General features: G+C 50.3%; 1 protein-coding gene and 1 long non-coding RNA gene across 8 annotated transcripts; one reads left to right on the top strand and one right to left on the bottom strand.

Annotated features, from left to right (window-relative positions):
* Positions 1-60,187: 60,187 nt before the first annotated feature.
* LOC107126578 (uncharacterized) lies at positions 60,188-68,239 on the bottom strand. Of its 2 annotated transcripts, none has more exons than XR_001483130.4 (2): positions 67,806-68,239; positions 60,188-66,561 (listed from the first exon to the last, which is right to left on the bottom strand). It is a non-coding gene; the product is annotated as an uncharacterized lncRNA (long non-coding RNA). The 2 variants fall into 2 exon arrangements; XR_010578744.1 differs by having other exon boundaries at positions 60,188-65,863.
* Positions 66,947-129,775, top strand: PMEPA1 (prostate transmembrane protein, androgen induced 1). Of its 6 annotated transcripts, none has more exons than XM_065523342.1 (4): positions 66,947-67,089; positions 118,424-118,578; positions 125,066-125,119; positions 125,546-129,775. In XM_065523342.1, the coding sequence occupies exons 2-4, from the start codon at positions 118,465-118,467 to the stop codon at positions 126,089-126,091; spliced, it is 714 nt and encodes a 237-aa protein (XP_065379414.1). In that variant the 5' UTR covers positions 66,947-67,089; positions 118,424-118,464; the 3' UTR covers positions 126,092-129,775. The 6 variants fall into 6 exon arrangements, with proteins under 6 accessions (XP_065379414.1, XP_005569489.1, XP_005569488.1 ...); XM_005569432.4 differs by lacking the exon at positions 66,947-67,089 and adding an exon at positions 67,843-67,960; XM_005569431.4 differs by lacking the exon at positions 66,947-67,089 and adding an exon at positions 68,405-68,945.
* The last annotated feature ends 13,131 nt before the right edge of the window (positions 129,776-142,906 follow it).

The following is a 142,906-nucleotide window of genomic DNA, read 5'->3' as shown; positions in this document are numbered from 1 at the left end:
TGTATGGCACTTATGAGTAACGAATCTGCAGGTGAGCTCTGCAGGCACCCCCAGGGGAGAGGCCATATGTGGCTTCAAGAATGGACCAGAACTCAAGAACATGGTCATGAGTTTGCACTTTGCATGTTCCAAAGACCCTTTGTCACCGTAACATCAGCTGGTCCTCGCTGTGACCCACGGAGGGAGGAGAGAGACAGAGCTCTTCTTACAAATCACACATGGGGAGACTGGAGCTTAAATGGGCGAGCGATAAGCATTTACAAGGCACTCACTGTGTGCCAGGCACAGGGACTCTCCACTCATCCCTTTGTTCCCTCACCTATTCATTCACTCATCTATTTACCAAGCATTCATAAAGCACCAATCACCTGCCAGGGCTGCCTGGGAGGTGCTGAGGAATGCAGCGGGATGTGGTAGGCAGAACAGACAAGAGCCCTGCCCCCTGGAGCTTCCAGTCCCCAAAGGTAAATAAACAAGAAGTGATTCCTGCCCTGGAGCTGACAGTCTGGGGAAATGCTACCTGCACAGGTGAAAAATCTCAGCCTCAAACCCTCACCTGAGGTAGGGTGGGGAAAACAAACAGGAACCCCAAGTTTTGTACATGATGTTGGGAAAACCATCTCCCTATATAAAGAAGAATACAATGGTGTACCTGTTTAAACTGCACACAGGTGGACTCCAGGTGAACTGAGGACCTAAATGTTTAAGGAAATCTACATGTTAGCATGGGAGCACATGTAGGATGATCTCTTTGCGATTTGAGGGTAGGTGCCATTTATTAAGCAAGTTAAACTCAAGTGAGAGTTTATCCAAGTTGCCTCCAGCCCTTTCTAGCTGAGCAGACACCCCCACCTCCTCATTTCTCTAAACGACAATCAGATCTATGTGGTATTTTTTTGCACAAAGATACTCCAGTTTGAGTGCACTCAATAACAAATTCTGTTCTCCTTTATCTGGAGGTGTTCTTGCTGGTGTGGACATCTCCCCCAAACATACTCCAATCTATTGGGCTCAGAGTGGGGAGGCAATCTGAAAGGGGCCAGCATAGTGCCAGGCACAGAACAGCACCCCAATATCCAACTGATAACAGAAAGCAGCAGAAATGCCAGAAGCAAGATCGACTTATACCCAAAGCAGTGTTCTACACTTTCCAGTATTGAACTAGAAAATGAAATTTTAGGAAAGATATCTTTCTATGAAATCGGACCCTTATCTCACAACATAGACAAAAATCAACTCAAAATGGCTAAAATATCTAAATATAAGACCTGAAACCATAAAGCTACTAGAAGAAAACATAGAGGAAAGCTTCATAACATTGGTCTGGGCAACAATTTCTTGAACAGGACTTCAAAAGCACAGGCAACAACACCAGAAATAGACAAATGTGATTACAACAAACTAAAACATTTCTGCAACGCAAAGGACACAACAGAGTAAAGAGATAATGCACAGATTGAAAGAAAAATGTCCAAGTCATACATCTGATGAGGGTTTAAATATCTAAGGAACTCAAACAATTCAATAGCAAGAAAACAAATAATTTGTTTTTTTTTTAATGGAGTCTCACTGTATTGCCCAGCCTAGAGTACAATGGCATGGTCTTGGCTCACCACAGTCTTTGCTTCCTGGGTTCAAGCAATTCTCCTGCCTCATTCCCCCTGAGTAGCTGGGATTACAGGCATGCACCACCACACCCAGATCATTTTTGTATTTTTAGTAAAGACGGGGTTTCACCATGTTGGCCAGGCTGGTCTTGAACTACCGACCTCAAGTGATCCCGCTGCCTCAGCCTCCCAAAGTGCTGGGATTACAGGTGTGAGCCACTGTGCCTGGCCTCAAATAACTTCATTTAAAAATGAGCAGAGGACCTGAATAGGTAGTTCCCAAAGAAGAGACAGAATGGCCAACAGATACAGGAAAAAATGCTCAACATGTCATATCATCAGAGAAATGCAAATTAAAAACCACAATGAGATATCACCTCATACCTGTTAGAATGGCTAGTATCAAAAAGACAAATGGGAACAAGTGCTGGTGAGGATGCAGAGAAAAGAGAACACTTGTACACTGTTGGTGGGAATGTAAATTTGTACAGACATTTTGGAAAGTAGCATGGAGGTTCCTCAAAAAGCTAAAAATAGAATTACTACATGATCCAGCAATCCCACCTCTGTGTGTATATCCAGAAGAATTGAAATCAATACATACATTGAAGAGAAATCTACACTCTCATGTTCATTTCAGCATTATTAGCAATAGCTAAGATACAGAAGCAATCTAAGTGTCCATCAATGGATGAGTGGATAAAGAAAATGTGGTATATGTATGCAGTGGAATACTCATCAGCCTTTAAAAAGAAGGAAATTGGCCAGGCGCAGTGACTCACGCCTGTAATCCCAGCACTTTGGGAGGCCAACGCGGGTGGATCACCTGAGGTCAGGAGTTCGAGACCAGCCTGGCCAACATGATGAATCCCCGTCTCTACTAAAAATACAGAAATTAACCGGCCATGGTAGCACATGCCTGTAATCCCAGCTACTAGGGGAGCTAAGGCAGGAGGATCACTTGAACCTGGGAGGCGGAGGTAGCAGTGAGCCAAGATGGTGCCACTGCCCTCCAGCCTGCTGGGCAATGGAGCAAGACCCGGTCTCAAAAAAAAAAAAAAAAAAGCAATTTTGTCATTTGCAACAACATGGATGGAACTGGAGGAATATGCTAAGTGAAATAAGCCAGGCGCAAAAAGATGAATACTGTAATGATTTCACTTATATGTGAAAACTGAAAAAGTGGATCTCAAAGAAACAGAGTAGAAAGATTGGGATTCACCGGGAGAAATGGAAAGATGTTAATTAAAGAGCCCAAAGTTTCAGTTAGACTAGGGGAGTAAGTTTTAGCGATCTATTGCACTGGATGGTGGTCAGAGTTAACACCTATGTGTTGTATATTTCAAAATTAGTGAAAGGATAGATTTTTAAATGTTCTCGCTACAAAAAAGATAAGTTGGTGAGATGATGAATATATTAATTAGCTTATCTGAGTCTTTCTACAGTGTATACATAGACCAAAACATCACGTTGTACCCCATAAATAGACACAATTATTATTTAATTAAAAATACATTTTAGAAACATTTTTAAAAGAAAGATAACTTTTGCAAGAGTAATCAAAACTAGAACATATCTAAGAGTTTATTTCGTCAAGAGCACAAAAGAGCTCTATGTAGAAAAAGATTTAATTTGAATAAAAGATGACTTGAATAAATAGATGTATCTTGCTCTGATTCACATGTTGAACCTATAAATTCAAAGCAACTTTAATCAAACGTATCAAGTTTGATTTAGATGAAACTAGCATTCATTTAGATGGAAGAATAATAAACCATGAAGAAGAGCTAAACCTACTTTGCAAAAGGAGAGTAAAAAGGAGTCTTCCTCAGGGTCAGGACTAGGGTACCCCAAGTGCCTCTTGCCTCATAACACCCACTACAAAGACACAGTCATAAAAACCATGCAGTGCTAATACAAGGGCAGACACATAGACGAAAGTTGCATGGCAGAGAAAGGCCCATGTACTGATAGAGACTGAAGATGTGGTGATGCAGGGGCCAGAAACCTATGGGCGAAATAAGGGTCATTTTGTAGATGTTGGAATAACGGGCTTGAGAGCTAAAGAAAAATAGGCATGTACCTGCCTAGTATAACACATAAGGTGGACTCCATATAATTCAAAGACCTTACTTAAGAGGAAAAACTAAATGTTAGCATGCAAGAAAATGGGGATAATAGCTTTGTGACCTAGACATTGGGAATGGTTTATGAAACAAAATTTCAAGAGCGCAAACCATAAAGCCAAAACCTGATTCATTTAATTACATCAAAATTGAGAATTTCTGCTTCATCGGCTGACAAAAGATACCATGGACAAAATTAACAGAACAATGATAACCTGGGAAAAGATATTTATAATATCTAAAACCAGCAGGGGAGTAATATGTGGATTACATGAAGAACCCTGGCACATAAACAAAAAAAGAGAGGAACCCCAATGGGAAAATGGATGAAAGATATGAACAGGCAAATTTACAGACAAGGAAACCTAAAAAGCTGATAAACATATGAAGAGCTGTTAAATTCATTAGTAATCAGAGATATGCAAATGAAACAATAACTGACAAGAATTTAAAAGGCAGTTATTGCCAGGCATTGGAAGGGCGTGTACAGATGTAGGAGTTCTTGGGCTCTGCCCAGGGAGTTGTAGGATCTAGTAAATTTTCTGGCATTCTAGCAACTCTGACTTCTGGGTCTCTATGCCCAATAAACCATACTCACTTCCAGAGGTAGATGTATCTGAGAATGTGCATCACACACCTGCCTGTGGTGTGGGTCCTGGAGACCCCCTGGCCAGCCATCAATGGGAGATGAACCCTCTAGACTGCTGAGATGCAATGGACCCAATGTACACACAACAACATGGATGTGCTTTAAGATGTGATGTTGACTGAGAGAAGAGAAGAAACAATGAGATCTATGTCACATCTGTCAGTCCCATAAAATAAAATACATGCACACACAAAACAACAATATGTCTTTTGCAGGAACACCTAACAAGAAAAAGAGTCACATCAAGCATTGAATATTGCTGGAAGGTGCCAGTTAGGAGCATGAACTAAATGGAATAAATACACAGAAGAGAGTAAAATCTGGGATTAGCGATTATCATTCTTCCTGTTCAGGGCTGGTCTGGAAGCTACCACTTGTCTGGCTCAGGGGCAGGCTTTGCTGAGGAAGGTCTCGCCTTTGGTGAGTGGGGCCCGGGGCCTCATTCTTCCCAATCAGCTATGGGGGAGGAAGCAGGCATGCTGTCTTCTTCCTGCCCTGGCACAGCCCACCTACCTACTGGCAGCAAGTCTTAAAGCATCACCCCTCTGTCCCAACCCAGGCCCTGGATTGCCTAGGTCATGCATGAAATCACTTGGGCCAGCAGGGCTTGGAGTGCAGCAGCTCCTGAGCCCCTCCTCAGACCAGAGTCCTCATCTCCCAGCCTGACCATCCAGACACCCGTCTCAGGATGCATCACCAGCCCCAGGACTGAGATCCATTGCTTTTCCTTTGGCATGTCTTGTCTTTTCCTCTCCAGCAAGCAAGAACTGAGTCATGGTGCATCCCAGCTTGTTGCACCATCTTCTACTTCTTCCTCATCAGAGCTTCTTCTACAAAGCACCCACTCTGTACTCTAAAACTTCCACACCACAGGCTCAGAGGTTCTTGAGTGACGATATCATCCTTAATGATTGAAAAACTGAGGCTCAGTGGGTAGAGGAACTGTCCCAGGTCATGCAGCTATGAAGAAGAGAGGCTAGACCCTGGTAGGCCTGCCTTCTGGGCCTTCACGGTCAGCAACTACAAGGCCAATGGTCCCCAAGACATCTGGAGCAGCCAGGGCACTGGGAACAGGCTTCGCTGTCTCCTGCCAGAGGTTAAGGTGACCTCTAAGGTGACCAACTCTTCCAGTTTGCTGGGGATTGAGGAAGCTCCCAGGATGCAGGACATTCACTGTTGAAAGTGGGACAGTCAATCCCAACTGGGATGAAACTGGGATGAGTCCGTCACCCTGGTGGCCTCTCGAAAGCCAAGCTCAAGCCTCCTGCCCTCTCTCCATCTCCCAGCCAACAGGTCAAGGCTAAGGGACAAGGAACCTTCTAGGTCCCCCATCCCACACACCACAACTGCCCTTCAGGCCATCCCGTAACCCCTGACCCCCACCGCAATGAGCTGTGCTTCCTGCGGTGCCAGATGCAGGTCCCACACCGCCCTGGAGACTGTGGCCGCTGGAAAATGAGCCTCACACAGGGCCCCCTTTCCACACTTGATCTTAGCCAAAAGGCCGAGAAGCGATAGGGCCCCCTATCCACGGTGGACGGGGCACTGGGGACCTGAGCACTCAGAGGGTGCTCCCCCCAAGATGATGGGGAAGGAAAGCCTCCAGGGTCCCCAGAGGGCTACATCCCTGAGATGATGGGGAAGGAACGCATCCAGTGGCCTCAAATTCCCCTCCCATTGAGAGGACAAATTAATCCACTTATCCCGTGACCAACCGGCCCAGTTTGCCTTGGATTGAAGGGGTCCCACAGTTGTGGGACTTTCAATAGTAAAAACTAGGTCTGCCCCAGGCCCTTCTCATCCTTTTAAGCCCCAACTCCAGGAGCTCCAGGGACTCCAGCAGGACTCACTGATTTGATTCAGGTACAATGTGAGGAACAGTGGGGAGCTTCCAGTAAAGAATTCTAGAAAATGTAGCAGTATCTTTGCAGTTCAGGTTGCCTCACAGGGAATATTTTTGGTTCTGGAAACTTAGGAAAAGATAAAATTTTGAGTTTGGTTCTGTCTAGTTCAAGACTCTGACAACCTCACCGCTTCCCTCATAGAGTCAGAAAACTCACAGATCAGCAAGTCCTGGCCCCAGCCAGGCCAGACAGTAACCTCACTCTCGGCAGAGGGTGCAAACTGCAGCCTGAGGGCCACGTGCAGCCCACACCCTGTTTCTGTGCACTCCAGGAGCTAAAACTAGTGTTTACATATCTAAACGGCTGAGGGAAAAATCTAATGTCATGTGACATTTGAAAATTACATGAAAATTATTTGAAACTCAAACGGTAGGTTCAAGTTCAATAAATGAAGTTTTATGGGAACACAGCCCTCCTTCGTTATTTGCGTGTTGCCTGTGGCGGCTTCTGTCTGGCCCACAAAGCCTAGAGTATTTTCCATCTGGGCTTTTACAGGAATATGTTTGCTGACCTTCTGCTCTTGACTCTCACCTTGCCAGCTTCTCTGTCGACATGAGAGGGAGGGAAGAAGGCAAATAATATTAACTGAGCATCTACTATATCCCAAGACTTTTCATAAGCTCTATCTCATTTAATCCTGGAACAGCCCCAGGAATCAGGCACTATTCTTGTTCTCGTTTTACAGAACTGTCTCCCAGGCTGATGTGCAGCGGCACAAGCACAGCTCACTGCAGCCTGAAACTCCTGAGCTCAAGCGATCTTCCTGTCTCAGCTTCCTGAATAGCTGGGACTACAGGTGCATGCCACCTTGCTCAGCTAAGCTAATTTTGCTTATTTTTTTGTAGAGATGGGGTCTTGCTGTGCTGCCCAGGCTGATATTGCACTCTTAGGCTCATGTGATCCTCCCAGCTTGGCCTCCCAAAGTGCTGGGATTATAAGTGTGAGTCACCGCATCTGGCCCCTTTAAGTTTCTTGCACCGGAAGGAACTAATCTTGCAGACAGGAGGCTGACTGAACCCTGTAGCCTCAGGAAGAGCCACCCAACCCCCCAAACTCCCAGCCAAGGAAAATGTCCTCAGCCTGCTCTTGCCTGGGATGGATGACTCATTTTGAATCACAAAAACAAGCAGAGGGTAAGATGTCTGTCTGGACTGAGCAGTTCTCATTTCAGGGTGGGGAGGGGCTGTGAGCAGGATGATGGCTCTTAGTGACATCAAGGAGCCATCAAGTGACATGAAGCAAGGATCCCAGCCTGGCTGCTTCGTCAGTACCACATCCTCTGGCACCCAGTGAGTAATCGCCCTGTAACAAAGGACAGCTTCCCTTCCAGCAGCAGACACAGGCAGGATTCCACTCAGTGTATTTCTCTGCCCAGCCGCACCTGGAGCCTCCCCAAGCCTCCGACACCAGGGGCTTTCTTGGGCACAGCAGCAGCCTCCACCAGGCCTTCAATGCCCCTCATGCACTCCCATCCATTCTCCCCAGCACGAAGCTGACCTTAAAATGCTGCCTGGATACTGCCGCTCCCAGCGTAGCCCTGCAGCCCACTGTTGTTCCTGGTTTGAAAACAAGCTCCTTGCCCTGCTCTGCAAGACCCTGCTCATAGGGTTACCGAATAGAAAACAAGATGCCGTTAAATTTGAATTTCAGATAAACAATGAGTTATTATTACAGAAGTAGTAGTTTTTTGTTTTGTTTTGTTTTTTTGAGGCAGGGTCTCACTCTTATGACCCAGGCTGGAGTGCAGTGGTGCAATCTTGGCTCATTGCAGCCTCCACCTCCTGGGCTCAAGCAATTCTCGTGCCTCAGCTTCCTGAGTAGCTGGGACTACAGGTGCATGCCACCACACCTGACCTCAGGAGATCCACCAGCCTCAGCTTCCCAAAGTACTGGGCTTACAGGTGTGAGCCACCACGCCCAGCCCAGTAGTAGTAGTATTTTTGAGACAGGGTCTTGCTTTGTTGCCAAGGCTGGAGTGCAGTGGCGTGATCACGGGTTACTGCAGCCTGAACTCCTGGGCTCATGCGATCCTCACCTCAGCCTCCTGAGTAGCTAAGACTACAGGCACGTGCCACCCTGCCCAGACAATTCTTTAGATTTTTTTAGAGATGGGGGCTTTTGCTATATTGCTAGGCTGGTCTTGAACTCCTGGGCTCAAGTGATTCTCCAACCTTAGTCTCCCAAAGTAATGGGATTCAATGAGTGAGCCACCATGCTGTGCTCAACTCAACAATGAAAACTTTCCTAGTGTAAGTACGTATGAGTATGTCCCTTACAACACTTGGGACACACTTATACTAAAAAAGTATTTGACTTTTTTTGAAATTCAAGTTTAACTGGGCATCCTGTATTTACATTTACTAAGTCTAGCAACCCTACTGCCCACTCCCTAACTTCCCATCCTCCCCACACGCCCTCCTCCGAGCTCCAGCCCTCCAAAGCCTTCCTCCAGTTCTGGAACTTACCATGCCCCCTCCCCCGACAGGGCCTGTGCACAGGCTCTTGCCACTTCCTTTTGTCCTTTCCCTCCCACCTGGCCAGGCAAATTCTACTCAGCCATCAGACCTCAGCATGGCCCACTAGCCTCCAGGATCCAATCAATGCTAATCTCAGACACTCACAGGACACCCCTGCCCATTCCCCTGATCACAGTTGTGGTTTTACACCCAGGCATGTGCCCAGCGCTGTGAGCGGATGTCCACGCACCAAGGACGGAGCTGTGTCTGCCTTGTTTGCTGCTGTGTCCAGCACCCAGGGCAGAGACCAACACGCTGTAGACTCCCAGGAAGCAAATGTCCCATAAACAGATGAGCCAGCCCCCGGCCCAGGACTGCAGAGCCCAGTGGAACCCCTGTCCAGCTCCAGACCCGGATGTATTCCATAGGCTCGGAGACCTTGCCACACTCCCACAAAGCATTCCATTCCAAGTCTTTTTTTTTTTTTTTTTTTCCCGTGGCAGAGTCTCGTTCTGTCACCCAGGCTGGAATGTAGTGGCATGATTTCCGCTCACTGCAACCTCCACCTCCTGGGTTCAAGCAATTGTCCTGCCTCAGCCTCCCAAACACCTGGGCCTACAGATGCCCACCACCACTTCCGGCTAATTTTTTTTTTTTTGTATTTTTAGTAGAGACGAGTTTTGTTGTTGTTGTTGTTGTTTTGTATTTTTAGTAAAGATGGGATTTGTTGTTGTTGTTGTTGTTGTTGTTGTTGTTTTGTATTTTTAGTAGAGATGGGGTTTCACCATGTTGGCCACGCTTGTCTCAAACTCCTGCCTCAGCCTACCAAAGCAGTGGGATTACAAGTGTGAGCCACCATGCCCGGCCTCCAGATCCCTTCTTGTTTGCTGTGTGCAATAGCTTAGGAGCAGAGTCTATGTAGCAAAGCTCGTTTGGGGAAATAAAATTTGAAAATCCTGAATAACAACTCATGGCTCCATATCCTTGTTTAAAGTTTTATTTTTTCTGACAGGAAAGAAACTTAGAATTAACCATCTGGATGAACTGATGAGGCTTGAAAACCTGTCCAGCAGTTAGCTTTGTGGTTGTCCTTCCATGAGCAGCAGAGAGATGCTTGGAAAATAACCAAGAAACCAACCTTGGACCCAGCACCGTACAAATATGTGCATTTGCTCGTCGATGCAGACACTATCCTCTGATGTAGAGTCCTACAGATGGGGAAACTGAGGCTGACAAAGGCTCAGCTGCCCAAGGTCATGCAGCGAGTAAGTAACGAAACCAGGCTGGAACCCAGTGCTAGAAAAGTTGTCATCTTTTCCACTCTGTCTTTCTGAGAACCAATTCAGAAACAAGAGAACACTCCAAGTGCCCCCAGATCTGAACACCTGAAAGGCTGGAGAGTGGAGAGAGCCGGAGAGGAGGCCACTGCTCAAAGCAAGGGCTTTTCTTTGTGGCTTCTGGCCTGAGGCTAAGGGTAGCTGACAAAGTGCAGGCCCCAGGCCACAGGGACACCAGGAGGATTCCCGCCACACAATCGGAAACCTCAGCTCAGGTAAGATAAAGATGTGAACTGAGACAGGAAATGCCATCCTCGAAACAGGATTTGAAGTTCAAATTCCACCAAGGTAACTGCCTGCTAAAACACAAGAAATAGCACTCATCAGAGAAGAAGCCCAGAATGGTCACAGTTTAGCGTTCCTTCTATCCAGGTGTATTCATTTGCTATTGCTGATGTAACGAATTTCCACAAACCTCATGGCTTAAAAACACACGTTGACCATCTCACACTAAAGCAGGTCCGAAGGGCTGAGTTTCTTCTGGAGGATCTAGGGGAATCCATTTTCTTTCCTTTCCTAGCATCTAGAGGCTGCCTGCATTTCTTGGTTTGTGGTTCCTCCTCACATCACTCTTACCTCTCCTTCCATTGTCACGTCTCCTTCTCTGCCTCTGACCCTACTGTTTCCTTATTATAGTGGACCCTGTGACTATAATGGGCCCACAAGGATCATTCAGGGTAATCTCCAAATCCCAATCACATACAGAAAGTCCGTGTTGCTATGGAAGGTCACATATTCACAGGTGCTGTAGATTAGGATGTGGCTATCTGCATTAGTCCGCTCTCACACGGCTATAAAAAACTGCACTTGCCGGGCGCGGTGGCTCATGCCTGTAATCCCAGCATTTTGGGAAGCCAAGGTGGGCAGATCACCCGAGGTTGGGTGTTTGAGACCAGCCTGACCAACACGGAGAAACCCATCTCTAAAATATAAACCCCATACTAAAAATACAAAATTAGCCGGGCGTGGTGGCTGAGGAAAGATTAAATGAACTTAAAGCATATTAATAGAAATTATTCCATGCAAAACACAAGGACAACAGTGATTTAAGAAAAAAATGAACAGAGCCTCAGGAACGCATTTAAATAGGTAAGTGTCTGACACACATGTAAATGGAGTCTTAGAGGAGAGGAGAGAAAGAATGGGGCAGAATAATATTTGGAGAAATAATGGCCAAAATTTTTCCAAATTTGGTGAGAGAAATGTACTGATGCAAGATGCTCAGTTAACATCAAGCAAAATAAACACTAAGAATCCCAGACCAAGATACATCCTAGTCACACTGTTGAAGCCAAATTAAACAATGAAACTTGAAAGCCACAAGAGAAAAATAACACATTGCATATAGGAAAACAATGATTCCATTAATGGCTGACTTCATACCAGAAATTATGGAGGCCAGAAGGTGTGGAAAAACATCTTTAAAGTGATGAAAGAAAAAAACAAAACTGTCAACCAAGAATTATACATCCAGGGAAAATATCTTTCAAGAATAAAGGCAAAACAAATATATCTTAGATAAAAGAAAGCTGTGGGCTTTGTTGCCAGCAGATCTGCACTACAAGAAATTCTAAAGGAAGTTCTTCAGCCTGAAGGGAAATGACACCAGATGGAAACTCAGATCCTCAGAAAATAGGATCTGGGTGCCTGCAAAAGACAATTATCTTCTTTTCTCTTTATTCTGTGTACACACACACATATTATATACAACAACTATAACATAAAGGATGCAGAAATATGAACTGACACAATTGCAAGGTTTCCACATTTTACGTGAAGTTGTACAACATTAGCTGTAAGTAAAACATTAGAAGTTAAGGACATCTATTCTAATCCCTATAGCAATCATTTAAAAAATGCAGACAAGTGTAGCTAAAAAATCAATAGGAAAATTTAAATGAGACTTCTATTATTATTATTTAGAAGAGTCTCACACTGTTTTCCAGGCTGGGGTGCAGTGGCATGATCACGACTCACTGCAGCCTTGACCTCACGGGCTCAAGCAATCCTCCCACCTCAGCTTCCCAAGTAGCTGTGACCACAGGTGTGTGGTCACAAATCTGGCTAATGTTTTAAAAAATTTTTAGTAGAGATATAGTTTTATCCTGTTGCCCAGACTGGTCTCAAACTCCTAGGCTCAAGCGATCCTCTCACCTCAGCCTCCCAAATTTCCGGAATTACAAGTGTAAGCCACCATGCCTGGCCTTAAAATGGAATTCTAAAAACTATTCAGATATTCTGTTTGTGTTTTGGAACAAAACAGAAAAATAATTAAATGGTGGACCCAAATCCAATCATATCAGTAATTACACTAAACACTAATAAACACTCAAATTAAGAGTCCATACAAAATTATAGGAAAAAAGAATGACCAAACTATATGCTGTCCACAAGCGAAACAATAAACCACTGATAGACTGAAAGTAAATGAATGGAAAACACAACATGCAAACAGTAAACATAAGAACGTGGCTATATTAACATCAGATAAACTTCAAGAGAAAAAGTATTATCAGAGATAAAGATAGACACTTCTTTATGTCCATAAAGATGGACAGAAGAAATATACTTCTCTGCGTTTTTTTAAATGGTTGCTATAGAGATTAGAATAGATGTCCTTAACTTTTAATGCTTTACTGACAGTTAATACTGGACAACTTCATGTAAAATGATAAAAGGGTCCATCAATCAGAAAGACATAACAATCATAAATGTATGTGTACCTAATAACAGTGCCTCAAATTACATGAAGCAAAAAGTACCAAAATCAAAGGGAGAAATAAATAATACTACAATCATAGATGGAGATTATTAATACTCCTCTCTGGGCATTGATAGAACAACAAGGCCAAAAAAAATTATCAAGCACATAAAAAATGTGAGCATCACTAAAAATCATCTTCACTTAATTGATATTTGTAGAACACCATACCCAAAAATGGCAGAAGACATTCTTTTTAAATGTGTCTTTTTAAAGGCACATTTTTAATTTATTTTTTATTTTTATTTATTTTTATTTTTATTTTTTTGAGACGGAGTCTCGCACTGTCACCTAGGCTGGAGTGCAGTGGCGCGATCTTGGCTCACCGCAGGCTCTGCCTCCCAGGTTCATGCCATTCTCCTGCCTCAGCCTCCCAAATAGCTAGGACTACAGTCGCCTGCCACCACGCCTGGCCAATTTTGTGTATTTTTAGTAGAGACAGGATTTCGCCGTATTAAGCAGGATGGTCTGGATCTCCTGACCTCCTGATCCTCCCGCCTTGGCCTCCCAAAGTGCTGGGATTACAATTGTGAGCCACCATGCCTGGACTTTAAAGGCACATTTTTAATGGTATATTTACAATTACAAATCATATGCTGAGCTATAAGACAAGTCTCAATACATTTTAAAAGACTGAAATCATAGGACAAAAAACAAAAGGAATTATATTAGAAATCAATAACAAGATAATTTTAAAATCCCCCATACTTGTAAAATTAACAGCAGGCAATGAAGAAACTTCAGAGGAAATTAGAAATTATTTTCAACTGAATGAACATTAAATATAACATATCAAAATTTGTCCAATGTAGCTAAAGCAATGATTGAAGGGAAATTAATAGCTTTAAATAATAATTATTATTATTTTCTTTTTTCCTAGCCACTAGTCTGTGAAAACTTTAAATAATTATATAAGAAAAGAGGAAAAATCTCGAGCATTTCTATGAGCTAAGAAATTAGAAAAAGAAGAGCAGATTAAAGCCAAAGTAAGTATGAGGGGGGAAATTATGAAGATAAGGGCAGAAATCAATGGAATAGAAAAATGAAAAATAATAGAGAAGATCAATAAATCAAAAGCTAGTGCTGTAAAAAGATTAATAAAATTGATAAGTCTGATCTAGTAAAAAGGAAAGCAGGGACATCATTACATATCCCACAAACATTAAATGGATTATAAGCAAGTACTGTGAACAATTTCATGCCCTTTTATTCAACAATATAGATGGAATGGACAGATTCCTTTTAAAATATAACTTGCCAAAACTGACACCAGAGGAAACAGAAAATCTGAATAGCCTACACCTTTTAAATAAATGGAATGCATCCACAAAACTTTCCCACAAAGAAAATGCCAGGCCAGAGTGTAGCCTACCATAGGAATGTTAGTGAGGGATGGCAAGAGTTGGTTTTCTTGCAGGTTGACTCCAGGATCTGAAGGTTTCAGAAGTATGGCAGACAAAAATGAAACTGTCCTAAGTGCAGTTTTACACTCAACACAGAGCAGCACTCATAAGTACGGCCTTTGCAAACAAGGAGCCAATAACTGCTTTCATTTCTTGTGCCCTTATGGTGTGCCAGGCCCATTGCAGATCTTTCCCTCCCCATAACAAACCTGGAACCTACGTACTGTTATTTTTACTCCCATTTTGTAGTGGAGAAAACTTGTCTCAAAGTGGTTAATTGATGTGGCCAGGGTCACACAATTAAGCCCAAATTGTTTGACACCAGAGCCTTAATTCTTGGCCTCCTCACTATCTAGTAATGGACTGCCTGGGCATACTACTCAGTGAAAAGAGAATTGTTGACTCCCTGATGTGGTTTGGCTGTGCCCCCATCCAAATCTCATCTTGAATTGTAGCTCCCATAATTCCCATGTGTTGTGGGAGGGACCTGGTGGGAGATGATTGAATCATGAGGACGGTTTTCCCTATACTGTTCTTGTGGTAGTGAATACGGCCACATGAGATCTGATGTTTTTTTTTTTTTTTTTTTTTTTTTTTTGAGACAGAGTCTCGCTATGTCGCCCAGGCTGGAGTGCAGTGGCTGGATCCCAGCTCACTGCAAGCTCGGTCTCCCGGGTTTACGCCATTTTCCTGCCTCAGCCTCCCGAGTAGCTGGGACTACAGGCGCCCGCCACCTCGCCCGGCTAGTTTTTTGTATTTTTTAGTAGAGACAGGGTTTCACTGGGTTAGCCAGGATGGTCTCGATCTGCTGACCTTGTGATCCGCCCGTCTCGGCCTCCCAAAGTGCTGGGATTACAGGCTTGAGCCACCGCGCCTGGCCGAGATCTGATGTTTTTATAAGAGGTTTCCACTTTCGCTTGGCTCACATTTTTCTCTTTGCCAGCCACCATGTAAGATATCCCTTTGCTCTTCCTTCGTCTTCTGCCATGATTGTGAGGTATCCCCAGCCACGTGGAACTGTGAGTGATTTAAACCTCTTTCTTTTATAAATTACCTAGTCTTAGGTATGTCTTTATCAGCAGCGTGAAAACGGACTAATACACTCCCCTCCCCAGTGTAAATCTGCTTCCTCCCAACTCTCTCTCATCTCGGAAATGGCACCAACATCTACTCAGTGGCATGAGTCAAAAACCTCAGAACCCTCCTTAATCCTCACCTTTAACCCTCTCACATCACACATGGAGCTTTATGGTTCCAAATTATAGTCTAAACCTGATGTTTCTCACCTCCTCTATGCAACCACCATAGTCCAAGCCACCATCATCTCTATCCTGTTCTGGACAAGCTGTGCTCCCTGCAGCCCCAATCTTGCCCTTGCCTCCTGCCCATTCTAATAGTGCCAGTTGACGTTTCTAAAGCATGAATCAGAAGTTCTTTCCCTGCTAAAAGTCATCTAATGAATTCTTATCACACTTGAGATACAACCCCCCTTTCTGACCCCACCTGGTGCTCTTTTCCAGCCTCTCCTTCCACCTCAGCTTCTCCCATCCTCCTCTCACTTTCCATATCCTGCTGCAAGCTTGCTCCTGCTTCAGGATTTTTGCACAAACTATTCTCTCTGCTTGGATCACCCTTCCCTGGACCTTCCCACAGCCAGCTCCCTCTCATGATTGAAGCCTCAATTCCAGTGTCACCTCCTCAGAGAGTCTCCCCTTCTACTCTGGCTAAAGCAATTTCTCTGTCACTTCATCATATAAATCCTTTTAAATTTTTTATTGGCCTTCTCAGTACCTCTGTAGTTTTATTTATTTGTGTAAATATCACAGTGAACAGGCACAGCTCGAGATGTACTCATAAAGTCGTGTTATTTTTGTCTCCCACCCTCTGTTTAAATTTATTCAGTGGGACTATTTTTTTAGCCTGGAAGAAAACTTAAAACAGGCCCCATGACTCTGGTCATCTTAAATGACCAGATACAAAGTCCTCCCACCTATAATCCAAATGCCAGACCATGTGATGGTCAAAACCTTGACCTTCGCTTAATATGAAGCTTTGCCCCTTGCCAGCTCCAGGCTTGCTGCAGATGGGGAGTCTGTTCACTTGGAAGGATGCTCCCTCCTGGCTCTGCCCTGTCTGTTGGCTTACCTGCTGTCCCATATCTCTCTCACCTGGCTTTGATGATCTGGAGTCTGGATGCATTCGGAGAGGTAAGGGGCCCAAGAAGTCCTTACTTGTCTGGTGACACAGCCTCATGGACTCTTCCTGGTGAGCACTTTGGAGACACCCACCTCCAATTGCTAAGTCTCTTCTCTATAGTTCCCTTGTAGAGTGTAAAGTTATCTTCATTCTTGCCAGAGGCTTCTTCCCTAGGAAGCCTGTAGCAATGCATGGAAAGCCCAGTGCTTCTTCAGCTGCTTTCTTCTGTGGTCTGTTCACTGATGCCATCCTCAGGTGGCCTTTCAGTCAGGACATTGAATAGCCCTGCACTGGCTCTTGCATGCAGGTCATTGTCCAAGTCATGGCACACACAGGTTCTCTGCTCCCATACACCCTGGGCAGCAGGCTGATGCCCTCTGCGGTAACCTCTTCACTCTCTGCAGCGGAGCTGCTGCGCAGGCATTTCCCCTTTGCAAATCTCCAGAGGGAGGAAGGAGTCAGGCATTGCCCTCCACGACCTCCAAACAGCAGGGTCCATATATTGGGTGCTTTCAGTGGTCTCCTTACACATCCTCTTTCTTGACCTAAAATGCAGGGAATACGGCCCACACCCTGCTCATGGGAAGACACCCCCAAAGCCTCAGCAGCTCCTGCTAATATCCTTTCTTTACCAGCTTCTTCCTAGTCTCACATCCCAGATTCTTTCATGCCCTTGATGAAGGCGAGGACTTCAAGAGTCCCCACTTGGATTCTCGGCCACTTCCTTTGGGGAGGTGCTTCATGATCTCTCTGCTGACTCACTTTGCCATCTAGAATCCATTATCTCAGCCTCTTGGCCAAAACTTCCAATTTAACACTACTACATTTGCCAGCCTCTCTCAATAAGATATATAAATTCCAGCTGAGTGCAGTGGCGCATGCCTGTAATCCCAGAACTTTAGGATTCCTAGGCAGGCAGATGCTTGAGCCGAGGAGGTCACGACCAACCTTGGCAACATAGAAAGACCCCCATTGATATGGTTTTGCTCTGTGCCCCCACCCAAATCTCATGTCAAATTGTAATCCCCAATGTTGGAGGAGGGGCCTGGTGGGAGGTGATTGGATCATGGGGGCAGATTTCCCCCTTGCTGTTCTCGTGATGGTGAGTTCTCATGTGATCTGCTTGTTTAAAAGTGTGTGGGACCCCCCTGCTCTCTCTTACTCCTCCAGGAATGTAAGAAGTGCCTGCCTCCCCTTCACCTTCCACCATGATTCCTAAGGTGTCTCCGGTCATGCTTCCTGTACAGCCTGCAGAACTGTGAGTCAATTAAACCTCTTTTTTTTTTTAAATAAATTACCCAGTCTTTGGTAGTTCTTTATAGCAATGCAAGAACGGACTAACTAATACACCCATCTCTACAAAAAAAAAAAAATTTTAATTAGCCAGGCATGGTGGTGTGTGCCTATGATCCCAGCTACTCAGGAGCCTGAGGTGGGAGGTTCACTTGAGCCCAGGAATTCAAGGCTGCAGTGACTGGCGATCATGCCACTGTACTCCAGCCTGAGTGACAGAGAAAGAACCTGTCTCTATGGTTAAAAATATATATATATATAAAATCTTGAAGTTGAAGATAAGGATTCTCTCTCATTTGTGTATCTCAGTGATTGGCACATTGTAGGTGCTTCACAAGTATTTGTCGGCTGACTCACAATCACATGCTCACCTCTGCAGGCTGACCCTGTGCAGCTCAAACTCGCCTTGCTTAGCAGGTTTATACCAGTCCAGGGCCGGAGGCCGAAGCTTCAAGGAAAAGTAGATGAGAGGCCAAAAGTCTGAACATGCTGTTCAGTCTAGGGCTCCGGAACCTGGGGTCAAAGGACCAGAGGGAGGTTGGTGCAGAGAGGACTGGTGAGTTGCAGGGCTGGGCATCTACACTGTGAGGCCAGGGTGGCAGGAGCCAGACAGGGTGCATGAGGTGAGGCTGGAGAGGCAAGAAAAGGTCAGGTCCAGAGGGAATTGTGGGTCAAATGGGGGAACTAAGATTCCATTTACCAGCCAGTCAGGCACCATTGAAGGACACACCCAACATGGCAGCCATTAGCCTGATGACCAAATATTCAGCCTCTCCATCTTCTGGACTTGTGGAGAGGACTTAACTTCCTCACCCCCTTTGATGTTAGGCATGGTCATGTGACTTGCTTTGGCCAATCATTTGGTAGCAGAAGTACCGTGTGACTTCTAGACACAATCTTTAAGAGATGGTGTACGATTTTACCACTCTCCCTTCCCACTGTTGTGATGGTGGAAACATGAGTCCAGATGGAGACTCTGTCAGCCTTCATCTTTGAGTTACTGCAAGGAACAGAAGCTCCTGCTGACCAGCACTGACAGGCAGCATAGGTGAGAAACACCCCTTTGTTGTGTTAAGTCATTGCAGTGTAGGGATTGTTTGTTACTCAGCGTAATCCAGCCTATCCTGACAGATACACCCTGATATTCATTTGATATAGGTCCCTCTGGATGCTGTTTAAAGGAAAGATTGAAAGGTGGCAGGACCAGCTAGGAGGATGTTACAGACGTTCAGACAAGACCAGGGTAGAGGCAGTTAGGATCCAGAAAAGTACACTGATTTGAGGACCATCAATAGGTAGAATTAATAGGATTTGGGAGTATATTGGTTGTGGGGTGACTGGAATTGGTTTCTAGCTTCAACACCATGAAAGCAATGGAGGGGACCACTCATCAAGAAAGAGAACTTGAGAGTAGACACCATTCTGGGAGCTCACGGAATGTGGCAGGCAGAATAATGCCCCTCAAAGATGCCTACACCTCAATTCTCAGAAGCTGTGTGCCTTCCATGAGAGAAGAGACTTTGCAGATGTGATGAAGGGTGCAGGCCTTGAGATGAAGAATGGTCTGGCCCATCCAGGTGGCCCAACCTAGTCATATAAGGCCCTAAAAGTGGAGGAACATTTCTTAGCTGAGTCAGAAACAGATGAAACAAGGAAGAGGATCAGAGAGAGGCAACATGATAAGGACCCACTGGGCATTGCTGGCTCTGACAAAAACAAGGGCCATGAGCAGCCTCTAGAAGCTGGCAAAGGCAAGGAGACTGATTCTGCCCTGGAGATCCCAGAAGGGAACGTGGCCTTGCTGACAGCTTGATTTTAGCCCAGCAAGACCAGTGGCCTACAGAACTGTAAGATGAGAAATCTCTATTGCTTTAAAGCACTCGCTTTGTGGTGATTGGTTACACCAGCAATCAGAAATGAATACAGATGAGAGGCCGGGCATAGTGGCTCACGCCTGTAATCCCAACACTTCGGGAAACAGAGGCAGGTGGATCTTTTGAGGTAAGGAGTTCGAGACCAGCCTGGCCAACATGGTGAGACCCTGTCTCCACTAAAAATACAAAAATTAGCTGGACATGGTGGCGTGCACCTGTAATCCCAGCTACTCGGGAGGCTGAGGCAGAAGAATCACCTGAACCCAGGAGACAGAGGCTGCAATAAGCTGAGATCACGTCACTGCACTCCAGTCTGGGTGGCAGAGTGAGACAGAAGAAAAAAAAAATAATAAAGAATACAGATGAGGAGTCTACATTTGGACATGCCAAGTTTACAGGGCTGTGGACCCTCCAGTGTGAGGGGATACACGGGAGTGATGCAGAGGATATTGCCAGTGATCTGCTCAATCCCTGGGACCCCTTACCCCATTTCTGGCCACTCTCCCAACACCGTGCACCTGTAGAACTCCTACAGGACTTCCCATGGACAGCTGAAGCTGTTCCTACCAGACATGAAGGAAGTCAGGAGTGCCTGAAAGTTTATGTTCCCCTATCCTGGGGCAAGTCGTAGCCATTGATTGTCCAAGAGACCACGAACACCCAACTCCCCCAACTCCAAACAGAACTATTTCAGAGGCATAATTGACACTCCAGACTCCAGAGGATGAGGCCAGGGCTGGGCTTGCCCTGAAATTGCACCTTTGCACCTGCCTTGGTTTCTGTCTCTGTCTTGCTGCCTCCCTTCCTACCCTGTTTCTTCTGGAAGTGCTACCCTTATAAATGGCTTCCACATGTATCCTTGCCTCTGGGGAGCTCACTCTAAGGCAAGGTAATAAAGGAAATAAAGCCCTAGAATGACACTGTCAAATACAGTAGCCACCAGACATATGCAGCTGTTTAGATTTACTTTTAAATGAATTTATATTATATAAAATGACACATTCAGTCCCACAGTTGCATTAGCCGCATTTCAAGGACTCAGTCGCCATCTGTGGCCAGTGGCTGCAGTATTGGGTAGAGGAGAATGAACATTTTCATTATCACAAAGGTTCTATGGGGACAGTGCTGGTCTACAGCTCAGGGAAGAGGTCTGGGCTGGAGGGGTAGGGATGGGGTGGTCACCAGCATCGATGGAGAATGAAGACATGAAGATGACCTTGAAGCACCTTCGGGCCCTGCAGCCTCCCAAAATAGACAAATCACAGCACCGGGCATTGCTCGCTATGCTTCCTTTAGTTGTGCAGGAGAGTTTCTGATGCCCAGTCTAGCTATGGCATGCCTGCCTCTCTGCATGAGCCTGGAACCCCTGCTTTTTGCCGAGATGAAATATATCACCAGGAAATAAATGAAAAATCAGAAGGAAATATGTGTAATTTGCCCTTGCAGCCTGTCGGCCCCATCATGAATATAGATGTGATTTGGGAAGGCAGGCCTTTTCTGTGTGCCTGGGAGCTGATTGAGTATCTACAAGCTGACAAGCAAATGCCTCTCCCCATCATTTTCCCTCCATCCACATCCTGCTGATGCCACCAATCAGCACCAAGCCGAAGCTCCTGCTGAAGGATGCAGAAGCTGCCTCGGGACAGTGGACTGTGTGCTAGAGCCTCAGCATTCACTGGGCTGCTCATTAGGCAGTGGTCAGGAGCACTGGGGCTGGAGTCAAGGCAAACTGGATAGAAATCCCAGCACGGCTACTCAGTAGCAGCCAGGTCTCAGGCATATTATGTAATGTCTTTGAGACTTCTTTTCTTCATCTTTGGCAGGGGGATTGTAGAAATCCTTACCTTACAATATTACTGATGTGCAGAAGAGATAAGACAAGGCAGAAAAGACCATAGCATGGTGCCAAGTACAGCAAACATCCTTAGCAAATATTAATTACTGTCAACCTCTAAATATGGAAGAGTGGTTCCTGTGCAGCCTGTTCCTGTCCCATCTCTCCAAGGGGCCCCTGAAGTCTAAAACATGACCAAGCTGGTTTCAATCAACAAGAATCAAGATTCAAGATATTCCCTTAAACAGAAACCTCTCCCACATGGGATTGATGTGGGGCAAAAAGTTGGGTTTGGCATCACACACACCAGGTGACCTGGGGTGAGCCGTCTTGTCTGTTTCCCAGCTTCCTTCAGTGACAATAACAAAGGTCCTCCCTCTCTCAGGGGGCAGTGCAAGGATCAATGAGAGAAATACATGCAAATTACCTGGCACAAGGTAGGCACTTGAATAAATAATTTCTCCAGAGCTTCCCTGTAAGAGTTACCCACTAGGATCTGGCCTTTTGGCAAACTCATCTAGAAAGTCACCAGGAAAATCCCCATGGAGGGCACCATGGTGTCTGCTCTCTAATCCAGCAGAGACAACCTTTGGCAGAAAGCCCCTTGACCCAGAGAAAGTTCCAGGCTTGTATGAAGATGGGATGTAGGTGTCAGAGCCAAGAGTAGAGAATTTGCAGGAGGAGGCCCGCTCTCTACACTTTCACATGGAAAGAGCTGAGAGGTGATGGCTCCCATGGAAGTTTTGAAATACATCTACAAATTCTCCTCTCATTAAGAGATAGTGCTTCATTTCCTTCCCTTGAGTATGGGCTAGACTTTGTGACTTACTTCTAACAAACAGAATATAGCAGAAGTGACTAGGACAGAAAAGGCATTTCAGCTTCTTCCGAGCTCTTTCTCTTAGATCACTGGCACTTGAGTAAGATGCTGCCATCTTGTAAGGATGTTCAAGCAGCCCTGCAGAGGGGGCCATGTGGCAAGGAATTGAGGCCTCTTGCCAACAGCCATGTGAGTGGGCCATCTTGCAAGCAGATTCTGGCCTCAGATGATTACAATCCCAGCCCACGTCTAGACTGCAACCACGTGAAGTTTTAAGCTACTAAGCTTTGGGGAAGCTCATTACGTAGCACTAGATAACTAGTATAAGTTTTCAGTTGGTTAACTGAATAAATGGCTGTGGAGTTTATTCTTACCATGTTACCAAGAGACTTCATGTAAAGAGTAACACAGTGGACCCTCTTGGCTGCCTAATAGTAACTGTTGCCCTTTCTTCTTTCTCAACAGAACCTTAATTTTATTTTGGTGCCTAGGACCCCCACCACGGCTGTAATTGAGGAAAAGCTGAGCCCCTCCCTAGATATAGTAACTGAGACAGTCCCTCAGTAACCTGCCTAAGCCAGTTGTGGTAATCCTATTTCCCTTGCCAGAAGTTGGTTCAATTAGCCCATCAGCTCATAGCAATCACTAGGCTACTATTTCTGTTTCAGTGATGGGCATGTGACATAAATTAACACAGTCAGCCCTAAGAAAAGGGGGACTTGGGTCCCATGATTGGAGGACAGGTTTTCTCCTTCTCCCCTTGGAGAGGAACAAGAACTCCTGCTGCTGCTGGCAGCATCTTATGATGTGAGGGATGCCAGCTTGAGAACAAAGCCAACACATGAAGCAGGGCAGAGCCGAGAGACTTGCAGCTAAAATGGAACCAGAGCCTTGATCGCAGCAGGCCTGAAGCCCTCCCTCTCTCTGGACTTCTGGTTATTTCAGATAATAAGTTTCTTTTTCTCATTTAAATCTTCTTGTTCAGAGTTTCTATTTCCATGTAGGTTGCTAAACTGTTTATTTCCTTCACTTAACATAGGTTTCTTGAGTGACTCCTCTGTGCCAGGCCTGTGGTAGGCCCTGGGGCTGTGTCACTGAAGAAGACCAACTTAGGGCTTGACCTCAAGGACTTACAGCCTGTTCTAATGTAATAAAAAGTGAGAGACAAAAGACCTGTGAAGATGTCCCAAGACCAGAAACATTCACTAATTCATCCAATAAGCACACGCAGTGTTGGGTTTGAAGGCACAAATTTAGATCAGGCCCCGATAGCCCCGAAGGGGAAACCTACAGGTAAACAAGCGAGAGAGAGATGTACAGTGGGACTGCTGAGGCCCTGATCCTGATGTTGTTTAGCACCAGCTTTGGAGGCAGACAGCCTTAGCCATCGCCAGCCCCCACCACCTGCCAGTGTATAATCCCAAGCAGACAACCTCACCTCACTGAGCATTGCTGAGCTGAAGCTAAGATTAGGATCTACCCCACAGCAATGTCATGGGGAATAAGTAACCACAATTTAGTTGCAAAGGAGACTGGGAAAGTGAGTATCTGATCTATAGGGATTGAATGCGGAAACTCTACCTCCCACCAAGATTTATAATGTAGGGGATTCTCCAAACATAAGGGAAGAGCTCAGACTCTGGGCAGCCAAAAAACGACACCCCCAACACTGTGTGAGGACTCAGGTGTCTGGGACAAGAAGTTTGAACATTTGAAAAATACACAGAGCGCACCCACCCAATGGCTAAAATTAGAAAGACAGACGATACTAAGTGTTGACTAGAAAGTGGAGTAACTGGAACAGTCACATAAGGGTGGGAGTTAAGATGGCATGACCACTTTGGGGAACTGTTTGGCAGAATCTGCTGAAGTGAAACATACGCCTGCCAACAATTCCACTCCCAGGAGAGTACCCGTGAGAAATGCACACAGAGACGCTCAGAGCTACGTACCAGGGTGCTCGCAGCAGCACTATTTATAATTGCTAGAAACAACCCAAATGTCTATCAACAACAGGTGGGATAAATAAATTGTAGTTTATCCCTACAATGAGATACTGTAGAGCAGGGCTTCATAACCTCGGCACTGCAGACATTCAGGGATGGAGAATTCTTTTTTGGGGGGGGTGCTGGGCGGTATAAGATGTTTAGCAGCATCCCTGACCTCTACCCACTACATGCCAGGAGCACCCCCTTCCCAGCTATGACAACCAAACATGTCTCCAGGCATTGTCAGATGTCCCCAGAGGGTAGAATCCTCCCAGTGAGAACCGCTGCTGTAGAGCAATAAGAGAAGGAAAAGAAGGAAAAAAAAAGGAGGAAGGAAAGGAAGAAAAGAAGGAGAGAAGGAAGGAGGGAAGGAAGAAGTGAAGGAAGGCCTGGGTGCAGTGGTTCATGCCTATAATCCCAGCACTTTGGGAGGCCAAGGAGGGTGGATCAACTGAGGTCAGGACTTTGAGACCAGCCTGGCCAACATGATGAAATCCCATCTCTACTAAAAAATACTAAAAATTAGCCAGGTGTGGTGGCACGTGCCTGTAATCCCAGCTACTCAGGAGGCTGAGGCAGGAGAATTGCTTGAACCTGGGAGGTGGATGTTGCAGTGAGCCAAGATCACAGGGCTGCACTCCACCCTGGGTGACAGAGTGAAAGAAAGGAAGGGGAGGGAAAGAGGGAGGGAGGGAGGAAGGGAAATACTAGATAACTGGTATAGGTTACAGGCAAAGCTGCAATGACATGGATGAATCTCAAAAACATGACATTGAACAAAAGAAGCTAAAAACAAAAGAGTGCCCAGAGCATGGTTCCATTTGTATGAGATTCAAGAACAGGCTAAACTCACTGACAGCGATGGGTGATTGCCGTCAGAATGGTGGTTATCTTGGGAGGGGGTCGTTGCCCGGGAATGGTGGTGCAGGAGTCTTCCGGGGTTCTGGGAGATGGTTACACAGGTGTACACATATGGAAAAATTCATCAAGCTGTACAAATAAGATTAATTAATTTTACTCTAGACCTCAATTAAAATGTACTTTAAAAATAGATGCGGCAGCTCAAGCCATCTGGCTCCTGGGGCCTCCTCTTCATTCCTGAGCCCGCCCTCTGGCAAAGAGCCCTGGCATTTACCGCTGGAGAACTGCTCTCTCCCGCTCCTCCTCTCCTTCACCCCCACTCTCACCTCACAAGGCACAGCCCCCTGCAGCAGCTGAAGGCTCCCACACTGCCTGAGAGCAGCACAGGGGGAGCGGGCAAACCAATTCTCTCTCAGGCAGCCCCAAGCTCTGTTGAGCCCATGTGGGCCCCCAGCTCCAGTCCACCCTCCTGGGAGCAAGGAGGAAATTTTCCCTCTTGTTCTCAACAGTCCCTGGACTGAATCACAATTGACCCAGGTGGAGCTCAGCAGCGTTGGCAGAGCTCTGGGCTGTGGCCTGGGCATCAGCAAGCAAAGCAGGCTTCTAGCTCAATTGTAGAGTCGGGATAAAAGGGAACAGGGCAGTGCAGTAAGACTCACCCAGGCTGGAGTGTCAAAGGGGGTCTCACTGCCTCATGAGACAGGTGTGTCCACAAGAAGCCCAGCGTGGACCAGGGCAGGGTGAACGCAACTTGTTTCTTCTCCTGTTCTTTACTCAGCAGAGCCGTCTGGAGCACTGGGTCTGTAACAGGCCCTGCATGAGGCACCAGGAATACAAAATCAATACTCTCTCCAAACTCAACACACAGACAGCCAACAAGCACAGGAAGAGATGCTCGCATCATTAGTCATTAGGGAAATGCAAATCAAAACCACAATGAGATGCCACCTCACACCCCCTAGGATGGCTAGGATCATTTTTTTTAAGGACAGTACCAAGTATTGGTGAGGAAATGGAGAAATTGGAATTCTCTACATTGCTGGTAGAAATAGAAAATGGTTCGGCCACTGTGGAAAACAGTTTAGTGATTCCTCAAATAGTTAAATATAGAATCACCATATGATCTAGCAATTCCACTCCTGGGTATAGACTCAAAAGAATGAAGGCAAGTACTCAAACAAATATGTGCATATAAATGTTCATAGCAGCATTACTCACGGTAACCAAAAGGTGAAGACAACCCAAACATTCATCAGCAAATGAATCAACAAACTGTGGTATATCCATATAACGGATTATCATTCACAGCCACAAAAGGAAATGAAGTATTAGCTGGACACAGTAGTTCACACCTGTAAATTCCAGCACTTTGGAAGGTACTCTGAGGTGGGTGGATCATTTGAGCCCAGAAGTTTGCGGCCAGTCTGGGCAACATGGTAAAACCTCATCTCTACAAAAAATAAAAATTAGTAGGGCATGGTGGCAAGCACCTGTGGTCCCAGCTACTCCGGAGGCTGAGGTGGGAGGATCATTTGAGTCCAGGAGGTCAAGGCTATAGTGAGCCATGATCAGGCCACTGCACTTCAGCCTGGGTGACAGAGTGAGACCTTGTCTCAAAAAAAAAAAAAATTGAAGTACTGATAGATGTTACAACATGGATGAACCTCAAAAACATTGTGCCAAGTGAAAGAAGCCAGACACAGAACCACACGATGCATGATGCATGATCCCATTGATACAAAATGTTCCTAACAGGAAAAATCGTAGAGACAGAAAGTCAATTTGCAGTTGCCAGGGGCTGGGGGAGGGGACAATGGGGAGCAACTGCTTCATGACTACAGGGTTTCCTTTTAGGGGATGCAATGCTTTGGAACTAGATAGAGGTGGTGGTTGCACAACATTGTAAATGCACTAAATGCTACTGAGCAGCTCACTTTAAAGTGGTTAATTTTGTTATGTGAATTTCACCTCAATTTTTAAAAAATCAATAGATAATCCCTATTCTGAGGAATCACAGAGAAGGCAAACCAGTAAGTAAAGTGGGCAAGGACACGCTAAAGCCCGTTGATCTGATCATGCATTGCTGGGTAACAAAGTACCCAAAGCTGAGCTGCTTCAGACACTCATTTTATTTTGCTAGAAATTTTATGCATAAGAAACTCAGACAGAACACAAGCTTGTCTCTGTTTCACGGTGTTCGGGCTCTCAGCTGAGATGATTCAAACAGCCAGAGACTCTTCGGGAGGCCTCTTCACGCACACGTCTGGCGCCTGGGCTGGGGAACCTGGTAGGCTGGCCCCCGCCAGAACTGGGAAACAGAGCACCTCCACAGAAACCCTCTGTGTGGCTTGGGCTTCCTTACAGCATGGCGAGCTCAGAGTGGCCCAGCAGACAAGGCAGGAGCTCTCTGGCCACTTGCCACCTACCAAGGAACCAGATGGCCTCAGTTCCACCATGCTCTGTTAGCTGAAGCAGTCACAAGCCCACCCACACTCAAGCGAGAGAATATGGACCTTACCTTTCCAGGGGAGGAATGTCAAAGGATGTGGTGATGTGTTTGGAAATCCCACACCCAGCACTAGTTGTTGAATAACTTATGGCCCAACTGTACAAAGGAATACTAGGCAGCCATCAAAAAGGAGGCTTTGTATTGATGAGGAATGATCTCCCAAGATGCAGAGTTAAGTGAAAATAAGCTAGGAGCTGGGCAGCATAGATAGTATGTGCTGCTACTAATGTGCACAGAAAAAGCAGGGATGGAGACACAACATGTGCCCGTATGTGTACAGACCAGCTCCGGGAGGATGCATGAGAAATCGGCAGCAGGCTTGCTTCTGGGGAAGAGAAATGGCAGCATTGCCAAGACACTTCATTTTCACTTTTTATCCTTTTGCACAGTTTTTTTTACATATGTCTATACATAGGTTTGAGGAAAATCTTTATAAAAATTAAAAATAAAACAATAAGTTAGATAAGCACCATCATGAAGTGATATCAAGACATTATCTTAAAGCTCACTTGGTTTGCCTAATATGCATAGTACAATCACATTTATGCACAAAATAAAATGGTATATAAGGAGTAGTTACATATCAAACTGTCGAGATGGGTGTAGAATGAGGTTGGATAAGACCTCTTCATTTTATTCCTCAGGCTTCTGAAATTTTTAATGTTTTATAATGAGAAAGTGTTGGCACAATACATTTGTGAAAATGTCTTAGGTGAGAAAACACACAACTTTAAATAAGAGAGAGACACTGTCCTACAGCACAATGTATGGTAAGGGGAGAGGAGGGAGCCACTACACGGAGCTGGCTGTCAGGGAATGCTTCCTGGAGGAGAAGGCATCTGAGCTCTCAGACAATGTTGTGTCTCTTTCAGTCAATGGAGGATCAGCCCCAGAAAAGGGACCCTCTAGGTCTCACCTGCTTCTTCTCCAAGAAGATAGGAGAAGTCCTGATAGGGCTGCCTCCCCTTCCTACGTGCAATGCCACTGGGATTTGCTAGGCTAAGACGGAGAGGGGTAACCATTGTCTCTAAACACCATCGGGTCCTTGCCTCTCTTTTTCCTCTGTTCCCTGCTGCAGACATAAATTTGGGTGACTTCATAATCACTGCTTTGTGCCAGACGGTGCTGAGTCCTTTGTCTTAAGTTTAAGAGAGGCACCATTATGATCAACGTCCCCATTTCACAGAGAAGAAAGTGGACACACAGAGAGCTTAAGTACCGTGCCCAAGATCACACAACTGGAAAATTCAGAGCCAAGATTTTGAACCCATTCAGGCTGGTTCCTTCAACCACGCGCTCCCTCTCTCTTCGGGCACATTTCCTTCCAGCTGCTCACTCTCTTCTGCTGTTATAGGAAAGCGGTCCCCAACCAGATCCCAAGCGAGGGTTCTTGGATCTTGCACAAGAAAGACTTCAGGGTGAGTCCACAGTGCGAAGTCAAAGCAAGTTTACTGAGAAAGTCAAGTGGTGAAAGGACAGCTACTCCACAGACAGAGGAGGACGCTCCTTAAAGTGAGGGGAGGAACACGTCCACCCTAGGTACAGTGCTTGTATGTATGGGCAGATACGCTCTGCTACAAGGGTTTGTGAGAAAGGATTAATTTTCTTACTTACTATATTTTATAAGAATTAATATTATTATCTTTAAAGCAAAGTTAGGAATGCCTTTGTTCTCCAGCTATCAGGATATCTGGACACTCCCAAGTCTGGGTCTGTTTAGCAAACATTATCGATTTGTTCCTTAACCATAAACATCTAGAGGCTCAGAATGCCTGACTTTCTGGGAATGCAGCCCAGCAGGTCTCAGCCTCATTTTCCAGCCCTCACTCAAGATGGAGTCGCTCTGGTTCCAATGCCTCTGACACTGAGACACCCCAGTACCTCCCAGACCCTCCTCCTCCTCCCATCTCTCTCCCTTCACCCCTCCCTCCCTCCCTCCCTCCTCTCCTCTCTCCCTGCCTTCCTACCCTTGCACTGCCAGGCTGGCACTGAGGAAGGTCGGCTTCCTTCCGCAGACAGCAGATTTCAGCCAGCTCAGCTTCCTGAAGGCAACCCTCCTCCAAACCCTTTACAATTTATTTATCTAATTAAAAATCTCTCAGCAGCTCAACATGCTGGAAGAGTTCATATTTAACCAACACTCACGGCCACCCCAACACATCCGGGCAGGGCAGGCCCTCCCAGGAGCCTTGCCCTCCCAGGCCCTGGGAGCTGGGCTGGACAGAGCCTCCACTCAGCTCCCCGAGTCCACCTAGAGCAGCAGGGCCACGCGCCCCAGGCTCGCCCTGGCCCCCGCCAGCTGCATTTCCGGCCAATGAACCTGCCGCTCAAAGCCTCCTTTTTAATTAACTCCATATCTCAGGCGGCCGGAGCACGTGGGCAAACTTCTGTCTGACTTCCCTGCGAAGCCCAAGCACACCCCAGTTTGCTTTCTAAGAATAGAAGCGGGAGATGGCGGGGAGGGAGGAGGCCGGAATCTAAAAATGAATGCGCAGCCCAAAGCAAAACAACCCAGGCCAGCAGAGGGGAGAGAACGCAGCGCACGCGTGCACACACACGCACACACACATGCGCGCACACACACGCACACACACGTGCACACACACACGCGTGCACACACACGCACACACACACGCACACACGCACACACGCGCGCACACACGCGCGCACACACGCGCGCACACACACGCGCACACACACGCACACACATGCAGAGCCCAGCCCGGTGGGGCTGTCTGCTGCCATCCTGGGTGTGAGCCGCGGACCTGGCAGCCTGCCCAGCTGTCTGGCAGGGATGGGGGTGGCGGTGGCGCTGCTCATCCCGGCAGCAGGCAGCTGGGGACGCCCATGGGAGTCTGGATTTTTTTCTGGGCTGCTTGGTTTTCCCCAGGAGACAGAGGTGACTCACAGACTGGCAGGCTGGGTGGCTCAGGGGATCATGAAAACCCCAGCGCTGCGGTGCAAAGTTCCAGGAATTCAGAAACCAAAATGCCTGGGGTAGGAGAAAGGGCAAGACTTAGGCCCCACCAGGAAGACGAGGGAGAAAAGGTAACTCCAGCTCCACTGTTTAGGGGACACTTTGGAAGAAATCGGGATGCCTACTTAGCTGCTAGTAATAATAACAATAAGAACAACAACAACAGCTGCCATTCATTGAGATTTTGCTCTGTCAGACTCCGTTCTAAACTCTGTATTTGAAATATCTCATGTGAGCCTCACAACAGCCATGTGTGGTGTCACTACTCCTGCCCCCGTTTCACTGATGAGGAAACTGAGGCTGGGGAGTTTGCTGTGTGCCCAAGCTCACATACTCAGGAAGGGTTACACCAGGATCTGAACCGGGGGGCCTCCCGCACAGGCTGGGCTCCTCCTCTCCCAGCAGCAGCACTTCCCTGAAAGCCAGCCCTGCCCATGGGTGCCCATGCTTGCAGCTGTGGCACCCAGGAGTGGCCAGCACCCCGGGCAGATGTGCCGGTAGGAGTGAGGTCATGGTTCAATGTCAGGTAACAATGAACCAAACGGAGAGAAAGTTTTCCCCTTCCAATTGTCTTTCACCCTTCCTAATTATCTGCCACGGAGAAAGTGTCAGTTGGGTGCTAGCTTGTCCTCAACACTCTCTAAGCACTTGGATTCTCTTTTTGAACCAAGAGAGCAGGCTCACGCTCACGTAGACATGGATAACGCTATTTTACTTTCTCGGTGTTTATTTTTCCATCTAGTTTTGGAAAGTTACCCAGATTTCCTCTTAGGATAGTGATACAGAGTTCACTTTTAAGACAAATTAGGTTTTGTGAGTTAGTTGAACATTTCAGAGGCAGAGAGATACCGAAATATTTGTGGATGCAATGACATGATGTCTGGGGTATGCCTCAGACTAATCTGGAGTGCAGGAGCGAGTGAAGACATGGAAGAAACAAGATCAGCCACGAGTGGACACTTTTGGAAGCGAGGTAATGGGTATTTTACATATAATTTCAAATACTGTATCTTATATTGCAACATATTTAATATGACATATGTTATATATAATACATACATTATATATTATGAGCATATTGTATTAGATTAGGTTACATTATATTATTCAGGCCACTTTTGTATGTATTTAAAATTTTCCATAATGAAAACATTTTAATGCTATATAAAAACTTTTTGAAGTTATCTTAAAGGAAAAAGCAAAGAAATAGTGTGAGTGGCACCCAGCCACGGCAGAAAGTATGACGGTGAAGTGCAGACGACTGAGGTGTGCAGAAGGTTAACAGAGGACATACTTCCAACATTTCCAAGTTCATGATTTCCTTTTTGGGAAGCAAGGGGAGGGGCAGGCCCCCTCTCCCGCTTCCCTCAAAGCTCTGCCCCTCTGGTCCCCGCCAACCCATGGAAGCCCCCTGGTGAGGTTGGGGGTCTGATGTCATCCTGTCAGACCTTGAGGGGAAGGGCAGAAAGGGAAGCGTTGCCATTTTCTCTTTTCCTTTCAAGGATATAAAAGTGCACAATTGCCCACATGATTCCCATCTGGAAATCCAATGCATTAGGAGTAAACAGACCTGGCTGGGGTGGGGGTGGGGGAGAGGTCATTCACAGGCCACTCTGCTGGCCCCTCCGGGAGCACACAGGCCTCCTGGTCCACCCAGAGCCCAGTGCCAGGGAGGGTGAAACCCCCTGGTAGAACTAGAGCAGATCCCGAGGGGCTCTGGGCTTTGACAGTTGGCCTGAGTGGTCTCACCCAGCAGATCACGAGCCCACCAGGCAAAGGTAGGAAGCCCCCGAGTCCCCACCCAGCTTCAAATCTGTGCCCTTCCCAAACGACAAGACAGCAGCATGGCTCCCTTCACATAGGTATTCATTTATTCGTGCATTCATTCGTTCAGTTACTTAATGATTATTAAGTGCCTACTGCATACCAGGGACGGTTCTAGGAGCTGTAAATATGAAGGGATGATGATACTTCCCAGAGTCTTAGCACTGAGAGGCCAGGATGGATGGTCACTGCCTCCATGTTCAGGTGGGAGATTCAAGGCATCCCTAGAGGGGGCAGGCATTGCAGAGAGAAAGCAAAGCCTGTGAACACCAGTGGCTGACTTGTGCGTGCGCAACGTCCTGTCCCTTGCCCACACGACACCCTCACCACTGCCTGGATCTCCTTTGGTTCCCGCAGCAGCCTGTGAGGCGGTGGTTGGCAGATGCATTCCACGCCCTGAGCCGGGGAGGGGAAACGTGCCCAGGTTTACTCGGCTGGCATGCACAGGGCGGCAATTCCTATCTGGCGACAGTGATGGACTTGCCAGTTACTGTGCATCAAGCATGCTGTCTCAGGGAGTCCGGAATGGCCCTGCCAGGCCCACCTAACGATGCGCCCTTGGCAACTAAGGGAACTGAGGCACAGAAACAAATGAGTTCCGAACACAGTGGTGCACTCTATCCGGATCTGTGCTGTCTGACACGGCAATGACAAGACACAAGTAGCTATTGAGCACCCACAATCCAGCTATTCCAAAATGACCTGTGCTGTCATTGTAAAATATGTGCTGGGTTCCACACGTTTGGTATTTTCTTTTTAAAGTAAAATATTTCATTGATAATTTTCTATTTGATTACATGTTGGAATTATAATATTTTGGATATACTATGTTAAACATAATTTTAAATTTTAGATATATTATTAAGAAGAATTTCACCTGTCGCTTTTTACTGCTTTTTTTTTTTTTTTTTTTTTTTTTGAGACGGGCTGGAGGGCAGGGGCGCAATCTCAGCTCACTGCAGCCTCCACCTCCCAGGCTCAAGCCATCCTCCTACTTCAGCCTCCTGAGTAGCTGGGACTACAAGCACACACCACTACGCTTGGCTAATTTTTAAATTTTTTGTAGAGACGAGGTCTCACTATATTGCCCAGACTGGTCCTGAACCCTTGAGCTCAAGTGATGCTCCCACCTTGGCCTCCCAAAATGCTGAGATTATAGGCATAAGCCACCATGCCTGGCCTCTTTTTACTTTTTTAAATGTGACTACTAAAAATTTTTAAATTATATATATGTTTAACTCATTTTATAGAAGGGGAAATAGGACACAGAGAGGGATTGGCCTCGTGGCTGCAATCCACAGTCATGCAGGGCCCCAGGCTCAGAAGGGCTCCACAATTGGTTGAAGGCTCTGCTGTTGCCATCTTGAAATTTTTAGTAACTTTTCAACAAAGGGCTGCACAGTTGCATTTTGCATCGGTGCAGTGCACGGAGGGAGGCAAACTGACCACACTGACTAGGCGAGAGCAGGTAGAGTCAGGTCTACATGCAGCAGCCAAGACACTAAGCCTCCGTTCCATCACTGCAGTCTCGGTTTTGCCACTGACAGCAGTCACAGGTGGAGCTGTCGGGCTCCAGAGCCTGTGCCCCCACCCCCTTCACCACATTCTTGGTGCCTGGATGACCACGGTCCTCTTTCTGGAAAGCCTGAAATGGGCTGTCCTTCAGAACGCACGTGAACATTTCCTGGCCTTCCTATTTGACTTTCCCAAACTGGGCACAGTCCTCCTCTATTCCAGAAGGCTCCATCCAGCCTTCCAGTGGATTCCTGACTCATTCCTGGGGCAAAGAAAAGTAAAGAGGCCTAATTGGGAGCAGTTTATGGTAGGTGGAGATATTATTAAGGTACTTAAGAGGTTATTAACACCTTTTATGAACCTCATTGTTTAAAAGCCTGCCATGCTTAATCATTTTAGCACCATTAAATCAGTATTAGCAACAACTCCACGACTTGTGCTCCCAAATGTCACCATTTGATAGCACTCATAAAATGCAATGTCTTGGAAAATCTGGGCAGAATAGGTGAGCTCTCAGCTCCCATGCGAATGTGTGTCCTGGGCTTGGCAGGCCTCAAATTAAAAGAGCGTGCGGGTCCTACCCCAGGGCTCAGCATCTGCCCCCACCCAGCCTCTCACCTATTATCTAGAGCAGTTGTTGCCTTGTGACCTCTCTGGCAAATCACAATGAGCCCCACTTGGAGGAACGCCCCTAAGAAATAGGAGAGGGGTGTTAAGAGGGCTCTTGATCCAAATTATGCTAAACAAATCATGTTTGATCTTTTTCATGCTTATCAAACAATAAAGACAAAAACAAATATGTGTTTGCCTTTTCCCTCATAGTCTGGAATCAAAGAGGTCTGGGTTCAAATCCCAGCTTTGCTACTCAAAAGCTGTGCGACCTTGGGCAAGTGACTTCACCTCTCTGTGCCTTCATTTTCTCACTTGTGAAAAGGGCATCAGTCTTGTAAAATTGAGAGAATCTGTGCCTTCAGCATAGTGGCTGGAATCTAGTTCATGCTCAATAATGTACATTACCTATTAAATTCCAGAGGTAGCATGATTAGCAGATTGGGCTGTATCCTTTCAGACGTTTGTTCACCTACAAGATACATCTGTGTGCATGTTTCTGTGATGTTGTTTCCTTCCATTGTTCTTTACAAAATTGAAGCCACCCTATTAGCATTCCTGTCCCTCCCCCTTCCCCTTCTGGTCTTTTCCCACATAGCAGTCGGTCAGGGGGAACCTTCCACCTTGGTGTTTATTGATGCTGCCCGAGTCAGCAAAACTTTTCTGAAAAGGGTCAAAAGGAAGTATTTTCGGCTTTGTGGGCCATATGGTCTCTATCGCAACTATGCAGCTATTCATTGCTGGCATTGTAGCTTGAAAGCAGACCTAGACTATGTGTAAACAAATGGGTGTGACTGGGTGCCAATAAAACTTTATGTAGGAAAACAGTCTGTGGGCCAGACTTGGCCTGAGGGCTGACATTTGCCAGCCCTGCTCTAGCCCCGCCCTCATGGATAGCTCCTAGGTATTCACTGACTTGTGCAGTCAACTACTCAGTCCTCACTAAGTGGGCATTTAGTTTGTTTCCCAAGTTTGACTTTTCAAACAGTGGTTGTCAATCTCTGATATGGCTTGACTGTGTCCCCACCCAAATCTCATCTTGAATTGTAGCTCTTACAGTTCCCATGTGTTGTGGGAGGAACCTGGCGGGAGGTAATTGAATCATGGGGGCAGGTCTTTCCCATGCTGTTCTAGTGAGAGTGATTAAGTATCATGAGATCTGATGGTTTTATAAAGGGGAGTTTCCCTGCACAATCTCTCTTCTCTTGTCTACCACCATGTGAGACCTGCCTTTCACCTTCCACCATGATTGTGAGGCCTCCCCAGCCACAGGGAACTGTGAGTCCATTGAACCTCTTTCTTTTGTAAATGTCCCAGTCTCAGGTATATCTTTATCAGCAGTGTGAAAACGGACTAATATTATCTCTTACTCAGATCTCTGGGCATTTGCGCCAGGGAGACACATTTCTCCCACCAGGCTTGCTAGGTAATGGAGGAGGTGCCCCTGAGAGTTTTCTAGTCAGGTTTTAAATGCACAAATCATAAGCTTCTGCAAAGCAGCGGCTGGGAGGGACAGCAAGGGATCAGTTGCTGCTACTTTGTCGTTTTGGGGACAAAGGCAGAAGCCATTCTAGAAACATGACCTCACCTAGGCTATTGCCAGAGATGGTGGGGAGTGAGGAAATAGGAACCATGTTTCATGAGTGGAACCTCAGCCTTGGGCTACACAGGCCCCCTCCTGGAGCTCTCGCTTGCATAACTCTAACAGGCTCTGGCAATCCCATGAGGTAGGGACTGGCATCGTGTGCATTGTTAGATAAACGGACAGAGGTTAGATAAAGGGACAGAGAGGTGACATCAGAACACACTAGGTCATGGCCCTTGGGTGGATCTGGCTTAACAAACATAGTCATATCTCCATAGGATTTATTTTACTTTATGTTTTAAGTGGCTACCAAAATTTAAACATAAGGACATTTCACACAAAAATCAGCATTTCAGCTTCTCTTGAATATTCAGAAGGCCAGTGAACATGACTCACATGCCTCATGAAGGGCCCAGGCTCAGGCGTCCGACCACCTGCATCAAAAGCACTGCTCTGCGCTTACCAGCCCCATGGACTTGGCAAACCACTTATCGCTCTGTGCCTCAGTTTCCCCTGCAATCAAGTGGGTTGCCAAGAGCACAACTTTCCTCCTTCCTCCAGTGGCCCCAGAACGGGTGTCCTTCCAGTTTCTCAAACTCACCAAGGTCTCGCCCACCCCAGGGCCCTTGCACATGCCAGAATCCTCCCCACGCCCAGCTCCTCTCCAGAGGTAATTCCTCATTTTGTCTTCCTCGTCTTAGCTCAGGGGTCTTATTCTCAGGGAGGATCTTGCAGACATGCCAATCCCTCCTTTTACTCTCTTGTCCATGTCCTTCCCAGTAGCACCAGTTATCTGCAGTTATCACACATGTGTTTGCTGTTTACTGCCTATCTCCTCCCCCACTTCCCCTTTCCCTCACAGAACGCCCACTCACACTCAACATCTCATCCTTCTGTGAGGAGGCAGAGCCGGGATTTGAATCCCATCTCTCTGACCCCAGTGATTCTTTCCTCTCCATCATTGTCCCCCAGCATCACAGTGGGATGAAGGATCTAGAGCTTCACCGCCAGGCTTGGGTCCCAGCTCCACCTCCTCCAAGCCGTGACACTGACCTGTCTGTGTTTCATCTTCTTTGTCTGTAAATGGGATAACAGTGCCTAACTCATGGGCTTATATAAGGATGAGGTGAGTTAGCAAAGGGTTGCAAACAGTGCCTTGTGCAGGGAAAATACACAATTAGCCAGCATTATGTTATCCCAATTCTCCACTTTCAAGGAGGTACCAAGGTCCCCAAGGCACCTTCCCAACTGGCCCTCTGGCTTCACCCAGGAGCCGGCTGGCACCAGTCCTGAGCCCTAATCACTTTCCATCTCATTGGCTCCTCCTAGCAGCTCCAGGAAGGACATCCAGTTGTTATTCCCATTTTAGAGAGGAAGAGACCAAGGCACCGGGAGGTTAAGGAACGTGCCCCAGATAAAAACAGTTGTAAAAACAGAGGCACAGAGCCCAGACTCACCCCCAAGCCCTTGGCTCTAGAACCCACCCTTAGAATCGTTGTGAAGACAGCCACCTGTGCACAACCTTTGAAGCAGCGAATCCACACTCAGGAATTGATCTCAAGGCGAGGATCAAGCCAGTACCCAGTGGGTAAGGTACAGTGGAGCATTGTCCTCAGTAGCACTGTTTACATAGTCATGAAAATCCAGAAACAGCCTAAATGTCCATCCACAGGGGATTGCTCAAATAACGTGGGCTATATTCAAACTCAAATGCTCTGCTGCCATGAAAGATGATGATAAATCTATATTCATTAGCATGGAAAGCTGTGATAGTTAAGTGGAAAAAAAGCAATCCACTAAATAGCATTCGTAGTGTGATTCTATTTTTGCTTCAATATAAATTTAAATATATATATATACATATACATATTTTATATATATATATATATATATACACCCATGTGTGCAAATATGCATAGAAATGAGACTGGAAGAAAATGCATCAAAATGTTAAAAGTAGTGTTTCTGGGCAGTAAGATTCTGGATCCTTTCCACTTTCTTTCTCCTTATACTTTTCTGTTTTCTCTATTTTTTGCCATGAGCATGTATTGCTTTTATAATTGGGGGCGGGTGGAGATGTGAAAAACAATTTAGCTATTTTCATTTTGAAAAATGTGCAACTTGCTTTCTGTACTTCAAGATAAATCATGGGCACCTCTCTAGATCCACAGATAGAAACCAAATCCTTTTTTATTACTGCTGCACAGTATTCTGGAGCTTGGAGGTATTGCTATTTACTTGACCATCTCCCTAGTCATGGATCATCAAGTTAGGCAAGGTTAGATCAGAAAGGTTTCGGGGATGGTACCCCCATTTATTGAGACAAGGGGGTGCTTTAGAGGTGAGTGGGGAGTGAGCAGGGAGAGAGAAGATGGGTGGGCAGTAAACCTGGCCCAGTAGGAAGCTACTTATTCAGCGGCAGTCCTCGCCCCAGGAATCTGGTGAGTTTTATTGTTGTTCTTGTTTGAGATGGAGTCTTGCTCTGTCACCCAGGCTGGAGGGCAGTGGCATGATCTCAGCTTACTGCAACCTCCACCTCCGAGGTTCAAGTGATTCTCCTGCCTCAGCCTCCCTAGTATCTAGGACTACAGGTGCACGCCACCACCTCCAGCTAATTTTTTATATTTTTAGTAGAGACGAGGTTCCACCATAATGACCAAGCTGGTCTTGAACTCCTGACCTCGTGATCCGCCCGCCTTGGTCTCCCAAAGTGCTGGGATTACAGGTGTGAGCCACTGTGCCCAGTCGGAATCTGTGTTTTAACAAGCCCTCCAGCTGATTCCAAGGCACACTCAGGCTTAAGAACCACTGACTTCAATAACTGCTTGACTACCATCTGTCTCTTCCATTACAACAGTTCTCTTACCCAGCTGCACATTCAGATCATTTGGTGTATTAGTTATACCCAAGACTTAGAAGCTTAAACCAATGAGTGTTTGTTATCTCACAGTATCTGTGGGTCAGGAAATCAAGAGTGGTTCAGTTGGATGGAGCTGGCTCAGAGTCTCCCCTGACATTGCAGTCAAGATGGCAGCCAGGGCTGTGGCCATTGAAGACTTGACCGCATGGAGGATCTGCTTCCAAGAGGATCCACTGTGTGGCTGTTGGCTAAAGGCCTCAGCTCCTCACTAGACGTTGGCAGCAGACCTTAGGTCCCGCCATGGGCATGTTCCCAGCCTTCATTAATTGCCTCTCCGTAGGCTACTTGAGCGCTCTTACAGTATGTCATCTGGTTCCCCCAGGGCAAGTGATCCAAGAGAGAGAAAGAGAGAAGCCCCAGTGCCTTTTATGAGTTAAGTCTCAGAAGAGACACACTCTTACGTCCACCATATTCTACTCTTCAAAAGAGCATGAAGTCCAGCTCAAACTCCAAGAGGTGGCAGTGGGGGGAGTCAGTTTTACCTCTTAAAGGGAGGAGTATCAAAGAACCTATGGATTTAATTCAAGACCATCACTGTTGGGGTAGCCTAATAAATATCAACTCTTCCAATTCCACTGTAACTCCCATGGACTAGCAGCACCAGGGAGTTGCTCAGAAATGCAGAACTTCAGACCCCACCCTAGACCTGTTGAATACTCGTCTGATTTTGAGCAAGATGCCCCGGTGGTTCACCAACCTGCTGAAGTTGGAAAATGGCTACTCCAGACCAATGAAGGGCATCTATGAGGCAGGGCCTGGACCTTAGAACATCTCAGAGTTCCACAGGCCAATTCCACGGATCAGCCATGCCAGACTTAGCCCTTGACACCCAGTGTTTACTGCTGTGTCTTTGTGCTGAGGGAGGGCCTGGCACACAGAAAGCGCTTGGCATGTAGTTACTTTGACTGCCCACCTTCACAGACACCAAAAATAAAACCAAGTTCGAAATGTATTTATTTCTGTTAAGAAAAATCACCCAGCACACCATCCGCCAGTGTTTCCACTTTGCATTGGCTTTGCCTGCCGCTGGGGTCTAATGACAGCCGTGAAACTCACCAATGGCATGACCCTGGGCTGTTCCTGGGCACTGCCTGGGGCAGAGCTCGTGAGGCTCTTATGTCTACTGAGTGCTCCCTGTCCCTGAGCTGAGCATTCTTCCTGAATTGTCACAATCAACAAACCATCTTAGGAGACGGGAACTGTTCCTCTCCAGCTTCCAGATGGGACAACAGAGATGCAGAGAGGCAAAACCTGCCCAAGTGAGGCAGAGAAGTCCGGCTCAGAAGCCCAAGCTCTTAAGGGGGGCCTTGAAGGATAACATCTGGTGTCCACTCAGAAAAGGAAATTGTATCCCTGGCATGAGGAACTGCATGGGCAAAAATGAAGTGGTGGGAAACAAAACTGTGTAGGACAGACTTTGAGGTGTCCCTATGATCCATAGCTCCTGGTGGCCATACTCATATAATCCCCACGCCTGGATTGTGGGTGGGATTTCTGGCTTGCTGAAAACCTCCAGAACATGGCAAAGCTCCTGGGTGTCACTCCCATGATGACGTCATGTCATGAGACCCCCCCCCCCCCATCCACCAGCACTCACTCTGGAATCTTACTCTCTTTATCAGCTTTGAAAAAGCAAACTACCATGAGTCCTCCAGCCGTGAAGGAATAAATTCTGGCAACAGCCTGCAAGAGCTTAGAAGCTGATTGCTTTCCAATTCCACACCTTGATTTCAGATAAGACCACAGCCCCAGTCAATACCTTGATTTCAGCCTGGGGAGGGTCTGAAGCAGAGAGCTCAGCCACGCCGTGCCCAGACTCCTGACCCACAGAAGCTGCAGAATAATCCATGTGTGTTGTTTTAAGCTGCTGAGTTTATGGTAATTTGTTACAGGGCAGTAGATAACTAATACAAACTCATTAGTTTGTTCATCCAACTCAGCTCCACCAGATAGAAATGCACCAGATTTAGCAAATAAAAATACAGGATGCCCAGTTAAGTTTGTATGTTAGTTAAACAGTGAATCATCAATCAACAGTATAAGTATGTCCCATGCAATATTTGGCACATATTCATGCTAATAAATTATTCATTGTTTATTAGAAATTCAAATTTAACTTGGTGTCCTGTATTTTATCTGACCACCCTATGTTAGACCTTATGGAAAAAATGTTCTCCGAGGTCAGAAGGCTGAGCATATCCCAACTTTTTGCTGAACAGGTCTTGGGCAGCAAACGCGGGGACTCCCTGGAAACAACTTTCCAGGGTCAAGTTGGTAAAGATGAAGCCAATTTCCAAGTGCTTCTTTTGCAACCCCTAATGTTCAGCACCATATCACTGTCTCTAAATCGAAGCTTTCCTATATCTCAGGTCTCCTGGGCCAGAACATACCCCAAATCCTGCAGGACTCCCAGCAGAGAACAGTGGAAGGCTGGACCCACTTCTCCCTGATGTTCTCCCATCTAATGGGAATAAGCCCACTCCTTTGGAAGAGTTTAGTCGAGGGTCTATGACTCTGCAGTTCTTGGCACCCCAGTACAAAGGTAAGTAAGATATAGTCTTATCCCTCAAGGGGATTATGGTCCAGTAGGCGACAAGGAGGCAGAAGATAGGCAAAAAGGAAGGAAAAGAAGGAAGGAAGAAAGCACGGAGGGAGGAAAGGAAGGAAGAAGGGAGGGAAGAAGAAAAGGCATTAGATAGAAATGATGCCATCTGCTCAGCACCATGTTAAGGTGAAGTACAAGGGCTTGTGAGAGGAGTACACACACCTAGCCTGGAAGATGGGCAGAAGTTTCCTGGAAGAAGCCATGGGTAAACTGAGGCCTGCAGGATGAGAAGGACTTAGCTAGGTTAGTTATGAGGCAATATTCCATGCAGCAGGGCAACACTCATAAAAGCTTAGAGAAGAGAAAGGGAGAAACAAGAGACAAAGGGACATTCCAGATGTTGTTCAGACATCTGTGCCAGACACCCGTTAAGTGCTGCCCACGTGGGTCAGCGTGGCCAGAGGGCTGAGACCAGGGGCGTTTCAGCAGGATCCGAAATCACCCAGTTGCCAGGGCTCAGAGCACATAGCCTGTGTGAAATTTGCTGGACAAGGCTTTGTTCCAAGAGCAACAGGAAAACATTTTGTTGCATGCTTTGGTGCAGGTGGGACCTGACCTGTGATTCTGAACAGTTTAACAAATAGAACGAATGGGAATGGACAACTAAAAATATTCCCTGGGAGGCGGGGAAAGGGGATCAGTGCAGGTACTCAGGTTTCTGCTGAGAGCGAGGAACACCAGGGAGGGAGCTGCTGTGGGGAGGAAGGCACTGCGTTCGAGGTGCCCATAGGACTTTCAAACAAATGTGGCCAGGAGGGAGTTGGAACTGTGGGTCCGGGGCTCAAGGGTGGGTTTGGGCTGGGGAAGTGTGGAGGAGTCATCAACCCACAGACATGCCAAGACTACTGGACCTCTTGCCTACCAGCATCCCTGTCCCTTCCAATAAGAGCACCTGGATTTTCTTGGGACCTCACCCCACCCCCATGCTCTGTCCCTGTGGCCCAGGTGGGTCTGACGGTTTATCTTGCTTTGGGGGCGGAATGTGATGTAAGCTTGACTCCATCCCCACAGCCACAGTGATTGGTTCAGGGATGAGCATGTGACACAAGCCAGGCCAACGAGCACCAGCCGTGGTATTTCTGCTGTAATTATTACAAAGAAGGAGGCTTTGTGTGTGTGTCCCTAAGGAGAGGGTGTAGTGCGTGTGTGTGTGTGTCAATAAGATGGGCTTGTTTACTGCAGGAGGACAGAGCCTCACACGGCCTTGGCTAACACAGCTCTCCCACCTCCTCCCATGGTGTTCTCAGAACCTGACCTGTGGTTCCCAACAGTTTAAGAAGTCCAACGAATGAGAATGGACAACCAAAAATAGTCCCTGGGAGGAGGGGAGAGGGGATCAGTGCTGGTCCCCGGTTCACTGTGGAATATGCTACAAATCCAATGTCCTGAGGTTAGAAGGAGCTGTCCAGACCAGCCCGGGCTGTATATATCCTCATTCCTCCTAGAGCAGGGTGTCCCTCGATGCCGGAACTCAGCAATCCCAGTGTCACCCGGGATGTGAAACCTGAGGTAGGGTGCTTTCAGGGTCCCTCGGCTGTAGTGCAAGGTGGAGCATGCACAGATGAAACACCTTCCGCCTTGGGCAGCTTTCCTGAGCCGCGAGCAACTGGCTTGCTGGGTCCTAGGTTTCTGCCTGTTCTCGCTGCCTATCTGGGAGTGACGTCTGCTCTGCCTGACTTCCTGTGTGAGTGTTCTGTCTCACCAGGCTCAACCTTGCGGTAAAGAACCTTTGCATTTATTTTCTGCTGCTCAAGAATGCCAGCTCTTTGAAGAAAAGGACTTTGGTTGTTTCATTCCATGCTCTATCTGCAGCTTCCGAAACACTGCTCAGCACATTGTAGGAGCTCACCATTTGTTGGACAAACAAATAAATAAACAATGAGATCAGGCTGTGAAGTCAGGGGAATCTAGGCTGGGATTCTGCCGACCGCCCTCCTTCCAGCCACGTGACCTTGGATGACCAAGTGACATGGTTTGGGTGTGTCCCCACCCAAATCTCATCTAGAATTGTAGCTCCCATAATTCCCACGTGTTGTGGGAAGGACATGGCAGGAGATAATTGGATCATGTGGATGGTTTCCCCCATACTGTTCTCGTGGTAGTGAACAAGTCTTATGAGATCTGATGGTCTTATAAGGGGAAACCCCTTTCGTTGGCTCATTTTCTCTCTTGACACTGCCATGTAAGGAGTGCCTTTCACCTTCCACCATGATTATGAGGCCTCCCCAGCCACGTGGCCCTGTGAGCCCATTAAACCTTTTTCTTTATAAATTACCCTGGTTTTGCCACTTAAAAGCTGTGTGACCTCAAACAAGTACTTCACCTGTTAATGCTGTGGTTTCTTCACCTGCAAATTCATGCCTGTTACTAGCATTCACCGCAGAGGTTGCTGTTAGAGTTGACCCGGGAAGCATGAGTAAAGTGCTCGGCACTGCGGGAGGCCCTAGGCAGGCAACGAATGTGCACCTTCCATGAGTCACACAATGCCTAGGAGCCAGAGCCACAGCGGGGCACCAAACAGCCAAGGCCCCTGCTCAGGGCACCGACAGGGGTAGGGAGGGAGTAGGATGGGGATGCAGAAATGTTCGAACAGGTAAGTGAACAAGGTCATGCTGGCCAACGCAGTGGCAGACAAGTGGAAAATATGAACAGAGGGAGACCAGGTATGCAAAAGCCAGGGCCATCTGCCAAAGCTGAAGGAGAAGAAGGCTTGTTCCTTGAGATGGGGCAGCAGGGAGGCCAGTGTATCCAGAGAGGGATGAGAGGGCCGTGGGCAGAGAGGCAGTGGCTCCCCGATGTCCATGAACTAATCTGCAGAACCTGTGAATATGCAACTTTACAAGGCAAAGGGACCAGGCAGATGTAATGAAGTGAAGGACCTGGAGGTAGGAAATTATCCTGGACTAGCCGGGGCCCCAGTGCAAGCACAGGGGTCCTTATAAGAGAGCTGAAGGAGAGCCACAGTGAAAGAGGAGATTAGAGGATGGAGGCCACAGAGGAAGGGGCCTGCAGGCAGCCGAGGAATGCAGGTGACCTCTAGAGCCTGAAAAAGGGCAAGGACACAGATTATCCCCTAGAGCCCCTCAAAGGGATGGGTCCTGCTGCCTGTGGTAGACGTCTGAGCTCCTGAACTTAGGATAATGTGTGCTGCTTTAAACCATGGAGTCCATGGCAATCTGTCACAGCAGCCAGAAGAAACTCATCCAGGCAGTCAGGGGTGGGACGAGGCAGGGCCTCATGGGCTTCAGGCCCAAGAGAAGACAGGGCAATGACATAACCCAAATTGCCATTTTGAACGCTTACTCTGTCTTCCATGTGGAGAGTGGTTTGGGGAGGGGTAAACAGGGATCTGTTCAAAGGCTGTTGAAGTCACCCCGGTGCAAATGGCAGTGTCTGGGGCTAGGATGGTGGTGGACAGCTGGAGAGCAAATGGTCTTACAAGGAATTTAAGAGGAAGAATATCTAGTAGAGCTGACCCTATGCACATCCTAGGACCCGGCACCTCCACTCCTGGGCACAGCCCAACAGAAATGAAAACACAGGCACAAAAGCTATGGCTGCAATGTCCACAGGCGCATTATCTGAAATGGCCAACTACTGGAAACAGCCCAAATGTCCTGCAACAGGGGACCGGAGAAACAAACTGTGGTGTATTCACACAGTGGAATATTACTCAGCTGTAAAAAGGAACATGCTACCAGTATACGTAACACCGAGAATGAATCTCACAGTCATAACATAGAGTGGAGGAAGCCAGGCACAAAAGAATAACATATCGTGTTATCCATTCAGATCAAGAACCCTCAGTGTGATCTGTGTGTCAGAACACAGAGGGGAATTGAAGGCAGAGACAGGGAGGGGCTCAGAGGGGATTCTGGGGTCTGGCCATGTCTTGTTTCTTAATCTGGTGCTATATAGTTACATGAATGAGGGTGTGCACTTCACGAAAATTCACTCATCTGGTCACATATCATTTTTTTCAGTACATATAATTTAATACATTCATATCATTAGACAAGATTAAATCAGTCTGTTTACAATACCCATCACCTTAAATATTTGTCTTTTCTTTATGCTAGAAACATTCAAATTATTCTCTTCTAGCTGTTTTGAAATATACAATAGAGTATTATGAACTCCAGTTCCCTTCTGATCCATCGAACACTAGATCTTATTTTTCTATCAAACTATCATGAATGTTTTGTGCACTTTGCTGCATGCATGTTATACTTCAATACATAATTGCATTGTAAAAAAGAGGTAGATTTATCAACAAGTGAATGGATAAACAAACCGGGGTATATCCATGCCACAGACTACTACTCAGAAATAAAAAGCTATGAACTGCGGATACACACAACAACGTGCACACATCTCAAAATAATTATGTGAAGGAAAGAAGCCAGACCCAAAAAAGTACATACTGTATGATTCCATTTATATATAAAACTCGAGGAAATACAAAGTCATTTATAGTGACTGAGAAGATCAGTGGCTGCTTGGGAGAGAGGGGGCGGGAGAGAGAGCTCACCGGGAGTGACAGAGATATTCAGCATGTGGACAGTTGAGGGGTTCACGGTGTGTACATAGATCAAAAGTTACCAAATGGTACAGTTGATTGTATGCCAACGATGCCTCAATAGAGCTATTTTTAAAACAGAGGTAGAGCTCCAGGATTTGCCAATGGATGAGATGTGGGGGGTGCGGGGAAGGAGGGAGGCATCAGTGGGACCCAGGAACCAGGGAGCTCTGGAAGGCAGGGCCTGGATCTGTGTTTTAGCACCGCTGTTCCCAGTGCTTAGCACAGAACTAGGCACAAGGAGCTTTGTGCAGTAGATGCTGGTTCCCTGATATGGTTTGGCTTTGTGTCGCCACCCAAATCTCATGTTGAATTGTGATCCGAGCGTTGGAGGCGGGACCTGGTGGGAGGTGATTGGATCATGGGGATGGCGTTTCCTTTTGCTGTTCTCATGATAGTGAGTTCTCACAAGATCTGGTTGTTTGAAAGTGTGTAGCACTGTCCTTTCACACCCGTGCTCTCTCTCCTGCTGCCGTGTGAAAAGGTACCTGCTTCCCCTTCGCCCTTCCACCATGATTTTAAGTTTCCTGAAACCTCCCCAACTATGCATCCCATACAGCCTGCAGAGCTGTGAGCCAAGTAAACCTCTTTTCTTCATAAATTACCCAGTCTTAGGTAGTTCTTTATAGCAATGTGAGAACGGACTAATACGCGAGATGTACTTAGATTGCAGGGCCTGTCCTCTGCTGCCCATTCTTAGGGTGGTGTCTGTGTTTCCTTGGTCAAGTCACCCATGGGAGATCCAGGACAAAGAGCAGAAGAAAGTAGGGGGAAGAACAGGGCGGCTGAAAGAGGCCCAGAAGCATCACTGAGGCCCCCACAGCATGTCCTGGCCTTCACTGAGCATGTCACATGCCTCCCCTCCTGTCTCGGCTGTGTTAGAGCCTGGACATGCTGACAAGGTTGGAACTAATATCATACCCATTGTACAGGTGAGGAAACTGAGGCATTGTGGTGAAGAACCCAGGCTCTAGTGCAGTGGTTCCCAACTGGTAGCGATGGTGCCCCCTAGTTAGGATTGGCAGATTTAGCAAATAAAATACAGGACATCCAGTTAAACTTGAATTTCAATAAACAATGAATATTTTTAGCATAAGTATGTCCCAAATATTGCATAGGACATTCTTTTTTTTTTTTTTTTTTTTTTTTTTTTGAGACGGAGTCTGGCTCTGTCGCCCGGGCTGGAGTGCAGTAGCCGGATCTCAGCTCACTGCAAGCTCCGCCCCCCGGGTTTACGCCATTCTCCTGCCTCAGCCTCCCGAGTAGCTGGGACTACAGGCGCCCGCTGCCTCGCCCGGCTAGTTTTTTGTATTTTTTAGTAGAGACGGGGTTTCACTGTGTTCGCCAGGATGGTCTCGATCTCCTGACCTAGTGATCCGCCCGTCTCGGCCTCCCAAAGTGCTGGGATTACAGGCTTGAGCCACCGCGCCCGGCCGCATAGGACATTCTTATGCTATACTTATGTGTATGTTTGGGACATACTTATACTAAAAAATAATTCCCTGTTTATCTGAAATTCAGATTTAACTGGTTGTCCTGTATTTTATCAGGCAACTCAAACCCCAACAGACATGTGGTGATGTCTGGAGACATTTTTGATTGTCGCAACAGGGGGTGAGGGGTAAGGCATGGGGCATGGATGGGACTGCCACTAGGACCTAGGAGGTAGAGGCCAGAGACGCTCCTGCAGGTCTCATTTCCGACAGCCCCACAGGGCAGTGTTCCCCGGCTCCAGTTGCCAACAGTGCCAAAGTTGAGAAGCCATGACCCAGAGCTGGACCTCAGGGCCTGACATTTGGGATGTGCCACTGAAGAGTGAGAAAGAGGCAAGAGAGGGAGGCCTGGGCAGATCCTGCCTCACCCGCAAGCCCCGGGAGGCTCACCAATGAGAGGAACAGTGAGCGCGTGCACACAGGAACAGGCACATGGTCCAATGCCCTGCACGCGTGTGCCTGACGCTTGCATTTTGTCAAGAAAGTGTGTAAAATGATACACAGGCGTCTAAAAATAATTAAATAAATAACTAGAGAGGCCCAAATTAGCCGTCTGATGGTTTTAGCATGGAGATTTGGTACAGCTTGCTCCAAGCATCCTGGTTTCCTAGGATACGTTGGCCACGCATTAGCTGTCTCAGGCCAAAAATAAAAGATTTGTGAGAAAGAAGCCACAGGACGGTGCCGCCGCCACTGCTGCGGTGCTCATCACTTAAGAAACCAGACGCCCCAGCCTCCCAGGAGAGAGACGGGCTTAGCTCTCTCTTCTTCCCGTTGGCAGGAGCACACAGGGACTCAGAGAGTGGCCTCTGGAGCCCAACGGGTCTGACTTCAAACCCTAGGCTGGCAGTAATCAGGCAGCTGGGGGAATGTGATTTACCCTCCTCAAGCCTCAGAAAAGTTCTCCAGCAGAAGGAAAGACGCTCCCCGCTTCGTAGGGTGGCACAGAGTTGTTGGGCACAGAGGGAGCATTCGATACCTGGGAGCTGCTTCTAACACCACCAAAATAGATGGACATGATGGCCAGCGCTCAGCACATGGTACCAGGTGCCAGGAAACATGTAGAGATGCTGCTGGCCCACAAAGGAGACACAGCCCTGCATCTACACCCTCCTGAGCCCCTCTGCCGAGACCAGAGGGAGACAGAGGACCTGAGACAGGCCGTGCTCGGTTACCTGCCCACTCCGCCATGTTGGTTCCTGCCTGGCCCCACAAGCCTGACAGTCTGAAAGTTTGAGCTCAGGGATCTCTGGAAGGAGCCTGGCGCTGCTCTTCCCATGGTGCTCTGATGCCCTGTTCATGCTTGGGAGGTACTGACAACCAAAAAGAGGAGTCCTAATTAACAGCCAGCACTTCGGGAGTGTTCTCAGCCCAGGCTGCCCATTAGAATCCTTCGTCCCAGCTGCACTCTTGACCAGTTAAGTCAGAATCTCTGAGGCTGACGCCTGTGCATCGGGATTTTTAAAGCTCTCAGGTGATTCCAATGTGCTGCCAAAGTTGAGACCAATTGGTCTAGATCAGGGGTTGGCAAATCTTTTCTTTTTTGTTCGAGACAGGGACTTCCTCTGTTGCCCAGGCTGGAGTGCCGTGGTATAACCATAGCTCATTGCGGTCTCGAACTCTTGAACGTAAGCAGTCCTCCCACCTCAGCCTTCCAAGTAGTTAGGACTACAGGTGTGTACCACCACACCTGGCTAATTTATTTTATCTTATTTTATTTGTAAAGATGGGCTCTGGCTTTGTTGCCCAGGCTGGTCTGGAACTTCTGGCTTCAAGCAATCCTCCCATCTCGGCTTGCCAAAGCATTGAGATTACCGGTATAAGCCACTGTGCCCAGTCACAGATTTTTTCTTAAAGGGCCAGAGAGTAAATATCTTAGGCTGTGTGGGCTGAACGGTCTGTCACAACTAGTCAGCTTTACCCTTATAGCTCAAAAACCACTATCGACAATACGTGAACAAATGAGCCTGTTTGCATTCCCCAGAATAATTTACTTATGGGCACAGAACTTTGAATTGCATATAGTTTTCATGTACCACAGAATATTATTCTTTTGCCTTTTCCCAACCGTTTAAAAATGTAAAGGCCACTCGTAGCTGGCAGGTAGTACAAAGACAGGCACCAGGCTGGATGTGGCCCACAGGCTGTACTTTGCCATCCTTGAGAACCATACTCAATTTTTGACTCAAGTTGTTAATTAAGCATCTGCTATGCACCAGGCACAGTGCATAGTGCTGTGTATCCTGGGGATACAGCCGGAAGCATATCAAAATCTCTTGACTTACAAAGCACATGCGTGCACTGTTGGGACTGTATTATTTCACCGCTCAACACCAGCAATTCTGTTATTTGCCTTTCCCGGAAGTGCCTGGCAGCTGCCAACCCAAGACTGAACCCAGAGGAGAACTCGGATTCTAGAAATTGCTGTCTGAAGTTCCCCTCACCTTCCAGGACGGTCCCTTCTCTCCCCACTGTCTGCCCAACCCCGTGTGCAGGTGCTGGGGAGGGACCCACAGGGACTAGGGGTTTGTCTCCTTCCTACAAGGGACAGGAAGCAGAGCTGAGTGGCCGCTTGGTGCCTTGCAGTGCTCCGAGGGCTTTACCCCATGACAGCATTTGTATGTTTCCACCCATTTTACAGAGGAGCCAACTGAGCCCAGAGAGGTGAAGTGATTTGCCCAAGGACCTCCGCTAAGTCATCCCGGCTTTCAGGAAACCAGACCCACTGAGGCAGCTGAGATGATCAAGTTTCGAGAGTGAAGCTGTGGTCAGACCCAGGGATCCTCCAAGCAACCTCCCCCAACCCTTGACTTTGGCTGGACTTGCCTCTTCCACCTTTGCAAGCCACTGGATCACTTCCCCCAGCCTGGAGGTATTTTCCCCGGTGCCAATCCCAGTGTTCCCTTATATTCCTACTTACTTTCAGCATTGGGACATTCCACTGACAAACTGTGCATGTACATCACCATTTTCTTTAGTTTTTGTTGTTGTTACCAGAAGTCAAAGCCCTCTGCTTCTTCATTTATCACTGTAGTCTTCCACCCCACAGGCATTTTTTTTCCCACAAACATGCTTGCCTCTCCCTCTTAATTTTTCTGCTCTGGGTTGATTTCTGACATTTCTAAGCCTGCCCTCAGGCCTGGGGGACCCTGGGGTTACACTAGGGTGTCTACCATGTGCCAGGAAACGGCATTGGAATCCGCACTTCATCCTGGTTTCTCAGTAATGTACCAGAGCTGGTTCTTGTAATGCCTTGCTTTCCCGATAAGGCTAAGAAAGGCGAAACCACCCACCTTTAGTTTATGGAGCTGATTAGGTGGCAGAGTTGTGTGATCATTCAGACCCGGGCTCACGTTCCAGGTACCCGGATGCTGTGACCTTGAGAAGTGGCTCCCACATGTCCAGAATTCACCAACTGGCATGACTTTTCAGAAGGGGATGGCAAGAGACCACCACAGGTTAGTAATAATAACATTTTAAAGTTACTTTCTGCAATCAAAATCATTTCATAGGAGAATCTCTAACATCAATGCAACAGAAATAATAGTTCTTTTTGCAAAAAGTTCACAACATCTTCCGGTTGGCCTAATTTCCCAGCTGCCTGATGGAAATGCCATCCCAGTCCAGAAGTGGTCCTCGGCGCTGAGCAGGGCAGTCACCAGGCAAGTTGGCTCCTTTGAGTCTCAGTGCTCTCCTCTGCAAAATGCGATAAAATTAACGGCCGCCTAGAGTTGTTCAGTGATTGAGTCAACAAATATGCAAGTAACACCTCCCAAGCACCCGTGACGTGCTGGCTGTGGGAAGTTGCTGGGAACGTGGAATGAAGTACATGAAGCTCTTTATCCAGGGCCCGGCTCCGGGCCAGGTTCATAGCAGCTGCTCCCACGGCCAGGCTATTAGCATCCCTGGGGTTGTTACTGTGGGCATTGTCGGTGTTGCTCCAATCAATTCACCTCCCACCCCAGGTGGTTCTTCCAGGAAACTCCCAAATCTGGGTTCTTCCATTAATGGATAGGAGCTTCAGTTTCAAACTTCAATAGCCAGAATTAGAATCCTGACTTCACCAAGTGAGCAACTGATGGCTGGCTGTGGTGGCTCACGCCTGTAATCCCAGCACTTTGGGAGGCCGAGGCGGGTAGATCACTTGAGGTCAGGAGTTCGAGACCAGCCTGGCCAACATGGCAAAACCCTGTCTCTACTAAAAATACAAAAATTAGCCAGGCATGGTGGTGCACGCCTATAGTCCCAGCTACTCAGGAGGCTGAAGCACGAGAATTGCTTGAACCTGGGAGGTGGAGGCTGTAGTGAGCAGAGATCGTGCCACTGCACTCCAGTCTGGGCAACAGAGCCAGACTCTGTCTCAAAAAAAAAAAAAAGAAAAAAGTGAAAAAAAGGGAGCAAGTGACCCTCTCTGGGCATCCACTTCCGTGTTTGTACAAAGGGACAGTACTGAGACCTACCTCATAGGGTTCTCACGAGAACTGTGTACAGTAATTCAGGTGAATGCCTGAGCAGTGCTCAGCGTGTAGCAGGAATGCAAGATGAACTCAGTATTTAGTATTACTTTGAGACAGGGCCTCACTTTGTCACCCAGGCTGGAGTGTGGTAGTACAAACATGGCTCACTGCAGCCTCCACCTCCTGGGCTCAAGCAATCCTCCTGCCTCAGCTTCCCAAGCAGCTGGGACTACAGGCACATGCCAACGTGCCCAGCTAATTTTTGTATTTTGTGTAGAGACGGGGTTTCACCATGTTGCCCAGGCTGGTCTCAAACTCCTGGGCTCAAGCGATCTGCCCACCTCAGTCTCCCAAAGTGCTAGGACTACAGGCGTGAACCACCACGCCTGGCCTGAATTCCGTATTATTGTTGTTGCTGCTGCTGCTGAGATATACCAGCCCATTAGATTGCAGATCCCATTCTCTTTCCATTCTCTGTGACAGTCCCCATGGATGCTGTCTGCCCTTCTCTCTCTCCTTCCCAAGTCCACTTGACCAAATGACTTCAAGACCTGCAGAACAGAGTAACAGCCTGTCCTCGGTCATAAGCACAGGGGTGCTCGCTGGCCACATGGGCTGACTTAGTGCTGTTTCTCCACTGGCCAACTGAGACCTTCCCCGAAAGGAACCAGACCCTCCAGGAAGCAAAGGCAGCCCTGTCCACCTGCCCTTATGGTACCAAAAAAAGCCCCCATATATAAAACCAAGAAAGCAATTTGGCTGTTGGCTGCATCCTAAATGCTGAAACCTGGTTTCTGATGTCCGAGGCTGTTCCCTGCCAGAGAGGCACATACAGACCCCCTCACCTCGGACAACTGTGTCCGATCTCCCCACACTAGCTGCCTGGTCACTCTGAACCCTGGGATGCCACCAAAAGGGGCCGAAGCAAATGGCGCTATAAACCAACGGTGTAATGACCCACCCCAGCCAGAGACCACTGCACCGTGGGATACGCCTCCTTGGAGGCCAGCTTCCCTCCTCCTTGTGGGGAGGTCTGCAGTCATCTGACAGTCAGTGTCTCCATGGAGCCTTCTCTGTGCTAGGCTGGAAGCTGGGGTTACACGGCAGACAAACCAGACAGATCCCTATTGTCAAAGGGTTTACAGTTTAGTGAGGCAAAGACAAGAAAAGACAGCTGCACACACTCAATCCAGGTTCTTACTGGTGACCCAAGGGAAAGAAACAGGGTGATAGGGTAGGACATAATGAGACAAGGGGAAGGCTTCCAGGAGGAGGTGACATTCAGGCTGAGCCCTGAATGACAAGACCATGCCAGGCAGGGGAACAGCGAAGGCAAAGGCCCTGGCGTGGGAGGCAGTGGACCAGGTGCAAGACTGCTGCTAGGGGCACCAAGCAAGAGAACAGGAGGAAATGAGGCTGGCCAGGGGGCAGGGCTGGTCAAGCAGCCTGAGTGCCCTGGGCCAGGGGTATGGACTCAGTGGGGAGGTCTCCAAGGGTTGCAGCTGCCTCTGGAGGGCCGATACTTGGCCTGGTTTCCCTGGAGGCACGATGTTGAAAGGAGACCTTGTCTGTCTCCCAGACTCAGCCTGAGCCAACGCTGATCTGCTTCTCAGTGGGAGAAAGGTGATCTTGTCCAGTGGTCGCAGGTTTGGAATTTCAAATTGCTTTGTTGGGCTTTGGGTGAGGGGAAAGGGATAAGATTTACAATTCAGTCCAGAGTGGGCATGTTTTGTTTCTGTCTGTTTTCCTGACAACTTTTGCTGTCAGAGGGATAAGCAAAGAGTCAGGGGTACCTCAGCGTCAGTTCTTACACCAGAACACAAGCTCCTTGAGGTCGGTGATTGTGTCTGCTTTGGTCATAACCAAATCATAGGGACTGAACACTGAATGAATGAATGAATGAATGAATGAATGAATGAATGAATGAGTAAATGAGTGAGTGAATGAATGAATGGTAGAATTCTGGGGGGTGTTGTGGCCATACCGGCATTGTTTGAAGAAAACTTACATAGTATTTCCTAGATTGTTGAAGCAATCAACGTGCCATTGATTCAACAACTTTTCCGAGACAGGCAGCCCCGAGTGCTCATTTCCACCATAACGCGTGTCCCCATTTCAGAAACCAAAGAGGGTGACTCCCGCAAAAAGGGATAGTGCTGGGTTGCGTAGTGTCCCCCAAATTTCATATCCACCTGGGACCTCAGATGTGACCATATTTGGAAATAGGGTCTTTTCAAATGTCTTGAGTTGGGATGGGTCATACTGGATTTGAGCGCACCCTAAATCCAGTGACTGGTGTCCCTATGAGAAGCCAAAGTGAAGACACAGAGAGTCACACACGGAGAGGAAGACCATGCACAGAGGCAGAGATCTGCCTGCCGATCTCTGTGACGCGTCCACATGCCACACATTGCCAAAGGAGCCAGCAGCCACCAGGCCGAGAGAGAAACATTGGACAGATTCTCCCTGGAGCCCCTAGAGGGGCCGGCCCCGCTAGCATCGTGATTCTGGACTTCTGGCCTCCTGGACTGCGAGAGAATGAGCTTCTATTGTTTTACACAAAGACAGGGACCAGGTATTTTTGGCTCACCTTTGCATTTCCCTCACCATTGCCGAAGTCAACGTAGCCCAAATGTGCCACTGAGGGCAGAGAGTGTTGAAATGGGCACCATGCACCCTAGACATGGAAAGACCAATCTCCAAACCTTGCGCATCTGTTTCCTGGGCTGCTGTGACAAATTCCCAGAAACTGGTGGCTTCAAGCAGCGTTGATCCTCTCACAGTTCTAGAGGACGAAAGTTCACAATCAGTTATTGCAGGAGCAAAATTAAAGTGTCAGCAGGGCCAGGCTTCCTCCAGAGGCCCCACTGGGGTCCTACCTGCCTCTGCCAGCTCCTGATGGCTGCCTGTGTGCCCGTGTCCCTTGGCTCACGGCTGCATCACTTCAGTCTCTGCCTCCTCCAGGTCTCTGCCTCTAGTCTCTGCCTCCTCCCAGGTTTCTTTCTCCCCCTGCCTGGTCTCTGCTTCCAGTCCCTGCCTCCAGTCTCTGCCTCCCCCCTACCCTGGTCTCTACCTCTCCCTCTCCATCCCGGTCTCTGTCTCTGCCTCCCTCTGCCTGCTCTTTGCCTCTACCTGGTCTCTGCTTCTGTCTTCCCGTGGCCGCCTCCTCTGCACATGTTGAATCTCCCTCTGCCTCCCTCTCATTTTACAGATAAGGAAACTGAGGCTTGGAGGTCGTAGCCTATCTGTCAAATGGTGTGATAACACCAACCTCCAAGGGTTGCTGAGAAGTTGACATGGAGCCACTCCGGTTACAAAGCCCCCAGCACAGCGCCTCCCTGTATCGAGTACGCCATAAGGGCTGGGATTGTTATCGTTGTGTTTCTGAGATGCATTTTTTTCATATTTTAATCATTCAGGCAGGAGGCTGCAACCTACAATCACTGTGTAAATTTAACATGGTCAAACATCTGATCTGCTCCCTCCTCTACTCCCAAAAGTTGTTTTTAAATAGAGCATGTGATGCTGTGAAGAGCAGATACCTTTCTGTTCCACACTTTTGTTGGGAGAGGACATGAGTGAAAGATGCAACGATTGGGAGGGGCTTGTCTAAGAGGAAGCCCCGGCTTTCTCTGCAGTGGGGTCTGTCCTCCTCTGGGTGCTCATCATTCACTCAGATGAAGTGATAGAACCCATGCTTGTCAGATTTGCAAGTGTCTCCAAGGGGAAGGGGCACCCAGGGGCTGAGGGTGAAGGCCACAGGCTGAGAAGCTCTCACCAGTAGTCAGTGAGGAGCAGCAAATTCGGGTCTTGGCACTCAGCCTCCTTAGGTCAGCTGCAAAATCCAAGGGCGATGCTGATCAGAATGGCTGCATTAGTAAGAGTGGCAAACCAAGTGCTGGGGAGGATGTGGAATACCAGGAAGTCTCCGTCCACTGCAGGTGGCAATGAATGGGCGTCGGTACGACCACCTTGGAAGACTGATCAGGAATATCCACTAAAGCTGAACACAAGCCCACCCTCTGCCAGCATTCCCAGTCCTGGCAAAGGACCCCAGAGAAAGGAGAACAAGTGTGCAGGGAGCAACCCAGGAGACAATGGTACAAGTGTCCGCAGCAACCCCACCTGCAAGAGCCAACACCTGGGAACAACCCATGCCCATGACAAGAGAAGGGACAAGTCGTGGTGTCTGCACACAAAGGAAAGCTGCAGAGCCATGAAAAGGAACAAAGCAGCAAGGTGAACCTAGCACACCTAACCATGACTGAAGAAGTCAGACCCAGAAGAATCCATACCACGGGATTCTGTTTACAGAACGTCAAGCCTGGGTGCCTTGGTTCATGCCTATAATCCCAGCACTTTGGAAGGACATGGTCGGAGCTTGAACCCAGGAGTCCAAGACCAGCCTGGGCAACATAGCAAGACTCCGTCTCTACAAAAAATTAAAAAATTAGTTGGGCATAGTGGCATGCACCTGTAGTCCCAGCTACTTGAGAGGCTGGGGTGGGAGGATCGCTTGAGCCCAGGGGAGATGGAGGCTAAAGTAAGCCATGATCACACCACTACACTACAGCCTGGGTGACAAAGTGAGACCCTGTCTCTAAAAATACAAAAATAAAATTAAACAATAGAAAGTCAAGAATGGACTAAATAAATCTACTGTCAAGGAAGTCAGAATCATGGTTATCTCTTCAGCAGGGACACAGGTGGGCAGTAACTGGAAACGAGGTGGGCAGTAACGGGAAACTCTCTGGAGTGATGGGAAGGCTTTCGATCTTGATCCGGGAGGATCAAGGTGTATTCAACGTGAAAAGTCATCAAACTATCGACTTTGGATTTGTGTGCTTTGCTCTCAATATATGTGCCGTCAACAACAACAAAAAAACACTACTCTGCCCAAGCATTCAACTTACCTCAGTGCACTTACCCCTCACCAGAACCTGATGAAGAGGGAGCTATTTCCCCGTTTTGCAGAGGAGAAATCCCAAAATCTCCGCGGCTCCCAGGAGGGTGGCAGGCTGGGTCCTGTGAGCCAGATTCCCACTGTGAACTGCAGACATAGAGGCCACACCTGCAGGTGGCCTTCCCTGGGTCCAGCTAGAAACTGTCCTTGCCCTGCTCAGCTGTGGAAAGACCCTGTCTGTGGTACTGGAGGATGCTGCCAGACCACGGACCCCCAGTAAGAACAGGGCCAGCTTCAAGGGATGTAACGTGCAGCCACGTGGGGCTCTGCCCTCAGAAGAGGCTCAGAGCTCGCCTGTCACCATCCTGAAGTTCTTGCTGATTTTTTGAACATGGAGCCTGGCATTTTTAGTTTACATTGGGCTCCACAAATGATGTAGCAGATCTTGAATAGAACACCATGATGTTTAGCATGATCCTTAGTTACTGAGGGACCGTTCTATGGAAAGAGGAAACGAATTTATGCTGCTAGGAAAACGAATTATGGAAGTTATAAAGCAGGCAGCCTGATGTATGGAAGGACTTCCTGCCAGTGACGATGGCTCTAAATGAGCTGCCTCCAAAGAAAAAGTGTTACTCTGTGCCAAGTGTTCAGCCTGCATCAACGCACTTACCCTTCACCATAACCAGATGAAGAGGGAGCTATTATCCCCATTTGGCAGAGGAGAAAAACTGAGACCCCACAGATTTTATTAGCTTGCCCTGTGTCACTCAGCTGGTTAGCAGTGATGCTGGGACTTGAAACTAAGTCTGACTCACTCGGAGTTGGCATCCACCGCCAGAGTCCTCAGAGATTCAAGCTGCAGGCTGCACATCTGGGGCCAGTGGAGGGGTTTGCAGCCTCAGAGTCGCAGGGCTTCAGAGCTCAAGGTGGTGATTTCGGGATTTCAAACACAGACAGGAGGCAAAGCAAAGAACGCCAGGGCAATCGCTGTGTGCCAGTCACAGAGGGCCCCCCCCCCGTGGGCTGCTGGCATGGGGAGACAAGGGAACAAAGCTGCTCAGGGCATTCATGAGCTCGTGGGACACATGAGTAAAGCTGACGTGTGACACTAGGGAGGGGTGTGGACCGAGGCAATTCATGTTTTAAAAATGTTTAAATACCATGCAAGCAAAACCAAAACCCCTCCTGCAGGCTGTGTTCAGGTCAACGTTAATGGTAGCTGGTTTAGACTGACAGCCTCCTGAGGGCAGGGAGGGTATGTCATGCCCAGCACGGCGCCCCACCAGCCCAGCACAGGGCCTGGCAAGGAGGTAGCCTGTTTACTGGACATGTGGCCCCAATGCCTGTCTGTCTCACTGCCTCTCTTCCTGTCCAATGCCACCCCATAGGGCTGGGCCTTGCTGTAGGGGGCAGGACCCCAGCTCACCTGGCTCTGCCTCACCCACCTGATTCCTATCCCCCTCTTCTCTCCCACTTCCCACTAGCACAGGCCTAACTTAGAACATTCTTGGAAAAGAAACGCTGAGTACTCGACAAGTATTGGGATAGTACAGTGGTTAAGAACAAGGGCCCCGGGAGTAGACAGACCTGGATTTGAATCAAGCCCCACCACCTCCTAGCCACAAGACCTTAGAAAAGTTACCTTGCCTCTCTCTGCCCTGGTTTCCACATCTGCAAAATAAGAATAATAATGGTGCCTAATTTGGTTTTTGTGAATATTAAGTTATATAAGACTTGTAATTTTGTTAATATTAAATTGCATGTAATACATGTGAAATGCCCAGAACACCACTTTACACATAATAGGCATTTCATCAGTGCTATCTGTTCTTCTTTGCTGTTGTTGCTGTTGGAGGCAGGGTCTCGTTCTGTTGCCCAGGCTGGAGTGCAGTGGCACAATCATAGCTCACTGCAGCCTCAAACTCCTGGGCTCAAGCCATCCTCCTGCCTAAGCCTCCCAATTGACTGGGACGACTGGCATGCACCAAGACACCTGGCTGATATATACCTGTCTTTCTTTCATTTTTTTCCTTTTTTTAAGAGATGAGGCCCCACTACCGTTGCCCAGGGGTCTCAAACTCCTGGGCTCAAGCAATAATCCTGCCTCAGACTCCCAAAGTGCTAAGGTGCTAAGACTACAGGCGTGAGCTACTGCGCCTGGCCTGCTGTTGTTCTTTATTGCATGAACAATTGCCATTTATCAAACACCTCCTATGTGTTAAGCTCTCTGCTGAGAACTAGTCTTTGCAATAATTATTCAGAAAGTACATATTGACTACAAACTGGGGCAGACCTTCCTCAAGGCACATGGGTACCTCCCCGTGGAGCTCACACCCTTTTAGAGGAGATACAATAAAAGCCAGGATGGGGAAGAGCAGTGGGGAAGAAGGGGAGGTAATGCTGAGCCACCTGCCCATGGTTAGAGACGCAGCAGGCCTGGGACTCCCGACGCTTCCCTCCTGCCTTATACCTGATCTAAGAAGGCCCTGCCGGGCACACAGTAGATGCCCAGGAAACGTCTGCTGAAGGGCTGGAGCCTCACAAAACCCTACTGATACAAACAGGCTCAGCGAAGCTGAGTGACTTGCCCAAGATCCTAAGAGGTGGTGGAGGAATCGCCTTTCCCAGAAAAGGACAAGCGCTTCGGAGCCACAGCCGCAGGGCTGCAGCCCCTGGGGACCCTGAGCCTTTAAACCCCGAAGCCCAGCCCGAGCCCGAGCCCAGCCCCGCAGCCACCACGTGGATTTAAAACCCACGCAGCCGCCGGGCTCCGGCCCCTCTCCCACCATTGGTCGAGGCCGCCAGCACTTGTATCCAATAGATCTTGCTTCTCCCGGAATCCCAACTTGGGATTGGCCCGTTTGCTGTGTCATTTCGAGCTGCCCATGACGTCAGCCTGTCTGGCACCCCGCCCCCCTTCGGTGTCTTGACTGCTGTTAAAGGAGCCGCAGGAGGTAGGACTTGAGAGTTGCTTCAGAGGCGCTATTAAGTAAAAATTTTTAAAAATTTTTCTAAATGAATGCTTATCGTAGAAAATATAGCAAACAATATGAGAAATATATTGCATTTAATCCATTACACAAAGCTGACCACTGTTAATATTTTGGCAAATATCATTTCAGTCCTTTTTCTAATAATATTTTTGTACAAAGTTGAGATCAGTTCTGCAGCCTATTTTTAAATTTAGTTTACATGGGACTTTATGTCGTCAATTTTTGAAAACATGGTTTTGAACAGTTTTATGATCACTGACTTATTTATGCATCCCCTATTTGTTTTTAATTTCATTGCACTTTTGCTTTTACAAATGAAGACAGGATCAACGTTCTTCTCCTTAAAACTCTGTTCACTTCTCTGATTATTTCCTTAAGATATGTGGTAGAAACGGACCTACCGGTTGCAAATACTCATACTTTAAGGGACTAGTCCACATTGCAAAATTGTTTTGTGTTTATTCATTCAGCAAATATTTATTGGGCGTGACCACATGCCAGTCACTGCTAGGGGCTGTGGACACGGAGAATAAGACAGATGTAGCCCGTGCTGCCTTCAAAGACGCAATGCCAGTTTCACTGCCTTTAAAGCCAGCTCTTCTTGGACACCGATTCCCAAGCCCTAAACTGAGGACAGATTCACTTGGCCTGAGGGCTACCTGTGCAGATGGGACAAGACCGTGTCTCCAACCCTGGCACAGAGATGCAGGTGAAGGGCACAGAGTGTTTTCCTGGTGCCACCCCCTTGCGGGGACTGTTGGACACTGTCATGCCCTGTTCCTCTGGGCTCCCACAGTGCCTGCCTGGCATTCTGGATGCTTTGCAGACACCTCAGCATTTGTTCCTAGACCAGACACTGGGGACACACAGGACACAGTCTAGCTGGGGCGAGATACTGAAAGAAGCCACTCACAAATTCACACACACAAAATTATAATTTGGGATAAGTTCTCCAAAGGGAAGAAAAGGGTCTGTTTGTATTTTGTCCAGGACGGAGAGCCCCTGGAATGCACAGTGTGTAGTGTTAATCAGTCTCCCCTCCTATCCGTGGGGGGTACATTCTGAGACTCCCAGTGGATGCCTGAAACCTCAGATAGCACCGAACCCTATATACTCTGTTTTTTCATACACGTGGATACCTACATTAAGGTTTAATCTATAAATTAGGCATAGTAACAGATTGACAACAACAGCTAACAATAACACAGAACAATTATAACAATATAATGTAATAAAAATTATGTGAATATCATCTCTCCCTCTCTCTCTCACACTCTCAAAATATCTTACTGTACTGTACCCACTATTTTTGGACCTTGGCTGACCATGGGTAACTGAAACCTTGGAAAGGGAAGCCATGCATGGGGTGGTGGGGGCGGGGGGACTACTGTAATTAACTTTTTCAAGAGATTGCTCCAAGCCAGGCCCTGTGCTCAGTGCCCTGTGTGAATTCCCCATGTAATTCTTGCAGTTGCCCTATGTGTGGATACCTGTCAGATCTCCACTTTTAAGTTGAAGAAACTGAGGCCCAGAGTAGCTCATTCACTTTCTCCAGCAAGGGCACACAGAAGTGGTAACATATACTTGCCTGACCCCGCCGTTTTCCGCATGCAGAATTCAGTTTTTGGGGAAATGGGCAGATGAGTGAGTAAGCCCATCAGGGGGAAACTGTGGAGGCAGAGCTGGCCTGCGCTAGTCACTGTGCAGTCCCACGGCTTGTTGCAGCGCCTGGCACGAGGTATGGAATAGCCTCCGTGCCAGGTGAGATGCCCAGCATTAGCACTGCACACAGCCAGGCAGACACAGTCATGTCGGAGTCCTCTGTGATTAGTGTGGTCTTTGCTGTCACACCCAGCCCACTCTACCTGCTTCCCCTCAAACCCAGCAGCGGAACACAAAGGGCTAACCTCTCCTAAATCTCTCTCATGTCATTGAGAAGCATAGTTTTATATTATTAATTACTCCTAACAACAGTACAATGTGTCATTTGTGACAAGAGAGACGCAGAACACTTTGGGTTGGTTGTTTCTGGTCCATGAAGTCAGCTTGAATGACTAATAGTTCTTTCTGAAAGTGTTTCAGACATGAGTTAAACATCTGGAATCTTCCATTTCCCTCTCAAGCTCAACCTGTGCTAGAAAGGTCTGTGTATTAAGCTATTTAAGGTAACCAAAGACCCTGCGGGGCCTGGGCCGCTGTCAGGTGCTGGATGGATCCTAGCTCAGCTCTGCCTTTCTCTGGCACCTTGAATCTTCTCCAAGTCATGGCCCTCTCTGGGCCTCAGTTTACCCATCTGTCAGAAGACCAAATTGGCTCTAATGTTCCCTTCTGTCCTCTCCTTCTGCCCACCCCTTATCTCCCTGCCTGGCTTCCAAAGCCCTGTCTTTTTGGGAAGAATCCAGTTCCCTGCTGAAATTGAAAAACTGGACAGAAGAGAACGGGATGGCACCCTGGGGTGGAGGTGGGGGTGTCATCTGTGGCCAATTTAGCCGAGCTTCTTTGGATTGCTGTTGGAGAACTCAACCATCTGACATTTGTCCAGCAGCAAAGCTCATGTATCAGTGCCTAAACAAACAAAATGCAACCAAGAAAATGTGCACACACACGCACAGATGACGCACAACACACGCATACCCTCACGGCAGAAGTATTCACATGTGTACCCCACACATATGTACAACACCACATGCACTCTCAAACGCTCAACACAGACGACACACACCACACACATACAAACACCCCCACAGCATGAATATGCACATGTACGTCCCACATATACATGCAACACACACACACAAGCTCACAGTGTAGACCACACATGCACAACACGTCCTTCTGGCTGAGACTTCTGGTTCTGGTCGATACCATACAAACTCTCCTCGCTCTTTTCGGTAGGTGCTAGCCCAGATGACTGGCTTCTGGATACTCGGTTGGAAGGATACTTGGTTGGAAGGATACTTGGAGGTGGAGAGGGTGAGTGAGCGGGAAGACTTGTTAGCTGGTCATGAAGGCAGCCAAAAATGGGATTTGAGTGTGTTTGTGGCTAGGTGCCCCTCCCGCATTTACTCCAAGGAGGTTTGCCAAGCACCCACTGCAGGCCAGACTGGCCCGCCTGCTGGAGCTACCAATCAAGTGGAGGGGATGCTGAACTCACAGACACCGAGTCCAGGGGCCGCTGGGCCCTGTGCTGAGGCCTCCCGACGCTGCCTCTCCCTCACTGTGAAATCCTGCTCCTCCCTGTTCAGTGGCAGAGGGGATGCGGGTTCAGTGAGCTGAGCAGCCTGCCAAGGCCGCCCACGCCGGATCCAGAGCAGGTGCTGACGGGGCCTCTCTCACCACCCCAGCCCCTCCAGCCTCACTCCGCTGCAGAGTCAGCTGCCCTCGTTGTCGGAAATGAGTTTTTATGAACGAACACCACCAGTGGTGAGGCCAATGGTGGATCCCAGGGAGCCTCCATGGAGCCAAGGGGGACAGTGCCAACCGAGTCCAGTAGGATGGCTAGGAAGGACCCAGTCAGAGGCAGTGAGGAGGGAGAGGGGGTGCATAAGGCGTCATTTGCTGAGGCTAACCCATGGGCTTTGGGGCCCAAGTACTGGATTCCCATCCCAGCTCCACCTCATCCTTAGGTCCCTGAGCCTCAGTGTCCCCATCTGTCAAATGGGAATAATATTAGCTTGGACTTCAGAGGGTTGCTGTGGGGATCCAGTGAGCCAATTTCTGGCTCACCGTAGGATCCCAATGCATATTTGTTGAATGACTAAGTGGAAGAATGTGAAGTGGTTAGAACAGGGCCTGGCACGGTGCATGGGCAGTGCCCAATAAACATTGGCTCTTACTAGTGTTTAAAAGTAAAACAAGAGAAAAACAAAACAAAACAAAACACAAATGAAGTCCAAAGTTGCTAACCTGTGAAAGTTGACAGCTCCAATTAACCCCAACCTAAGGAACAAAATGAGCCTGCTGGATGCCATTTCCGAAGGTGCTAAATTGGGAGGGGAGGTCACTAAGTTGCTTAAGGTTTCCCAAGACTAATTCTGCAGAGGCAGCTCCGTCCAGGCAGGCCAGGGGGTGGCAGGCAGACCGGGGCACAGATGGCCCTAAGAAGGGCCTCTGCCTTGTGCCCACAACCGGCTCCCCAAGCAGGACCTTTGTTGGCTCAGCCAGGCACTTTCCACAGTGGCCAGCCACCCTCGGCCAGCGGGCACAGTCAGGACATTGCCAGCCACCCTCGGCTGTGGCCAAAACCCACACTGACTTCCACGGGGTCCCAACTGGCTGCCAGTGGGGGCCTGGCATCTGAGCAGGACTGGTTACAGATTTGCAGGCCCCCGTGTTTAGAAATTGTTAACTATTAGGAATTTCAAGAGGTCAACAGTAGAGAAGTAAACTAAACCAAAAAATAAAATAAAATAATACAATAAAACCCCGACCCTTCAGAGCATGTGACCCTGGCGAGTGCAGGGGGGCTGCCCTCCCACAAAGCTGGCTCTGCGCCCAAGTCTGGCACAGCACAGAGGCGCGGCGCCGCTGGGAGCAAAGCCCCTTTACCTGCTGAAACAGGACGTTTCCTCTGGAAATATCCCCCCTGCCACAGATTAAACCCATGGGCAGGGCGGATGGTGGCACACACTGTCTGGAGTCCCAGAAAGGCCTGTCTCTGCAGTCACCTGTTTCACAATCCATTTGCTTCACACACCCATTTCACAACCCCACGGCCACAGCCAGGCCGGGAAATGTGTCCCAAACTCTAAACCTACTGGGACCATGAGAGTCTCCTAGTTCCTGATGCCCCCACCGGCCTGGCACCCCCTCTCCACTGTCTCCTACATGCGCAGCCCACGTCTCCCCAGAGAGGAAACCCAACCCTTTGGGCTCAAGTCGCCTCCAAACCCTCTCCCTTTATATTCTTCCCAGGTTTCGTCTCTCTGAAATTACCACCTGGACTCATCTTTTTACACATGTGATGTCAGCCTCACCTGTGAGCCTCAGTATGGCTGGGGCTGCACCTGTGGGTGGTCGGTAACTACAGGTGGAATGAGATGCCACCTCCTCAGAGAGGGCTTCCTTGATCTCACCCCAACTCTGGCCTTTGGCCTGTCATCACCATGTCTGAAATGACCTCCTGACCACATTGGCCTATGAGTTTGCATGTGTGTCTTTAGTCCCTTTGTCCCTCACAATGTCACACGAGGTCAGGGAGTTTGTTTTCTTCCCAGCCCTGTGCCCAGTACCCAGCACAGAGCTTCACACTGACTAGGAGCAGAATGTTTGTTGAATGAGTGAACAAAACCTTTCTTTTACCTCTGACTTGTGGCCTTCTTCCCAGGGACTCAGGCCTGCCCAATCGTGGTGCCCCTTCCCCACTCCCACTCCCAGCGGTGAGCCCTCCCTCCTCAGCCCATTAACACCTTGGCTGTGCCCATTTCCCCTGGGTAGAATCAGGGAGTTGTGACCTCCTGTGCCTGTGCCTGACAGTGGGCTCTGCCCCTCATGCCCAAATTGCCGGCATCACAATCCCTGGCACATCTAGGGTTACCAGATTTCACAAAGAAAAACACAAGCTATCCAGTTAAATTGAGATATACTTATACTAAACATTATTCATAGTTTATCTGAAATTCAAACTGAACTGGGTGTCCTGTATTTAATTCTGGCAGTCCTGGGCACACACGAAGCCTCCTGTGAATGCTGGCAGTCCAGCCTATGCTCCTTCCAAAGCAATTCTCCTTTCCTACTGCCCCGTCAGGGGCCCTGTCTGTGCTGGAATCATCATTCTCCTCATCTGTAAAATGGAAAATAAAATGATAGTGGTTCCTCCCTCCCAGGGTTGCCAAGATGATTAACATAACAACTAAGATGTATCCGGCCCCTTCTTCTCTATTTGCAAGGCATCAATCCCTTCATTCCTCGCAATCACACCATGTGAAGGTGCCATGAAGCCACCCATTTTGCAGAAGAGGAAACTGAGGCTGGAGAGGTGAAAGCACTCAGCCAAGGTGACACAGCTGTGTCCCACTCATCTTTGGGTGACCCTCAGGTTTGGACCCTCAGTTCTGAACACTGCCTTAAGCTCTCCAGACAGAATCAACTTTGGAACTAGTGCCAGAGACCACTAAGTCAATCCCAGGTGATACCATCAGCACTCAATAAATGGTAGCCACTGCCATTGTCGCAGACAGATCAATGGGAGGTCAAGTGTTGTGGGTAGGTTTGGTTTCTTTAATCCACTGAATTAACTGGTTATTTTTGCCTGCTGGCAGTGCAGCCTCCATTGTGTAAATGCCATCTCACTTCCAAGACAATCAACGTGTGACTTCTCCCAGCCAGACTAGCCAGGTCTCCCGAGACTTCCCGGAGGGCAGGGGCTGGGTCTGGCATGGCTGAATTCCCTCGGCTCAGGGTTGCAGCTCAGCCAGTTAGTTGATTGAATGAATGAAGAAATGGCTGAAAGCAGGAGTGGTAAAGATGACCTCCTTTACCCTAGGAAGTGAATGGGACCCAGGTTATCTCAGGCCCAGCCAATATTTGCAGTGGTCCCCCAAGGGCCGCTCAGGACCCCTCAGCTTTTCTCTTAAGTTGCAGAGGCCAAACTGCAGCAATATTTCCCCTGATAAAAGACACGCTGATGATACTGCCCCTTCCTCAAGGCAGGGGCTGAGGGAGCCCAGCTCACAGCAGGGTGCCATCTGGGGTAGACCCTGGGTATTGCCCCACTCCTGGGCCAGGGCCTGGGTCCTGATCTAGTGCTGGCTGTGGCTCCAAGAGTGAGCATCTCCTCTCAAACAGAAGGTGGTCAGTGACTCTGAACCTCCCTCTGGGCTGGGCATTCTTGGACTCCTCCAAAGAGCCTGGACCAGCCTGAGCCACATCCCTGGGCTTGACTTCTCCGGAACAGGCCTCCCAGTCTTTCTGGGGGAGCTCTGGCGGCACCGCTGTGCCTGTGCAGGGAGAGCAGGAACCCACTTCCTGCACTGGCTTTCTCTGAAGGATGAATTTACTCTGGTCTGGGTAAGTTCTCCCCTGAGGCCACCTTCATTTCCCAAATTCCAGCTTTTCCTTCTCTATCCAAACTGTTTACCAACACAATAACACTTTTTAAAAGCTTTTTTTGTTTGTTTGCTTTGAACACACACTAAGTCCCCGCTAATTACTAAAACTCCAGGCATTACAGGAATATGTGGATATTTAAAGAATCAGGACTATGTGGGAGAGGGAGAGGCAGCACCCCAGGGTCCTGGGTTGGAACACAGGCTCCTCCACCGTGTGACTTTCAACAAGCAACTTCCCTGACCAGCTTCCCGCTCTGTAAAATGGAGAGAATGACATTCGGCCACACTGAGTCGGTGTCAGGTTGAGTTAATATTTGGAGAGTTTCTGGCACAGGTAGGTGCTCCTTAAGTGCTTGTTAAATAAGTGAAGCTTTGAGAAAGTGTCTAAGAGGCGACCCACTAAATTCTTAAGAGGCTGGAGGTGGGCCAGGGAGGGGAGGTCTCTTATGTAATATTTTAATATCTTTTTAAACCAGAAGAATGTGTTCTTGTAGCACTCCTGTAATTAAAACTTAATGAAATAAAAGTACACCCCTCCCGCTCATATCCCTTTTGAACTCCGGCGCCGCGCCCCCCAGCCGGTGGCCCCTCGGGCAGCAGACAATGGGTGTGGATTCGCCCCAGGTCCCGCCGGCTGGGGCGGCGACGGTACACCAGTCCCCGACAGCTATTTACATGACAAGGGCTTCCGGGCGTGTCTACGCGAGTTCCCGTCTTTCCTGGTCGTCCTCCTTGGGTTCGGGTGAAAGCGCTTAGGGGCTCAGTGGGCCATGATTCCCGAGCTGCTGCAGAACTGAAGGCGGACAGTCTCCTGCGAAATCAGGCAATGGGTGATCCATCTTGGGGGCTTCCTCCCCCTTTCTCCAATTTCTCTTCCCTGAGCCCCCAGGGACCTTGTGCTCCTCAGAAGACAGGCTAGCCCCAAAAGCCTGGGTCAAGGACCCCAGGGACGGGGCCGAGGGGAGGGCGCACCAGCCACCCGCCCGGGTGCGGCTGGCACCGAGTTCGGCTCCCTGGCCGCGGGCGTGCGCCGGGCTGGCGTTCCAAGCTGACCGCCGTTGGGGAGAGGGCACAGCGCCCCTCCTCCGTTGCGCGGGTGCCGGGTCTACGTGGGCCGCCTAGCTCTGGCCCTTTAAGAGCCCGCCCCGTTTCCCGTCACCCCGCCCCCCGGCTCGGGGAGGGGGTGCGGGGGAACCTCGGCGGGGATTGGCGCAGCGCGCGCCCCCTCCCCGGCCCCCGCGCGGTGGGAACCGGCAGCCCCGTCTAGCGCTGACGTCAGACCGTCTGCCTGCCTCCGACCGCGGTCTCGGAGCGAAACCCGATCTCCTTGGACTTGAATGAGGAGGAGGCGGCGGCGGCGGCGGCGGCGGAGGCGCTCGGCTGGGGAAAGCTAGCGGCAGAGGCTCAGCCCCGGCGGCAGCGCGCGCCCCGCTGCCAGCCCATTTTCCGGACGCCACCCGCGGGCACTGCCGACGCCCCCGGGGCTGCCGAGGGGCGGCCGGGGGGGGGCGCAGAGGAGCGCGGTCCCGCGCATTGAGCCCCGCGGCGCCCCGGGAACTTGGCGGCGACCCGAGCCCGGCGAGCCGGGGCGCACCTCCCCCGCCGCGCGCCTCCTGCATGCGGGGCCCCAGCTCCGGGCGCCGGCCGGAGCCCCCCCCGGCCGCCCCCGCGCCCCCCGCGCCCCGCGCCGCGCCGCCGCGCCGTCCATGCACCGCTTGATGGGGGTCAACAGCACCGCCGCCGCCGCCGCCGGGCAGCCCAATGTCTCCTGCACGTGCAACTGCAAACGCTCTTTGTTCCAGAGCATGGAGATCAGTGAGTGACCCCACGCCCCCCTCCCCGGAGACTCCGTCGGGGTCGGACCCTATGTCGGGGCACAGCTGCGGGCGGGGGTCCGGGCCGTGCGCGCCCCCTCGGACCGAACGCTCTGCGCCCCGGCAGCGTCCGCCGCGCCCCGGGCGCGCCCTCCCGGCTCGCGGCAGCTGGCGGCCGGCCCGGCTTTGTCCCGCGGCGCTGCGAGCCTGGCAGGGCCCCCGCTGTCCGCGCCCCGCCCGCCCTGACTCGGACCCGGGGCCCAGCGGCGGCGCACGGCGCGGGAGGGCTGGTGCGGGCGGATCCGTGAAGTTTCCATTTTATTTCCCTAAGGGGCAGTCGCGATGGAGCAATTAGGCCGGCTCTTTATCAACTTTGGGCGGGGGTGGAGGGGCGTGTGAGACACTGTCTGGTCTGCGAGGTGTCTGGGGCTCCGGGCGTGTGTCTGGAGTGTTCGCGGCGCTGTGTCTCGGGCTCTGAGTGGATGTCCGTGCGTCTGTGGAGTGTGCGTGGCTGCGTGGCTCTGTCTGGGTCTTCGGCGTCTCTCGGGGTGTCTGGGGGTCTGAGTCGCGGTCTTGCCCAAAAGTGCGTGCCTCCGAGTCTTCCTGCCTCTCTCTGTGTGTCTTTCCCGTGTCCGGGCCGGGGTGCCTTTCTTGAGCGTGTGCGTCTTTCTGGGGGTCTGGTCTGGCTGGGCCGGATCTGCGGACCGTGTGTGTCCAGGTGTCTGAATCCAGGGCTCAGCGCTGGCGCGTCTGGCCCAGCGTGGATCTTGAATGTGTGTGTGTCATTGTGCCAGTGTCTGTGTCCCCGACGCACCTATAAATAGCCTCTGTCTGGACAGCTTGGTTCAGTCTGGCTGAAGCCGTGGTTACAAAGGAGTCAAAGTTTGGGGCTGTTTGTGTTTGGGACTGCCTGGCCCTAAAAGGGGTTACTGGACCAACGGTGGGGAATGGGGTTTTGAACCTTGTAGCTAACGCAGCCGCCTGTGCACCCAAAAGTTCGGATAAGTAAGTCCGAACCTCCTGCACACACAGCCCACCTAGGTGGACATTTGGCTGAGCAGGGAATTGAACCACCACCTCCCGGGTTCTGGCTTCTAGCTTCTAGCCTACACCTTGTCCCCCAGCCCATCTTTTCGGGGACCTTTTGCTTCCCAGAGCTTTCGTTTCCCCATTCCCACTCTGAAGAAGCACCCCAGGTGAAGGGGCACACAGCCCTTCCCTGCCGGGGCCATGCTGCCCCTAGCTGGGGCCCGGAGCTGGGAAGCAGCCGCCGTGGAATGAAGGCAGTGTCTGGGCAGCTCATAAGCAAGTGTCCGCAGGCGGCTCCCAGTTTGTGGCCCCTGAGCCTATACAGTGAGCTTTGAGTGGTAAAAATAACCAGGCTCGCTGGGCTTTGGCGGTGGGTCCTTCCATCCATCCACCTGGACACTCCATCCCAGCCTGGAACGGATAGCTCTCCCCCTACCCCCTCCAGCCGGCCTGCGCCAGACCAGCGAGGTGCCAGGAGGACCTGCCCAGAGCCAGCGTTTGCGGAACCGACTTGCCTTCCCAGAGGCCTTTTGTGAACTCAGGAGGCTAATGAAATGCACGAGGATGTTATGAAAATCCGTTCGCACACGTTTGGAGAGTCTTGCCTTAGATGGATTGCTGCTTCAGGGCCCTGGTTGCCTCACTTTTTGCCCTTTGTTCTGTAAAGCTGCCTTGGGGACCTCCTGCTCAAGGGGCACACATCCTTGTGTCACCCTTATTCCAAGGGCTGGGCACAGTGCAGCATTTTACTCTTGTCTCTCTTTATGGTTCAGGACTTTAAAAAAAAAACAAGCATAGTTCTTATTTCTGTCCTCTCTTAGGCTCTTCAGTCCTTCATGATGTTTTTGAACTGACATAAAGGCCTCTTGCTAAATGCCTTGCTGCCACCCTCTGCACTTTGCCCGGCCGCCCCTGGCAGCCTTTAAGTGAGTAAGACCCTTGGGGTTAATACCTGGAACCCTGGCTGGTTCCAGCTGGCCCCTGGGTGCCCCAGTTAGTCCTGTGTTCTGTGTATACACAGCCCCCTACTTATTGAAAGAAAGCTGCAAGGCGCCAGGGAACCAACCAGTCTTTAAAATGCAGGTATACTGTAACTGTTTGTTTTCATCAGATTTCCCTGAAGGACTAGGGTGAGGAAGTAGTCAGGCCTGGTGTCTCCTGGAGTTTCTTTATACCAAAAGATAGGAAGGAAGCGAGGGGAGGAAAAAAGAAAGGAAAAAAGCTATTACTTGGTTTTTCTTTTAACTAGTAGTGGCTGCTGTTTTTCACCTAGTACATGCTGGGAGTTGTTTGCAACTAGAACTTGATGGATGGTTTGGAATTGGGCTTTGAGGCAGTGTCCACGTGGCTCCTATCCTGTAAGATACCTTGCTAGGTCCTTAAGCCCTGATGGGCCTCACTCTCCTCATCTGAAGAATGAGACGGTGATGGATGAAATCTAAAATTCTATAGTCTTTCAAGATAGGGCCTCTGCCCTGCTGAGCCTGGCTGGAGGTCAGTGTGCTGGACCCGGCTTCCCACCCACTGCCGATTCCCGGGTGTGGTCTTCAGCTACCCCAAATTTCAGACCTGAGAGGAGCCTGCGCAAGCTCGGGGTTCACATCCCTGGCTTATAGATGAGGAAAGCCCACTGTGGAAAGTTTTGCCCAAGGTCCAAAACCCACACCAGCCCCAGGCCAGGGTGGTTTCTCTTGGACTGCACACCCTCGCGCCTCTTGAATTTGGAACTTGGGCCCCAGGGCAGGTCCTCCTTGAAATTGGGGGCTGGAGGAAATGGTCAGAGCCCCTTCGTGTCTGCTCTCAGGATGTTGAATGGAGTGGGCTTGACTGTAACAGGATACTCCTGGGGCCCCATTTTTTCTGAGAGTCAAGGGATGAGGTTGCTGTCTGGTGGCAATTCAGTGTTCCCAAAACATACCCGTGGGAAAACCCTTTCTTTTAAAAAGCCAGGGGTCCTGGGATTAAAAGCAGGCAGCACGAGTGACAGCCTAACAGATGACAGCCTGGAGCTTGACGCGGCTACTTTTGAGGAAAGGACTCCTGGCACCCGGTTTTCCTGGCAACCTCATCTACCTCATTTCAGTTCAGCTGCGTCTCGGAGAGGACCCCCTGGTCTTTCTCCTCTGGCTGTTATCTCAAATTTGGGGCCCAGATGGATGCTAAGTTGTCTCTCTCGGGAAAAGACTGAACCTGGGGCCATCCAGTGTCTGCTCAGGCGGGAGGCATTTCCTGAGGGTCCTGGGAGGTGCCCCTGCCCTGGGCCCATCTCTGGTGGTATCTACGGTGACAGCTGTCTTTTTAACTCCACCCACTGGCCAGAGTCACCGAGCCTCTGATTCCTCTTCTCCAGCCTGTTCCAAACAAATGTGAGAAAATATCAGAAACTCACAGGGCACCCAGGTTTCCCTGGGTTTGCCTGGCACATGCTGTTTTGACACTTGCTTGAATCAAGTGAGGGTATAGAGACAGTGCCTTGGCACTGTGACATTCTGAGCCCAGTAATTCTTTGTTGGGAGGCAGGAAAGGCCGTCCTGTGCTCTGTAAGGTGTTAGCAGCACCCCTGGCCTCTGCCCACTAGATACCAGCACCCCTCTCCCAGGTTCGACAGCCAGAAATGTCTCCAGACATGGTCAAATGCCCCTTACTGAGACCACTGTTTAATCAATTAGTGGTTTCTCCTAAGGGGTTTGAGGGCCAGAGGGCAGCATCTGCGTTGCCAGGAGACCCTCAGTTCCCATCAGACGTCCATCCCTGTGAAGGCCTGTGGCCACTCCGCAGCCACTCATCCACTCAGCTTTCCTGAGTGCCTGTTGTGTGCCATGAAGCAAAGACAGGGGCTTGCTCTTGAGATGAAGTTTTCCCGTTTTCATCTTGGATTTGCGTTTCTAAGGAGAGACCCCGGCGTTAGTGAAAGCTGATGTTTTGGATCGGGGTTAAAATACAGACGTCTAACACCAGCTGTTCTCCCCTGTGGGCCCGCTAAACCCTGGGACTTTTCACCCGCAGGTTTTCTGACTGTCTGGGTTTTAGGTTGTGGTGTACTAAGGGAGTTATTAAGGGAGTTGAGTTCTGTGACCCGAGTCTTAGGTCAGACAGTTGGCCGCAGCTTCCCAGGAGGTCTGGGTTAAGCCAGCTACACTGCCCAGTGTGACCCAGGGTCGAGGTGAGTTTAGCGTTTGTCAAGGCACAGAATAACTAATTGTTCCTGTACAAACACACACACGCCTGTGAGTGGGTGCTTGCATGCGCACACGTGCAGACACACACACGTGCACACACACATTCATACACAGGCACGCACAGCTTCTACTCCTGTCGGTCTTTCCTGCCCTCTTCTCTTTGGGTTGGGAATGGTTAAAACTTCTGACCACGTAAGAAGGGGGAAGAGTGCACGTTCTCCCCTGTAAGTGGTGCAAACGTATGCACTCTGTCCGAAAAAGAAGGAAAGTGGAGCCGTGTGTGCTGCTGCCCAGGAGAAGTGAGGCTGTCGGGAGGTCCGTGGAGGCTGGAAGCGTCTACAGCAGAGCTGCCTCCCTCAGGAGCCCCAAGGCAGCCTCCGTGCTGCAAGATGCACCCGCCACCAGATTGCCCCAGAGCCACGGGGTCAGGTGTTCCCACATGCCTACCCCCACCATCTCCACTCCCAACTTGGCCCAGGGCCAGGGAGTTTAAATGTTTATAGTCCGGTCAATAGTTTAAAAGCCAGAAAATGTTCAGAGGAGGGTGCTGGTGGCAGGGTCCAAACCTGAGGATTGGTGTGGCCTTCTCGCTTCAGGTGTTCGCATCCAGAGACCAAGTTCACAGGCACCCCGGGGTCTGGGATCCTGCCCAAAGAGAGGGAACTCTTACACGGTGAATTTCGGAGGCTGTGCTGCTGCCAGCCTCGGGTTCTGTATGGTGCACATGCTGAGAGAAGGAGATTGAAGCCGAGGGCCCATTTTTTGCTTTTTACAAAGTGTTGCGTAACGCACGCATGGTTGGGGCACGTGCAGGAGCTGTGCAGGAGGCGGACCTGCTCCTCATGCACCCTCTGGAGTGACGAGGATGGTACCATGCCATGCCAGGGGCTCCCCGAGGCTGGGGGAGCATGGCTCAGGGAAGCAAACTCAGTTGTCTTTGGGGTGGGCTCCAGGGAACCGGGGGCAAGAGTCCAGTTTAAAGGCACTGTGACCAGTGCTCAGCCCACCATTGCCACGTGGGCCCTGAGTGGCCAGATCTTTCCATTCCAGGGCAGCTGAATGGTTAGATTTTGACATAAAACTCCTGGGTTTTAAGTGTGACAGTTCCTTTTGTCTCCCCTGTCACCAAGAAGCCCCACAGAACCTGCTGGCAGACCCCATCTGTCCCATCAAGTGACCTGCCCTGCTGTGGGTGGGTTAGGAGTGTGACTGAGGGCCAGAGGGATGGAGATGTCAAAACTTGCTGGTCCCATCCCCTTTGTGCTCCCCTTCACTGTCACCTGATAGGTCTGTAAAGTGGGGTGATAATGGCCCCTGTGCTGAGGGTGCCGAGAGATTCTGGCTGTGTGTGGCCTGGTGTCTGGCGCAGCTGTGTGTTCGTGGAGGTGGGCGGTGGTGGGGCGGATTGGACTCGATGGTCCTTTCTGCCTGGTTCCCTAGCGGTCACTCTCTAACAGAGTGCCTAGTGATGAGAAGGCCTTCACCAGAAAAAGGTTTCCCACCCTCGGACTGGCTGGGAAGGTTGGAATCAACAGGCCCATCTGGGGCCCATGGCCTTGAACATGGAGGTAATTGACTATCTGTGTAATACTCCTTGTCCTTACCAGGTCCACTGCAAACCTGGCTGGCAACGACCCCAGCTTGCCTGTTGCCGGCCCAGGAAGCCCCAGACAGTCTCTTCGGGCCTGCCAGCAGGGTTCCCTTAATCCACTGCCAGGCTTGGTGGACAGAGGCTGGAAGAGGGGGTACAAGGCAAGGCACAAAACAGTAGCTTCTGATGGTTTGGGGCTTCCCTTTTTGAGAATCAATTGAAATTTTTAACAGGTGAGCGTATGAGAGGCAAACCATTGAAAGAAAGGCCCTGATCTCCCCTGTCCCCATTGACAGGTGCAGCAGCGGGAGGGCCGGGGAGGGGCTGGTCTTCAGTTTCACTTCTGCTCCAAGCACTCCTTCCTGCCTGCTCCCCGGGGTGGGCTGCACCCCTTTGCGAAGCTGTGATAGTGCCGAGTACTGACAGTCAACCTCGTTTTCCCGTTGGATGACACTACAAAGCCAAACCTTGACACCTCAGGGGTCTCGTCAGGGTCTTGTCAGGCACTGGCAGAACTGCTGGTCACCAAACTGGGAAAAATCCCAGAATGACTTACCAGCCAGGGCAGGGGCTTCAGCACCCTGGGGTGGACCTGGAAGAGCTTGGGGCATCCCCAAGCTATCCGAGAGCCACAGAATGGCTTCTCTTTTCTGTTCCCCGGGTGACTGATGGATTTTTGTGCTTCTGCTTTTTTTCCTAGCTGAATGTGAAGAGATTATTATGTGCCAGGTATTAGTGAAGCATTTTTCTCAGTGTTCAAAACAACCCTGAGAGAGCTACTGCACCAATTTGTGAATACAAAAATGGGATCAGAGAGGGTAAGATACTTGCTCGAGGTCACACAGCCAGGAACTGATGCTCCATTGGGACTCAAACCCAAGCTCCCTGACCGTGCAGCCCACATTCCCAGGCTTTCTTTTCCACCACATCGACCTCCTGAGCTCCAGGGCCTTCTTTGCAAGATTGGCCATTGCAGTGGTATTTTAGGCTCCCAACAGTGCAAGCCCATGTTGGACCGTTTGTTAGGGAAGAACACATAAGAATTGGCCACCTCTCAGAGCAATTGGGTCCATTCTACTCTGGCAAGACACTGGCTGACATTCATTGGAAATGCCTCTCCAAAACACACGTGCCTTGCCAGACTGTGTGAGGAGCCGGTGTCTGTGTCTCCAGCTCCTCTGTGCATCTCTGACATACCAGCACCAGCAGATGTCATGGCAGGGGTTTAGGGAGTAGCTGGGGAATGTTCCCAGGGAATCAAATGTAGGCTTGATAGGGGACATCACTAGACACAGCCTCCGCAGGGGCTCGGCGTTCAGCACCATTTGCCACGCACCTCTGACCTCCTGTGCTGTTCCCAGGGCCGCAGAATGTCAGGGAACGACACAGATGAATTCCTGCCCTCTGCAAGCTGCCGCTCTTGTAGGGAGACAGGTGAAAGAACACGAGTCATTTCAGAAGGGTAGCTGAGAGGCCACACTCAGAGGCACCTTCAGGGCCTCGCCTAGGGAGACCCCCAGCCTGGTGTCCTATTTGGGGCCCACAAGCACCCTGGTCTTCCTCCTGTCACACCTGTCATGGCAGTAATCCAATTTTTGTGTCATTAGCTGTGCCATGTCTGCTTTCCCCCCAGGCACCAAGCACAGAGTGGTTGTTGGTTGTGTCCTGAACCTGGTAGGAGTCTAATATGCACTGGATGAAGGGAGGAAGTGGGCAGGCGAACTTGCAAGAGATTCCAGATTCTTGTGTTCAAGATACAGGCTTTGAAGACCTTCATTTCGGGGGTGAGCGTGGTATCCTCCTGAGCCTCCAGTTGACCCTCTGTGAAGTGGAAGGAAGAATGACATCTGTTTTATGGGGTTGTCAAGACTGTTACCTGAAAAGCACCTCTGGCACAAAATGTGATTTTTAATGCTCCAAAGTTTCCACTATTTGGGGCAGGAAGCTGTGCCTGAGTTTCATACCTGCCCTCTCTTGTAGAGCTAAGGGACAGGTACAGAAGTCAATGCGCACCCACCTCCCCTGCACCTGCTCCAGTTGTCCTGTGTGGCCAAGGTTTCACAAGTGATGGCTTTAGTTCTACAAAGGCCATCAAATGGCAAAAATGCATTGCCAGGGCTTGCTGCAAGCCCCCAGAAGGAGAATTCCTAGCGTGGTTCTTCTTGGCACACACTTGCTGCAGACTGGGAGTGTCCTGGGGTTAATATCCTCCTCATGGAGGAAGGTGGAGTTTGCTCAGAGGTGATGTTGAGATGCCGCACGTTGAACCAAGCTAAGCAGCTATTATGACTCAACTTCGGCGGTATCAGGTGGTGATCAGCTATTCCTAGTGCTCCAGCACATTCTAGTATGTATTTGTTGTTAATGGGGATGGGGGTAGGAAGAAAGGTGGCTTGGAATCAGTCCCTGCCATAAACTAATAAGGAGTCAGAAAGGTTAGAAGTATAGTCTGATTTTCTTCTTTTTTTTTAATTTTTTTATGTCTTTTATTTATTTGTTTATTTTTATTTTTATTTACTTATTTTTTTTTGAAATGGAGTTTCGCTCCGTTGCCCAGGCTGGAGTGCAGTGGTGTGATCTCAGCTTACTGCAACCTCTACCTCCCGGGTTCAAGTGATTCTCCTGCCTCAGCCTCCCAAGTAGCTGGGACTACAGGCGTGAGTCATCACACTTGGCTAATTTTTTGTATTTTTAGTAGAGACAGGGTTTTGCCATGCTGGCCAGGCTGGTCTCAAACTCCTGACCTCGGGTGATCTGCCCACCTCGGCCTCCCAAGGTGCTGAGATGACAGGTGTGAGCCACCATGCCAGGCCCCTTTTTTGATGTCTTTTAACTAAAATCTTTTGTGATTGTTTCAGTGGGCTTGGGAAATGGCTCTATGGCAGGAAAGAGAGTTTTAATTATTGGTAGCAAGTTGAAAATCCCCACTGGCTCGGGGATCTGGATGGTGGATAAAGGTTGATTGTGACCTCCACAAACCAACTCTTCACCATCAGCAAAAAACACCTCCCAATCCTCCTTGGCAGTGGTGCTAGGCTCCCCCCAGGCTGGACGGCCACAGCCAGAACCAGCTAGCGGTCGTGCAGTTTCGAGATGCCACTTTGCCTTTTAAGCCCTAAGAAACCGTCCTATATCCTTTGCCCCCCAATATAGGCTTTTGGAGTTTCAGGGGAGGTGGCTGTGCCGTGTGCTTATTTGTGTTGATAGAAGTTGCACGATCTTGACACCAAATAGATCAATAAACATTTTGACGGTGGAAGCAGAATTATTGTGTGCCTCAGTTTCCCTGTTCCCCAGAACATGTTCTGTAAAGCGTGGGCCTGTGGTGGGGTCTGTCAGTGGCAGCTGTCAGCCTCTATTGTCATTGGCAGGTTGTCATGGATTCCCAGTATGCAGGTCGCATCAGCATCAGGAGTGGAAGAGTCTCTGCTGGTCCTTAAGGTCTCCAGGAGGGGCCGGTTCCATCGCTGGCTTTGGGAGCATGAAAGTGACAAATCCAGCCCTGAATTTGTCTGAGTGTCAGTGGTTAAGAATATAAAAAGGTGTGTTTTCATATTTAGAGCCACATATCTTCAAGTATATACAGTATACATTTGCATTTTATGTATGATATATGTAAAACATGGACTGTCAAAACATGTGAGTTCCAACCGCCGAGGCTGGGAGGCTTCTCTGAGGTCCCTTGTTGGAGTCCACCATGGGCATCCCACCTCCCACAGGTGTGTCACAGGGCAAGCTCAGGTGAGTCTGACCTTCTCCCTGCTTTGCCCTGGGTTCCCCCAGGCAGGTGAAATCAGATTTTCCAGGCTGTGTCCTCAGCAGCAAGAGAAGTGGGAAGTTGAATCAGTTTTCAGAAATGTTGAGCAAATGCAAACTGCTCTTTCCCCCAGGAGGTTTTCAGCACCAGTGGTCGCAGGTGCCTGGTTGCCCCTCTGCTCATCTAGACCAGATCCCGAGAGACTACCCTGCACCCCACACGCCTTGCTCAGCCTGTGGGGCAGTCCTGGCACCTGGTAGTTGCGCAGGGAGAGAGACTGTGGCAGGGTCCAGGGGCTTTTTAACACAGCTGAACCTCTTTCTAGATGTGGAGTCTTTGGTCAGCTCCTTACGCTCCCTGATCTTGGCTGCCTCATTTATAAACCAGGATTTATAATTGCTGCACAGAGGTGATTAAATAAATTGTCTTTTAAGCACCTATCACAGGGCTGATTCTTAGTAGATACTCAATAAATGGCCACGAGGGTGTTGGTGCTGATGGTAAGTAGGGATTGGTGGTAAGCGGGCCAGCTGCCCGAGAGTGTGAGTTGAGTGGAGCTCAGGTTGGCTCCCTCTTGCATCAAGCTGCCCACTAGACTTGCACATCCCTGATATGGGTGACACCCACAGACTGCACAAGCTGTCCCGTAAGGTTCAGATGCCCAGACAACAAGATTCGGTTTGAGCCCGTGGGGTGATTCTTCCCAGAGGCCACACTTCCTTTAGGGAGGCTCAGAATTTGCATGGGGCCACAGCAAACGCCTTTCTTCATTCCCCTGAGTTATGCAGCAGGTAACAGAACTTCGATCTGAAACACTTCGTGGATGTCAGTTGAGAGATGGCGTGAGAGTTTGATTATGGTCAGTGATGTGCTTCAGACTCCCAGAGAAGGGAGAATCTTGATGTCCTCTTATGGCTGCTACATTTAAGGAATAAAAAATAAAAGTTAATACAGAGACTTTTGCCAAGTCTGTGTGTGTGTATATCTATATGTACGTGCTCACGTCTTAGGATTTCTGCAAGGTCCAGAACAGCTTTTTCCAGAAGAAGGTGGAAAGTGAAGCCAGGGAACTTCGCGCAGGTCTGGGAACCCTGCAGGAACTTGGTGCCTGCCCCGCCTGTTCCGCAGATTCCCCTCACCGGGCTGAGCTGATGTCTGTAGCTGGCCAGAGCTCTAATTGCTTTCCTAAAGACAATTTAGTCGGTAATAATTCTATAAACCTCTGAATCAACTTTGCGCAAACACCCTGAGTAATTTCTTTGTTCTTTTCTTTCTACTTTGTAATTGGTGTCTGTAAAAGCCAAAGGTTTGGTCTTGCGGAAGGCGTGATTCATTTATTGGTGTCTGTGCCTCCTCGTTATTGAGTCATTTCAGATGCCATCTCAGTGAGCCAGGGCTGATTCATATGGGGCTGAGCTTAGAAGCCAATAGGGTCACGGCCATAGGAGGAAACTGGTTTTCTAATCTATTTATGATAGGGGAGAAAGAGGCGGGTGTATTGAAATGATGGAGAGGGTGTCATTACATGGGTGAATATAACCGATGAAATAACACCAACCAGCTTTTAAACACCACTCCATTTGCTGCTGTTGATTGTTAGGATAGATCGCAGCTCAATGCACTCCTATCTCGGGTGTATCTCTCCCTGTGTTTATGGATCTTGATCTCTGAGCAGGCTGACACGGGAGGGATACCCCCGCCAAACGTGGAGGGACGTTTCAAGTCATAAGCCACAGATGCAGAGAATGTTGCCTCTTTAAAAAATGTATCAGCTGGACCTACCATGAAACACATGTTTAAATGTTTAGGCTCACGTGTAAGGGAGCCTCTGCCCCATTTCCCACTCATTTCTCCAACAATGACAATTACTAGATGTTTGCGGTTGTTAGTTCTTTGCATTATTCTCCAAACTGTGAACTTACACATGGTGCCACTTATTTTGCCTGATTTTATTAGTTGCTTTGGCCCTGAATTGTCACTGTCCTCCCATCTAGAGGGTAATCAGAGTTGCTTGCCACATGGCCCAGAGGTGTAATTATGAGTCCAAATTCCAACTGTCCATATAAATCTAGGCTCTGCCTGCAAGGGGAATATTTCTTCCTGCCGTGCTTTCCTCTGGTTTGTTCCCCATCTGCATAGCTGCACTGCATCCTCCACTCTGCATCGGGGAACAAAGGCCTGTCTCAGGTAGTTTTGAATATCCAGCTCCTAGCCCAGGACCAAGTGCAAAGCATTCCATTGGTGTCTGTCTAGCTGCTGGCTGGATGGCTATGAGAAAGTTCACTGGAGGAGAAATTTGCCAGTAACCCTGTAGAATCCAGCCAGTATTTATTGAGCTGTCTGGTGACTTTCAAAGTATAGATGAGGGATGTTGAGTGCACAGCATTTGATCGGCATCCCCCATTTGCTGCCCATAGCAGACATTGCTAATCAATTGCACCCTCCATCCTTGCTGGGCTCAGATCCTCACCGAGGTGGTACTGCCAGTGTCTGCTCCCAGTCGGGGTTCAGAGAGGGCTCAAGTGATGACACCTGTTGGCCATCGGGATGTGGATGATCCTTATGGAGGAAACTGGAAGTTGTCGGACAAACAGCTGACTAAAAGACTAGTGGGGGCTGCAGAAATCCTGGTGCATGCAGCCACCAGGACCAACTCCCATCTGCTCCTCCTTGTCACCCTGTGTGAGTCCCAAGGCAGTTCCTTCCATGAGTTCTACGGACATTCCCCACCTGTGGATGGCTTAGCCCCACACTTCAGCTGCCATGTAGCGGGGACCGTCCAGCACTTTAGTGAAGCAGCATCCAAGTGTGACTCCAAGAGCAAGGCTCCCCAAAGAGCATGACTGCCCGGAGTAAGCGTTATCCTTGGTTCCTTGACAGTATGTTATTTTTCTTTTTTAAAAATCAAGGGTGAAAACGGAAATATGCACAGAGGCCTCCATTTTCTCTTGCCAGCCTTTCTACACAAAAGTCTTGAGCTCTGCTCTTCGAGGCATTCCCTTTCACTCTAGTGAGAATGAGCTCTGGATCCTTTTCCCAGAATAGACTCGGGGGGGAATTGAGGGTGGGGTTCAGGAACAAAAACAAGAAAGGGGAGAATCTGGGAAGCAGTTAGTATTTAGGGAATGAACCTGACACCCAACAACTTTATCTCCTTGATTGTTTTTCTGGGTTCTTGCCTGTGACATCGTGGCGTTTTGAACCCTAGTGATTCCTACTGACAGTGGCTCAGGTGCTCACTGAGCACTTTGCACACTCTGTCTCATTCATCCTCATGGCAACCCCGTCGCGTGGAGGAGGAGGAGCTGAGTCATTTGCCAGGGATCGCCCAGCACACCACAGAGCAGGGTTTGAACTTGGGCTGCAGTGTCTTGGCACAGAATGGGAGGGAGAGTCACAGAGAAGCAGGACCACTGGCCAGCCCATGGTCAAAGGGGAAAGTTCTGGACACAAGGTTTTCCTGGCATTCCTGGAGCCCCAGGGGCGCCCGGGCTCATACCTCTTTCTTCCTGAAGCCTGTGCCTCACTCGGCTAGGCAGGGATGAGCCCACCTTCCCCTGAGCCTCAGAACCGCGTGTCACTTGGTTTAAGGGATGGGCTGATTGGGGGCCTCTGCTGCTTCCTCCTCTCCTCCCATCCTCCACACACTTCCCTCCTTAGAAGGGTACCTACAGTGATCCCTTGGGCTCAGAGCGGGAGGGAGCAGAAATTGTCGGTAACAGGTTGCACCTGAAGGGAGAAAGTGGTCCCTGTGACCAGTGGGGTGCTTGGGCAGGATCTGAGCTCCCCAGGAGGGGTGAGGAGAGAGTCCAGAGAACATCTGGACTGGAGGGACCCTCTCTAGCCTTCTTCAAAATGTGGTAGTTCTCAGTCCTGGCCGCATATTAACACCACCTGAGGGGCTGTGGCGGCACCCCAGACCCACTACCTCTGGGATGGGGCCTGGCCAGCTGGGTTTCCTAAAACCCCCCAGGTAATCGCAGGGTGTGGCAGAGTCAAGCCCGCTGAGCTGCCCCCAGCCCCAAGCTTGCAGATGGGTAAGTTGAGGTCTGGTGATGGGGAGGAGGAAACTCAGGCCACTTTTCAGCCACAAAATCCTTCTGGTGCTAATCAGAGGAGTACTGCTAGGCCAGGCACAGTGGCTCACGCCTGTAATTCTAGTACTTTGGGATACAGGTTTTCACCATGTTGGCCAGGTTGGTCTTGAACTTCTGACCTCAAGTGATCTTCCCGTTTCAGCCTCCCAAAGATTACAGGCCACGGCGCCCGGCCAGGCCTGCAGTTTTAAGCAGGGCAGACGGATTGTGAAAGGGCCAAGCTGGGCTGGAGGTCTGATTCTCTAGCGGTGAAATGCCAGGTGCCTCTGTGGGGAAAACATTTTGTAACCTGAATCTGGAACCATAACGGGTACCAGAGACCTGGGCGTCTGTCCTAGCCCCGGCCAGGGGGCCCAGGGTAGTGGCAGAGCCTTGGAGACTAGACAGACTCCAGCAGCTCTGGGGCTGGGTCAGCCCATCAGCCACTGATGCCAGCCCCACTGGGCTCCAGCCCAGAGCCACCGCCTGCCGGCCTCACCTGGCCTGCATTCCTTTGTAGGGAACGAGGATGTGGGTGACCCCAGACGGGTATGAATCATGTCTTGGGGAGGTGGTTACTCAGAGGCGGCGAACACCGAGGCTGCCTTCCTCCCAGACAGCGTGGACCTCAGCGTGGAGCTTCGTGTCCTGGGCTTGGGGCATGGCTGCTGAGGGGGTATTGGAAGAGCCTCGTTGGAGTGAGATGGGCTGACAGGCAGTGGTTCCTCCGCTCTCCACTCTAGCATGCTCTGAAGAAGAAAAAGAAAAGAGCAGTGTGGCTGCGGCACTGGGATGCCAGGTCAGTCACGGCAGCCTCACTTACCAGCTTTGTGGCTCTCAGGCCTGTTTTTCATCTAGAGACAGAAGTGCTGGGAAGCAGTCCTGACTTCCTCCTGTTGTGAGGGCAACATGGACTCCCGTACCCTTATTTCCCGAGTGCCTACCATGTGCCAGGCACAGCACCATATGCAACCCTGCGAGAGTTACTAGACCTGTCTTACATGGCGCTACATGCAACCCTCCAAGAGCTACTAGACCTGTTTTACAGATAAGGAGACTGAGGCTCAGAGGGCAGAAGTCAATTGCCCAAGGGTAATTGGCTCGGCTGGATGTGGAACCCGTTGCACCCACCTGTGCCACCCTCCCATGTCAGTTCTAAGAAATCTACAAACACAAAGCAAACGGTAGCCCATGAGAAAATTGGAGATGGCACGTGGATGGGCATTTAAAATTTAATAGTTCCATACTCACGTGAATGTATGTTAGGAAAAATATAACAAGCACATTGTCGATTTCATGAGTATTATTGCTTAAGATCGGGTTAAGTAATAAGTAAATCAATTGAATATTTTCTTTCAGTTGAAAAGAAAAATATTGAAGAATTTTAATTCCTTTAATGGGGTACTTGGGTATGGCAAAAATCAAGAAGGCTGAGAGTGTCATCTGGGAGCTGTGTCCCAAGCCCCTCGTGGGTCTTTAATCAGCAGTTACAGATCCGCTGCTCCTCCTGCAGGATGGAAGCACTTTGTTCTTTGGCCTTTGGAGGTCACCCAGCTATGTGAAGGTCAGGGGCAACTCGATTCTAATGAGATCAAGGTCACAGGGTCATGTTGCCCTCAGGAAAGTGGTAGATGGAGTTCTGTGGCCCTGCTGCAGGGCTGGGAGGTGGAGAGGTGTGGATGGAGAAGGACCTCTTGTCCTCACCTGCAGAGAAAGCTCAGAGATGCTCCCAGCTGGTGATGGGACTCCAGCCTGAATCTCAGCCTGCTGGTGATGATGGACAGGCCAGCACTTCCCTGGGTACTTCTTTGGTGGCCCGTCACCACCCAACACCTCACAAGGCTTGCAGAAGAGCCTGCTGAGACTCAAAGAGTGTCTGTATCCTGCCCCAGGTCACAGCTGTGTGGCATCCTGATCTCTGTGTATTTTTAACCAAGATCTCAGCGTTCTCTTTTTGTAATGGAAAAAAAACAAAAAACGAAAAACTCCATAATTTAATTGTTTCACAATGTCTGAAATGGGTGGATATTCTGCAGAATAGGTCTGTGACTTATTATCTAGCCTCCTCCTGTACCTTTTTAGCTCTGGAGAGAGGGAAAGACAATTGGAAGCAAGTGAAGAAAAGGGCTCAGGTGTGTCCCAGCCCCAGGCCTTGCAAATACACCTGCTGTGTGCTGGCCCCCACCTACACCCAGTTACTGCTAGGAAAAGTCCCGGGGCGGGGAGGTGTTGGGGAGGTTCTGCTGCCTGTCTGGCTTGCGGTTTGGCAGACCTTCCTGGACGCAGGTCTCAGATCCTGGGCTTGGGTCTCATCCTACAAGAACTAGGGGGAAAGGTCGAGGAGGCAGCTCCCGAGCCCACTGGCTCTGACTTGTGTGGGGCAGGGAGGGCACCTGGCACTCTGTGCCTGCTCTCTCTGCTCATCCTGTGGGCCTGCCTCCTACCTGACTACCTGTCTAGGAATTTTTATTGCAGCCCACAGAGGCACTGCAGGTCGGCTGGAATGTGAGATCCTGGCCCTGGGAGGCGTGGGGTAGGCGGGCTTCAGACACAGCTCCTGGCTGCTGGGCAGGGACGCGGAGCGAGGTGGCCACCCCCTGGCCTCCTCACAGCATAAGCGTGGACATCGTGGGTTTGCCGCCTCGGGACTTGTCTGGGTTTTGCCATGTTTCCTTATGCCCTGATTCTGCCAGGTTAATTCTGATGAGGTTTTGGTTTGACCACTTCCTGGGACACCTTGACCCAGAACAGGGATTGAGATAAACAGTTGATTATGATGAGTCGTGAAAGCCGGAAAATAGTCCTAATACCAGCAGCACTTAGGCAGCCCCCCTGTGCCCTGAGACATTGCTGAGTGCTGTCCTATAGTACAGAATCCTCCCACTTAGCCTGGCCAGGATCTCTGCCTTTTCTCTCCACAATGAAGAGTATCGAGGCAAGAGGAGGTGGACGGAGATTGCTCAGGCTCCAGGTGACCATGGCTTCCACAGGCCGCCCTGCCAGTGGCACCCGCTGGCATGGGGTGGGACAGCCACTTGGCCTCCTCTGCATCTGACAGCCTCAGCCCTCAAGGAATTAAATCCTCCTGGGGCCAAAAGTGGCCATGCTTGTGACCCCCCAGCCACAGGCCAGGTACAGACCTGGGCCCTTGGAAGGAGCAGTGGCCTGGCAGGGAGGGGCTTCAGGGGACCGGGCTCAGGAGTACTGGGTACCCTGGTCATGAGGTGGGAGCTTCAGTCCCCTGTCCCAGCCGCCCTGTGAGTTCCTGCCACCAGCCCTGACAGCCTATTGCTTACCTGCCCCCATGACTCTTCCCACACCTGGTGGGCTGTGCCTTGGTGCCTGCAGCTGCCCAAGTCCAGGTGAGGCCACACCCCCTCCATAGGGAGTAAGTGGTCACCACATAAGAGTGTCCTCCGGGTTGCATCTCCTCTATGAGCCTCTGTTTGTTCATCTGTGAAATGGGGATTGTAATAAGCTCCCAGTACACGGGGCATCGTAAGAATTAAATGAGACCGTTTGTGGCAAGGGCTCAGCTCAGTCCCGGGTGCTTTGTAAATGCTCGAGAAACGCAGCCTGTTCTGTTAGTAAGACGTAGCCAGTCCTGGGGGAGCGGTGGCTCTGTAAGCCCCGGGACCTACCCATGAAAAGGGAGAACAGGGTGGTGGGATGTGAAAAGTTGGGAGGCTCCTCAGGGAAGGAGATGTGAGAATGAGGCTTGCAGCGTGAGTAGGAGTTCTACCCAGGGGGAGGTTTCAGGAACCAGCCCCTCCCGGGCACACCCAGGGTTCTTTTCCCCCACTCTGCAGATGGAGGCGGTTGTTCAAGACCACACAGCGGGGGTGGCTCTGGAACAAGGGCTGCAGGCACCGGTGAGGTGGGTCTGAGCTCCTGTGAACATGAAATGGACACAGTCTGGACTGGGAGATGGTGCACCCGGCCCTAGCTCGCAGCGTCTTCCTCTGAGAGGGGTGAGAGTGAGGGTGAGGGTCCTGCCTCCCCTGTCTTATTCCCACCTCTACTGTGACCTGTGTAACCCCCAACAGCAGAGTAATGATTTTCTTCGGGGGAAAACGTTCTCCCTACCCCATCCTTGAGGAAGCACGAAAGGAGGTTTGGGGAGTCGGAGCTGGCATCAGCTCAGGGGAGAGGAGTGGTGCCAGTGGTGCCTGTCCCTGGGGCTGCTGCAGCCTGGGCACCTTCGCCCTCCTAGACCGGCCCAGAGACTGTTTGTGATTCGACTCTCAGTCAGTCTGGGGCCTTGGCTGGTCCTCGGTCTGTTCCTCCTCCTTCAGATCCCGCACAAGAACCCCTAGCGCAGCCCCTCTGCTGGAGGGAACTTCGGAAGAGTTGGGGAGAAGGAGACTCCCCTCACGCCATGTTAATGGGGGGGACACCAGAAGACTGGGTGGCATTTGCCTTTTTGCACAATTAGGAACCTCACTAATGGGTAATTTTACTCAATATTTCATGCCATTCGTGAACTCGTCTGACACATTTATTGAGCACCTACTATGTGGTGGCCCTAGTGTTTTGGACGCACACAACCGTGAAAAAGACAGGCCAGCTCTAGCGTGGCAGACAGGAAATTGGCCAGAAAACCAATGACCGTAGAACAGCTTTTCAGAACTCCTGTAGGAAAAGACTGAGGGGCTGGTAGGGACGAGGAGAAGGCACCAGGACCAACTTTCTCTAACCCCACTTCTCTGGTAGCCTTGTAAGCAGGATCCCCAGGCCTCAGGGTGTAGAGGCATCAGCATTTATCAGGCGCAGTTCTTCCCTCGGATGTGAGCTGAAATGGGGCGAGTGCAGGAACCTGCATGCTCACACATTTTCTCCCAGGAGGTGCAAGTTCCAGAATCCCCAGCCTCTGGATCCTCCCCGACTGGTGGGTGAGCAGTAGACGGCCAGGTTCCACCCCAGAGGTCCGGCAGGTGGGGGTCAGCCGGGCGTGTCACTTACAAAACTCAGAAGAAGCCACATCTTCATCCCCAGTGAGTATTTCCCAGGACAGAGCCCAAGCAGGAGAAGCGCAGGCTAGGGTGTGTGCCTGCTCTCCAGGCCCCTGCCACCTGTTTGCACATGACCCTGTACACCCCACATAGCAGTGGAGACCCCGCCTCCTGCTAGAGTTAATTAACCTTTTTTGCTTCACAATAAAAATAGCATGGCTCTTCTGATTGTAAAAAGTGATATACACTCCTTATTTAACCAAAAATTCAAAGAATTTGATAAGTGACAGGCGAAAAGTCAAAATGCCTGCAATTCCAGCACATGGAGGTGAGTTTCTTCTATGGGGGATATTCTCAGGAGCATTTGCATGTGTAGTGCTGACGCAGGGTGGGTGGCAGTGGTGGGGGTGGGTGCAGGCACTGGGCCCGGCCCCGCCGGGTGGTCTGTGCCCCCACCGCTGCCCAGTGTCTCTTCCCTAAGGGGTGAGGGCAGAGGCTCACTTGGGGACTTTTCTGGACTCCCTGGCAGCCCAGCTGGCAAAGGCAGGGAGGGTTTCACATGGAGGCCCCCGGGCTGAAAGCCAGGCAGGTGGGAGGGTTAAATCTGGCAAGCTGTGCCTTCACCTGAGAGCCTCGCCCTCCGTATCCATAAAATGGGATGACACTGACAGTTCCTGCCTCACGGAGCTGAGGTGAGGAGTGCATCGGGTGTTGGGAGAAGCTCAGCAAACTCCCAGCACACAGTAAGTGCCCCGTGGACCTCGGCTGCTGCCGGGCGATGCAGCCTCTGGCTCCTGGGATCCACGTCAGCCTGAGCAGCGCTGTGTCCACATCCCTTCGCTATATGGAGCTGCTGAATCAGACTTTGATTCACAATTGAAGGCTTCTGCGGTCAAACATGTCTGAAAGGCCACAGCCTCTTTTACAGACAGGTCCCTGAGACCCAGAGAGGGTGAGTAGGAGGCAGGAGCACCTCCCCATGGTCTTGGGAGGCAGATGCAGGGCGGCCCCTGGGTCGCCTTGTCCCCCGCGCCAGGAATGTACTCGAAGCTTCTTAGCTGATCATCATGAGAAACAGCTATTTATGTGGGCACGGTTGTGAGAACTCTCCTTGAACTAGTTCCTTTAGCGACGGACAGAGGGGATTCCCCGAGTTTCATTTGGAGACTGTCCCGTCTTGGCACTGACCTAGGTCTGATTCCCGGTGCTGGGTCCAATGCTGGACTCCCCAGGAGGACCGGGGCAGTGTCTGATGCCACAGAGGTGGACCAGGCCAGAGCCACCCCTCACCTCGCCCCACTCCCCGACCGACCTTTCTGCCTGGGAAGGCCAGGCCTCTGTCCTGGTCACACAATACCCCCTTCTCACGTTCAGACTGGCGGTCTAGACACTCATGCTCCCTTTGTTCCGAAGGGTCAGGGGTTGGGGGAGGGCCCCAGAAAGTGGGATTTGGGCCGAGACAGAAGAGAGGGGGTGGGTGGCGTGAGGGGAAACTGGCTTCAAAGGAGACAGCCGGTTCTCCCTCCGCCTGCCCGGCGAGTGACCAGCCCTACCAACAAAACGTGCACCAATTTCTAACGATAGAGGCAGCTCCCAAACAGAAACGCGTTTTGAAACCCAATCAAGCTGACGCCCACTCGGGCCCATGCGCCCAGAGCTGTTTAGCTGACACCGTCTAAATAAAACCCCACAGCCTGTGCCAATAAGTCTGGGGCAGGCTGCCAGCCGGGATCGAAGGCCTGGAGGCAGCGCTCAGCCAGGTCTGGCCAAAGAAACCCCTGGGGAAAGACGCAGAATTCCCACCCCCACCCACTCAGGGCATGCTCACCATGCCTGGGTGCCCCATAAAGGGGAGGGCAGGCGGGAACATCCCCGAAGCCACCTTGTCCTCACAGCCGTTAGTGACAGGAAGCTCCAGGTGCTGACCCAGGTGAGAGGCAGAATCTCCAGTTTGATTCTCTGGCTCTAGGCTTAGTTCTTGCCTAGCAAGGCCTGTACCTCTTTTAGCCTCATTCGCCTCATCTGTCAAATGTGGATGTGAGCGTTTGCCCTGATTCCTTAGGGAGAATGAATGTGAGGCTCTGCCTGGCAACAAGTTCCCTGCCTGGCAGCGTGAGGTCGACCACTGGGTGCTGAGGCTGATGATGTGGTCATCATTCAGCCCTTGCTGCCGGCCGTGCTTTGTAGCTTCCTGATACTCTAACTCTGGGGTTCTCAACTGGCCCCTAGGGACATTGGCAGTGTCTGGAGACTTTTTGGTTATCACAACCTGGGGTATGGAGGAAGTGCCCACCCCATAGGCGTCTAGTGGGTGGAGGCCAGGGATGCAACTCAACAGCCTGCAGTGCCCATGCCAGCCCACCCCACCCCACAAAGAAGTGTCTGCTTCCTAAGGTCAGGCAGATGGAAGTTGAGGAACCCTGATTTAACTCAGTCCGGGCCCCAGACACCCCCTCTCCAACTTGCTCTTGCTCCTCCATAATTGCTCACACGAGGCCAGACAGAAAACGGCTGCACTGACCTGAGCAGGAAAAATGGAGACATCTTGGAATGGGGAGAAACACTCAGGTGCCTGCTCCCCTGGGGAATTCAAAGCTGGTGGAGGCTGAGCTGAGGCCTTCCTGAGATGAAGGCTGAGCCGAGGCCGTCCTGAGGTGAGAGCTGAGCTGAGGCCGTCCCTAGATGGAGTCTGAGCTGAGGCTGTCCCGAGGTGAGGGTAGAGGTGGCAGAGAGGCCTGAACCACCTGGCCTGACCTTATGGTGCTCACTGTGAGAGGGGAAGAGGGAAACACACTGAGCCCAGGGTGGATGCAATGTCAGGACCCGATCGAGACGCAGGGTCAGACTTATGTCCCTGGGCAGGGAACCCATACACTAGAGAGAGCTCACGGCTCAGGAGCCCTGCCGGAGACCCTTGTGGGCTGGAAATGAGTTTGGGCAAGCTTGGGTCAGCTTGGAGTTGAGAAGGGCGGGCCAAGCAGGGCCCTGTGGCACAGGTGCAGAGGCCGGACGTTGCTGTGGGTATTTCTGGTGACTCCTGGAGCCCAGCTGTGTCAGTTGCTCCCAGAATGCCCCTGATCTTGGCCTTCTGGATTTCTCATCTCTCCTCTGAATACTTTATCCTTTCTTTTCAGGTCAACTACCCCATGACTATGTTTGGGGAAGAGTTGGCCAAAAAAGTTGTATTTGCCTGATAGAGCCTTCCTGGTGCAGTGGGGAGAGGAAGCTCCTGGAGGCAGGGCTGGGCTCTTTGAGAAGGAGTGTGGCAATTGATTAGTAATGTCTGCCATGGTTGCCAGCAGGGAGTGGCTGTAGGTATGTGTAGGCGAAGTCATACATGCAAAAAGCACCTGGGTTCTTTCCTGACCTGGTTGGGTTGCTGTGGATAAGCCATGTCCCCTCTGGCCTTGGGGTCCCTCTGTTAAATGGCAATGCTGAGTCAGTGGCTTCTGGGTCACTTCACTGATGTGCTATCTTGTGGAGCTTTGGACCAGCCACAGCCACAGGTGCCCCCAGGCACAGGAGATCACCTGGAGAAGAAGGAAGTTGCTCAGTTGAACCCCTTAACAGAAAAAGAACATTGCTCCATGTCTTGAGCTCATTCCTCCGCATTGGCAGATCCCCTCTAGAACCTACACATCTATGTCTGGGGCAGAACCAGAGGCTGTGCCCACAGATGGCAGAGCTCGTGGGCTGCTTGCTGCAAGAGGAGTGAAGATTAGGAACAATTTAAAAGCAATTATTAAAAATGAGAGTGCGGAAACCAAAATCAGAAATGGGGGAAAACTCTTGAGTCCTCTGACATAACCCATCACCCTTTTGGGGGGCTGCTGTAAGGACCAGCTGGAGAGGTCCTCTGGTTGTATCTCCCTGGTGCACTGTCCCCGCGGGATTAGTGTAGACAGCTGTTTTTGGTGGGGATCCTAAGCCTGACCGTGGTTTTGTTTGTGGGGTGTCTGCTGCGGGTCCAGCACTGAGCTCCGCTCTCTTGCGTGCACTGTCATCTCCTCTTCGTTGCATGGGATTGAGGCAGGTACTTCTGGTCACCCCATCTCACAGGTGAGGGCCTCGAGGCCCAGAGACGGGGAACGGGCCTGCCCAGGGCCTCGCTGTTGAAAGAGGCCAGTGGATGCTGTGCCAGTGGCTGGTTAGTGGGTTAAATGCACCAGGACATTTAATCCTCACAATAGCCCTTCAGGACAGGTGATTGAGACCGCATTTCACAGCTGGGTAAACTAAGGCTCAGGGAGGTGATTTCCCTTCGACCACACAGCCTGAAGGTGGTAGAGAGGGGCTTTGCCCGATTCCAGCATCTGGGCTTTACAACATTTGAGAGAGAAGAAGGAATGAAGGGAGGGCAGGAAGGAGAGCAGACCAGTCTGGTATAGAAGCTGCCATGAGCAGGGCAGGCATCGAAAGGAAGTAACCGTTTGACCGGCACCCCATCAGAGAAAGGTCGGTGGAGTGAATGAGCCCTCACTGGGCATCTGGCAGGCAGCAGGTCTTTCTCTAGATTGGAAGCTGACAGTCCCAGGGGAAGAAACTAGTTCCCCCATTTAGGAGAGCCACCCCTGTCCGGCTAACCCGGAGTGTAACCTGGAGGAGGTCAGCGCACAGCCTGTGTTGAGGCTCCAGGAGCTCCTGGATGCAGTTCTTCCTCCCTTGGAACCCACCCTTGAAACATTGGCTGCATGGAGGCCCACTCCCCAGTTTACAGGGTGTTTAGGTGTCACCTGAGTGTGCCCCTGGGCCACACCCTTGCAGTCAGCCCACCTCCAACCCTGTCTTTCTTTCCTGGGAAGGAAGGGTGACTCATTTTACAGCGACCCTTTGTATAACAAGGGCTGAAAGTTGGAGGTGAGACCAGATTCCTCTCCTCTTGGTTCTGGTCCACCCGGAGCAGGTAGAAACAAGTTCTCCCCCATGCATTTCCATGTAACCCCTTTTTTGCCACACACCCCCCTTTAAGTGAACAGTTCTACAACAAAATTGCTGCCACTAGGTGTTAGAAACATCTTAGCAGGCGCCTTCCTAGAACAAGAAGAGCCAGAATTATTTGCTGGGTGGCCACGTACAGTCCTATTTTAAGAGCGACCTGGAGGGCAGCCCAATCACAGACGATGGTTTCTAGTTCTCTGGAGCAGCCAGCCCCCTACCCCCAGCCAGTCCACCAGCAGACCCCAAACCAGACCGATAACTTAGCATTTTCATTTGAGTCCATCTGACAAATCGTTTTAGGCCGAGAAAGCAATACTGCATCTTTAAATGGCTACTTTGTCAGCGCGTCTCTGCGCGCTGTAAAAAGTCCTTTGTTATCTGTGTCTAGACAGCACGCCAGCGGAATATTTGGTCTGCGTGAGGGGAGAGAGATCTGACAAGGTTGAATTCATTTACCAGCTTATTTAAAGCGGGATTTCAAAACACTTGCTCATAAACTGTTTTCGGCCCAGACTCCCCGGCCTCTTCCTAGCCCACACTGGCTTTTCTTGCTTTTATAATTTTTCACCTGCTCGGGCAGTTAGCTGGAGATTGCAGCCGGGTGGGTACCCTGGCGAGGAGAGTGACTGCGGCTTGCAGCTTTTTTCTTTTTTTAATTGTCCTCTTTATGACTGTCTAGACGTTCTGCAGATGCACGTTCTCGGGGGAAATGGCTTTTCCCTCTGGTTACAGTACTTGGGAGGGTTGCAGACGGCACCCCCTCCAACCATTTGACCACCCAACCCCCTTCCTGAAACTCCCCTCAGCCGTTCTTCCTTTCCTTAAATTAAGGCACTTTGCCTCCTGGCAGCCTCTTTGTGTTTATAACACATTGACTTGACTGTGCTAATTTTATACCATCATCAAAAAAGGAAAAGTGACATTCCAGGTTTTCTTCTCTCTGAGGGGTGGGCAGAGACCCCTCCCAGCTCCTCCCCACAACTTCCCCTGTTTCTTCTTCCAGCTCCTCCTTTTGTGGTGATGTTTTGTTTTGTGGCATGCCTACATGCCTAGACAAATAAAACACCAGAGGTTGGCTTCTTAAGGATGAAAATATCAGGGCTACTTGAATGCGTCCGAGGTTTTAGTTCTGCCAAATAGATGCATCAATTAACCGCATTGCCATAGCGACTAGGTCATTGTTACCGCAGTGACAAAGGGGCAAGCTGTGGGGGTGGAGGGTCTCCCGGGCCCCCAGTCACCTATCACCCGCCCCACAGGAACCGGTGCAGAGGCCAAATAGGCATTGTCCTGCCAGCGACCAGAAAGTGGGCCCACTTTGACTCCCTCAGACTCTGCAGTGGGTGGTGGGGGCGGTTCTCAGAGCCCCCGCTCCTTCTCAGGCAGCCACAAAGCCCAGTGGACTTGGGAAATTCAGTTGCCTTCCAGGCCCGCTACATATTCAGGCTGGGAGGGAAGCAGGCTTCAGAGTCCCCTTCTGGAGCAAGGGCTGCGGGGTAGAGAGAAGTCAGCCCGCCCCGCTCCCAGCTAGACCCCTAACTCCCCCACCTCCACCCCTGAAAACTATTGCCATTACCACTGACCTGCTGCAAAGCCATAAATTTCCACCCACCTCCCCTCCCGCAGTCATCAATCTGCCCTCCGGTTTTTACTTGGTAGGGGGCACAAAAGGTGGGGAGGGGGAGTCAGGGGTGAGTAGCTGACCAGATGTCTCCTGGGATCCCTAAACTGCATCTCATTTCTGCCAGATGAAGCGAGTCTAACCTATCAGCCTCCTTTACCGTGGTGTTGGGCGGAGGGTGGTGCGCAGTGGGACGTTTCGAATGCAGGAGATAGAGAAGGACGTCCCATAACGCTCCGGGTTTCTTGGCCAGATCTTTTTATTTCTACTCCCAAAACAGACAGCACACAGGCAGGAGTGGTCTGTTGAGCAGCTACTACCATTGTGCGCGCATGGGTTTATGACGGGCTTTGTGCAGTTGGCCGGACAATATGCTTCAAAGGCCAAGAACTCTGAGAGCTGCTGGGCTCTAGTCCTTTCCTCTTCGTGGCAGCCTGGAAACCTGTAAATTTCCCCGCGGGGGTGAGGAAGTGGGGTGACTGAGCTTGTAATATTTCAAGTTATACAATCATTCAGGGGTTTCTTTCTGCAGGGGTTTCTTTCTCATAATTACAGCGTCTTTAAGAAGAAAAATCAACATGAAGTATTTTCAGGGGAAGAGACTTTTAAAAGAAACACACACGCGCGCGCGCGCACACACACACACACACACACACCGGCCAGAACAGCACCACCGAGTTAGTACGGTAATGCAAGTTTGTAATGCATGCTGGGCTGCTCTCTCCAGGAAGCTCCCAAGCAGGAATGTTCCTGAAGGATGGGCTATTAAATATTGGATCCTCAGGCTGGCAGATGCGTCTGCGCTGTAATTGGGTCTGTCTTGGAGTAATTAAAGGAAAATGATTATATTAACCCAGTCACCAGGCTGGCATGGCATGGAGAACTGAATGGCATCCGTATTGACGTTTCCCTCCAAAAAATTGGCCTTTCTCAGCACATCAAAAACGCACCCTTGGCTTGAGTTTAGGGAGCTTTTCTTTCTTTGCACTTTTTATAATTGATTGCGTGTCTCCTGGCCTTCTTTTTCTTTTTAAAAAGCAGTGGGGGATATCCGTGCCCTCTAACGTGAGCAGCCTCTACCTGCTCAGGGAGATCTGAGCTTAAGGACGAGCATGGCGCAAATGCCCCAGGAGATTGCGGTGTGAGAGATGACATTGAAAAAGGTCTGGCTTTTAAAGCTCAGACCTGGGAGGCCTGGACTCTTTTTCTTTTCTTCTTCTTCTTTTCTGAAGAGTTGTAGAAGCCAGAGTTTCAAGACCGTCTTGGTTGTGCTGCCTTATTTAGGAGGCGAGTTGCTGCTCATTTGTCAGGCAAAACAGATGTGGTGGGGAGACAACATCTATTTTCATAATTCGAAACAAATCTGGCGAGCCGCCTTCCTTTTCAGCGGGGCCTGCTCATGCAGAAAGCCCAGCTCCCAGGCAGCATCTAGCAGAAATATTTATAGCTCATCCATTGAACTTTCCTTCCTCCAGGAGGAGCTGGTTTCTGCTGGCGATGGGGACACAGACTTGATAGGGAGTGGGTGCTGTTTCAGGGATTTTTTTTTTAAATCAAAAACTGGAGGAGTGTGGGTCACAGCCAGCGACGCAGCTGTGCCTCTCCTTCTCGTGTCCTTTCGTCTTCCAGGTGTGGGGCGTTGGCCACGGGAACCTGCTCTGTAGCGTTTAGCAGCCTCTTTACTGGGAGGGCAGTTAAAGACTGACTTTGAAACTTCTCTGGGCCGGTGGCTAGGACCCCGACACTCCAGGGAGAGCCAGGACCTGGGCCCCTAGTTACCAGTGACTTTGTGCTTAGGTGTGCAAGGGCAGCGGGCTGTCATTTCCCCGTTTTATGGATGAAACCACCGAGGCTTAGAGAACAGCTTCCCCAAGGTCACGCACAGAACTGAGCACCATTCACTGTCAGCTCAAGCCTTCATTCCCACTGGGAGGCTTTGCTACACCGTCACCTCCCATCAGAGGTAGCCGTGTCTGTCTGTATATAATAGCGACCTAAGGAAGGAGGACAGACCTGGTATTTGGGTGAATCACCCATCGCCTGTTCATTTATCCAGTAGGTGAGCTCCTTCCCTGTGCCACTGGAGATGGGAGGACTTGGTGAATGGAACAGGCCTGAGCCTGCCCTCAGGGAGTACTTGTCTGGAAACAGAGTCAGATACTGAATGGAGGAGGAGACTCGACAGCGTCACATGACTGTGCCTGGGGGCTGCTTTCCTGGAGGTCTGAGAGGGTCTCTCAGCAGGGCTGACCTTGTGCCAAGAATTGAGGGATGAGAAGGAGTCAGCAGTGGGAAGACCTTGGGGGGAGTACCTCAGGCAGAGAGGAGAAGCTGGGAGGGTGGGGTGTGCTCAGATAGATGTGGTGGCCATGTCCAGTTCCCCGCTGGCTGTGTCACCTTGAGGGGGACTGATCAGGTTTCAGTTCCTTCTTCTGTAAAATGAGGGGGTGACTAAAAAGTACACAAGTTCTGATTCTAGGAAAACCACAGAGAATCGAGTTTTGTAAGGTGCTGCTGGTAGGGGAAGCGGTGGAGGGTGTATGGAGAGCTCTATTACTTCTTACAAAATTGAATGTGAAACGACAATGGTTGCTAAAATAAAAAGTGGGTTATTTTAAGCAGTGAAAGGTCAGGGAGGGCCCTTCCCTTCTCGATGCTGGGACCACCCTTGTTCAAGGCAGCGCTGCACCTTCCTCACAGTCGTCCCAGGAAGGGAACACCCTAGAGAGGTCTCTGGCTATCACCCACAGATGTTAGAAGTGGGACTGGCTTCAGGGCAACTCCGGGTTGCCTAGCGCAGGGCTCCCTCCCTGGCAGGAAGGAGACCCATGCAGGGTGAGGGTGCCCTCAGGAGCTCAGGCAGGTGGCAGGTTTCGAGGGGTGGGGGTTCCCAGTGGCAGTGATGGAGGGGTGCTTCTCGTTCCCCAATGCCGTGATTCCACGCAAGTGGATGGAGCATGCTGGAGAGGTCAGGAAGGAACATGGGCACCTGCCTCACAGCTGCCCCACCAGCACTCAGGCAGGCATCACGAATCACACTGGGCCGTGTCCCTGGTAGCACCCGGGGTAGATGAATGGGGACTCCCAGGCCCTGGGGTGCCTGGAAATCCCATCACCTGAACAACCAGCAATAGAGATCGCCTTTGGGAGCTTCCAGCCAGTCAGAGCACAGCTCTGCAGTTCAGAGGCCACGCAGGGCCATTCCAGGTCTTTATAAAGACTGAATGAAGGCCCTTGGTTTCTTAGAATCCTTTTAGCTTAGGGTTTCCTATGCATTTGGGTAAAAAGACGCTCAGTGACTGCCCTTTGTGCCAGAGGTGGAACCTAGAAGTTGTCCTAGACTCCAGTTTTCCTGCAGATTGACATTCTCAGAACTCCTTCCCTCCCTTCCTCACTGACCTGGCCCTGACCCGTGGGATGATTTTCATTCTCCTGCCTCCAGAGAAGGACCTGTGAAGCAGTGCTTATGTCCTCACACAGACTGCTTTCCGCCACGTTCCCTCACCCGTGTGTTCATTTCACAAACATTTACGAATGCTAGTGTGCATTGATCGTTGATCAAGGTAGTTGTGACTCCAACCTTCGGAAATGTACGATCCAAGTGTGAAATGAACAAGTGACCTTTCCTAAGCGTTTGCTTTCAAAATAGATTTTTTTAGACTAAGTTGTTATTCTTTAAACCGGTTGTCTGTGATTTAAGTCCCTGCTGCTGTCTTCATATTGAGGCCTAATTAGGAATCAGCTGTTGCCTGGCTAATGTTTATTGAGCAAGCACTATGCACCCGGCACTGTGCCTTAGATATTCACTATCGTCTGATTTAATCCAGAGTTCCTCGACCTTGGCGCTGACATTTGGGCTGCATAATTCTTTTCTGTGGGAGACTTTCCTGTGCATGGCAGGGTGGATGTTTAGCTACTTCCCCTCACCCACTAGATGCCAGTAACACCCCCTCCCAATTGTGGCAACCACAAATGTTTCCAGACATGGCCAGATGTCCCCTGGGGGCACAATCATCTCCGGTATAAGAACCACACCTTAGCCCTAGCAGCTGCCCTTGAGGTCCCAGTCCCTTCATCTGCGGGATGCGGGTGATGACGGGACTCCTCAAAGCGGCTCCTTGGGAGCTTTGAATGATATAATGCACTTAAAGCTCTTAGCACGACCCGGCTAAAGCTGGAGTGGCTGCAGCTCTCCCCGCTGGTGTGTCTGAGTGTCTGATGGGCAGAAGTCGTTTTTACCATCCACTCATCCCTTCCACGGTTCCCTGGGGCTTGCAGTGCAAGCTGGACTCTGTGCCACAAGCTAGGCTCACCTTGCAAAGATGGTCAAGGTCACAGCCATTGTGACCCTCACTCCCACCAGGAATGCCAGCGTGGACAGCCTGTACCCAAGGAACTGGAAGGTGCAGGCTCTGGCCCTGGCCCGCTTTGCTCAGTTGCTCTGTGTCTCTGGGCAACTCCCCATCTCTGGCCCCATCCTTTTCTCATCTGACCCATTTTAGGGGCTTCTAAGCCACTTTCCTCCCCTAGAGACTCAGTATCTAAGAGGGTGAGTTTTTCCCAAGGTTTTCCCCTGGGTCATTCACAATTCTGATCACTTGGGGATCTCTGAGCCACTCACAGTGCCAGGTGACCACCCCCTTCCACCATAACAAATTCACCTATGTGGCTCCAGCAGTTGCTTTTACATCCTGGGCTTCATGATTGAACAGGTGGTTCCTCCACTAAGGGAGCAAGCGCCTGGTCAGAATCTGTTCATCTGTAGTAGGGCACTTGTAAGGCCATTCCCTGCAGGTCCCGGAACCCACCACTGAACGATGTCGATTTCAGCCTGTTGGACACGGCTCCCACGTTGGCTGAAAGGAGCTTCCCCAGGAGTTCTGATGTGTGCCATGCTTGGAAAATCACACTGGAAAATGATACCTGAATCGTTTCAAGTTCACGTTGTCTATGTTGCCTTTGCCCCAATACACACACACAGCCACCTGCAGGAAGTCTCAATGCAGCTTTGCCAAGCCCCAATTAGTTCCTCATTGCATCTTCACGCTATGCCCCAGGAGGTAGGGTTTCTTGCCCTTGAATGAGACAAAGGTTCCTACCTCAGGGCATTTGCCCCTGCCGTTTTGTTCAGCCAGGAGTGTTCCTTCCCCAGCTCCCCTCATCTTGAAGTTCTCTGCTGAAAAGCCACCTCCTCTGAAAGGCTGTCCCTAACTGGATCATCTAAGGAGGTCCCCCCTCCCAGGTGCTTATTATCACAAACCTGCTCTAGTTCTGTTCCATGTTCTGGAGAAGACAGGAGGACTCTTCTTCAAAGACACTCGTGTTGTTCAGAGATCCCTGCAGTTCCTGACTCTTGTGTACCTGAAGTGCTCACTGGCAGAGAAGTTTGCAGTTCTTCCTGAGCAATACGTTGATACTTTTCAATGACACTTTCTCTTGGGGATATAGTGGTAGTATGGGACATCCTACTGGGAGTATTTGATTGTACTGGGGAGGCAGTGACACTTTACATCGGGGAATCCCAAGCTGCCCTCCGTCCCCTGGCTGTTGTCACCTTTAAGACAGAGGTTGGAGGTTCCATGCTTGTTGCTTGGGGCAGACAGTAGGAGCCAATGCTTCCAGGTTACTTAAAATCTCCTTTCCTCGTTTCTAAATTTTAAATGACGCGTTTAGAATTTAATCTTCAAACCTGGGAGCCAGACCTGCCAGTGGAAAGATGACAGCCGAGAGAGGGTTTCGTGTGGCTGCAGCAGCCAGATGGCAGATGCTGTGAGCGGGAGGCGAGGGAGGCTGCGAGAGAGGGAAGCTGCTTCTCTTTCGGCTCTTACCCTCCCTCTGCAGGAAACGAACCCGCTCCCCCAGTGCCAGGCCTGGGCCAGGCCCTAAGGACCGCTTAAGGCTGCTGGCCTTAGAGTCTGCCAGGGGGATTCTAGTGATGCCAAGGGACAGGGCACTCCCAGAACGTTCACTTGTTTTCAGAAAACTTTTTATTTTGAGACAATTGTTTGTTAGCGCGCAGTTGTAAAAAAATAATACAGAGACGGTTCTATGTAGATATCCTCCAGCTTCCCACAGTGGTACCATCTTACATAACTGTAGTACAGTGCTAAAGCCAGCAGTTGACATTTGTCACAAACCATCAACCTTACTCACATTTCCCCAGTTTTACACGCACTCATTCGAGTGTGTGTGTCTGTGTGTTTTCGTTCAATGCAATTTTATTGCATGCATAGATTTGTGTAACCACCAGTCAAGACACAACAGTCCCATCACAAGAACTTCTCATTCTACCCTTTTCTAACTGTATCCACCCCCTTACCCATGAAACCACTAATCTCTTCTCCATTTCTATAATGTTGTCATTTTAAGTGTGTTATAGAAACGGAGTCATACACTATGTAGCCTTTTGAGATTGGCTTTTTTCACTTAACGTAATTCTCTGAAGACGTCTCCTTGTTGCCGTAGGTATCAATAGTTCATTCCTTCTTGTTGCTGCGTAGTGTTCCAAGGTATGAACGCATCATGGTTAGTTTAACCACTCATCTGTTGAGGGACATCTGGATTGCTTCCAGTTTTTTGTTTTTGTTTTTTTTTGCTATGAAAAGTAAAGCTGCTGTGAACATTCAGGCACAGGTTTTTGTGTGCACATTAAGTCTTCGTTTCTCTGGGGTGAATGCCCAGGAGTGCAATTGCTGGGTCGGATGGTAGTTGCAGGTTTAGTTTTTGAAAGACCCTTCAGTTTGCGTTCACCTCCATGCCTTCCTCTGGTCTCTGGCTTTGGTGGAAAGATATGAGTGCTGGGGAGCGGGCATTATGCATGGATTCCTTCCTCTTTCACATATTAATTGAGGGCCACTTGTTGTGTCAGGTATGGTGTTAGCCCTCATGGATACAGCACCAGGATAAATAAGGGTCATTGAGGCACTTTCTTGCTGGTGAGGTGCACTTGACGATGAACAAGCAAGCACTTAGAAGGAAGATGGTTTCTCATAGCAGCCAACACTTACTCAGTGCTTCCTACACACCAGGTGCTTTCTGGGTTCTTTATGATCCTCAAACAACCCAATGAGACGGGGCCATAGTTCACTCCATGGTACAGACAAGGAAGTGGAGACACACAGCTGCTCCCACAGCCGGCATAATCCATGCTCCTCACCATACCCTGCACTGCCCCTCGTGACCAAGACAGGCCACCAGGCGATGCAGAGTAAGAGAAGAGATGAGAGCACATGTGGGATGACAGACCCAGGGAAAGTCTTCCCACAGCCAAAACTGCATGTGCAAAGGCCCTGGGGTGGGAGCAGGCAAAAGGCCAGGCTGGCTGGCACATGGTGAGCGATGAAGGAGATGGGAGGTGCAGGGGTGAGGTGGGGTGGGCCTCGCAGGGTTTTAACCTGAGCATAGTGTGAGAAGTCAGAGACTTGATTATTTTTAAAGATTGCTCTGGCTGCAGGGTGCAGAATAGACTGGGGTTGTGTTTGCAAAAGAGGAAGTAGGGAGACAAGGAGGCCACGTGGACAAACCCTCTGCTCTTGAGGGATGAGCCCCGAGGCTCTCTCCTCCTCAGCCCACAGGGTTCCCGTGTGGGTGCTCAGCAGTGCAGGGAGGCCTCTCCTCGTGGGGGTCCAGCTCCGAGTGACTGTCCCGCAGCTCCGCCCCTCGAGGGCAGGAGAGCTCATCCCCAGCCAGTCGGCCCCTTGAGCCTCTGCAGCTGGACCATGAGCTCCCATCTAGATCTGTCTTCTGATGGATGTTTCTGGTTTCTTGAGTTTTCTCACCATGTCTCTTGCTTCCTCTTTCCGTACCTGTTGTGATTCTATACATTGAATTTACCTGCTCAGTATCAGCCACTCCAGATCGTTAATAAACGTGCGCCTGATGTCCTTGACACATTCACCATGCTCGCTGGGTCAGGCGAGGATGCCTACTTTGCCATGTCATGATGGTCACCATTTATTATGCACTTGCTGTGTACCAGCTAGCGTTCAGAGAGCTAGTACCTATGTCCCTGTTGAGTTCACCCTGAAGCAGTCCTGTGAGGCCGGTACTGTTGTTGATTCGTGCCTTACTATGCCTTACTGTGAAGAAGCTGAGGCAAGGGGCCAGGTCACCGCAGACACCACACATACAGCAAGTGGCTGCATCTGGATTCGAATCCAGAGCCAGGCTGCCTGCCTTCCGCAGCTTTGCTGTGCCCCGTCTCGACACTCAGAGAAAAGACACCTCCAGAAGCTTCCCCTGCTCCCTTCGCAGAACAGTTGGTCAGAACCTCGTCTTCCCAGAATTTGGGATTTTCTGCTTCTGGAAGATGCTGCTTCGAAAGGAAGTGATAGCAAGGGCTGGAATAGCCTCGCCCGTGGGGCGGGGACAGGGAGACGCGGCTGATGTCTGAGAGGCTTAGAACTTCCTTCTTGGAATCTGTTTTTCACGTTGCCTGAAAAAGAAAGAGGAAGAGACTCATACAGATGGAGACACAGGGAAAGACTCAACGGATTTAGACCCCAGACAGTCACACACCGGAGACAGACAGACAGACGGACGGACGTCCCAGCGGAAAGGACACACCCCCAAACAATCGAAGGTGGGAAGCAGACACACAGACGCCCTTGGACACACGTTTGCTGCCCCGGAGCCCCGCCTCTAGCAAGGTCGCCCTTCCCACCTGAGCTCCTTCCCTCCTCGGGCTGCTGCCGGGCCCAGCGGCCCGTTCCGGGGCCAGTAGCATTTCCCAGACCCTCCTCTCCCAAACTGGAAAACACTTGTAGCAAGGAGTGTCCTGCCTGTGGGCCAGGGGTCTTCCTGGGCCTCTGAGCCACACATGAAGGTGACGAGCCAAGCTCCAGGCCAGGGTCAGCAAGTTGGCATGGTCGGGGGACACGTGGGTCCTGATGGCAGTGACCTTCCAGCTCAGTGGGGCTCCCGACGGACTCAGGCCTTTGCTGCTGGTGGAGAGGTCGGGGCTGCTAGAGGCTGCTTTCCAGGGTGGGTACTTTGTTTTGAATTTGTTGTCCACTCTTGTGACGAGTGAGAACAGCTGTCACAGCACCGGGCTCCGTGTCCCAGGCACAGGGAAAGTCTGACCCTCCCACCTGAACTTCTGTGACTTTTCTGGGCATGGGAGCGGGATGGGCGCTGACATTGTTGCACCTCTCTGAGCCTCAGATTCCTTATCACAAAAATGGGATGATAATAAGAGAAGCGTACTTCTTGGGAAGCTGCTGAGAAAAGTAAATGAGATGACAGAAACCCCTTCATACGGGGCATGAAGCACAGCAGGAACTCACTGTACCTGCTGCACGTTCACTGTGGTCAGAACGGCTTTAGAAGGGTCCAAGCTATTCCTCATATGTCCACATTCGTCTCTCCAGATAGAAGTCCAGCCTGATTTCCAGGGTACAGAATCAAATTGCTCTGCTCCAGAGAGGACAGATCGTAGTAGAATTTGCATGCCCTGGCTCCTGGGGCCTGGCCTCAGTCATCGTGAATCCTCAGCCCTTGTGCACGGCCTGGCATATAGCAGAGGCATGATAAATATATGCGCTGCCGCAGTGAGGAAATAGGAAGGGAAAGGGCCTGAGGATAGATTTAGATGACAGAAGAAAATGTCTTTCATGGAAAATAAAATCAGACACCCCCCTGGGCATCCCTGCATGGAGACAGGGCAGGTTGCTGATATTCTGTCCCAAAGGGGTGCAGCTGGGACTCTGCAAGTCCATCGTCCAGGGCAGGGGTACTGCCTCCTCACCTTGCAGCTCCTTTCCCTCCATTCGGCCCCCTCTGTCTGTCTACACAAGGTGTATTATTCTGTTCAGGTCACTGTAATAAAATAACCCCAGACTGTGTGGCTTAGACAGTAGACATTTGTTTTCCTGCAGTTCTGGAGGTCAAGAAGTCCAAGATCAAGGGGCCAGCAAGTTTGGGTTCTGGTGAGAGCTGCTTTGTGACTTGTAGATGGCCACCTCCTGGCTGCGTCCTCACATGGCAGTTCCTTGGTGCCAGCACATGGAGGGAGGGGGGAGAGAACAAGCTCTGTGCTGTCTCTTCTTATCAGTTCACTAATCCTGTTGGTTCAGGGCCCCACCCTTATGACCTCTTTTAACCTTAATTACTTCCATAGAGGCTCCATCTTCAAATGCAGCCACACCAGGGGTCAGGGCTTCAATATATGTTGGAGGGGCACAGAGGTTTATAACACAAGGTCCTTTGCTTTCTGCTCCAAACAGGGGGTTTGAGAAGGGAGGTGGGAATGGCCACCTCTATAATGTTACTATTAGCAACAACCCAATAGTGGCTACCACTTGTCGGCCAAGGGAGAGGCATTTACTATGGAACTCTCATGTTGGTTGCATGAGTGAGGCCCCATTTGCTCATGGGATCTGAAGGTGGGAAAGCAAGCCCAGAGAGGGGAGGGTAGCACTGAGGTAGCAGGTAGCAGGGTACGGACTGGTGTGCAGGTGTATGCCACATCCAGGTTCACACCTTGAGCCCCTGTACTGCTCTGGAGGTAGTAGCTTGGCTGATCGTGTGTTGACTGGCTGTGGGTCTTTTTGCTGCCTGTGGAGCAGGTGCCAGGGACACTGGTGAAGGGACACTCGTGATGGGACACTCTCTTCCTTGTAGCTGGGGGTCCCACATGGTGGTGGCGTGCGCTTGATACCACAGTAGTTACTACGACTATGCAGGATGCGGCAGTTCTCAGGCGACCAGCCCTGGGCTTTGAGGGTTAAAGAGGAGTCTACCAGTTAGAGACTGGACCGGAGGACTCCTGCGTGCCAGGCTTATGCCAGCTTTGAGGAGGCTGCAGGACGAGGCGATTGCATCTGACAGAGTGGCCAGACCAACGATGGCAGCAAGACATAGACCGAGGAAAGGCTAAGTCATGACTTAGACATTTTCTTAGAAGTCATAGCAGATGTCTTGGGTGGTATTTACAAAATTAACCACCACATGGGAGAGTTTAAAACCGCCAGAGACAGCCAGAGAAGGAAGTGGCTGCAGGGGCTGGGCCGTTGGAAATGGGGTAGACGCGGGCCACTGAGAATGGGCAGCAGGAGGAGGGCGGGCACCCCAGGCAGGTGGGCCAGCCTGGGCAAAGGTGTGGCCCCAGGAAGGCGGGCCTTCTGCTCCCAGGGCGGGCAGGGTGCTGGCGGCCGAGAGGCATGGACCACAGTCAGGGGCAATTGGTGAAGTCAGGGCGGGGGCCCAGGAGAACCGGTATGTTGGGCTCGGCAAGCAGCCCTCTTACTGGCAGCTGATACTTACTGCGCACCTAAGTGTGCACCAGGTGCCGTTCATTGCATGTAATGGCTCTTCACTGCATCCACACAGCAACCCATGCATGGGTGCTAATGGTATCCCGCTTTTCCAGATGTGGAAACCGAGGCACAGAGAGTGAATGAATCACTTCCTGATGTCCCGTGTTTGGCCATGGGGAGAGCTGGGGGTTGGATCCAGGCAGGCCAGCGTCAGGGTTCCTGTTAACCACTAAGCTACTCTGCTGAGTGTTTACTGAATTGAATTCAACTCCTGGGAGCCCGATGGTGCAAGGGGCCTGCCCAGACCCTCACTGCTTCCTCCAACCTCTCTGACTCTGACCTTGCCCATCCGCCCGCCTCCCTGCCTCTGCCCCAGGGGAGACCAAGAACAGCTGGGCCCCTCTTGCTCCCGAAAGGCAGAGCCACCCCGGGTTAGCGCCGAGACCCCTCCAGACGGTGCCCGTCACCGGCTGACCCTTAGAGGCTCTCCAGCATGCGGCAGGCATCAATGAGGCCCCAGGGATTGAATGAGGCACTATTGAGAAGCAGCTAAATACCGGCTGCATTGTGCTTCCTGATCCAGGGGCTTCGCTTTTTGTCCAAGAGGCTTGGAAACGGAGCCCCGGTTCACTTCCCCTCCCCCGGGCGCCGCCCGCCATCCTGGCTCATGTCAGGAAACACCAGGCTCTTGAAAATCAGTAATTGAGAGAAACATCTGCTGGTTCCCAAGGAGCACGAGGTGCTTGCCGACTGGCGAGGGCATACGTGCGTCACTGACGGCCGGTTGGAAACACACATGTGAGTGCATGCAGGCACACACGTGCACGTGCGAGAGTCTTTCTGGTATGTTTTTATGGTTGAAAAAATTACAAGTGTCATGCCTGTTATAAAAATGCAAACAATTTACGAATACAAAAAAGTAAAAGGGATAGCCCACTCATCTAGAAGTCATCATGAACAATTTAATTTTTATCCTCATTTTTGCTGTAAAACTGGATCCATATTTTATTTACTGTTTCAGTTTCATTATTACTGCCCCACAGTAATTGCCAGCATCCATCCATTATCTGACTGCATTGGATTCAGTTCCTGGGAACCAGACAGTGGACCGAAAGGGCCTAGTCAGGGGCGATTTGCCCCACGGGGGGCGTTTGGCAATGCCTGGAGACATTTTTGAGTGTGGCAATGGGGGGGTGACGGTGCTTCTACCCTCTAGTGGGCAGAGTCCAGGTTGCTGCTGAACACCCTGCTGCATAGGACAGCCCCACAACAGAGATGATCCAGCTCCAAGCTCAGAGTCTGCTGCTCAGAGCTCAGTGTAAATTTCTGTCATCTGTTTTAATGGCCTCATCATCCCATAATGTGATGTACCAAGGTGTATTTGGTGGCATTTAGATGGTCTCTGGTTGATCATTTAAAAAACACCCCATGCAATGATATCCTCATTCATATATATATATATGAACGAGGATATATATATGTGCGTATATGTATATATCTGTTTTGTGTATATCTATATATACATTTTGGGCCCTTCTGTGAATTTTTCCATTGGATATGATTCTGGAAGTTGAACTTGCTGGGTTGAAAGGTCAAGTGCATGTGTAATGTTGACAGGCACTGCTCAATATCCTCCAAGGCAGCTGTGGCCATCAACACCACCACAGACTCACTCACCCACGCCCACCCATTCCCCATTTGTCGTCCACTCTCCTCAATTAACAAACACATTTGGTTTGTTTTAAATAACTTCCGCATGTTACGCACCTCCGACATGTCCACTGACTGCTCACTCACGGTGAATTCACTCCATTCTGCCAATAACTTCAAACGGTGATTGATATTTTGCTGACAGTGGATGTTTAAAGGTGTTCGATGTCAGTGACAATAGAAACAAAAATCCCATTAGTTCTTTCCATTTGGATAATAGCAAGAAGGATAAAAGGCACGGCTTTGTCTTTTCTTATTGAAGGAGTATTCCAAAATCATCAGGTTCTAAAATGATTCTAGGGACCATTTACTTTCCTGTTCCCCAAACGCACTTTCAGACCCAGGGCTCACCCACGGCCGCAGCTGCATCCACCTCCTGCGCGATGACTCGGGACACCATTTGGGGGCTGGGGGGGGCGGCGGGGAAGAATGTGTTTCTCTGTGTTGCTCAGAAACTCCCAAAGCTTCAGAAATGAATGGCGTTCTGCACAGTTCTCCCTGTGTCATATAAAAAGGCAGCTCACCCCTAAACTGAGTGGCCCTTTGCAAACTAGAACAGGGTACCAGTGAAAGGAGAAGCACACACAGGCCAGGTATGTGCTGTTCATTGATCTCTGAAATCTCTCTTGGGTCTGTGCTGGCTGGGGACGGAATACAACGCTGAGTCAGGCACACCCGGCCTGAGAGGCTCAGGCCATAGGGCAGGGGGCCGAGTGGGAGTTAGTGTGGGAGCCTGGAAGGAGAGGAACGAGGCCAACAGGGCATCGCAGGTGTGCATGCGACCTGAGGGTGGAGGCTTGTCAGGCGTGTCAGCCTCGATCCTGGCACCTAGGAGGGAGGGAGGTTAGAGGGAGGGAGGAAAGATTGTGGCTAGTCGGCCAGGTGAGGAAAAGGTGGAAGTGGTCTGTAGACAGCGGGCATGAGTGTGGATCCTGGGGCTTGAGGCAGGGTGGTGAGACCGCACCCTCAGAACCGTCATCTGCCAGCCCATTTGCTGTGCCGCACCACGGAGGCCCAGCGAAGACGCCTTCCTCCCTGGAGTGGCCCGGTGAAGGAGAGACAGTGGACCCGTGCGTGTCACAGGGCAGCCTGCACGCCTGGCTCCATGTACTGCCACCCCACCCCACTCCTACCTCCAGGCCAGGAGAGGGAAGGCCTGGGGAGCTGACTGGTACCTGGACGTCACCTTGGGGCCCTCAGCCAGGGGCACGTGGGGGGTGGTCAGGTGCCCCTCCCTGCCCTACCCATTCCCAGTGCAGTATCTGTGCTGTTAGGGTCAGGCAGAGGCTGTCCGGCCTTCCCACCCTAATTCCGAGCCCCTCTGCCAGCAGCCCTTGTCAGCCCAGGGTGACGGCACCTCCGCAGAGACCACCTGGGAAACCTCATTATGGGAGCAGCTGTCTGTTTTGGATACTGACAGATGCTTCTCAGATCTTTTTTTTTCCCTCTTTTACTATAAATATAATTATATGTGCCCTAAAATGCTGAGACGCAGAAGTATGTTACATGGAAGGGGATGTCCCCTGCTGTCTGTGGTCCCTCCTTGAGGGACCCACAGCTGGCAGTTTCATGCATGCCCTGCTGGTTCCTGGTCTATGCAGACATGGACAGTCACTCATTAATACAGGTGTGTATCAGAAGATTTCACCTGTATTTTTAAAACTGTATTTGTTGTTCTTTTCTAACCCAGTTTGGGCTCATCCTGTGAGGACACAGACTGACCAGTGGCTGTGCTTCCCAGGGTGCTGTCAGCCCTGCCGGGGACATTTCAGTGGTTCCCGGGTGATTGTGACCTTTGTGCAAACCTGCAGGGGCCCTTCGTGCACAATCATCTGTGCACACCAGAATAAATGTTTCGGGCCGGGCGCGGCGGCTCATGCCTGTAATCCCAGCACTTTTGGAGGCCAAGGTGGTGGATCACTTGAGGTCAGGAGTTCAAGACCAGCCTGGCCAACATGGTGAAACCCCATCTGTACGAAAAATACAAAAATTAGCTGGGCGTGTTGGCGGGTGCCTGTAGTCCCAGCTATTTGGGAGGCTGAGGCACAAGAATTGCTTGACCTGGAGGTGGAGGTTGCAGTGAGTTGAGATTGTGCCACTGCGCTCCAGCATGGGCGACAGAGCAAGACTCTATCTCAAAAAAAAATAAAAAAAAATCAATGTGCTTTTTTATTCAATGTAGTCACTGCGTGCCTGCCTTGGGGACGGCACCATTCTAGGTGCTGAGGACACCACAGAGAATGAGTTCGCTCTGTGTCACTGATATTCCAGAGGGGAGAGGCAGAGAGTGCAGTGTTGGGTGGGTCATATACAGATTCCAGATCAGGACTGCAGAGATCAGTAAAGCGGGCACAGGGATGGGGGTCCTGGAGGCTGCAGGGTAGAGGGCTGTTTTAGTCCGAGACAGGGACGTGGGAGCCGGGATCAAGGCAACGAAGGGAGCAAACCATACAGATATTGAGGGAAAATCATTCCAGGCAGGAGGAACAGCACGTGCCAGGGTCCTGAGGTCGGTCATGCATGGTGTTTTATAGAACAGAAAACAGGTGACTGGAACAGAGCACATGGGGGAGGAGCCCGGGGGAACTGGAAATGGGTGATGAGCTCCCAGCTGTCGATATGCTGGAGCAAAGGTTCACCCCCGAAAATGTCCAGAGGTTGCTGTTTCACTCTGCAGAGGGGCTCCAGCTTACACTGCACATAAGTGAAGGTGCTGGACGGGGCCCACTTAAGGGAACCTTCTCCGCCCACTGTGAGTTTGGATGCCTGCAGCTCATGGCTTGTGGGGAGAGGGGACAGGCAGAGGAGGAGCCTAGCCCAGAGCTTGGAGCTCTTGACTCAAGAGGTTCCATCTGGGAGGTTAACTCAAGTAGTTCTTGCTACAGCCTTGTGTACAGGGGACTTAGTTATCTCTCCATTTTCTTCTCAGATGAGGGTATGGCGAGATTTACTTAAGGTCACAGCAAATGGCAATGCAAGGACTTGAGCCCAGGACTACTGGGTGCAAGCTGCATGCTCTTAACCTCTATCCTAAGATTCTACCAAGAACAGCAGGGCAGGGAGCCAGTGCAGGCCCTTATGTGGGCCCCAGTCCCCACCCTTGCTGACCATGTGACTTCTCCCTTCTCAGCGTCCCTCCCCGACATGGGACAGTGTCCCAGGTTCACCTGTCCAGGAGCCAGGCGCTCAGCCGTGTGCTTGCCACAGAACAAGCACTCTGAAAGCAGTACAGTCTGGTTTTAAAAACGAGAGAACCGGCCTAGATTTGCCGCCCGCCCCCCAAACCTCAAGAGAAAGAGCAAATTTTTTTATCCATAAAAGGTCTTACCCTAAGAAACAGACGTGCCGTCGGGGGTGTTTGAAATGGCACCAGGAGCGATCAGAAAGTTATTCCTTTGACGGCTGGTTTGATTGTACTTAAAATTTGGGGGGCTGGGGTGGGGGAGCAGGGAGGTGGGTTCCCATTCAAATGTAGTGGGGGTGGGTGGGGGAGGGGACAGTAAATGAAGGGGCTGGAACCCCAGGGCCGCTGGGGTTCTGCAGAATGACAATGAGGCCCTGCCAGGCGGGTCTCATCCAGGCAGGCCTAACAAGATTAGATTTTCATAAATTTCAGACAGCGCCAATTCCTAATTCCTCGGTGTGCGGCCAGGAGGCCAGACAGGGCCGCATGCACGGGCTGCTTGTTAACCAGGAAGGACGCCAGCTGCCCCTCCCCTGGGACAGACTGTGGGGGTGGCTGTGGAGGGGGGTTGTCTGGTCTGGAAACCTCCATGGAGCCGACAGGAACCAGGTGGACTCTGCTCCCAGCTCCCCAGCTGAGGAGAGAGAAATGAGCCCCAGCACCCCGGTGTCGCCCCCGTTATTTCTGAGAAACTCAGTCGCTGCCGCACCCCCACCCGTGCCCCCGTGGGCTGGGCGGGTTCTTCTTGCACATTAACACATTCTCCAGCAACCCCCGCCCCATTTACAGCCACGAAACGTCCAAACAGGGATCCGAACCCTGAGACCCCTGCTCTGCCCTCAGTTCAGGTCCAGGCTCTGTCCCCAAGAACAGAGGTCCAGAAACTTAGAAGAGAAAGAATTGTGTCTTTGCCTTACCTGAGCTCTAACTGAAAGGTGGGGTCCCCTTGGATCCCAAATGCAGGCACCTGACCATCGTCACCTGAACTGCACCAAAGACACAGCTGGAGGTGGGAGCCACCGGCTTCCCTCCACAGGTCCGTGTCCCTTACAGGCCTTCCAGCTCTGGACCCTGTGGGTGTCCACTGCGAGGTCATTTAATGCGATGATACTTCTGTGTCGCACACGTGCCATCCTGTGTGTCATTCCCGTGTCACAAGTCCGCTTCGGAGTTTGGAAACTATTCATATAAATGGCTTCCTTTGTAAACCGATGTGTTTTCAGGACTGCATTATGAGAGAGGGTCACAGGCTGTTCCCCCACGGAGGGCGCCCAGAGAGAGGAGGCAAGGGACTCAGAAGCCCCGGACGTGGGGTTTAGCAGGCCTGGCCCGTCCCCTCGCCTGTAACTGGGTCCAGTGCTGCCCTTTGGGGCTTGCCATGAAAAACTCAGAGACAGGTGAAGTCTTTCGTGGTGAGGGGCTTGGCACACAGGAAGTGGCAGAGGAGAGGGCAGCTGTCAGCGTCTATGTTATGCCATGGCAGGTGCCCAGAACTCCTGGCACCTGCTTCCTTCTTCACCATCCGGATTTTGCTCTGCGCTGGCGGGGAGGTGGGCACCACAGGCCATAAATACCAGCTTCATGGACTGTCGCTGGAGGCGACACACCAGACAATTGTCATTGACCCCAAGATTAATCACATTCAACACAAGCCCTTGGCTCGATCTCCCGCTGTTTCTGACATTCTGGGATAATCACACTCAGGACTGCTGGGGGTCGGGCACACTCAGGCTTTGGGGTGACAGGAACTCAGTGCTGAGCCCTGCACTGTGTGGTCTTTGGCGGTTGCCTCACCTCTCCCAGCCTCAGCCTCCTCTTCTGCAAAGTGGAGGTCCTGTGAGCACCGACTTCACAGAACGACAGTGAGAATTCAATCGGACAACGTGCGTAAAGGGTCCGGCCCCCCTGCCTGGCATCTAGGGAGCGGCCAGCTCACGGTTCCTGCCTTGCCAGTGTAGGACGAACCAGGACAGAGGCAGAGCTGTGCCCGCACCTCCCAGAGGGACTGCGCCTGTCTCTGGAGGAGACCACGAAAAGGAGGATGGGGCCTCTCCAGCAAGGCACATGAACCTGTTAATGTGAAATTATTCACAAAGAAAGAGGACACTAAACTAAATTAGAGTGACCTTATTTTGTGTGTGGAAGATGGGCTTGCTCACCCCCAAGAGCCTGCCGCATTCACCACCCTCCCCAAGGGAAAAATTATGAAGAAAAACGGCAGGAGCCCCCCAGCCCTCCAAGTGACCAGCACAGGCTTGATGCCCGGAATGAAATGAGAGCGACGGGATGTTTCTCCTTCCCAGCAGCTTCTGTTCCCACGGTGGGCTCTTGGAGCGGGGTCCAGCGCCTGTTAGCTCCCAGGAGACCTTGGGTCCAGCCACCATCCTGGGTGACCTTTTGGGACTGACTCGAGCTCAAATCTCCCACCTTGGGGACAGAAGCCAGTCAGGGAACACCGGGCTGAGCAGGCTTGTACTCTGCAGGCTGGCAAACCTCAGCATTTCCAGGGAGCATCATGGGGACGAGGGATGCTTTTTGTCCCCAGAGGAGTGTCAGTAATTGTGACAATGGTGACAGTGGAGTGTGCTGTGTTCTGCCCTGTTCTGAGCTCTTGCATCCATTATTTCACCCCTGCCCCTGGTTGGTTCTGTTTTTTACAGATGAGGTAACTTCTGCTCACAGAGTTAGATGCGTACAGCATCACACAGACAATGGATGCACGAGGACCACATCCTCAGATTCCCAGGGCAGGGGTGGGCGGACTAACGCCGTGGGCAAGCTAGGAAAATTTAGCAGGAGAATGAAACCCTTCCCCCTTTTGAGTTCCTATATGACGGCTCTGGGTTCAAGTCTCAACTCTGCTCCTAGTTGCATCATCTAGGGCTACTTCTCCCTAAGCCTTAGTTTCTCCATCTGCAAAATGGGCATGGTACCTAAACTGGGGAGGCTCAGCTCAGTGGCCCCGGGTCATGTGTTAGAATCATGACAATACTTACAGTGACTACAGTGAGTTTGGGTATGAACCAGACCACCTGCCCTCTCCTGCTCTGTCCCTTGTGGTCCATGACTGCTTGGCAGTGAGTCCTGTGGTCACGACAGAGTTGAGCCTAGGTCAGGGACAGCGGTAGGACCCACGCCTGGTGTCATACTGGGCATTTGACCTGGGATGTCTTTGCCCATGCCTTGGTAAAGGGGCAGTCTGTCAGATTAGGGAAACTGAGGCAGGATTGGTGTGGCTCCATATCTGCTGGTAGTCACTGAGTGACCTGGGGCCCAACTCTTGGCCAGAAATCCTGAAGCCGCCCGCCCTGCAGATGCCTTGGGTGTGGCCTGCTTGGCCCTTTTAAAACTCTTGAATGAGGTTCCAGCCTTAAAGGACTACAACTTCACAGCTGGCTCCAAGGTCCTCTGGAGAGAGGGAGGGATGTGGCCGCCCCGGGCCACCTCTCCTTCACCTCTTGTTGGCAGTCCCGCTGGGGTTCCTTCCCTTGCCCGTAAGGCATCTGATCGTGAGAGTCCGGCTCTCAAGCTGTGACTGGGAATGGGCCCCACCAGCCTCCCTGCACTCCTCGGGACAAATACAGGTGCACAGGAGGATTCTGTGAGCTGCCGTGGGTGGAGAGCCATGTTTACATTGGTGCCGCTTCATGCACACATCATGTTTTGCACTTTACTCCGAGGCCCTTGTGGGGAGGCACCTTTCTCTCCCCCAGGGGGTCTTTGCTGGTGGATTCACAGTGCCTGCCCAGAGAGATGTGTTGGAGGAGGGATCCCATGCTTGATGAACTCGGCCTGCAGTGAGCCCTGGAGTGCACCTTAGAGGCCCGTATGCTGAGTCTCAGGCATCCCGGGGTAATGTGGGGTGGGGAAGCGGCAGTGTCAGGGCATGGCTGCCCCAGGCCAGGTGGGTCCTGGGACCAGACCTGTGGAGAGGGTGGCCGCCCACAGCCCTGCTCCTGTAATGCCAGGTGGGAACACGGCTGGGGCCAGGGATGGTTGGTGCACATGCCGTTGGGTCTCCAGTTTGTGACCGACCTCACCAGCAGGCACTGCATGGTCCACTCTCCAGAGAAGTGTGCTCCTGTCCCCTAAAGCTGAGCGTCCCCTGGAAGCAGCACCAGGGGTGCAAAAGTGCATGGGAGGTGCCCCCTCACCCCATGCCCGGGGTGGTTTTCACTGGACCTGTTTGTGGGCCCTGATGCTGCTGTGCCTGACCAGCCTTCCTCCCGCACAGCATCCAGGCCGGTGGGGCTTGACTGGAGCTGGATGGAGATCTCGGGGTCTCCTTGGCCAGAATACTCAGCCCAGGGTGTTCCCTTACTGATGGGTGGGGGTGACCCAGCTGCTGGCTGGGGCACCTTTCTTGCCCCCCTCAGCACCTCCATGTCTGGGCATCATGTCCAGGGGCATCCAGGAGGATCCAACTTCCAGCCTCTGCTCACCTACACCCTCTGCCTGTGCCCTCCTCTGCCTCTCCCTCCATGCCCTGCACCAAAAGTCTCAGTGCCCACCTTACAGGGAGCCCTCCAGGGTCTCCCATTAGATGCTCCCTCTGCGATTCCAGCGCAGGTCGGCTCTTTGAGGGTGGATGGGTTTGGGCCACCCTTGTTCTGGTGGAGCCGGGGTGGAAGTGAGCACCCCGTGTGTCCGGGTCCACCTCCAGGGAGCATTACGCGCTGAGCACGTGCCCCCGGCACATGCTGCTGCCCACTGTCCCCCGCTGACACAGGGTGACTGTGATGGACTCAAAGCGTGCCCCCGAGAGCCAGGCTGGGGCCCGGGCCCTCTGAGCTAGCCACTGTGCTTCCCTGTCACCTCCTGTGCCTCTCCAGGATGCTCCTGAGCCACAGTCTCGGCAACCCTTGCAGATCTCCCTCTCCCTGAGCCTGGCCCCGGGCCCTTGGCCCACCAGGTCTCGCCAGCAGTCAGTCGTAGTTCCTCTTTTCTGGAGAGTTTTTCCCTCCCCTCCCCCGTGTGAGTGAATTTTCCTGGGCCTGTGACTCAGTGGGGGTTGGTGCCCCGGGGACCAGGGTGACGCTTTGATGCCCTCCTGAGCCCGGTGCTCATTTCTGGGAGCGTTTTTCTCACTCTGTGGATACAAGCATCCAGAAGTCAGATCCGCCTGCCCCTGGGGCTGAGCCTGGCGGGGCCAGGAGAGCCATGAGGATTTGTCCACACCCATTCAGTCTGCAGGGGCCTCCTCCATTGCCCCTGCATCCCGCCGGCCCTGCAGCCCCAGCTACTGTCTCGCTGCTGTCTGGGTCTTGCGGTCCTGAGGGCTGCCAGGGCCCGGGACAGGGACAAAGACAGCCACACACCTCCCTCCCTCCAGGGCTGGTGTGGGCAGGGTCCCTGGAGACAGCTGGGGAGGGGGACTGCGGTGAAGAGTGCACAGGGTTGGGGGGCAGGGAATTGCAGGCCCCGGGGGTGGGGGGGCGTGGGTGTTGCACAAAGCCAGCCCTGTGTGTACCCTGAATGCGGCTTTATCCTGAGTGCTAACAGACGGACCTGGGCCCTACAGAATCAGGCCGGGCTGCCCCGGCCCTGGACCTGCCTGTCTGGGGAGACAGGAGGTGTGGCCACAGCGACCTGGGTCTGAAGCCTGATCTCTCCTGACCAGGAACATGCGGGTATCCCACAGGCGCCGCAGGGCTTGGGGCCTGAGTTCCCAGCAGGCAGGGCCGCAGCCTTCTCGGGGCTCAGGAAAGCCTCACCAAAGCCCTTGGTTAGTTCATCCTCTTCCTCCTGGCCTCACCAGGGTGAGATGGGGACGCATCTCGCCTGGGAACCCCAACTCAGGCCTAGGCTCAGACTGAATTTCCTGGTGCAGAGGCCGGCTGCCTAGTGGGGCTACCCGCCAGCTCTAGGGGCTTGGACTTCTTGAGGGCAATCACTTTCCCTCTGAGCCTGTGTCTCCTCACCCGTGAAACGGGAATAATAATAAAAACGCCTGTTCTTAGGTGTGTGCTCAGCCTGCAGCACGACTGACTGGCTCGGATCACTCTTTGTCATGCGGGACAGTCCTGTCGGTGCAGGACGGTTACTACAGCCCCGGCCTCCACCCACTGCATGCCAGGAGCACCCCCCAGTTGTGACAACCAAAAGTGTCTCCAGACATTGCCACATGTTCCCTGGGTGCAGACACGGCCCCAGGTGAGCAACACGGGCTCAATGGCAGTGTAGACAAGGGCGCCCTGAGCGGTTGCGCAGATGCATAAAGTGCCTGAGACGGGGAAGTGCTGGAAAACCTGGTGGGGAACAAGGAGTGGCAGTGGACACACATGTGGGAGTGCTTCTCTGTGGAGAGGCATCTGCCGCTTCCCAGACAGTGACATTCCCACCTAGGATGGGTTGCTTTCCTGCCCTGGGGAGAGCAAAGCCAGTGGCAGGAGGCGGCTGGCCCTCCCGGGTTTGGAGTGTGCTTGCCTGGGCCGTCTGATGGCCCAAGCGCCTGGCATTGGCTCTGTACGGCCTGTTTCTCCAGTTCCCACCTGACACCTGCCCACCCCAATCCCCCTCCCCCAGCTTTGGTTCCTCGGTCCTGGGAGGAGGAGGAGCTGAGTCAGTGGCACTGGGCTTGAACTGGGGCCCCCAGGGAGCCTGGCTAATTGCTTGTTAGTGCCAGGGAGCCATGGGGAGTCCTCCTTGCCCCCATGCCAGACAGGGTCTGGGAGTCACATTCCCGCACACCTTGGGCAGGGTGTCCTGGGCCGGGCGAAGCTGGAGGAGCTTTAGCCCTGGATGCTGCCGGCTGGTGCCCACTCTGCCATGTCACCTCCAAGGGACCCGGCGTCTTGCCCATTGCTGGGGGCTCTGCTGGCACCGTGCTCGGCCAGCTGCCGAGGCCGCTTCGGCACAGACCCGCTTGAGTCAGCAGAAACTGCCCGGCTCAGGCAGGATCAAAATAACCTTCTTCCTATTCCAGCACTTGAGGGTTTTTCCGCCTTCTAGGGGAAAAACAAATCAAAAACCAAAAAAAAAAAAAAACCAACCTTAGAAAATGTGAATCGCAACATCTGCAGCCATCTGGAATGTGGGTTTTCTGAGGCCTTTTCACCAGGAGGAGGGTCCCGACACCCCCGTCCTGTTGAGCATGGCGTGTATTTGTGAGTCGTGGCATAGATGTGTGTGTGTGTGGGTACGTGTGGCGCACTGTGTTTGTGTCTGTTGGGAAGTGTGTGTTGGGATGTTGACTTGTGTGTGGGACTGTTGAGGGGTGTGTGTTGGGGTGTTGGTATGTGTGTAGGAGGGTTGGGTTGTGTGTGTAGTAGTGTTGGGGCATGTGTGTTGGTGTTGACGTGTGTGTAGGAGTGTTAGGGGTACGTGTTGGAGTGTTATTTGTGTAGGAGTGTTGGGTGTGTGTTGGTGCTAACTTGAATGTAGGAGTGTTGGGGTGTTGCGTGTGTAGGAGTGTTGGGTCGTTTGTGTTGGTGTGTGTATAGGAGTGTTGGGGTGTGTGTGTTGGGGTGTTGATGTGTGTGTAGGAGTGTTGGGGTATTGTATGTGTAGGAGTGTTGGGGCATGTGTATTGTGTGTGTAGGAGTGTTGGGGTGTGTATGTTGGGGTGTTGATGTGTATGTAGGAATGTCAGGTTTGCATAGGTTTGTGTACACACATTCACGTGTAGCTCCTCCTCATTTAATTCCACAAAGCTCCACCCCCAAACTCGGTGCCAACTTCCTCTCTCCGCACTCGGGTCCCCTTCTCCTACCAACTGCTCTCTCCCTGGGCACCTAAGACAGCTGAAGGTCTGTGACCATCTGCCTGAGCCTTTGCCCAGCGACAGGAACCAGTGCGCAGGGCTCCCTTTCTGCCGGTCAGATCACGCCGTGCATCCGCAGAACAGCTCCAGGAGGCTCTGACAGCAGAGAGCAGGGCCTTCCTCCTGCCTGTCCCATTACCTCCTTCGGGTCAGTCCCTACAGAGGGGGTGTTTGGGTCCCAGGACTCCTTTGAGGTGCTCTCCCAGCCAGCAGTACCCCTTCCTCCCCCATAAGAGCGGCTTCCCTGCGCGTACCCCAGCCTCAGGCATCGCCTGTGACCTTGCCAGGACAGTGGCGGGGGATTTCCTGAGTCGGGGTTGCACTCTCGTCCCCCTAGGCAGGTACAAAAGCTCAAAAGGGCTGAGCGCTGAGCACAGCGGCCTGCGGGCGTCCAGGCGCTCACGTGTCCCTCTCTGTCTCCACAGCGGAGCTGGAGTTTGTTCAGATCATCATCATCGTGGTGGTGATGATGGTGATGGTGGTGGTGATCACCTGCCTGCTGAGCCACTACAAGCTGTCTGCGCGGTCCTTCATCAGCCGGCACAGCCAGGGGCGGAGGAGAGAAGATGCCCTGTCCTCAGTAAGTGCCCCACCATCCTGTCTGTGGCCTGAGGCCCCAGCGGCAGTGGGACGCCCCTTGTAAAAACTCGAACGGGATCCAATGGCGGTGTTTGCAGGAAACAGATTCAGGGCAGGAAGACAGGGTCTGAGGAGCCCACCTGCTAGCAGCTTCCTCCCCTGAAATGGGAGGAAAGCACCCACCAGGCGGGCCTCAGAGATGCTGGAGGAACGTGGGGAATGAAGAGCTGGGCTGGGAAGAGGCTTCGTGATCCACTCACGCACTCAGCTGACTCTCTAGCAGCCTCGGGTCCCAGGCTCTGTGAGGCCCCGGGAGTGGGCAGCACACAGGTCCTTGCTGTCACGGAGCTGACGTTCCAGGAGGGAGATGAGGAGACACCCGGTGGTGATAGCACCATGCGGCGGGAGATGTGACCACTGGGGGATGGGGGAGCCTCTTCGAGGAACCCTTGGCTGGGGAGGCAGGGCTGGGCTCACAAGCAGTGCAAGCTGACCCCTGCCCTGACCCACATCTCTCAGGGCTGAGTGGAGACAGACCTAGAGGGATGAGACTGAAAGCAGGGAGGCACCTGGGGCAGGCAGCATAGGAAGGCGTTCTGGGCCCACACAGAGGCCTGATGCAACAGGATGGTGGAGACAAGGGGCCGGCATTTGGCTCCACACCCACTGGGGTAGTGGTGGGAAAGGTGCCTGCAGTCCTGCAGCCCTGACCCAGAGGGAAGGGAGGTGGCAGCCCTGCCCTCGCGCCTGTGCTATGCTGACATCTAGTCATGTGGTCACAGTGCCGTGGAGAGCCATAGAGGCAACAGGACACCAGGTCCTGGGGATCGAGTTTAATCCCAGCTCCACCAGTACTGGCCACGTGCCCTCAGACCTGTCCCTGATCCCCAAAATGGGGCTTCAGGTCCCCCACATGTAAAATGGGCTGACAGTCACGTCCACCTCCCCGGAGATATGGGGCTTTAGTACAGAGCACGGGTCCGGCCACTACTGGCTGTAAAAGCACTTCCATCCATCTATCTGCCCGACCGATCTCTACCCAGCGCACACACATGGGGTACGCAGAACTCCCCCTGCGTTTGGGAAGTGGCTGTGAGCCAGTCCCAGGGGGTGCTGCTGGTGAGTTGGATGGGTGCAGACAAGAGCAGGTGCATGGATGAAGGAAGCCGAGGGCTGTGGCTGGGAAGCCGGGGCGAGCTGCTCTGGAGGCCGAGCTGCGAAGGACCAGGTGAAGTGGGAGCGGTAGTGTGAGGAGGACAGAGCCCTTCAGGAGGGACCCTGCTCTCCATTACAGTCCTGGGTGTTGATCTCTCAGAGTTGTGAGAATTGATGGGCGTTCTGGAAACCCCAAGAGTTGCCCCTTCAAGCCTCCACAAAGTCAGGGGCAAACAGGGCAGCTCCAGGTGGGTGGGAACTTGCCTGCCTCTGACGGTGAACTCCCGGCTCCACGTCGGCCGCCTGAAACCCTGCCGTTGGGTATCCTTCCGCAGGTGGACCAAAGGCTGGTGCAGAGTTAATCTCTGAATGGCTTCCATCTCTGCACCCAGGATATGTAACTCAACAACGTGGGGCGGGAAGCGGCTGTTTAAAGAGCAGGCTGGGAACTGCGGGGAGGAGGTGGCACGTGGCCAGCCCCGGGGCTGCGGCACATCTCTGAGCCGGGACTCGCCAGGTGTGGGGAGGACTCACAGAACAGGCAGCACTGGGTGTGGCCTCCACACTTCCGGGGACTCCTGGGGTTGGTGGCGGTGCTCAGAGTCCCTGGGCTGAGCCAAGTCAGCTGAGGAGCCTATTGGCCATGGTCCCGAGCCAGCAGGTCTGGGCACCTCTGCTTGCGTCAGGCCTCAGCCTCAGTGCGTCACCAGGTTGCCAGGGCAAGGAGCATCAGCCGTGGGACCTCTGATGGGAATGCCAGGCTCCCCAGACCCGGGACCCACTGTACATCCCAGCATGCTGTCCGAAGGGCGTACTGCAGACCTGCTCTCAAGCACCTACGTGTTTATTTGCTGTTGCTACCATTCCAACAACAAGCACCGGTTACATCTGCCCAGGGATGTCGTCAGGGACTTCAAGGGTTCACCCCACTTTCCAGAGGAGAAACTGGGAATGAGAGAGGTGGAACATTTGCCTGAGGCCACACTACTTGTCACTGCTGGTTTGAAGAGCCCACAGCCTATTCTGTCCTCCCTCAGATGCTGGGGAGTGACGGTGCCCTGGACATTCCAGAAGGCACCAGCCTTGGAGGGGCACACACTCCAGGCTGGGCTCACCTTGCCCCTGGGAGCCTCAGTGTGTGCATCTGCACAGTGGGTAGAAGCTACACGTGTGCGGCCCGTGGTCATGGGGAGGATGCACTTAGGGGAGAGTGTACCTTCCCAGAGGCGGACTGGAGGGGTCTCGCTGTTGTGGAGTGGGAGACAGCACCTGGGATCCTGCTGCCAGGAAGGGGGTAGAATTCTGTCCTGGCTCTCGGACACCTGCGGCCAATAGAAAGTCCCCTCCCACTGTCTACCCAGCCACCTGCACAGCCCCTGGGGTGCCTGGCTGGGTAAACACAGAGTCTTACTAGGCCTAAAACAGAATGTGGCAGCTCCCCTGGGGACCCTCTGCCAGACAGGAGTCCCTGTGCCCTGTGGCCTTCCATAGAGATCCACACACAGCTCCTGTCTGCCCCGGGCCCAGTCTACATCCCCCCAGCCCACCCATGCTCTGCTCCTGGCATGACTATCCGACCTCAGCCCCTTTTCAGGGTGACCCTGGGGGTCCCCTCTTGCCTGTATGGAGACAAGAGCTTGTGCCCCACCCACCTGCCTCACCATCTCGGGTAAGACCCTGAGCTCTGAGGTCCGGTCCCAGCCTTGTCACCTCCTTGCTGTGTGACACTGGGCAAGGATCTGCCCTCTGAGGGTAAGGCTGCAGTGCAGGCGAGCCCCTCGGCCAGGAATGGCGCTTCCACCCTGGCGCTGCTCCGAGGGTATCCGGGACGTGATGCAGAACGTCACTGCAGTGACGGCCCAGCCACCAACTGGCCCAGACCTCAGGTTTATCCAGAAAGGCAATCCCAGTCTTCGTGCCCAAGGCCTGCTCGGACCAGGAACTCAGGCCTTCGATGGGGTGACCCTTTGTCCTCTTTATCCCCAAATCAGTCCTCAGTGTGGGTCTCCTGCTCCCGAGAGAACCCAGCCCGCCAAGGGCCTATTTCCCAGGGGCAAGGACAAGACTGTGGCCAGGCCAGTGTGCAACCATCTGCCAGCAGCAGGAACCAAAGACCTTGCGTCCACTCCCATGGCCTCGGGACATACCGAATTCCCCCAGGCCCCTTGTGCTGGGCTGTGTCCTGGCCAGAATCATCTTTCACTCTTTAGAAACAGCTCTGAGTCCTCGCTGTTCGGTGGAAGGCCATCCCGTCCCCTGGGATGGGAAGATTGTGCCTGGGGACTCCAGGGGAAGAATGGGGAGCTGCATTCTGGCCTCGTGGTGTTAAGACTCTGGAGAAGTCTGGGAGGAGCTGCCTGAGCGTCAGCTCACTGCAGCTGCCTGGTTTTGTCACTGAGGTCTTCTCCAAGTGTGAATGAAGTCTCTTCCAGTGCGTTTGCCCATAGCTGCGCTTGACTGTAGCAGCAAAGTTCAGTGGTATGACAGAGACCCGCTGGCCCACAAAGCAGAAAATATTTTGCTCTCTGTCTCTTTATGGAAACAGTTTTCAGACCCTTGGTCTAGAAGCCTCTAGATGGGGAAGGTGCAGGCGGACTGGGTGTACCCACTTCCAAGAAGAGGAGTCCACCCCAAGCCCTTGCAGCCTAGGAGTGGTTGGAGATTGCTGGGAGCAGGGGGCTTGTCAGCAGTGGCTATAGGATTGGAACCTGTCCTTGTCCTCCACCTGGGGATGACTGCCAGACATAGCCAGAGGCTGGGGAAGGTTCCAGATGATTCTGAAGCTGAGCCCCCCTCCCTCCACTTCTCAGGTCATTTTGGGACTTAATTCCACAAACATGACTTGCACAGGTCACCCAGCAACTTTCGCACTCGAGTAGCAACCTGAGCACTCACTGACTGCATACCACGCGGCGCCTGGCATTGGGGAAATGGTAGCAGCTCCTGTACGGCGAGTGAAACCCATGAATAGGCTACCAGGGGCAGAGGGACAAAGACTCTGGTGCAGGAGGGGACTGGAGGAGACTGGAGGAGGTGCCTGATCTGCCTGAGGGCTAACGGAGAGCTCCGGGGTTAGCATGTCTTCGCCTGGGGTTAGCACGTCTTCGCCTTCGAGAGGCATGAGGGGAAGGTCAAAGTTCTTCAGGAAAGGGAGGAAAGAGGGGCCATTGGTCCAGGCCCAGAATGGGCTCAAATCCAAGGGCAAGACGTGAGAGTCTGTGTTCCCCGGGCACCTTACAGAACACACTGTACAATGCATTGCAGGTGCTGTCATCAGCCCGCTATACAGATAGGAAAACTCGTTAAAGTAAACAGCTGTACTACAGCCATGGACATCTACAGGGGCATGGGTCTTAGTAAGGGGTTGGAACTTTCTCTCCTGGAGGCAGTGGGGGGCCCAAAGGGTTTAAGCAGTGGAGTGACAGGGTGTGGGGTGGGGGGTGTGAGGGAGATGTTCCCGTTTCTGTGAGGAGGAAGGGCCATGGGGAAGGGCAAGAGTGGAGGAGGAGACCCTGGAAGACCCCTCAAGGACCTCAAAGACCAGCGGCACTCGCAGCCTCTGGGAGATTGTGAGACACGTAGCCTCACCAGTCCTCCTGCTACAGAATCTGTATTTTTGCAGGCTGCAGATGGAATGTGTACACGTGGAGGCGCTGGTTCCAGAGGACTTTGCTGTCTACTAGGCACAGATGCTGGGGAGAGAGGTGGATAGAACTGTTTAATAGAGGGAGAAGTAAGAGGAGATCAAGGGTGGGTGGGTGGAACAAGGGTGGTGGTGAGAGGAGCTGTCAGGAATGATCCCGTGGATCTGGCTTTGCAACTTGAAGAATGTCAGAGCCCATTCACTAAATCAGGAGACAAGGCAGGATAAGACCTCCTTAAGGGGTAGGAGTGTTTCTGATGGGACAGTTTTGAGGGCCACAGAGCCTCCTAGTGGCCATATGGGAAATTACCGCCCTCTAGCTGTTCCTACCCAGGCTGCAGGTGAGCGGTATCCTACCTGGGAACCCTCAAAAAACCTGCCCCAAGGGAACTTTTGAGGTGATGGACATACTCATTCTCTTGATTGTGGTAAGAGGTTCTTGGTATAAATATATGCCTGAGCTTACCAAATTGTATGCTTTCAATATGTCCATTTATTTGCATATCAGTTATATTTCAATGAAGCTATAAAAGTAACAGACATCCCTTTCCCCGGGCCCAGGGCTCACTGTCATGGCATTTGGGGAAACTCAGAGGAACTGGCCCTGGCATGGGGTCTCATTTTCCTGGGAGGAGGTCCAGGCCCCTGCTATAATCTCAGAGCAGATGGCATAAGCTTCATGAAGTGGCAGCTGTGCCCCTGCACCCAGACCAGAGCTTGGCACCGCAGTGGAACCACACTCCTCCTTTGCCGGAGACCGAATCACTGTTTTATGGCAGAGCAACCGCCTTGAGTACTTTCCTCAACTCTCCTGTTTTTCACCTGTGAACTGGGATATCAGTAATAATGGGCTCACTAGATCGAGGGAGAGAAAGACCGTAAAGAAATAAATGCATAGAAGCAATGATTAAGGTAGGACAGGTGCTAGAAAGGGAATCAACAGATGACAAGGTTCCCGAGAGGCCCTTTACATGCTGGTGTCTACGGGTCTGCAGGGGACGCTGGAACTAAAAGTGGACAGGAGCTGGCCGTGCAGCTTGGCGGCCGTGCAAAGGACCTGCGGCTCAGGCTCAGCTTGTTGGGGCCCCATGGGGCCAGTGAGTGTGACTGGTGGGAGTCTGGAGTGACTCCCAGCACATTCACATGCTACCTGAGTGCCACATGGGCTCCGGGTGGATTTTATGTTCAAATTCAGCAAGTGCTTGAGCAACTCAGTGAGGCAAGTACTCTAATCGCAAGTACTATAATTCAGGTACAGAAACTGCAGCATTGACATTAAATAACTTGCTGCAGGTCACACAGCCAGCAGGGGGCCCAGGCCCAGGGGAGTGGGGCCAGGGGTGAGGGGCTGAGGCCACGCTCAGCCTCAGGAGAAGCCACTAAGGCCCCTGGGAAGCTACGGCCGGCTTTGAGAAGGGGGCCTCACGAGTTGGTGTATGTTTTGGAAAGTGTCAGGCTGGATTTTCGGGGGACAGCAGTGGGCACCGTAGGGATCAGTGAGGAGGCGATTGTGGTCATGTCCTGGAAAAGCGTCCAGGGCCAGGGCTGGGGAAGCTGGTGCGGAAGCAGAGAGGTGGGTGGTTCAAGAGCTGATTCCAGGGTAAAGGCCTAAGAGTCGAATCTGGGTTGAGCCTTTGCTGTCCCTCCTGCCCACCCCACTGACCCTGCTTGTACCTTTCCTCCCATGCAGGAAGGATGCCTGTGGCCCTCCGAGAGCACAGTGTCAGGCAACGGAATCCCAGAGGTGAGACCTCCCTCAGCCTCCCCTCCAACAGCCCCACCCCACCCCGGGCTGCTCCCCGAAAGCAGTGTGGGCTGCTAAAGGCTCACCCCTCCGCGCTTCTCTGCAGTGTCCTTGCTGCTGGGATCCTCCTTGCCCGAGATAATCTGCTCCCTGCCCCTGAGGGAGCAGTCCAGCTCTCTGCTTTCTGCACACGGGAGCCCGGACGCTGCCCCTGTTTCGAGGAGGCGGTGCAGCTCTGCAGTGCTGCCCACAGGCCAGGGGCCCCCGCGGGATCAGGCTGTCGGCTCCTGCCCCCGCCAGCCCTGCCGCCCTCTCCCTCTCCCCAGAGAGCCAAGTCCCATGCAGCAGAACTCCAGGCTCAGGATCGCTTCTGGACGACCGACCTGAGAAGGCCGCCCTCCCTCACTCCCGCTCTGCTTCCTCCAGCCGCAGGTCTACGCCCCGCCTCGGCCCACCGACCGCCTGGCCGTGCCGCCCTTCGCCCAGCGGGACCGCTTCCACCGCTTCCAGCCCACCTACCCGTACCTGCAGCACGAGATCGACCTGCCCCCCACCATCTCGCTGTCGGACGGGGAGGAGCCCCCACCCTACCAGGGCCCCTGCACCCTCCAGCTTCGGGACCCCGAGCAGCAGCTGGAACTGAACCGGGAGTCGGTGCGCGCACCCCCAAACAGAACCATCTTCGACAGTGACCTGATGGATAGTGCCAGGCTGGGCGGCCCGTGCCCCCCCAGCAGTAACTCGGGCATCAGCGCCACGTGCTACGGCAGCGGCGGGCGCATGGAGGGGCCGCCGCCCACCTACAGCGAGGTCATCGGCCACTACCCGGGGTCCTCCTTCCAGCACCAGCAGAGCAGTGGGCCGCCCTCATTGCTGGAGGGGACCCGGCTCCACCACACACACATCGCGCCCCTAGAGAGTGCAGCCATCTGGAGCAAAGAGAAGGATAAACAGAAAGGACATGCTCTCTAGGGTCCCCAGGGGGCCGGGCTGGGGCTGCGCAGGTGAAAAGGCAGGACACTCCGAGCTTCTTAGAAGAGGAGTGAGAGGAAGGCAGGGGCACAGCAATGCGCCGTGTACCCCTCCCCTCCCACCTCCCTGTGTATAAATATTTACATGTGATGTCTGGTCTGAATGCACAAGCTAAGAGAGCTTGCAAAAAAGAAAAAAGAAAAAAAAAACACGTTTCTTTGTTGAGCTGTGTCTTGAAGGCAAAAGAGAAAAAAGTTTCTACAGTAGTCTTTCTTGTTTCTAGTTGAGCTGCGTGCGTGAATGCTTATTTTCTTTTGTTTATGATAATTTCACTTAACTTTAAAGACATATTTGCACAAAACCTTTGTTTAAAGATCTGCAATATATATATAAATATATATAAGATAAGAGAAACTGTATGTGCGAGGGCAGGAGTATTTTTGTATTAGAAGAGGCCTATTAAAAAAAAAGTTGTTTTCTGAACTAGAAGAGGAAAAAAAATGGCAATTTTTGAGTGCCAAGTCAGAAAGTGTGTATTACCTTGTAAAGAAAAAAATTACAAAGCAGGGGTTTAGAGTTATTTATATAAATGTTGAGATTTTGCACTATTTTTTAATATAAATATGTCAGTGCTTGCTTGATGGAAACCTCTCTCGTGTCTGTTGAGACTTTAAGGGAGAAATGTCGGAATTTCAGAGTCGCCTGACGGCAGAGGGTAGCCCCCCGTGGAGTCTGCAGAGAGGCCTTGGCTGGGAGCGGCGGGCTTTTCCGAGGGGCCGCTGTCCCTGCAGAGTGGATGCTGCTTCTGCCTAGTGACAGGTTATCACCACGTTATACATTCCCTACCGAAGGAGACACATTTTTCCCCCTCTGGCCCAGAACAGCCTTTAAATCACAAGCAAAATAGGAAAGTTAACCATGGAGGCACGGAGTTCCACGTAGTGGTTTTGCCTTTCCCAAAAATGAAAATAAACTGTTACCGAAGGAATTAGTTTTTCCTCTTCTTTTTTCCAACCATGAAGGTCCCCGTGGGGTGGAGCATGGTGCCCCTCACAAGCCGCAGTGGCTGGTGCACGGGCTGCCAGGGACAAGCCAGAGGGCTCGATGTCCTGTCTGTGCAGGGCGCTTTGGTGGTGGTTCAGCCGGCTCAAGGTTCACCGGTGAAGGCAGGTGCGGTAACTGCCGCACTGGACCCTAGGAAGGCCCAGGGTATTCGAAATCTGACCTCATCCTGTCTGTTTCCCTTCACGGATCAATTCTCACTTGAGAGGCCAATAAACAGATAACCCAACATGAAAAGGTGACAAGCCCAGGTTTCTTCCAGGATAGGTGAAAGGGTTAAAGTGAGTAAAGCAGTTGAGTCAACACCAACCCAAGCTGCGGGTGCAGAATTCACCTTTTCTCTTCCCACCTTTCCATCTCCTTACCCCGCAGAAACAACGCTTCACTTCTGGTGTGTCTGTTGATCTGTGTTTTCATTTACATCTCTATTAGGCTCTGCTCTTGTTCTTCAGATTTTCACCAAATAGGTTTGGGGTTGGCGGGACCTGCTGGTGACATGCAGGTGAAGGGGGGAAGGGGCACGCAAGCATAAATAGAGGTGACGAGAGGAGAGCATGAAGGGTGGGGCCTTGGGACCCACCGGGGCCAGTGGCTGGAGCTCGACGTGTTTCCTCCCCATGGGGGTGGGAGGTCCCCCAGCTGGAAGAGCAGACTCCCAGCTGCTACCCCCTCCCTTCCCATGGGAGTGGCTTTCCTTTTTGGGCAGAATGCTGACTAGCAGACTAACATAAAAGAAAGATATAAGAGGCAATAACTATTGTTTGTGAACAACTTTTTTAACTTCCAAAACAAAAACCTGAGCACAGTTTTGAAGTTCTAGCCACCTGAACTGCATGCATGTGAAACATGTGCTTTAAGAAGGTGGCAGCTGACAGACGTGGGCTCTGCGTGCCGCCAGCCTAGTAGAAAGTTCTCGTTCGTTGGCAACAGCAGAACCTGCCTCTCCGTGAAGTTGTCAGCCTAAAATTTGTTTCTCTCTAGAAGAGGATTCTTTGAAAAGGTCCTGCAGAGAAATCAATACAGGTTATCCTGAAAGGTACAAGGACACATTTGTAAAGATTATTGAAACGTATCTTTCCTTTATGTGACGTGTCTCTAGTGCCTTACTGAAGAAGCAGTGACACTCCTGTCGCAGGGTGGGGACATTCCTGGCCAGTGCCTCACTCACCTGGGACTGGTATCCCCTCCCAGGGTCCACCAAGGGCTCCTGCTTTTCAGACACCCCATCGTCCTCGCGCGTCCTCACCCTCTCTCCACTGAGGAGGTGCCTAGCTTGGTGAGGTGACCCCTCCTGCTCCTCCAATCTTTTTTGCCAAGGTTTGTGCACAACTCCCATCTAGGCTGAAAACCTAGAAGTGGACCTTGTGTGTGTGCATGGCGTCAGCCCAAAGCCAGGCTGAGGCAGTCCCCATATCCTCTTGAGCCAAAGTGTTTGGGTCTCGTTGCATCATGGTATGGTCTGGATTTGTGGGAATGGCTTTGCATGAGAAAAGGGAGGAGAGTGGTTGCTGCCCTCAGCCGGCTTGAGGACAGAGCCTGTCCCTCTCGTGACAACTCCGTGTTGAAGCCCATTGTCCCCGGCTTCATGCCCAACGGACGGCAGAAGTTCATGGGGGTGGTGACCTATCAAAGGCTGGGCGCATCCCAAGACAGCCAGCAGGTCGTCTCTGGAAACGACCAGAGTTAAGCTCTTCGCTTCTCTGCTGGGGGTGCACCCTTTCCTCTAGATGGTAGTTGTCACATTATCTTTGAAGACTCTTGGACTGCCCCTGAGGAGGCCCTCTTTTCCAGTAGGAAGTTAGATGGGGCTCTCGGAAGTGGCTAGTTGGAGGGGGACCAGTTTGGTTTCAGGGATCTGCCGTTCCATCCTGGTTCAGGGAAGGCCGAGGGTGACTTTCTCTAGCCTCGTCACTGTTTCTCTAGCCTTGTCACTGTCTCCCTGCCTGTCAATCACCACCTTTCCTCTAGAGGAGGAAAATTATCTCCCCTGCAAAGCCCGGTTCTGCACAGACGATTTCGCAAATTGTGCTAAGAACCTTCCGTGTTCTCAAAAAGCCCAGTGTTTTTACAAAGAATGAAAAGGGACCCCATATGTAGCAAAAATCAGGGCTGGGGGAGAGCCAGGTTCATGCCCTGTCCTCACTGGTCGTCCCTATGAATTGTACGTTTCAGAGAAATTTTTTTTCCTATGTGCAACACGAAGCTTCCAGAACCATGAAATATCCCGATGATAAGGAAAGAAAATGTTGTTGTTGTGTTTTTTTCTGGAAACTGCTTGAAATCTTGCTGTACTATAGAGCTCAGAAGGACACAGCCCGTCCTCCCCTGCCTGCCTGATTCCATGGCTGTTGTGCTGATTCCAATGCTTTCACGTTGGTTCCTGGCGTGGGAACTGCTCTCCTTTGCAGCTCCATTTCCCAAGCTCTGTTCAAGTTAAACTTATGTAAGCACTCTGTGGCACGCGGGGCGCGCACCCACGCCCCGCTGCATAAGACTCTGTATTTGGATGCCAATCCACAGGCCTGAAGAAACTGCTTGTTGTGTATCAGTAATCATTAGTGGCAATGATGACATTCTGAAAAGCTGCAATACTTATACAATAAATTTTACAATTCTTTGGAATGAGGCTTTTTCACTTCTTTGGCCAAATGTAGCTCTTCTCACTCCCCACCCGTTTCTACAACAACCCCGGATGCATTCAATGGAGGGGGAGAGATCCCTTGGAGCTGCTGTGTAACCTTGAACAATTCATTCAACCTTTCTGTTTTATTAGTTCCAGCAGCATTCAGGGAGCCCCGTGAAAACACTAGCTCAGGCAGGTTCTGGTAAAGGGGGTGGTCATTGTTAAATGATTTTGCAAAACACTGCATACTTTTCCTCCCTTTTGGGAAATCATTATTCCCCATAGCATGACGAAAGCTCTGATAAGGTCTGCAAGAAAAAAAACTATCTTAAGTAGGGTTCTTCCAGAAGTAACCCTGAGACGTGGTCTTGTGTACAAGGGATTAAGGACATTTTAAGGATGTGCTCCCAGGGAGCTTCAGCTAAGGGAGTCAGGGAAGAGGATCAAGGAGGGGGAGAAGCTGAGCAAGGTAGACACTTGTGGACAAAGTTCCAGCGTCAACTTGATCCCAAGGGGACCTGTCGGGGCTCTGGACCCTGGAAAGGTAGAGTCCCAGACCCTTCTGGCTCTTGGTGCACAAGAGGGAGGAGTGAGTCTCAGAAGCTGCAGAACTGTCCTCCCAGAAGTCAACCACTAGCAATGCTCATGGAGGCAGGGGGAGGGCTACACAGACCCACTAAAGGGTTCCAATGGGGACTGGGGCACCTGCAGTAACCACTACAGAAACTGTCTCATTTATTTTTCTACAGTTGACCCTTGAACAACGAGGGGTTCAAGGCACACTGAAACCCTCTGCTGTCAAAAGTTCATGCGTTGCTTGTAAAAAAATTTTTTTTTAGAGATGGGGATCTCACCTTGTCACCTAGGCTGGAGTGCAGTGGTACCATCATAGCTCACTGCAGCCTCGACCTCCCAGGATCAAGCATTCCTCCTGCCTTAGTCTCCTGAGTAGCTGGGACTAGGTGTGTGTGCATCACCACGCCCGACTAATTTTTTATTAGTCTATTATTTGTAGAGATGAGTTCTCCCTACGTTGCACAGGCTGGCCTTGAACTTCTGGGCTCAAGAGATCCACCCTCAGCTTCCTCAAAGTGCTGGGATTATAGGCATGAGCCACTGCACCGGCTTTATGCTTTATTTTTGCTTCCTCCAAAACTTAACTACTAATAGCCCTACTGTTCACCGGGAGCCTTACCGATTAATAAACAGTCGATTGCCACATGAATAGACTAGTATCTATATATATTTCATGCATTTATGACATACCTTTTTAACATTTTATAATATTTTAGGCTACATGTTCATCTGTGAGTTTTTTCCAATTGCTGTAAACCTCCAAAATATTTTCCAATCCATTAATTTAAGCAATCTACGTATAAGTGGACCTGCACAGTTCAAACCTATGTTGTTCCAAGGGTCAACTGAATCAACTTTAATGTCTGATTAAGATTATTTTTAATCAGTCAATATAAAGATGCAAAGACCCCACCACCATGAGGGATTGGACACCATTTGGCCTCAGCCCCAGGGTTTCCTAAGCATCTGGATCTCAGAGCCCTAGAAACAGCTCACTGCTTTGAGGAATGCTGCCCAAGACAGCAGCCCACGTGATCAGGACAGAACTCAGCACCCTCTGCCTTCCCAGGGCCCTTGCTGGTGGAGAAAAACCTCAGATATTATGAAGAATTGGAGAGAAACCAAAAGAGCTTGTAACTCCTCGGTGGTGAGAGCAATGGACCAAACATGATAACCCAGCTGCCTCCTGCTAGGGGTCATTCCCCTGCAGACCCTCGACCACCAGGTCCCTAGCATGAGGTTGACGTGGGCACCATGAGATGCTGGCACTTGGTGTTTCTGATGAGATAATGCCTGTAACATCATCCCAGCAGGGTGTCTGGTACCCACAAGGATTAGCCACTCTTCAGGCTAACGTGGACATCTACATGGGGCTTTCATATTACAATTGAATCCCTTGAACCTTCGGATCAGCCTGCAGGTCCTGGGCTGGGCCTGGAGACAGAACTGTGTCCCTCAGGTGGTCAGGACAGAATAGAGGTCCTTTCCCAGCTGGAGAGAGGAGTCTTGGGTTCTAATCAAGAAGGAGATCCCCCGAAATCCTTGAGTATAGCCCAAGTAGACACAGATCAAAATCAGAGCAGTCGACGCTTGCTGAGCACCTACTAAGTGCCGAGCTCAATGCTAAGTTCTTCTCTGACGGCAGCAGCTAGTCACCTGGAAGGTTTCATCTTTCACTCCATCCACAACATTTTTTTTTCTTTAATCACAACTGGGTGCCAGGCTGAGATAGCTGCTGGGAGATACCAGCACTCAGACGCAATCCCTGACCGCCGAGGATTCACCTTCAGGTTTTAGAGGCAGACTCAAACTGGAACCCCAGCACAGTAAGGTGAGGGGCAGGAGAGTGGGATTTTTGGAGGAAGGGGGTGGTTTATAGAAGACTGGATCTTCAGCTTAGAGATCAAGAGATCACCTGCCATACAGGGAAAAGAGGGAAGAGGGTGAACCGGGTAGCTGCATGAGCCCAGGTTGGGAGGGGACTTAGCACTGCTGCTGCTCGATATGACAAAGTGACCCCTGCAAAGGGAGGCAGGCCCCCCACTCTCCAGCACACCAGCCCAGAAGGGTGATGAGTGTGGGCTGACAAGCGGCCCCAGCATGATCACAAATGTCACTTCCTGTGGCTTCAGAGCATCACACAGGTACCGGAGAGAACAGCGAGAAGGGACCTGGGCTTGGGCGCCTTTAGGTCCACCTGATGAGCAGGCACTGTGCACCCACTGTGTGCCAGGGGCCACTGACAGGGTCACGGTTGACCGGACAGATGCATCCTTGCCTTGGAACCTGCAGACTGGTATTGGCTGCAGTGGCAGGCAGAGGCCCCCCACTTCCCCCTCACAGGCCTGATGTCAACAAGGCCGCCCTGGGGATGGCCTCGGGGCCTCTTTGTGGGTACGCGAGCATCCCTGGCATGTCCAATGTTTGCTCGTCCTGACCGGAAGTTACCTGAACACCAGCAAGTCGCCTGGTCTGGCCGCCTCCATGTCTGTCAGTGAGCATCAGGCCTAGCAGTGGGCACCTCCTGAGGAACGTCTGGAATCCATCAGCAGCAACAGGGAATTTCCTGAGCTTATTCTTGGTGGCGACCGTCATCCGCCTGACCAGAGCCTCCTGTTGCCCACCCACTGCTCCTCCCAGATGCCTCTTCTCCCTCCCCTCCATGCCACCCACCTGCACCCCTAACTAGCTGGTACCCATACCTCCCCACGTCCCCACCGTGTGGTCTGGGCCAGGCTCCCACGCCACCCAGATGCCCACCACTGCCTCCTGTCTTCCTCCCTCTCTCTTGGGGGACCGCCAAATCTGGGGAAGCTTAGAATCCTCTGTGGCCCCCATGGCCTCACGAGGAAGCCTTGATGCTCTTGAGGCTCACAAGGCCCTGCAAAGTCTCCCCATTCTCTCTGGTGTCTCCCAGATGCTCCAGCAACACACACCGTTTTCTCCCCACACACCCCGTTTTCTACCTATGGCTGTACTCACTGCTGCCCCTTCTGCCTGTGATCCCCTTCTCTCAAACCCCACATTTCCCTGACATCATTCAGACCCAGACCCAGTTCAGACAGCACCTTCTCCAGAAAGCCTTCCAGGATGCCCCCAGCTTCTCTGTGCCGGCTCTACCGAGGTAGTCACTGCACTGCCTGTGGCATTCATGGCTCCTCCCCAAGGTCACTGCACTGCCTGAGGTTAGGGCCAGACTCATGTCCATTGTCTATGGGGGATAAACATGTGCTCCCAGGAGGGACCAGGCCTGCACACCCCAACTGCTTCCATTCTCACAACACCCCATTCTTCAAACATGGAAACTGAGGCAGAGAAGTCAGCCGGCCTTCCGTGTCACCAGTTTGGAAGAGTTGAGATGCTCTATCCCACCCATGCTGTTTCCTCATCCAATTTCCTCAAAATCTTCCTATGGACAGACAGTCAGACATGGGCAGACACATGTGCACCATCCAGCTGCCTGTTCACCCCGGCCTCCCTCATTCACCCCAGTGCAGCCAGTAGGAAACAGGGAAAGAGTGGGCACAAGAGCTGGCACACTTGTATCTGTCTGGGGGCTTCTGGCTGCAAGTAACAAAAAATAAGCAAACAGGGATTTCAGTGACTAGGAAATGCATTATTTCTAAAGCAAGATGTTCTAAGGAGTGTCAGGGCCCTGGGCTGTTTGCATCGTCTCTCTAGACCAGGAGTCACCAAACATTGGCCCATACACCAAATCCCCAGCTGCCTGTTTTTGTAAATAAAGTTTTATTGGAAAACAGCCACATCAGTTTAGTTACAGGTCACCTATAGCTGCTTTTGTGCTGCAATGGTAGAGTTGAGTAATTGCCACAGAGGTTATATGATGTACAAAGCCTAAAATAATTACAATCTGACCCTTTGCCAAAGTTTTCTGATCTCTGCTGTATTAGTTCGTTTTCACACTGCTGATAAAGACATACCAGAGACTGGGCAATTTACAAAAGAAAGAGGTTTATTGGACTTACAGTTCCACGTGGCTGGGGAGGCCCCACAATCATGACAGAAGGTAAAAGGCACATCTCGCATGGCAGCAGACAAGAGAAGAGAACTTGTGCAGGAAAACTTGTGTTTTTAAAACCATCAGATCTTGTGGGACTTATTCACTGTCACAAGAACAGCATGAGAAAGACCCACCCCCATGGTTCAATTTCCTCCCACCAGATTCCTCCCATGATATGTAGTAATTGTGAGAGATACAATTCAAGATGAGATTTGGGTGGGGACACAGCCAAACCATACCATTCTGCCCCTGACCCCTCCCAAATCTCATATCCTTTTTACATTTCAAAACAAATCATGCCTTCCCAACAGTCCCCCAAATTCTTTTTTTTTTTTTTTTTTTTTTTTTTTTTGAGACGGAGTCTGGCTCTGTCGCCCAGGCTGGAGTGCAGTGGCGCGATCTCGGCTCACTGCAAGCTCCGCCTCCCGGGTTCACGCCATTCTCCTGCCTCAGCCTCCCGAGTAGCTGGGACTACAGGCGCCCACAACCGCGCCCGGCTAATTTTTTGTATTTTTAGTAGAGACGGGGTTTCACCGTAGTCTCGATCTCCTGACCTTGTGATCCGCCCGCCTCGGCCTCCCAAAGTGCTGGGATTACAGGCGTGAGCCACCGCGCCCGGCAGTCCCCCAAATTCTTAACTCATTTCAGCATTAACTCAAAAGTCCACAGTCCAAAGTCTCATCAAAGACAAGGCAAGTCCCTTCTGCCTTTGAGCCTATAACATCAAAAGCAAGTTAGTTACTTCTTAGATACAATGGGGGTACAGGCATTGGGTAGATACAGCTGTTCCAAATGGGAGAAATTGGTCTAAACAAAGGGGCTACAGGCCTCATGCAAATACAAAATCCAGCAGAGCAGTCAAATCTTAAAGCTCCAAAATGATCTCCTTTGACTCCATATCTCACAACACAGTCATGCTGATGCAAGAGGTGGGCTCCCACAGTCTTGGGCAGCTCCATCCCTGTGGCTTTGCAGGGTACAGTCTCTTTCCAAGCTGCTTTCATGGGCAAGCTGGTGTTGAGTGTCTGTGGCTTTTCCAGGTTCACGGTGTAAGCTGTCAGTGGATCGACCATTCTCAGTTCTGGAGGATGGTGGCCCTCTTCTCACAGCTCCACTAGGTGGTACCCTAATAGGGACTCTGTGTGGGGGCTCTGACCCCACATTTCCCTTCTGCAATGCCCTAGCAGAGGCTCTCCTTGAGTGCCCCACCCCTGCAGCAAACTTCTGCCTGGACATCCAGGTATTTCCATAGATCCTCTGAAATCTCAATTCTTGATTTCTGTGCACCGGCAGGCTCAGCACCATGGGGAAGCTGCCAAGGCTTGAAGCTTCCACCCTCTGAAGCAACAGCCCAACCTTTACCTTGTCCTCTTTTAGTCATGATTGGAGAAGCTGGGATGCAGAGCACCACGTCCCTAGACTGCACACTACAGACGGACCCTGGGACTGGCCCACTAAACCATTTTTTCCTCCTAAGCCTCTGGGCCTATGATGGGAGGGGCTGCCATCACCATTGCCTTGGTGATTAACATTTGGCTCCTCATTACTTATGCAAATTCTGTGGCTGGCTTGAATTTGTCCTCAGAAAATGGGATTTTCTTTTATATCACATTGTCAGGCTGTGAATTTTCCAAACTTTTATGCTTTGTTTCCCTTTTAAAACTGAATGCCTTTAACAGCACCCAAGTCTCCTCTTGACTGCTTTGATGCTTAGAGATTTCTTCTGCCAGATACCCTAAATCATCTCTCTCAAGTTCAAAGTTCCACAAATCTCTAGGGCAGGGGCAAAATGCTGCCAGTCTCTTTGCTAAAACATAACAAGAGTCACCTCCCAATAAGTTCCTCATCTCCATCTGTGACCACCTCAGCCTGGACTTTATTGTCCATATTGCTGTCAGCATTTTGGACAAAGCCATTCAACAAGTCTCTAGGACATTCCAAACTCTAGGTGTGCATGCTATTATAGGGTGTTATTGTTTCTAGGCCTTTTCAGCTGACTTAGCAAGGAAATATATGTGTGTATAGTAGCCCATGTATATACATATATTTATAAATATTTGTGTATGTAACCATCTGTATTTAAATTAAACTAAACATAAATTCATACTGCTATCTCCAATCCTAATCTGTCACCACATGAATTATTCTAGCCTTCTCCCCTTACTTATCTGCAATCTCTCACCCCAGCAATGAGAAACATGGTCCCATCACTCATCATCCATTTATTTAATTATCCAATTCCAGTGTATGTAGGTAGCAGTATCAGAACTGTTAACTGGTATCCTCATAGGAAATAATTTTATCAACTAGCATCCAGTTTCTATGTACAGTTCCTTTTGTCTTTAGTCTTATAGACTCCACTCATTTTCAAAGTTACTTAGGTTAACACCCTTTCCCTTTCAGTGAGGTTGTTTCCTACATTTGTAATGCAGTTAGATTGTTTGGTCACATTCTACATTTCATCCTGAGATTCCCTCAACCTCCTAATTTTTTTAAAAAAATTACATACATTAAGGTTCATTCTTTGTTCTGTAAAGTTCTATGGATTTTGACAAATGAATAGTGTCATAAATCTACTGTTACAGTATCATTGATGTAGGGCCGACAAACACCAAAATGGGGCTTAGCCTGCAAGGATTCTTGGCTTCACCCAGGAAATAATTCAAAGGTGAGTCAGTGGTAAGGTAGATGAAAGCAGCTTTGCTGAAGCAGCGTTATTAGAGCTCTAAAAGTGTTACAGTCCCGTGACTGCTCCTGCAGAGCAGGGCCACCCCATAGGCAGTGTGCTGAGAGTAGCAGCTCAGGGCAGTTCTGCAGTCGTACTTATACCAATTTTTAGTTACATACTGTAGACGAAGGGGCTGTTTACACAGAAATCTCTAGGAAAAGAGTGGCAACGTTTGGGTTGTTAGGTCATTGTCATGGAGAGTGGCAGTAACTCCCAGGTGTTGCCATGGTGATGGTAAACTGACAAGGCACACTGGTGGTGTGTCTCATGGAAAGCTGCTTCCACTCCATCCCTGTTTCAGCTAGTCCTCAGTTTGGCCTAGTGTCTGAGCCCCACCTCTGGAGTCAAGTCCTGCCTCCTACCCCATCGTTTTGGAATAGTTTCACTGACCTAAACATCTCCCATTTTTCACCTAATGAATTTCTTCTCCCCTTTACCATCCCCCCAATCCCCTGGCAACCATTTATCTTTGTACTATCACTATAATTTTGCCTTTTACAGAATGTCATGTAATTGAATCATACAATATGCAACATTTTCAGACTAGCTTCTTTCACTTAGCAATATTCATTTAAGACTCATCCATGTCTTTTTGTGCCTTGATACCTCATTTGCTTTCATTGCTGATAGTATTCTATTGTATGAATACACCATGTTCTGTTTATCCATTCACCTTTGAAGGACATTTTTGTTGTTTCATAATCACTAGTTTGCGATTACAAATAGAGCTGCTAAAATGTTCACATGCAGGCTTTTTTGTGGTCATAAGTTTCAAATCTTCTGGGTAAATAACTAGTACCATAATTGCTGGATTACATAGTAAGACTAAGTTTAGCCTTGTAAGAAGCTACCAAACTATCTTCCAAAGTAGCTGTACCATTTTGCATTCTTACCAGCAGCAAGAATGAGAATGCCTGTTGCTCCATATTTTTGCCAGCATTGGTATTGTCAGGTTTTCTTTTCATTTGAATTATTTTAATAGATATGTGATGGTAACTTACTGTTGTTTTAATTTGAAATTCCCTAGTGACAAATGATTTTGAGCATCTTTTCATATGCTTATTTGCCATCTGTGTATCTTCTGCGTTGAGGTATCTGCTCAGATCTTTTGCCCATTTTTAAACTGGGTTGTTTCTTTCCTTATTGTTGAATTTCACAAGTTCTTTGTATGTTTTTGATACAAGTCCTTTATCTGATGTGATGTTTTAGGTCCAGGATCCATTTTGAGTGAATTTTTGGGAAAGCCTAAGCATTGCGTCTAGGTTGATGTTTTTGCACATGATATCCAAGTGTTCCAACTGTTAAAATTGTTAAAAATACCAATTGTTAAAAGGACTTTCCTCTCTACATTGAATTGCCTTTGCTTTTTCATCAAAGATCAGTTGACTATATTTGTGTAGTCTCTTTCTGGGCCTCTATTCTGTTCCACTAATCAAGTTGCCCACTTTTTTGCCAATACCATGCTATCTTGATTGATATAGCTTTATATAGTAAGTCTTCAGATAAGTTAGTGTGAGCCCTCCAACTTTTTTCTTTTCTTCATTATTGTCTTGGCTATTCTAGATATTTTGCCTTTCAATATAAAATTTTGAATCAGTCTGTCAATATCTACAAAATAGTTTGCTGGGATTTTTATTGGGATTGTATTGACTCTATAAATCAGTTTGGGAAAAATTGACTCATTAATAATATTGAATCTTCCAATTCATGAGCACAGACTATCCCTTTATTTAGATCTGGTTATTTCTTTTATTTGGATTTTGTAGTTTTAGACATATAGATCTTACATATTGCTAAATTTATACCTAAGTATTTCATTTTTGGTTGGTGCTGTTTTGAGTGATATTGATTTTTAACTTCAAATTTTAATTGTTCATTGCTGGTATATAGGAAAGTAATTGACTTTTGTATTAACCTTATACCCTAAGACATTGTTATTATTTCTTATCATTTGCAGGTAGTTTTTGTTGTTGTTGTTGATTCTTTAGGATTTTCTACATAAACAATAATGTCATCTATGAACAAAAGCAGTTTTATTTATTTCTTCTCTATCTGTACACATTTTATTTCCTTTTATTGTCTTATTGTCCTAGGTAGTTACCTAGGCCTTTCAGTACAATGTTGAACAGTATTGAACAGAAAAAGTGAGAAGACTATCCTTGCCTTCTTCCTAATTTTAGCAGGGAAGTTATCCAGCTTCTTACCATTAAGTATACTGTTAACAGTAAGTTCTTTGTATAGCTGCTCTTTATTGAGTTGAAGCAGTTCTCCTCTTGTCTCAGTTGACTTGGGCTGCTCTGACATTAATGCCACAGACTAGGTGGCTTATAAACAACACAACTGTATTTCTTACAGTTTTGGAGGCTGGAAAGCCCAAGATCAAAGCCCTGGTAGATTCAGTGTCTGGTGAGGGCTTCCCGGTGCATGGACAGCTCTCATTTTGCTGGGAACTCATATGGTGGAAGGAGTGAGAGATCTCTCTGAAATCTTTTTTTATAAGGGCACTAATCCCAATCATGAAAGCTCTTTCCTCCTGCACCCATATCCTAATGTCACCACCTTAAGAGTTAGGATTTCTACATATACATTTGGGGATACACAGTCCGACTATTGCATCTTCATTCCTACTACATTTTATCAAGAATGGATAATGGATTTTGTCGAATACTTTTTCTGTATCACTGATATGATCATATGATTTTTCCTCTTTAGCCTGTTAGTATGGATTATGTCGGGTTTTCTGAGTGTTAAACCAGCCTTGCATACCACTGGGTCATGGTGTATAATTCTTTTTATACATGGTTGGATTCAATTTGCCATTATTCAGTTAAGGATTTTTGCCCTATGGTCAAAAAAGATATTGTTTCATCGTTTTTATTTCTTGTGAAGTTTTCATATACTTTCGTTAATAGAGTAATTCTATCCTCATAGAATGATTTACATAACATTTCCTCTGTTTCTATTTTCTGGAAGAGATTATAGAAGATTTGTATCATTTCTTCCTTAAATGTTTGGCAAAATTCACCAGAGAAAACCATCTGAGCCTGATGCTTTCTTTATTAGAAGTTTATTAATTACAAATTAGTCTATTTGTTGACATAGGTATTTATTCTTGTGTGAGTTTTCTGCAGTGTGTATATTTCAAAGAATTGGTCTGTTTCACCTAAGTCACCAAATCTGTAGGTTTAGAATTTGTTTTGTTTGTTTGTTTGTGTAAATTTGTTTGTCTGAGACAGAGTCTTGCTCTGTTGCCTAAGCTGGAGTAGAGTGGCACAATCTCAGCTCACTGCAACCTCCACTTCCCGGGTTCAAGTGATTCTTGGGTCTCAGTCTCCCTCATAGCTGGGACTACAGGTATATACCACCACAGCCGGCTAAATTTTGTATTTTTGGTAAAGATGAGGTTTCATCATGTTGGCCAGGCTGGTTTCAAACTCCTGGCTTCAAGTGATCCACCTATCTCAGCCTCTCAAAGTGCTGAGATTGCAAGTGTGAGCCACCACACCCGGCAATTTTTGGTATTTTTTATTATCCTTCAATGTCTATGGGAATCAGTAATGATGACTCCTCTTTTATTTCAGATACTGGTAGTTTATGTCTCCTCTCTTTTTTCTTGGTTAGCCTAGCTAGAGTTTTATTAACTTTATTGGTATTTTTTAATGAACCAACATTTGGTTTTGTTGATTTTTTAAAAATTGTTTTACGATTTTTATTTTCACATCTATTTGCTTTAGGCTTAAATTACTCTCCTTTTTCTAGGTTCTTCAGGTGTTGACTTGGGTTGTTCATTTGAGATCTTCTTTGCTGATCTTTACATTTTAATGCTAAAAGTTTTCTCTAAGTGCTGCTTTAGTTGCATCTTATAAGTTTTGGTATGTTTCATGTTTTCATTTATCTCAAAGTACTTTCTAACTTTCCTTGTCATTTCTTCTTTGATTCATTGGTTATTTAGGAATGTGTTGTTTGAGAGCCAATCATAATCCCAAAGACACAGTCCTGAATGTTGAAATCTTAAAAGATAAAAGTCACCGAAGTCTAAAATTCCAAAATTTACAATTCCAAAAGATCAAAATTTCAAAAATATAATTCTGAAAAAATATTTATTTAAAAGACATTTTAAAGAAGAAATTTTTAAAGGGGAAATTATTTGAGAAACATAAAAACAGAACACTTCGGAGGCCACTTTACACAATAAAATAGGCAATAAAACACATATTTTTGCAAGCAGGTATACTAAAGTCAGTCACATGGGTATAACAGTTATGAGCAGACAAACTGTGTAAAGAAATAGATCAAAAAAGGAACGTATAAACGTGTATCACTATAGTTGGTAATTGTAGGCAACCAGCTTTCTAACTGTGGTTGTCTGCAATACTGTGACAAACAATCTAAGTCTGATGAGATTGTTTAAAACCCACAATAGATTACCACTGCATATACAGCTTCCCAAAGAGCCAAGATCTCAAGAAATGTTATCTTTCACAAATGCAGATGTACAAAAAGAACATCTCTTCGTTTATTGAGACAGTTTCAACATTTTTCCATACATGCACAATGCTTACACACAAAGTCAACGTTGCGATAGTGCACTTTCATGGAGTCAAATTTGTAAAAAATGCATAAAGTGAATTAGAGCTCTGTCAAAGTCTCTATACAATTTATATTTTCAGTATTGGAAATGATGTAAATGTGAAATGCATAGCATAATGAATGGTAAAAACTAATGCTGACAATTTAAAATAATGAGAAAAAAACTTGAAAAAAGAAAGTGCTGGCACAGTGGCTCATGCCTGTAATCCCAGCAATTTAAGAAGTGGAGGTGGGAGGAGTGCTTGACCCCAGGAGATCAAGACCAGCCTGGGCAACATAGGGAGACTCCATCTCTACAAAAAAAATTTAAAAATTAACCAGGCATAGTGGTGTGTGGCTGTATTCCTAGCTACTCTGGAGGCTGAGGTAGGAGAATTGCTTGAGCCAGGGAGGTGAAGGCTGCAGTGGAGTCTCACCACTGCACTCCAGCCTAGGTTGCAGAGTAAGACCCTATCATACACACACACACACACACACACAAAAGGAGAAAAACCTAAAAACCTAAACAAATTAACATAAGTAAAAGGTATTTCAGGTATAGATTATGCGTAATTCCATAGGGATAGTCCATAAAAGCTGGCTGACTTTCATGGTCATTAACTATGTTTTGAAGTCTTGCATCATGATGAATAACTGCCTTTTTCCTTTTAGCACATGACTGTCCTCAGAGAAAATGTTCACATTCACTTTCTATATGGTGCTGCATTTTTTGAAATTCTGTTATTTAATAGACACTGACATGAGCATTCCCGACTGTATTTTCCTATCTTCTGTGCCATACTTCTGTGTTGTTTCGGGCATGCAAAAACCCATTTCACATGCACTTACATTACAGACCCCAGATTTGGCAGAAAGAATACTGGCAATCAAACAGCAACACCCAAAATAATGCTTTACTAGGATTCTAGTAAATCCACTATTTCTCAATCCAGTCAAATCAACACCTAAAATTAAGTCTAAAAGTTCACCCCTGGTCAATTTGGCTCCCATATACACATCTCCTTAAGTCATACTTAATTTTTAAATAAAGACAATAACAAGGTAATAGTTCTGCCTGACATGATGCAACCATCCTGTGATTGTGATTTTCAGTATTTGAGATTTTAGAAATTTAGACTTTAGAGATTTTTATCTTTGGGGATTTCAACATTTGGGATTATGGCATTCAGGATTGTGTCTTTTGGAATTATGATCCAAATATATGTTGTTTACATC

Source organism: Macaca fascicularis, chromosome 10 (genome assembly GCF_037993035.2).
Source record: "Macaca fascicularis isolate 582-1 chromosome 10, T2T-MFA8v1.1".
Classification (NCBI taxonomy): domain Eukaryota; kingdom Metazoa; phylum Chordata; class Mammalia; order Primates; family Cercopithecidae; genus Macaca; species Macaca fascicularis.
The sequence above is the reverse complement of the archived record's forward strand: the minus strand, read 5'-3'. Positions and strand labels throughout refer to the sequence as shown.

What these genes read in the sequence shown, in the direction of transcription:
- PMEPA1 (XM_005569431.4), top strand. Translation starts at nt 68,837, where the DNA reads ATGCACCGCTTGATGGGGGTCAACAGCACCGCCGCCGCCGCCGCCGGG. An exon ending in GTTCCAGAGCATGGAGATCA is followed by an intron (nt 68,946 to 118,423) that starts GTGAGTGACCCC and finishes CTGTCTCCACAG; the next exon opens with CGGAGCTGGAGTTTGTTCAG. An exon ending in GAGAAGATGCCCTGTCCTCA is followed by an intron (nt 118,579 to 125,065) that starts GTAAGTGCCCCA and finishes CCTCCCATGCAG; the next exon opens with GAAGGATGCCTGTGGCCCTC.